Here is a 114,040-nt window from a genome sequence, read left to right as displayed (position 1 = left end):
AATGTGTGATTTGCAAGACATCTATCCAACAAACGTAAGAAAAATGTAATGTGAAGAAAATGGGAAAAAAAATAATTTGAAAAGAGAAAACCTTGCTAACTGAGTGGAATGGAGACTTGTTTAAATGGAATAATAAGGATTGATGATCTTCCTGACTGACTTTAATATATTCATGCGCCTATTCATCCAACGTATAAAAAGAAATCATATTTGAGTCAGAACATCACTTCCAAATCATATTTCATAGACACTGTCGACACAACAATAATAAACTGGAACGAATAGCTCTTAGACAGTCCATGTCAATCACAAATATTCTACACAGCTCTTGGAGTGAATATCGCAATGTGCTGTAAGTGGTTGATAGATAATAGACAGAATAGAAAGTATCATATTTAAAAGTCTCATGCTTAGAAGGCCCACAATGGAAGCACAGAAAATATGGGGTCAATCTGAGGTGAACAGACATTTACCTTCATGTAGGAGATCAGGCCTTGGACTAAATTACGACTTGGTAAACTCCTTCGCAGGAAGAGGTCATTAGCCTGGTTACAAATCTGTCAGTTCATGGAAAGACAAGCCATGTCTATGTTCTGTTGGTTTACGGATGTTGGTGCTTGTAACATGGGACATCCAAGGGCATGGTATTCAAATCAAGAAGACTATGTTTTACTAATGTTTCACTTACATTTGCATATACTCTCAATACATTGCTTGGGCTGCAGAAGTGGGGTGTCGGTCATGAATGGCTACGTCCCCTGCCGGCAGTAAAAGACAATCTTCCTGCGTTTAAGCCTTTGTTCACAATGTCTGAACAAACATCTCTGACAATGGTCTTTACTGTGTGTGCTGGATGTAGCAATTAACAAATGACGAAAAGCAATTGTAAGTTCTACAATTATCGTAAACCTTTCTTTTTTTTTAACTGTGAATTGCAATTTAAAGTACTTTCATTACATATGCTCAACGGGCACAACAAAACACTTGATTGATCACGTCAATCTCAAATCACGGCATGCGTCATGTTAAACTGCAATAAAATGACAAAATGTTGGTCTCCGTTCGACCAGTTTCCCATGTTCACGTTCTTACAACGACATGGAAACGGTGTTTATAGATTGCTTCGTTTGCTCCAGGCGCTGGCAGTTTGAGATTCCATTTGAGATGTTTGCTAAATGGGACTAATGTAGGCAACATGTTAATAGGCAGTGTCCCAGTTTCAGCGTTCAGCGTTGCTGTCCGGCCTGCAGCTGGAGGCTCCGATGCCGATGACGTGGAATCTTCGGAAGAGTGAGAAATGAGACACAAGTGACGGTGATGTGGCTTGACTTGCTCGTATGACACAGCAGGGCCGTCCTGGACGTTAAGCTCCCCGCCCCCCATGGCGTCCTTGGAGAGACAAATGATTAAACAGTGAAGTTCTTCCTCCTCCGAATGCGAGGCGTGATTTCCGTGAATATAAAGGTGGAACTTCAATCGGCAGGATATGTTCAGCTGATCAAGTGCGTTGAGTGTGAAATAACGCAATGCAAACTCCCCCACCCCCCACACTAGTAATTATCTGCTTGACTAGAGATCAGCGTCTGAGGGCGCCGTTTGCATTTGTACGCTTAAGAATAAAAGCGCATGGGTGGGCGACAGACAACGAGAAAAAAAGGGGGGGAAAAAAAGCATACAGCCAATTCAAAGTGCCCCCTCCCTTTGCCGATTTGGACGAGGGTCTCCAGTGCAATGGCGGGCGGGGCTGTGACATTTGAAAGTCGAGGTAAGGCAGGCCAAAATGGATTGTAATTAAAGTTGACGTCAGGTGCCTGGCGCTCCTTCCCCTTCCACAGCAAAGGCTTTCATCTAAATGATTCATGCGGGGAACAGCTGGCCTTTCATGCAGTTAGGACCTCACAAAGGAATAACAGCGAGATGGCACAAAGCAAGCCAAGACAGATTTACGGTGACACCAATACCTCGCATCAAGTCAAGTCAGACCGAGGCGGAGGCACTCGGCACAGATTTGGACTCATTGCTGGGAAAAGGTGGGGGCGGCAGTGTGAGGGGAATAAGGAGGGGATAAAAATAGCCCTATAATAGAATCACGTGTCATAACGAAGACAGAATTCAGCAAAATGGTTCCTCTTCCAGGTGTGAACACGTGAACAGGCTGCATAGCTCTGCGCATTGTTTGAGAAGGGCAACGAGGTGATGAGTGCGTGGAGGCCATGCTCCACCACGAGACGATCAATGTTACTCAATGCTGTTCACACAAGTGAACAAAAAGCAGAACATTGAATTAAGTTCTTCCAGCGAACAGCATACAGGTGAAGGCCACACAATCGCTGAATAGAAGCATGAAACATTGCGGCGTTTTTTTTTTGTAATCTTACATAAGTGAGTGGAGGGCTTCATCACCGTGTGACAATGGCTGTCTTGAATTAAAGATGAGCTCTCCCGGTCTTTTGTCAACAATCAAGTACACGACGTCCAGAGTCTGCACAATGCAGACGCAGTTGTGAGAATAGCTTTGGTATCATGGCAGGATCTGATCCTTAACCTCAACATGGAAGAATCGCTTCAAAATCCAAACCTTTTTAGAATTTATTTGTGTGTGTGTGTGTGTGTGTGTGTGTGTGTGTGTGTGTGTGTGTGTGTGTGTGTGTGTGTGTGTGTGTGTGTGTGTGTGTGTGTGTGTGTGTGTGTGTGTGTGTGTGTGTGTGAGATCATCAAATGGTCTTCATCCTCTTTGGTATACTGCTGCCTTAAAGTGCAAATTGAATTTGTTCTGCCACATTCATCATTCAGCATGAACTCATTTCAAGTCAACTTTCCCCATTGAAAGGAATGAAAAGGCCATTAATCCGTTCCAGCATCTTCTAAGAAACAACGTTGTTTTCTGTTGACTTTTTAACTCATTCAATGCCATTCAAAAATTTATTTGGGAATTAAAAAAATTACATGGAGCAACATTCCCGAATTGGTTGGGGTTTGTTTTTACTTGCTTGCCGACAAAGCGCTGGCCATACCTTTGGCAATGTTTTTCCCTTCCACAAGGGCGCAGCATTTCCCTTTTTTTCCCCATGTTAGCGCTTTGTTCCAGCTTCAGCTGTTAAAGCGCCATATAAACCAATATGTATGTATTGCATTGCATTTTGCACAGCTGCCCTCATTTCAAGCTCATATAACTCCAGACCCATATATTTTAGGAAGTAACTGTTTTTTTCAGATGAAAGAAGAGAGTCTAAGGTTTCTTACGCGACATCGAATTCTTCTTCATACATTTAAAGATATCCATCGCCTTTCCCTCCCATACTTATCTGACCTTCTTAAAATTTCTATTCCCTCTCGTTTCCTCCGATTCTCTTCCTCCCTCCACCTCTGTGTGCCCCCTCCCTGCCCGTCTCAGCACGATGGAGGACAGAGCTTTCAGTTGCTCTGCCCCCAAACTGTGGAACTCACTTCCTCCCAACATTCGTAACATCGATTCTCTTCCCACCTTCAAATACCATGTCAAACCCCACCTATTTAAAATTGCATTTTCTGTGTAGCTCTTTCTCTTGTTTCTATTTATCATTGAATTCTATTTATTGTATTCTATATTGTAATTGTATTTTATTTATTATAGTATCTATGCTTGTCTGTGACTGTAGTGTCCTTGAGAGCTTTGAAAAATTATTATTTTTATTATTACTTCTACTACTATTCTTATTATTATTATTATTATTATTATTAGTATTAGTATTAGTATTATGTAGTCCTGAAATTCAATATTCTGTGGGTCCTGGAATTCGAGTGATAATGACCAAAACCCTGGCACTGGAGTGTACACCTTTTTGCACGTCTGGCAGTGTATGAGTTAAGGAGTAAAATATCACTCTGCCTTGCTGGCATTGCAGAACTATACAGAAAGGTCAATGGAAAAGAATGAAATTATTGAACATTTGAGCATTAAGATTCCTTCTTTGAAATTGCACTGCTCATTCTGGTGTGCATGACCTGACCACCCGGCGGAGGTGAGGTAAGGATATAAGGAGACAGTTGCAGCTCCTCAACTCAACTCATCCTGACTGATAGGGCACAAGTAGTCAAATGCAGTAATATTAGTTGTTCTTTTTGAGGAAAAATAATCTAACAGTGAGTTTCCATCCATCCATCCATCTATTATCTGTCGCTTATCTGAGGTCGGGTCATGGGGACAGCAGAGTCAATTGGGAAGCCCAGACTTTCCTTTCCCCAGCCACTTCTTCTAGCTCTTCCTGGCGGATCCTGAGGCATTCCCTGGCCAGCTGGGTGACATAGTTTCTCCAGTGTGTCCTGGGTCGCCCCCGGGGTCTTCTGCCTGTGGGGTATGCCCGTAACACCTCACCAGGGAGGCGTCCCGGAGGCATCCGAACCAGATGCCCGAGCCACCTCATCGGGATCCTCTCTATGTGGAGGAGAAGTGGCTCGAGTCTGGGCCCATCTCTGAGCACGTGACCGAGCTTCTCCCATTATCTCTAAGGGAGAGCCCGGAGACCCTACGGAGAAAGCTTATTTGGACCGCTTGTGACTACCCAATCCTAGTTTGCTCGGTTGACTTTCAAGAAGGGGTTGGTACCCCTTTCGGGAAGCTAACTCGAAATCTGATTGGTTAGAGCAGGGGTCGAGAACCTTTTTGACTATGAGAACCATAAAAGTAAATTATTTAGAAATGTTTTTCAGTGAGAGCCACATATACACGCACGCCCGCACGCACGTGATTTCAATAAACGGACAGAATATATTGTTTAAAATAACTTTGTGACAACACTCACCATTAATATGAATAGTTTTCCATTCCTCATGTAAAAAAATCCAGCCAAACGATCGGAATGAAAGTAATCTTGCCGGGTCCATAGGTGAAGCTACTGCTAGCTAGCCTGCACATTGCTCATTAGCTTGGACGCTTGCTTTCTGCTGCCTCTCACAGAAATATATTGATGCTAACGTTAGCATGGGGCTTGTCAAAGTGCCACTGATATTCAACTGTTTCATTCATGATATTTTTACATTGCAAATTAGAATAACGACAGAACTTTCAATCTGAAGTGTACGATACTCGTAATTTATTTTATTGGTCAGGCTTATTTTAAAGAGGGCGTTTACCTGTTTCGACATCAACGGCCTTACATCAGTATCATCCAATCAAAATTGCGCTTTCCTCCAACTGCTGACCAAACAAGAAATGAACAGCTAAAAGCGAGAATGAGTATTTAGTTTTATTGGTGAGCCCAATGCAATCATCAAAACAGCCATATATGGCTCGTGAGCCATAGGTTCCCGACACCCGACAAAGCCCGGAGAACTCATTCTGAAGGTGTTCAGGTAGATTTCTGAACCTGGAAACAAATGATGGCTGAAATGTGATTGGTTAAATGCTTAAATACGAAAACAGTGGAAAAGTAATGAAAGCAAACTGAAAGACAATTTAGAATTATTTAATAAGAATTCATGGACAAAATATCAATCTGGGATTCAGATACATATTTTAAGGGAGGCAGAGAAGGCTTTGCAGGCCTTGATGGTCCACCACTGCATTTAACGTATCCAACACTATCGCTAGTATTCATCAACTGTTACAGACAGCAAGAGCAGGCTAATGGTTGTTTGTCATTGTGTGAGGATAACGTGGATTTGAAAATGGATGGATGGATTGATGAACGGATGAAACATGAAGTGTGAATGGTCAAAATAAAGGTTTTTGCCTTGTTATGATAATGAACCTGTGATGGCATCATTGAGTCGCTGTGATGTCTCTCACACCGTTTAGAAACACAGCTGGCTGAGCTAAACAAGCGCAGGGTGACATAATGTGGCCGTCATCTGTCATCTGACATGAAATGAGCAGCAAGCAACTTGAGCGGACTGCAGAATATTGCTGTAGGTTGTTTTCTCTCACCATTTGCTCCTAAGCCTCATGTTTGACTCTAAGCGACACTGACACTAAGTCACAATTACACACACTAGACACTTAAATATAGTTTAAGAAATTCAGATACCCTAATCTGATTATTCAAGGCATGAAGACATGGCCTGCAGTTGGAGTGCACTTTTGTTTGGTTTTAGGTCTTTTTTTGTCATTGTTGTTGTTGAACTGCTGTAAAATCTGGTAAAATTAAAAGTTCCAAAATAATAAGTCCTTTGTCATTCTTTTGTTCCTAAATATATGTGCTTTGAGAATTAAATATTCAGTATGCTAAATACCAAACCACCGCTTGGCCATCTGTCAGCGCGTCAGGCAGGTTGAAATGGCGGGCACACCAAATCAAGTTGACTTTGACACTTCACTTTCTTCCATTTAGGTTACCGTGTTGTCAATATGTAAGTAGTAGTGGCTGACCGTCAAGGCCTGCAAAGCCTTCTCTGCTGGCCTAAAAATATCTGAATGATGTTAATTGCATTTTGTTCATAAATTCTTATTAAATAATTCCAATTCAATTAGCCTGCCATGTATGTTTTTGGAAGGAGGGAACAAAAGGACCCGGAGAAAACCTGCTAACTCCACACTGTGTATCCGGACCGGGTCTTGAACTCATGACCTCTGCGCAATGAAGTCGACATGCTAATCACTCGACTACTGGGCCACCTGGCAAATGAGAATTATTGTTGTTATCTGTAAATTATTTGGCAGGACCCTTTTAACTCATTCACTGCCATTCACAAATTTATTCGGGAATTTAAAATATGATGTAGAGCGCCATTGCCGAATTTGTTCAGGTTATTTTTTTAGTTTGGGTGCCGATAAAGTGCTGGCCATGGCCCGTGACAATGTTTTTCCCTTCTTAGCACCTTGTTCCAGCTTCAGCTGTTGTTACAGCGCTATAGAAACCAATATGTATGTATTGCATCATATTTTGAATAACCGTCCTCATTTCAAACTCATAACTCCAAACCTATATAATTTAGGAATTGACACTTTTTTATGACAAAAGAAGACAGATTAAGGTTTCCTACGCTGCATTAAATGTTTATGTAGTCCTAAAAGTCAATATACTGTGGGTCCTGAAATTCGAGTGACAATGACAAAAATATTTATGCACGTCTGGCAGTGAATAAGTTAATTGGTGTAAACCATTAACTACTGCACCAATTTTTCATGTACTTCTTAAAAAAGTGATTTATTAGTGATGATCCGGCAACATGTTTATGATTTGCTTTTTAAATCTTAGGACCTGATAACTGCGTCAATTCATCGCAGACTTATTGACAACATGCCCCTCCCCTCCATATCACCACATCCAATTTCAAGTGCATCTGAGCACATCACACAAGTAGGATAACATTGTCCAATTCATGTTTATTCTTCAAGTCTAATTGTATGGCTTTCTTTTAATTATTAAGCGGGAAACGCAATCTAGGCTTGTGTGTACTTTGTATAATGACAAAGCCGTTGAGCCATGACCAAAATACATTCGTTTTATTGGAACCACTTGCTTCTATTGCGACTGGATTTGCCTGCAGTAAAAGTCCGCTAATTTACTCCACACAAACTCTTTAGCGTAGGCACACTGAGCTAGACTAATGTGACTTCCGTTGACATTTTTTAGTGGAAGTACGGATGGGGAAAACTTATTGAGGGGAAAGCGAGCCAGGCTTTTATGATGTTCTTCACGAGCCCCGAGACACTTTCTTTTCTAGGAACAGCAACCACGTTGTGTCCTTAGCAGCGAGTCACACATCACTTGCCAACTTGTATCAAGACACCTCTCACAAAGATTGACTTGACAATACAGTGAAACCTCAACTTACAAACACCTTATCTTACAAACTTTTCATCTTACAAACGTCAAATTTCTGAAAATTAAACCTTATAATAAGCACTATTTTCATAATACACACCCACCACAGCTGGCGGAGTGATCTTTGCGGAAGCACATGACCGAACAGCACCAGAGGTTAAGTTACCAACAGTCCTTATGGAAGGTGACTCTCCTTCCATAAGCCATCAACGACCATCAAAAAGGTAAATAAAACTTTATTTTACAGCACAGTTTATTTCTTTAATTACAGTCCTCATGTGCCTCTGTTTCCAAACAGCAATTCCCTTTGACCTTCGACCTCCAACGCCATTCCATCAAGCATCAATGACCATCACAAATGTAAATAAAGTGACTTTATGATACAATGCAGTGTATTTCTTTCATTACAATACAATAGCACATTAATATACATAGAATAAGGTATGTTGTATGTAGTTTTAAGGGTTATTTAGTTGAAAAGTATATTTAATGGAAACCCGGGAACGGATTATTCCCATTTTAATGGTTTCCTATGGGATTTTTTTTTTAGCGACACACTTTTTGCCTTACACACTCTGTCTGGGAACCAATTAAGTTCGTAAATTGAGGTCTCACTGTATTTACATTCCATTTATTGACTCTTACTGGTAAACTCATCATTTGGAATGACAACAAAATGGGCGTTTGAGGTGTTTTGAGGAAGCACAGCTTGGTGTAAAACTTGCATTAAAATGTTTGAATAGAATATTCATGAGAACCAATTGGAATTTCTCATTCACACCGATGAAGGATGAGATATATTTTTGATTGTTACAAGTATAACATATTTTATGGAAAGATTTTGTTGACATGAGTCATTATATCGCATCATCCCTTTTATCACCTGTCAAAATGTACATCTCCTCGTCGCAATGCTTGGATGAGAGAGTTTTATGGTTCTGGAGTGTGAGGATGCGAGAATAAGAAATAATTGAAGTGCACCCTTAATTTGATTTTCAATTGGAAAATGGTGCTATACAAGTAAATCTGGGATCAATTTTAATTTCACAGCCATTTTAAATTAATATGTTATCTAAAGACATAAAACGCTTGCAATGGAAATTAGTGATGCTCATCTACAGATGAATCTTCATTCAAGGAAATGTGGGCCATTCTATCGAATCGGTGCCATTTGTGTCCCCAGGACTAAAATGTGCACCGTTGAATAATCTGTAAATCGGTGAGAGATTAGTTTACCTTGAATACTAGAAAAATAGCATTTGTTTCCTGGCCAAGCCTCACTTTCTAAATAGAAATTTTATCATTTCAATCCTTGAAATTTTATACATTAGCTGCTCTTTTTAAAATGTATTTCACTGGACGGTGGCTAGCGAAGGTGTGGCAATGCATGTTGCTTATCAGATACATGTTTGAATGAAGCAACTTTTCACAACCGCCCATGTGTACAGTCATTTTTTTTTGGCAGATTTGTCTTCTTTTTTGGACATGCCCTGGGAATACTTGTGGTTGACTTTACAACTGGCTCTGTAGGAGTTTGTGGCTTCATCCATGAAGGCTGATAAATGTAGCAATCCTTTTTTGACAAAGAAAGGAGTAAAGAGGTATATTTTCAAATGTGGAAAAATTGGGAATGAACATGAAAAAAATTATACAAATCCTCGTTCACACATCTGAAAAAATCGAAATGGAGTGGAGCGACATAGCATAGCTGGAGAATTCATTTCAGCAGAGTGATATTTATATGCTTTTAAATTCATACTTATTCAGATTCGACTAGATTAGATTAGCCTTTATTAGTCTCACACTGGAGAGATTTACATTTCACTGCAGCAAAGTGATGAAAGAAATAGGGAAGGAAGAGAAGTAGAAAAACAAAATACAGCAGCTGCTGTCAAGGCAGCCACTCTTGCGGCGCCATCTTGAAGTAACGTCGCGGCTTGGAATTGAAGCGAATTTACATGGGTAAAAGATCTCTCTTCGTCAATGGATGCTACAGCTTTGTGTTTTTTTAACATTTAGCTTGTAGCAGACGTGCACATTCCACCATGACGTCCACAATCCATTGGTAAAAAGGAGGTTTTGATTCTCTCCTCTTTCATCTAGAACTGCTTCATGTAACAAAGAGGGTGCAGAAAGTGCTTAAGATTGAATGATTGTCTGTCTTTGGCGTTGTGTCACATTGTTTATTTAGTTTTTTTTTTTGTTGTTTTGACTTCAAGATGGCACCGCGAGAGTGTGTGCCTTCACAGCAGCTCAGTATTTTGTTTTTCTACTTCTTTCTTTCCTTTCCTCTTCCTTTTATAACCATGCTGCTGTGAAATGGAAATGTCTCCACTGCGAGACTAATAAAGGCTAATCCGATCCAATCCGAATGACAAGATGGTGGAAGGACTTAAATTCGCCATGTTGAAAGTTATCCATTTTGTATTGTGTCTGAAATGCTCATAAAGTACGTGCGAGTCCCTCACACAACAGTCCTGGTTTGCAACATGCAAGAGACATAAATTGGGAACTTGAATGGCTGCAATTGGACCAAGTCCGCTCACTGCGTTCTCTGTTTTGAATTCATGAAGTAATTTCTATTTCAAATGCATTCAAGCTTTGCAGGCGCTTCGGGGCTTGTACCCAGCCCCTTCGTCATTGTTTATCGACCTTTTTATTTGTTCTGATTTTCAGCAACCTTTGGTATTTTAGTAAAGCGGTACAGCTGAGCATGATGGATCAGAGTCACATAGTTCTTTGATGAAATGAGTAGAAAGTAAATTGATCCCTGCTGATCATGTTCTCAGAAGACAGAAAATGAAACAGGGTTGTGAATTCATCACCTAATTTTGACGTTAAATTTGTTCTTTGGGGATCTTGTACACTAACCTCAAGTTCTGATTTCATTTTAACAGCAAAACACATCTGTCATGTCACCATGAGTATGACTGATTGTAGTGCGGCTCAAGTGCCAACATTTAGTGGTGTATGAGTCTGATCATCTATTTTGTCTTAGCTGTATCCAGGTTCAAGTTGTTTATTTCACACCTGAATCAACTGAGATGCAGCTCCTCTTTTCTTCTTAGTCTTTTGTGAGGAAGGAGTAGAGGAAGAAATTTGAAGAATCCCTTGCATTCACAATGTTATAGTTTTCTATCTTGACATTCTCTGGGTCCAGAACGGGGCAAATCCCGGTCAAAAAATATATATTTTGCCAAAGTTGGACTCTAACCATAGGTACGTCTATTCTAGGAGCTACTTTATCCCATCTCAAAACCCACCTATTTAAAAATCACATTTTCTGTATAGCTTTATCTCTTGTTTCTATTTATAATTGTTTTTTAATGTATTATTGTATCTTGTTTCTCGTCATAATTGTATTTTATTTATTTTTGTATGTTTTCTTTCTATGCTTGTCTGTGACTACAAAGTGTCCTTGAGAGCTTTGAAAGGCGCTTGAAAATAAAATGTATTATTATTATTATTATTATTATTATTATTATTATTTTTTTTTTTTTATCTGCTGGATGAGTAGAAACGTTTGTGGCTAAAGCCAAACTGTGGCCAGGTTTTGACATTCTCGGCTTGGATTTGTCACCTTTATGTGATTCTGGGTGTGACGGCAAATTGGTCATGTTGGGTCTGGAGACAATTTTGGCTGATTTAAGGCCAGTAGTGAGTACAGATTGCAGCAGTGAGAGGTGAAAGAGCCTGGGGAAATTTTCTGCTAGCAGGTTTGTGCATTCCTTAAGGACAATCGTATCTGCCATTATTCTCCAAGTGCTTGTCCTGTCTCTTGTCGACTGAAGGATTCACAATTTTTCTCTCGACATCCATTAGGGCTGGGAAACACTGAACCAGTATGTCGCTCAAGGGTAAGTTCAAAACTGCTAGAAAAGGATAACCAATAGACTAAAACATTTTCAAATAACTGAACTTTATTTATAGACCACTTGACATGCCATAAAAGCTGCATATAAAGTGCTGTAAATAAAGTAAACATCAGACATACAAAACCAAAGACTGGCAAAGCCATAAATGGATAACATCAAAACACAAAGTATTGAATTTCATGATAGTCAAAAAGTAAAGAATAAAAGTGTCTTGATATGAGTTTTAAAGATGGATAGTTAGCGACAGGAACCAGCAAGGGAAAAATTATCCACCTCCGCAGTTCTTCTTACATTGACCTGAAGCACCAGGCATTTATATAGAAGTAAAGCAGGGGTTCTTACACTTTTTTAGCATGGTACTACTTTTAAAATGACCAAGTCAAATGAGCTACCCATTATATTTATTGACAAATATATTGAGGATTCCTGCAACTTATGCTGATGTATAACCAAATATGTTGCACAACACAACATATTTATGTACATTTCTGCCATTACAAGCATACATGTTCTTCTTTTTTTCGGCTTTTCCCTTCAAGGGGTCGCCACAGCGAATCAGTGTCCTCCATCTTCAGAGGTTTGATTGGCATGTTTGTTTTGGCCAAGCTTTTACGTCAGATGCCCTTGCTGACGAAACCCTCTGTATTTATCTGGGCTTGGGACTGGCACAAGAAGACACTGGCTTATGTCCCCTTGTGGCTACACAACAAGCAACTCTCTGAACTTAATAAAGATGAAGATGCTCAGTAAAAAGCTCCCAAACAATCGGCACAGCAACATTCAAAAAAGCAAAACTATACTCACCACATGTTCAGTTTCAGAAATCAGAAGATTTTTGTGCTTGCAATTCTGTGGTGCGTGTTAAAATAATGTGTGTTACAAAAGTGTAAATTATAAGTAAATAAAACAGGAAAATGCTTTCATTCATTATTTATACTTTCAATTAGTGTAAAAACAGGTGGCTTTTTTACATTTTCTTTTGTTTTACCTTACAAATAAACCGTCTGTATTTTGTCAATAGTTGCTTTATAAAGTGAGTATTGTTGGTATTGTCAAAATCGGGAGTCTCCCGACCAAGTTGTGAGACATCGATGTATTACCTGAGTACACTGATAACTGGCAGAGGTGACAAACGCACTTTCAAAATGCCATCGTGAAAAAAAGTCCTACCCCAATTCCATATGAAGGTGATACTTTTTTTCTTCTTGGTCCAGCTCCCCGACTCATTTTTATACCCGTTTAAGAGGAAAAATGAGCGAAAAATTACGATGAGCTTGATAACCAACGCTCAGGGCCTTATTTTAGCATGCAGTGTCATCTGATTGGTTGTCCGGTGTATCAATCAAGTAAAGTGATGACTGATAGGCCGACGTCATTAATTTTAGAACTACTCAACTTTATTTGTTTCGCGTCCGTTTTCAGAATCATCTTCATCGTACAGTATGTATATATTTTATAAGTATGTAGAACACACAAGTAATTTGTCTCCGGTATAACACGCTGCAGTAGAATCATCATAAGAAAAATTGAGGCACGATACAGTACTATTTAGGTTACTGTCTGTTCATGACAATGTCGCATCACCTTGTCATGCGATTGACCAATAGTAACTTGGCGATCGACTGGTCGATATCGCGATCGACGTATTAACCACCCCTGAGGTAGAGGATCCCCGAGAGCTGAAGCGGGACGAGACCGTTTTAAAACTTAAAGACCAATACAAGAATATTAAAATGAACTCTAAAATGTGCAATGAGCTGTTGAAGTGAGCCCAGAATTGGAGTAATGTGCTTCCACTTATGAGTACATGTTAAGACGCTAGCAGCAGCATTTTGGATCAATTTGAAAACCATGAGGGAGGACTGGGTGATTTAAAAAAGGGCTGTTGTGAGAGGAGAATAAGGGGGTAAAAGTAGCCATTTTAGCAGTCCTAGATATTCACAAGTGCAACAAACCTGATGAATCGACATTAACCAAGGGAGTGATATTGAGGAGAGTGATTTGAAATGATTCAGCATTAAAAATATTGATTTGAAAAGCTGATCAAAATGTGTCATCAAATAAATTGAGTCAAAAGTTTGCCAGCAATGTATTGGAATAACTGTGAATTATCATCATTGACAAATTAAAGGCAAACACAGTGGCTGAACTCCAGAGATGCAATGCTAATATTATTCATCGAGAAGCCGAAGTGGTAGGCACACCAAACGTTTTGTTTATGGCTCTACTTTGCTCCCAGGCAGAAAAACCTTGAAAGTTTGTGGCCAACTACAAAAAGTGGTACCCCTTTCTGCAGGAGTGCAGTGTTTGTTGAGAGAAAGAAAAGCGCGATGTAAATAGCCTCACCAGTGAAGAAGCTCCTCATCTCTTTCCTAGGCATGATTAGCATTTCAAACGGTCCTTGTTTTGGATCGCAGGAACGCCTGCCTGCTTGTATGTTGGCCCGTCCAGTCAGCTGTCTAAACACCCCCATGTGTGTGTGTGTGTGTGTGTGTGTGTGTGTGTGTGTGTGTGTGTGTGTGTGTGTGTGTGTGTGTGTGTGTGTGTGTGTGTGTGTGTGTGTGTGTGTGTGTGTGTGTGTGTCTGTGTGTGTATGGTCTCGTTTTTGTATGGTTGTGGGGACACAGACCTGTTTACAGTCTGGTCATGGGGACCATTTGACGTATGGGGACAAAAAAAACCTGGTCCCCAAAAAGAAAACATAAAAAATGTTACAGGAGCTGCTCTGATGGTGCCTGCCAAGTTTTTAAATACATTTTAATCAATAGATTGAAATTTTGTCCTATGCACATAAAATCATTTGTTCTGAAGTCCCCAAAAGACACGGTCAAAACATGACGTAATGAAGTCCTATATTTAAAGGTGTGTATAAGCTGACAAAGCCATCGTGTGCATGCCTGATTTTTTAAGAGCTGTAAGACATTTGGAAAGGATGGTCCCTGTAAGTGATGATCTGAAAATGTGGTCCCCAGAAAACATGAAAACGCGTATGTATGTGTGTGTGCGCGTGTGTGTGTGCGCGTGACTGCATGTCTGTGCATGTACGTATTTTTTTAGAGAGTACATCATATCAATCAAAAGGGACGTCTTGACCTCTTATAAAAACAATACATTTCCGAGGTTTTTTTTCTTCTTTCTTTGATGAGCAGCTAGATTTGCAGTCCACCGGCTACACCTCCCGAACATACAAAGAATTTCATTTGTTCAACAGGGATAACGGGCCGATTTCACACCCTTGACTGAATACATATGTGCTCAGCATATGCCCAACTGGGGAAATTCACAAAACATTCACAGAAGTCATTTTTGTATTACGATTGTACATACAAAAGGACTAAATGTCACTGAACAAAAAAAAAAAAGGTTAAAGTCAAAAGTTGCTGCTGTTTAACCCATGAGGTGTATTCTTTGTAACATCATCAGTCCTCAGGGTCCAGTTATTTGAGTTGAGCAGCTTTGCTCTGATTGGACGAAGAAGCTTCCTTGCTACCGCGCCACCTAAAAAAAAAAATCAAAATAAAACAATAACTTTTAGGGAATTACTGTGAAACATGTATATTACGAGACCTTAATACATTCAACTCAATGGATATATATATATAATATATTATATTAATATATTATATTTACTTCTAATATACACTTTTCTAACACATTACATTATTTTAACACGCACCAGAAAGTTCGAGTATGAAAATCTCCCGATTTATGATTTCTGAAACTTGACATGTATGATATTTACCCGACGGTAAACGCTGTGAATAATCATTTTTATATGACGACATTCATTTTATATAGAGAGTTAAAGGTTAGGTTGAGGGGTTAGCGTGAAGGTAGAGGTCAATGCGCGGATGGATAGAAAATCTTTATTATTCTTCCAAGCTCTATGCCCCTGATTGTAACAGTGACAAAGGGGTGAACCATTTCATAGAAGCGATTTGATTTGCCCCCCACCCTCCTCCCATCCTACTTTGGGATGGCGTATAGAGTTGCGAGACAAGTGAGTCTCTTTTGATCATGTCGAGAAGGCTGCATGCGCTTGCTTGCCCCTGTGTCACAGACAATTTACAGAAGCTCAACAAAAAGGCAATTTATGAGAAAGCACATTTCTAAATGGGGAGCCGTTTCCATTGCTCGTCACATTTAATTACACAACGTTTAATGCACGGTATTAGTTTCCAGCTCCCCCCCCCGCCCTGCTTCCCGCATCTGTTCTCTTGGCCCCATCATTCACCAGATTATAGAAATAGGTTTTGGGCGTCCACTAGAGCGAGCCGATGCGGCCACTGGGAGTTATGGCCACGCTTTGCTCTCTGATCCTTCCCTTTCAAAAGGAGAGCTTATGGTGCAATAAGTATTGCAGACGACTTTAGCGTGCAAGTAATGCAATGAAGGAAAATGGGATTTTTTTTTTATTGCAACGTGCTGCAGGATGTAGAAATCAAAAGGGATTTTAGTTTGAGGGAAAATACTGCCTTTTCCTCACCTTGGTGGTCTTCACTTTGTTCCCAGAGATGCACGACCAGCCGGTCAGGTCAGGAAGTACTCGGCACTCCTCCCCTTCCACGCACGGCTGCATCTGACACCACCACTTCTGACGCACGATGGAGGCTGCGGGAAATATGACAAAACAGAAAAATATTTTTTTTTCTTTGATAAATGAGAGCAGTAACTATGAAAGCAATGTGGGCGATTTATATTAGCAAAGGCAATAAAAAAGCAAACATGTTCACATCATGTAATGGTGTGTTTGCTGTACAGCCACCAAATCTTCATCAGGCTAGTTTAGGATAACGTCTGACTTCTATGTGCTTAAGAATGAATGACTCTCTGTGTCTTTATGTTGTCATATTGTCTTTGTGTTGTCATATTATTTGTTATTTAGTTTTTTTTGTTCTTTTGACTTCAAGATGGCGCCGCGAGAGTAGCTGCCTTTCCAGCAGCTCATGTATTTTGTTTTTCTACTTTCATTCCTTTCATCACTTTGCTGCTGTGGAATGTAAATTTCTCCACTGCGAGACTAAAGGCAAATCCATCCATGTCGATATATGACAGTTTGGCTTTTTCTGGCCTTTCTCTACTGTGGTAGTGGAGTTGCTATGGGAACAATACTGTGGGCAAAGGTAGCTTATGCAAACAAAATGAATAAATAAAACCTTCAGGGCATGAATGATTCTGCCCCATGAACAAAAAACGTGTGACTGGACCATTGTAGGCGGTAGAAAAAGAAGGGAGTCGAACAGTGATGATTGCGAGACAATCTTTCTTTGCTTCATTACATCAGATAGCTTTGCAGTGTCCGAGCTGGCACGTCAGCTATGAATATTTGCAAAATTTATTTTCTACACAGATAGATCTTTCCGCATTTAAATAAATATAAAGTCAATTGCAACCCCCCCCCCCCCCCACACACACACACACACAAACAAAATTGTCTGTCTACATGTTTTGACGCACCATTAGTGTTCAAATATATATAGCTTAAAAGACTTAGCACCATGACACAAAGGCTATTCATTTGTCCATCTGTGGTTTTTCCCATATTTTTTAGCATTACGCTAGTGAAATGTACAGCAAAGTTACCTGGTTGTTTTTCACACAAAATATGTCTTTATGTTTGCTTTTGGATTTTGTTAGATAGTTTGTAAACTTCAGATGCAAGTTGCATTTCACACTTTAGGGCCCCTTTTTTTTTACCAGTTATTTTTGCTATCTGACGAATTACATGGAAGAAGACTTCATAGTTGATTCATCAGTGGAATAAAAAATTGTTTCACCGCACAAGTCGGGGGTGCAGTTAATTATCCTGCTGCTGTCGCATAATTAGAAGGCATCAAATCACGTCAGTTGGTAGACGTCCTATTATAAATATTTAACAAACAGTTGATTATGATGACTTGATATGCTTTTAAGTGGGCCGTGTTTGACAGAAGTCATGCAAAAGGAAATTAACACCTTTCATGCACCCAGTCATCTGATAACATGTTTTTCCAAATGCATCGTAGGAATCGTTCGCAGCTCAATTTTTTGCAGATTTTGGACACTTTAAATCATTTTTATTGGTGTTTTGCATTTGAATACAAATATCATACTGCGTGTTTTGGGTATTTCAGATGCTATAAAACGTTTTTCTGATGTCAGTTAGGAAACAAAAAAGTGACGTCGGTTGCCCTTTAAATGTGAGCTACAACAGGTCTCGCAACTACTGTCAAAATCCAGTTACTCAATTTCCCCCTGTGAAGAAGTAGTAATAATAATAATACATTTCATTTATAAGCGCCTTTCAAAACTCTCAAGGTCACTTTACAGTCACACGATAAGCTTTTCTGTGGGTGAGTTGCGGCAGCCACACGCGCCAGTGTTCACTCAACCCGGAATAACTCAAATAGATTGAAAGCTTGCTAGCTCACTAACACATAGCTAATAGATAGCTCATAGATAGCTCCCCAGATTGATAGATAGCCAGCCAGCTAATAGATAGCTCGCTAGTTAGCCAGCCAGATAGCAAATCAGAATCAGAATCATCTTTATTGCCAAGTATGTAGAACACACAAGGAATTTGTTTCCGGTAGAACACGCTGCACTAGTATCGTCGTCAAAAAAAAAACTGCTAAGTTGCACTATACAGTTCCATTTTGGCTACTGTTGAAAGAGTTCAGAGTTAATGGCTTGGTCGAAGAAGCTGTTTAAATGTCTGCTGGATTTGGTGCGCATGGATCGGTAGCGCCGGCCTGAGGGGAGTAGCTGGAAAAGGTGGTGGGCAGGGTGCGGAGGGTCCAGTAGGATTTTCCGCGCCCTAGTTTGGATTCTTGCAGTGTCCTCAAGAGTGGGTAGGGCGGTGCCATTGATTTTTTCCGCCGTCCTAACTCGATAGCTAGCTAGCATATGAGTGCATAACCCCAGCCTCTACTCTAGCGCCTTATAATGTGGTGTTCCTTATACAGTATTTGGAAACGTTTATATATTATACTTGGAAAACGTTTTTCATTCATTGAAGATGCGCCTGATATTTCGGTGCGCATTATACACCAGAAATTACGGTATCTGCCATTGGCTGGCCACCAATTCAGGGTGCACCAAAACAGCTGGAATAGGCTCCAGTATGCCCGCGGGCCTTGTGAGGATAAGCAGGTTGGACAACTCAGCAACGGTTTCAATTATCAGTCTTTGTACAGTTACTTGTTGCTTCAGAGGCAGTGAGTGACTAAAAGATTTCATATTCTCTCTCTGCATGCCCTAAATCTACAGAACATGAATGGTGACAAGAAAAAAAACAATGGTACGATTGAATAATTCAAAGAACAGCAAGCACAATGACCTTCAACGCAAGAGGGCAGTGCCCTTGTTGTCCCCGCGACATGTCCTTGGAAGCAGGAACACTTGACCGTCTGAGAGCGTTCTTCAATCTTGTTCTTGTTGCAGCAGCGATGTGCCGCAACCACTTCGCAAGTCCCTGTCCTGTCCTTCGACGACCCTTACAAGAGTAGAATTTGTAGAGCGTCGGGTTGAAGCACATAAATATTGCGTGTGAATAAAAGACGAATAGGCACACGAGCTTGCTGTGAATGTGTATCGTGGGAGAAAGAGCCAATTTCACTTCATTCGACCTCCAAATTTTTTGATGAATTCTACAAATATGACAGTTCATTCGTCAGTGAACGATTGTAACAGGCAGAACAATCAAACTACTCTCCTATTCGATAGCAGAAGATACAATATAGGTGTGTATTAATTCGCCTGTTGCCATTCATTGAAGGTCCGACCACTAATTCACCTTTTTGTTCTGTTCAACAGGACTCAGTTGCAGAGTGACTGCGTGAATCTGTGAGCAAATTGAGACTCTCATGATTTAATTGTTCTTAGGTTTTGTGCCTCTTTGGTGGGATCCCATTAAATATTTCTCATGTAAATTATGTGCCTGTCTTAATAAATAAAGGTTGAGGCACGGGTTTATCCGGCTGAAGCAAATCAGTAAACAGGGACTTTTTCAAAGCTACGGCGCCATCATGTGGATGAATGGCATCAGCGGCCATTCACATTTCAGGCAACTTTAACCCTCATATAATGTAGGAAAAAATCACGTTTATTACGTTGTGGGTCATTTTTGCCTGAATGTAAAAATCCATACACACCTGTTAAATAACTCTTTTGTGTTTCGGAGATTTTATAAACATATTTGAAAAGAGAGAGAACGCATTTTCGATTGCATTGGGATATTTTTGAACTGTTTTAAGGATATCCAGTGCTTTAGTCAACACAAAAATGGAAAGGGTAAAATTGACATGATATGAGGGTTAAAGATGCATTGGCGAAATCCTGTTTGGCTCTCTTATTTTAACATTCAAAGTGCATATAAATAGAAACTTGCATTTGTTATTGTCCAGTTCGAATCTTTTGATCATTAATCCGCAGATGACTGATGCGTGAAGAAATGCTGAACTGACTTGAAATAGTGCTAAAATGGGAACAGAGAGCTAAAACTGGAACCTTTGCCTTCATATTTCAGACTCGAGTCTGATGAGTCTGCATAGCTGAAAGCACATATGGTAATGTTGTCCATGAAATCCAAAACTCAGGTCGAGCGTTTAAAACAATAATTAATTTTAAGGATATAAAAGCAGTCACAATGTCGAAGTGCAATGGGCCGATAGAGTCAAGCAGTGCTATGTAGTGGTGCTAGGCTTATCAGATGCCTTGGGGATCGGAGATTCAGACTAAAGGGGCACCCAGACAGGTGACCAGCTGCCTTAATGAGCCCCCCGGGCCGCCCTACGGCACGTACCCATCTCGCCTCGAGAGCTTTGGTTGCCAGCAGACCCTCGCCGACTGCACAAGTTCACCATGCAAAACAGGAAAAGAGCCCAGCGGAGTGGCCTCGCCCCAACAATTCCCAGGGTCATCTTGCCTGCACACACACAAGGTGGGACTTGAGACACAATGGACCGTAAGAAATGAGTTGATCATACATGCTTTTTAAAGATCTGATTGGACACCAAATAAATGTTCACTGTTTCGATCTGATCAAATCCGTTAAGCACCTCGTTGACTGTTTCTGTGTAGTCACTGGTGTCAAACTCTGCTCTTTGAGGGTCACCATCCTGCATGTGTCCCTCCACTAACACATTGGATTGAAATGATCAGCTCATCATCAAGCACTGCCGGAATCTGATAACGTTCCTGACCATTTGAATCTGGTGTCTTGGTGGAAATAAACATCTATAAAACGTGCAGGGGAGTCGTCCATGAGAACCTGAGTTGGACATCTGCAGTAAAGGTGCTTCGAATGTTGACCGCAGCACTGATGCTTTCACCGGCAATGAATGAACATCAAATCTATTCAATGTCATCTACATAGTGTTCAATAAACTTATTCCATTCCCGAATTTATTATAACCCAGGTTACGTCGACATCATTAGATTCCTAGTGAAAAAATGGAAGACCAGTTGAATACTTCTGAAAACCGTTCATTTGTATGTTGGTTAAAGTCCACCTCACAGTATCACACCAAGATTAAGAAATTTCAAGGGTTATTTTTACTGATCATTCATTGAAATGAATGGAAACAGATGCCTATTTCACAGAACGATCAGAGCATTGTAATCAAATGGTGAGTAGTTTTACTTTACAGTAAAGTCTCGTTATATCGATATTCTCGGGAGTCGGAAAAAAATTCGATATAATCGGACTATCGATATATTCGATCCTGCGGGCACGTAATTTTCTCCTTGAGTTCATATAAATAGTATCGTAATAAGCAGTACTATCGATATAACCGATATCGATATAACGAGACTTGACTGTATTTGAATGCTTCTGTGCCGATGACCATTTTGTGTTTGGGTTGGTTTTGTGTTTGGGTTGGTGGTGGCCTTTTATCGAGCATCTTCATCTTTATTAAGTTCGTAGCGTTGCTTCTTCTGTAGACACAAGGGGACACAAGCCAGTGTCTTCTTGTGCCGGTCCCAAGCCCGGATAAATACAGAGGGTTGTGTCAGGAAGGGCATCCGACGTAAAAGCTTGGCCAAAACAAACATGCAAATCAAACCTCTCAAGATGGAGGACACTGATTCGCTGTGGTGACCCCTGAACGGAAAAGCCGAATGGAAAAGAAGACGACGTGGAGCACCATTCGTGAATTTTTTCGGGTCTTGGTTTTTCTTGCTTGGGTACTGATAAAGCGCAGGTCAGACCTGTGGCAATGTTTTTCTCTCCCACAAAGGCGAAATATTTGCCTTTTGTTCAGCCCCCATTTCTATTGCAGATAGCTCTAGAGCCAAATAAAATCAACATCAACTTTTTTTCTGAAGAAAGGTTTCTTACGCTGTATCGAATGTTTATGTAGTCCTAAAAGTCAATATTCCGTGGGTCCTGCAATTTGAGTGAAAATAACAAAAACACTGGCACCGGAGTGGACACATTTTTGCACATCATCGGGCAGTGAATGAGTTAAAACAATTTTTATTTAAATTCTGTTTTGGAAGCAGAATTTAATGAACAGTAGCAACTACACACAACATAAAATCATAGTCCATGACAGGACTATCTGTATACATCGACAACATTGAAGTTTGACCTTTTACTTACTTTTCCCACTGCTCCTGAGTAATAAAAGAAGTTCCTTCTTGAGACTTCTTCACAACAATAAATTAAAAGCCATATCCTGTTCCAGCGTCTGGTTGCATCAACAAAAGCAACAATTTAAAAGGAAAAATAACTGAGTATGTACGACAAAAAAGTGAGTTTGTTTCCTCGGGGATGAAGCTGGCCCAACAAACCCTGCCAGCCCCTGCATGAGGCAAAATGAGACCTTAATCAAGACGTGAGCCATCTGTCTCCCGCACAATTCTCGCCCACTTTCATTAGCGCCTAAGAAGCTTAAAACGCATCAAGAGGGTGACATGATGGTGTCATATGGGTGAACACTGAGAATGGGAGGAGGTCCAAGGAAGTGGAATAAGCCAAAAGTAACAAACATGCCCACTTCTATTTCAGAAAAAAAACGACAACACATTCCATATTTATTTTACAGGCGTGCTCCTTATTTGGATTGATTTGTTTCAAGCAGTGATTACAGACGTACATTGGCTTTTCACGCCACTTGTGATGCGAGTCTTCCAGCCCTGTAAGTTTTATCATAATAAAAATATTTGTTTATTTATAGTTATTTACTTTATTTATTCTTTCAAAACTCTCAAGGACACTTTACAGTCACAGAACAATTTTATTTTTTTGCGGGTTATCGGCGTCAGCTAGACCACTCAAACATGCCGAATCTTCACTTTTAAATTGCAATTTAGTCATTTTAAAAATTGGTTTGACATCTTTTACCTGGGATGTTAAAGCCAAACTCCACTTACCTTTTAAGAAGTGTATATCATATTGCTCCGAGTATGTTTCGCAATGAGCATTTTCTTTGAACCTATACAGCTAGTGAAATGTGGTTCCAAAAATAATGCATCGAAAGCGCAACATTTCGAGAATCACTGATCTGTGAACTCGTTCGGAAGTCCTAACCTACATTTACATTTACAATCTACATTCCACTGTTTGTTCCGTGAAAATGTCTGCTTTTATCCTCAAGTGACAAATATGTTCATTTCGTGGTATTTCTCTCGGTTGCGTTACTTCTAAAACGTGTTACATTTGCGTGTCCAATCACATTTCAGAGTAACTTTTGTTTTTTTTTCGGCACCTAATGAATCTGCCGCCCCCTTAAGTCATCTGCGTTGGTTTCGGGGTGCCATCAGATGTCACTGTTGTTCGTGAAGAAAAGGGTGAAGAATTGTCGACACAAATCAAAGCAGATTTTTAAGGATCATGCATCCGTTATCCGAACCGTTTAATCCTCACGAGGGTCGCAGCGGTTGCTGGAGTCTACCCAAGTTGTCTTCGGGCACTAGACGGGGGACAACCTAAACCGGTTACCAGCCAATTGCAGGGCACACAGCGACAAACAACAAACCGCACTCACACTCCGAGGAAATCAGAGTACCCGAGACGAACTGATTACATTTTACTCGTGACAGGTCATCTTGTGTATGTGAATGAGTGTCAACAGCCGTAAACTATATCAGGTGTAGTTGCGATGGAAATTCTCGATGAGAGAAGGGTGTGATGCTTATTTATTTGATGGAGCCGACGGGTTCCTGGTCACACGGCTCATTTGAATATTTGTGGCCAATGTGGTCTGTTTCTAGTAGTTTCCATGAGAAGGAATGAGGGGCCAACATTCACAAGTGTTGAAAGTTGATTTAAAATTGTAAACACAATACAATACAAATTGATTGATATAGCGCTTTAACAACAGCTGAAGCTGTAACAAAGCGCTTAACATGGATCAATGATCATATTCCAGAAAAAAAGCAGTGACAAAGATAGTAGAAAGCACCAGGGAGTAAAACTATATGAAAAATATGACTTCTTTATATTTTTTTACCTCTTATTCAAAAACCATACCCTCCAATTTACAGCTTAATATAAATATTTCATATGAATATTCAATTGTTGTGCCTGAAAGATTGCTGAAGTTAACAGAAATGAAGACAAAATAGGGTCTTGTACTAGGTTTCCAAAGTCTGCACCAATTCAACTTGTCAAAACTCATAAATAACTTGTGTTAACTTATACGCGGCGAAGTTAAACAGAGTCTACCTTTTTTTCTGTCTTTGCCATTTGAGTGTTTTCTACTTAGAGACTGTTGTGATTTCTACTTTCATGGCAACACTGTTTGGCTGCAATTTCGCTCTTTACTCAACTGCCACACAAAATATATGTGATCTGGTGTACAACACTAAATGCACAGCACAGTCTGATTTGAATTGTAATGAATGTAGTAAACATATTCACCATATGCCCCCCCGCCCCCACCTCTCTGAAGAGACCAGCCACAATGAGCAGGACGGATTCTATTTTGCTGATTGGTGAAAAATTCCGTGACAGGACGAATGTTTGAATGGGACTAAACATCATTGTTGAGCAGCAATGTGGCTCATTCACATTGAGCCCATGGCAACTTCCCCTTTAAAACTTCCTCTTTGATGAAAAACAACCATAAAAAAACCTCAATAAACCTTCCCATATTGTTTGCTTTGAAATACTACTGAATTAGCATTACATCTTCAGGACATGTGGTAATTCAAAACGGATATTGTGGACTTGCTGGGAGTAAATTGGATGGGAAGTATGTGGGCCTCAGAATAGCTGAAATATTTTGGGAAAACACATCCTCCTTATGTCAGCATATTAATGTCTGTCTTTGATTTTTTTTTCCCCTTTACACTAGCAATTAATTGCGAGCAATCAATTTTGCATTCTTTTTATGTCAATTGGTGTTGGCCTTGGAGGCGAATAATATATTATTATTATTATAATTATTATTATTATTAGTAGTAGTAGTAGTAGTAGTAGTAGGAGTAGTAGTATTTATAGTTATTATTATTATTATTATTATTATTATTATTATTATTATTATTATTATCCATTTCCTGTTCCACTTATTCCTCATTAGGGTTGCCGGCGCCTATCCCAGCCGTCTTCGGGCACTAGGCTGGGGACACCCTGAACTGTTTGCCAACCAATCGCAGGGCACACAGTGACAAACAACCATTCATTATCACACTATCACACATTATCACACATTATTATTATTATTATTGTTGTTGTTGTTGTTATTATTACACTGATTAGCTGGCAATCAGTTGATGGTGTCCGTCACCTATTACTCGAAGACAGCTGGGAGAGACTGCAGCACCCCCGACAATTCTCGTGGGGATAAAGTTATTCATAAAATGCATGGATGGAAGGCTGTCTTCCAGCTGGATGACCATGTAAAATGTCGCCATTGTGGGACAATTAAAGGCTTTCTGATTCTGATTCAGATTCTAAAACCTGGGTAGTAGTTTGGGAGTGTGATTTCTGGGCTTCCTTATGGATCGCTGCCCCAATTAGCAAAGAAAATGGATGTGGAGATGAGTGGATGGACAGTTATTGTTCATTAAGTGAAGAAAAAAAAAGTACCGCCTACACATTATGAAGCCATATTTTTATTGCGCAAACATTTGCAATGGGTCATCAGAGATCGTACAAAGCAAATAAATTACCGTGAATAAAATAAATATATGGTGTAAAAAATAGAGTCAAAACACTTTACTGACTTTCCATTGGAAATACAATCCATTTTCATGACGAGGCTCAGTTACAAATGACTGAAACTATTTTGATCAGTATGATCGAGATACATTTGTTCATCTCTACATGCACTTGTGGGCCGGGCCCTGAGAGTGATGAGCAGGATGGCCAACTGCAAAGACTCGAGCTGTGAGAATGGAGAAGGAGAACAGTCGGTCCAGGGTGTAGTGGCAGAGCAGCTCCTCTTCCCATGTGCCACTATACTGATGATTCACCTTCACCTCCTTCATGGTGTCCTGCAAAGAAACCCCAGAATCCGTCATATGGTCAGTTGTGAAGTTGGAGAGGTAATTTTGATGACCACTAACCTCTTTCACCTGGATGCACGTGCTCATATTTTCATGCAGACCGTCCACCGCTGGCTTCAGTAGAGAAATTGATGCGGAACAACTTTCGAACGCTGCGATTTTGTGTAGGGCCAATTTATAACTGCTCAGGACCTTGAAGATCTTTTCAACGCATGGCTGTGGCAGATGTCACAAACAAAACCATCACGTTACTATTGATCATTGCAATGCCATGCACCTTCTGTACAGCCACGTTGATGTCGTGATGTAGGGTGTATTGTTGCTTACAATGTGGTCGCGACTCAAGGTCTCTGGATCACACTTATCTTTGGCCTGCATCCAGTCAAGTGAGGGCTTTTTGAAATTCGAGACATCCTTCGATCCATTCCGTGCCTGAAAAACATTATTTATGTTTTGTCACTCAAGAGTTCATGAAGAATCTTGCCGGTGTGTGTATTTCATTCTCGATGACGGCTGTAGAGAACACATACGTACCGTATTTTTATTTTTTTCAAGTCCAATTTTCCATTCACAAAGAATTATACCAGTAACTGTATTTAATTTTGTACTTTAGATTTTTGTTTTTGTTTTATTTTTCTTCTATGCGATTGGCTGGCAATTCATGGTGTCCCCCACCTCGTGCCCGAAGGACGGCTGGGATAGGCTTCAGCACTCCCCGCGACCCTAATGAGGATTAAGCAGTCTGGAAAATGGATGGTTGGGTGGGGTTTTGTTTTTTTTAAACACCACTTCAAGGTTATGCCAAGCTATTTTCAAAAAGAATCTTTAAATGTTCATTTCTTCTTGACTGAAGTGATTGAAATTTTATTTAATACTACCACTACTATTACTACTACTACTACTACTATTACTACTACTACTACTACTAATTACAATAATAATAATAAGAATAATAAGAATGATAATAAGAATAATAACAATGACAATAATTTGACTGTAAAGAGTCCTTGGGTGCTTTGAGTACTACTACTACTACTACTACTACTACTACTACTACTACTACGACTACTACTACTACTACTACTACTACTACTACTACTACTACTACTACTAATAATAATAATAATAATAATAATAATAATAATAATAATAATAATAATAATAATAATAAAAATAATAATAATAAATTGTATTCATTATTTGAAAGTTTAATAACCACGTACCTGCAATGACGCAGTTTTCGCGAGCTGGATTAGTTGCAAAGAGCTGCTCTTCACCTCCGCGCAGGAGGCATCGTTCTTCACACCCGCCGGAGCGCACCAAATAACAGAAGCGAGCAACAAAAGAAGGGTTGTTGAAGTCTCGCAAACAAACGTCATGATCGATGTATGAGTATTTTATAAAGCCGATGTCTGTTGAGAACAGCTTCATGGAGTGTATTGAATAATCACCATTGCTCGGTCTATTTATATCAACAAGGATGAGTCAATTTTGGGGAAATCCCTGCGCAATGGGCATCCCTCAGGTGATAGTAACTTCACACGATGTTTTTATTCCTTACCTTTAGGGCTCGGATAAATAATAATTCAGTAAAAGTTACAAAACAGAACTAAAACGACAAAAATTCACTGCATCAACACACACACACAGTGCGTTTTTCAAATACGTACAGTAAAGTATATTTGACGGCACTTTAGATATAAACAAATGTATTTCCATACGTTTAAAAGGTATAGTCAACATTAAATCGCCTTTTAGTAAACGTATAAAACACAACAGAATTACTGTATACACATGCAATTAATGTGTGTTTTACCTTGTGTCCGTTCTAAAGAGCTTCAGTTGGCGAAGTTTGGAGCTTAATTGTCTAGTGTAGTTTGGAACAGAGCTCGCAATGTGCTCATGAACGCACCACTGCTGCCTGGATGCGTTTCGGGTCTTGAGCGTGTTGTGTTTTTTATTTTTCGTACGTGAGAGACTAGCTGGAAGTATGGGCGGCAAATCCAACTTTGAGCTGAGGTCGGCAAGAACAATTTGTATTTATGTGTATTTGTGTTTTTAATCTTTACGAAATTAACTAACTGGCTGCGGAAGACAGCTAAGCTAACTGTGTTACATAGCTAGCTAACTGTTAGCTGATGGGACAACAACACGAATTGTGGTTGCATGGTTGCTTGTCAAATCGATCAATGCTATTCGGTTTTATCATCTTGACCGATATCGTGTGTCATTGGCAGACCTTGTACTTTCAATGCAGGCTAATTTAGTTGAACATAAGATGAACTATGAAGCCCTGGACACTGGAATGGGGGACTACTCTTCTAGCCTTCACGGGACTCTGGATGCAGGGATGGAGCCCACCCTAGACCCTCACGTCAACCCCGACCTTCTGCAGGGTGTTGACATCGATGCGGATGGTCTGGCCGTAACAGTCCCCGAATCCGTACATCTCGTGGAGGGCATTTTTTCTGAGCTGCATAGTGTCGTCTCAGAAGTCGGTGTCCCAGTTACAGCCACACATTTTGACGGGCAGGAAGAGATGCTTTGGATGGGAAACCACAGAGTGAGAATGCCCTGCGCAATTGTGATGATGTTTCTTCTTTCGAATCCCCATCTCATGCCATTTCCCATTCACTTACAGGGTCATGCTACGTCATTCTTTGGCTCTACGATGGGCCGCTATTCTTCTTTTCAAGTTCACGCAACCGATGACATTCGACACATTCAGAGTCTGGAAACAGGCGTGCTGTTCCTCTCAAAGTGTAGCCTTAAGTGCTGTACTCGTGGGGGCCTTGTCATGTTTGACTATCCGTATGGAGACCCTTCCTCCCTCTATTGTTTGATTACAGATTTGGCTAGGCACTGACATATTGATAACATTTGTTTCATTCTAGAATGGAGGAAGGTGCTGACATGCACAGTCTCCTAATGACTGACAACAATACGTTGCTAATGGGAGGATTACAAAACTATGTAGCTGAAGTTGACCTGAATACAGTTCAAGAAACTCAAAAGGTGAGATTCACATGTAGTATGGTCTCACTTGACTAAACTCATGGTATTGTTTATGTGCTGAAAAGTTCACATTGGAGGTCCCCGGTGTTGCAATCATGCGCCAAACCAGTCGCTTTTTCTTCTGCGGGCACACTTCAGGCAAGGTAAGTCCGAAATGAAATTATTTGACTTCCATTACCCAGTGCTGATGTTACGCTTCAATTCAAACCAGGTGACTCTGCGTGACCTGCGTTCGTTCAAAACGGAGCACGAGTTTGACGCCTTCTCAGGCAGCCTGTCAGATTTCGACGTGCACGGCAACCTCTTGGCCGCCTGCGGTTTCTCCAGTCGAGGACTCAACGGCTTGGCTTGCGAGCGATTTCTCATGGTGTATGACCTCCGTATGATGCGAGCCGTCACACCGCTTCAAGTGCACGTAGACCCGCTCTTTTTGCGCTTCATTCCTACGTACACGTCACGATTGGCCATTATCTCACAGACAGGTATAATTGTTGTTGCATGTTGTCACTGATGACTTTTTGAAGATTCCATATCACCAATACACTGGAGAAGACATATTTGTGCACGTCTGGCAGTGAATGAGTTAATTTTGACACTTGTAGTATTTGCACTAGGCATAATAAATGATCGTGTATTAAAACTGTTTTCATACATAGGGCGCACCGTATTATAAGAATCAAAGCTACAATAGTGGCTGCAGTTGCGCCATGCATCCACTAGATCGCTAAAATGAATACAATGCAATACAGCTTTATTAAAATAGAGCTGTCACAACCGCCCCAGCTGTCGCAAATCACTTTCAAGATCATTTTAAATACTACGTCCAAGAAATAACTATTGTTCTGTATGTTAGGCGCACTGTCGGCTTTTGAAAAATGTTAATGCTTTCCACGTCTGTCTTTATAGTGCCGAAAATATGGTATGCTTTGGTGCAAACGCATCACATCACCAAGCATGATTGTGGCAGTATTTTGTTTTGTAGGTGAAGTTTTTCACGATCAAATGGAACTGGGGCTTTAGTCAAGGTGGAAAACATTGGGAACACTTCCAATTAACATTCACCTTCTGCTAGAAAATGAAGAGCGGAAGGGCAGAGAAACCCAATTCGAGCAGCCAAACTTCATTTGAGCTTAATCAGAGGCACTTCAAATGGTGGCAGCTGCCTATTGTGACTCACTTTGGCATGAGTTTCAATCAGATTGGTTCATTCTGCACTTAGCCAAGTTGTACAAGGTTTTTCTCACTTGCGTGACCGCCTGATCAAAGTTGGTTGTTTCTATCTCCTACCACTTTGAAAGTTTGTATTTAATGGAATCGTAAAGGTTGCAGTAACAGTAATTAGAATCATCTTTATTGCCAAGTATGTAGAACACACAAGGAATTTGTCTCCGGTAGAACATGCTGCACTACTATCATCATAAAAAATTGCAAAAAGCGATTATACAGTTATATTTGGGTTACTATTTATTGAGTTAATGGCTTGGTGGAAGAAGCTGTTTAAATGTCTGCCCAATTTGGTGCGCATGGATCGGTAGTGCCTGCCTGAAGGGAGTCGCTGGAAAAGGTGGTGGGCAGGGTGCAGAGGATCCAGTGGGATTTTCTGCGCCCTTGTTTCGATTCTAATGGTGGAAGAAGTTTTGAACTTCTTTATCATGGTTGGTGAATTGAAATGTCACAACTACTTAGCACTTGAAAATAGATGTGTAAACTTTTTATATACACTGTACTTTTCTGGGTACGAGTGTTTCTTGAACATTGTGCAACCATTCCGCTTACATTTGCAGTTTGGCGCAAAATGTCTGCCTCATGTTTTACTTGCAGGTCAGTGCCAATTCTGTGAGCCAAGTGGACTGGCCAATGTGGCGGACATTTTTCACGTCAACACAGTGGGCCAGCTGCTGATGAGTTTTGACGTATCGTCCAGCAAGCAAGCGTTAGCCTTCGGGGACTCCGGGGGATGCGTGCACCTGTGGTCGGACGCTGCCGACGTGTCATTCAACGACTACTCTCGTGAGACGGAGTTTGCGCTGCCGTGCCTTGTGGACACGTTGCCTCAGCTGGATTGGAACCACGACTTGCTGCCTCTGTCGCTAATCCCCATGACGCTAACCAGCACAGAGCCGCTCTTGTCCGACTGGCCCGCTGCGTTGGCCGCACCAAGCCCAAGGTAACCGCTCTCAATAAAATTGACTGTGAGTCATTCGGCTACTCCCGCCCTTGGAATATTTCAAAGCATGCCAATTTGGACTGAAATCCACAGCAAATAGCAACTTTTGTTAGCTAGTGTAAAACGATAGGATGAGTCACGCCCAGCCTGGGGAAGTTAACGCCACTCACAATGGTGGCCTTTTCTCGCCAGCCAGAATGGAGATGTATGACGTCGCTACTCACTGCAAAGAAATAACAACAACTGTTACTAAGTGGAAGTGCAGTCAGTTCTCTTATCAGCTGTGAGTGTTGTTTGGAGTTACGTCACTCACAACCCCGCATTTATTGTGGCCTGAGAAAATGATTTTGGGGATTGAGTTGCTTTGATGTTAGCGCGGAAAGCTAAGCGATAGTGATGCAAGGTGTGATACCAACTTGAATGATGTGGTGTTTGGTCATTCAAGAAAATTTCTACAAAATGTGCTACAGTCCACCCATAAAAGCAGCCAAACTATGCTGATAACATTTATTATTAATAATAATAATACTACGTTTTATTTCTAAGCGCCTTTCAAGACACCTTTATGCATACAGTGCATACAGTGTACTTTTTTTTTGCCTTTTACTCTTTCAAAATTATTTTGGCGCTTTCCCCCCCAAAAAAAAATACAACGGAAAGATATAGGGAAAGGTAATATATTTTTGATTTTAACTCATTCACTACCAGACGTGCAAACATGTGTCCACTCCAATGCTAGGGTTTTTGTCATTGTCACTCGAATTCCAGGACAAACACATGATTGAGTTTTAGGACTACATAAACATTCAATGCGGTGTAAGAAACCTTAGACTCTCTTCTTTCATCAGAAAAAATAGTTAATTCCTAAATTATATGCATCTGGAGTTATATGAGCTTGAAATGAGGGTGGCTATCCAAAATACTATGCAATACATACATATTGGTTGATATAATGTTTTAACAACGGCTGAAGCTGAAACATAGCTCTAACATGGAAAAAAGGGAAATGTTGCCCCCTTGTGGAAATGTAAAAAACATTCCCAGAGGCCATGGCCAGCGCTTTATCGGCACCGAGGAAAGAAAAAACAAAACCCGAACTAATTTGGGAATGGCGCTCTACATCGTATTTTCAATTCCCGAATAAATGTGTGATTATTTTTTTTAGCCTTTTACTTTTTCAAAATTATTTAAGAGTTGTATATACTGTTTGGCAACAGAGAGATGACCACCCACCAGAATGTTTCTCAAAGAAAGAATGCAAACGAGATACATTCCGAGCGGTCGTTTGTAAGGTGAATTTGTTCGTAAGTTGCTTCAGTGCTGTATTTTGTATGGAATGTATGTTTAAGTTAAACACTATACGTGGAAGTATAAAACAGACGCTCTATCAGTTGTAAAATAAATTCACACCTACTGTAGTACGACGACATATATCGTTGGGTCTTTATTTAGCCATGATTGAAGCTGCTGGCACGTAATTACTGAATTACATGCCAGCAGCCATTACTTTTTGTTATGCATCGCATCCTCCCGCAGCATCAACTGGAAGAGGGATTCCACCACGTCCGCATACTCTATACAATACAAAATCTAACTTACAGCATCTAACTTACAGCATCTCTGCAAACATTTTTTGACATACCTGCAAAAATATTCGTATGTACCGTTTTTCGTAACTCGAATGTTCGTAATTTGGGGAGCATCTGTACAAAAACCACCCGCTGTGTGTCATGCAACCAAGGGATAGAACATCCCAGTCATTTGGGTTTCTAGCTTCCTAAAATGTGACTGCCACATTTTGAAGCTTGTCTTTTGAATTTTCACATAGACGAGCTCCTCCGGTGGACCCAGAAATCCTGCGCACCATGAAAACCGTTGGATTCATCGGATATGCAGCAAACCCTCGCACGCGTCCCCGTAACCAGGCATGTTCAAAACATTTTGTGTGTTTGTGTGTAAACCGGGTGACATTTTCACATCTTTTACTTCCCTTCTTCAGGTTCCCTACAAACTGAAAGACGTGGAGCAGGATTATGACAGTTACAACCAAGTTCCCGAGTCACCAATTGGACGCGATGAAGAGCCCCACCTCTACATGGTGCCCAAAAAATATAGAAAGGTTTGAATTGTCTTTGAGTGTGAATACATTGCTTCTTACACCTCGTGTGTGACAATGATGGTGACATTTGCCGTGCCCGAGTAGGTGACCATTAAATACTCCAAACTTGGACTGGAGGACTTTGACTTCAAACATTACAACAAAACCTTGTTTGCCGGCCTGGAGCCGCACATCCCCAATGCTTATTGCAACTGCATGATCCAGGTGACAAAGAGATTACTTTCATGAGGTTTTGTGTTTTATTTTTGAAATCATCAACATATTGTTTGTTTTTGGCACTTTAGGTATTGTACTTCCTGGAGCCAATTCGTTGCCTGGTACAGAATCATTTGTGTCAGAAGGAGTTTTGTTTGGCCTGTGAGTTGGGCTTCCTCTTCCACATGTTGGATTTGTCACGAGGAGATCCATGTCAGGTCAGTCAAACAGGAGTTTTGTTCCACATTGTCGAGCTTGGTTACTTCCAACCTGTAAACGTCTTCAAAAAGGAACATTCACGATGATGATGTTTAAACTAAATGGAACACCAAGGGAGAATTACACGTTGCGGGTCTAAAGCAATCACATAACCGGTAACACACAAAGGGGAAAATGGTTTGCAAACAAGCCAAAGAATAGAATTTGTGGTGTTTTTAAGCCTGGAAGCAACGAGTACATACCTGCCAATTACTCCAGTTTTGCCGTAATGAGTACGGTTTTCATTATCCCATTCCGGGTTACGGTTTTATTAATGAAAATTGCGGTTTCCAATAAAAATAATAAGTAAAAAAATTATTAAAATAGAAAATACCCAACGTTCATTCAAAACACGAGAACGCTAAGGATCAAACCTAAATTTAGAACTGGCAATTGGCAGAGTGCCAGCTGTTAGCTTCCTTTAGATCACAGGTGTCAAAGTCAAGGCCCGCGGGCCAAATCCGGCCCGCCACATCATTTTTTTTCGGCCCGCGAAAGCAAATCAAACTTGTTAAATTCCATGATGATTGCTAAAATCTGAGCCAAAATTTCATATTTTTGGATATCAACCACAATAAAAGTCATTATTCTTGACTTCAGATTTGAAAACGAGTTATTCATTAATTTGCTGTGTGCTCTATATGTAATATTTAAAGGTGTTTAAACATTCTAATGGGTTCCCCAAATTCATAACGGCCCTCGAGAGGAAACCATAACTATAATGTGGCCCGCGGCAAAAAATGACTTTGACACCCCTGCTTTAGATGATGCATGCTACAGGTCTTTCCTGGAATCGAGAGTCAAGTTTGTATTGTTTTTATCATTGTCATGTAATGACATCTGCCGTAGAAAAAGCAACAAGTGTGAAGTCTAAAAGAAAATGTTATTGTGGATAATGCTGTTATTCAAATTTGAGTTTGTTGATAGCTATTTTTGTCAGCCTATAGGGATGTAGGTTAGATCTGCATATTTGAAGTTACTAACAATGTCATACAATTCATTGTACTTTTCAAACAAGATTGATTATTAAATGTTTGGTTGATTGTCAAATACTTCTGCTTTGTTTTCTCAAAATAATATCAAACATGATATTTTCATGATTGACAGGTTGAAATATGGGTATTTTTGTAGAAGTACATCATCGATCAACATTTGTATGGTATTTTTAGCCTCATTTTACGAAGCTGTAATGTTAAAAATCATTTGGCTTCAAGGGGGCAAAGCCTGCAGCCCCTACAACCCCAGTGTCTTACTAGGCTTTTTCTGGTTTCAGAAAAGGTATGCGAGTCTATGAATATAAATGGTGCCGCAAAACATGTAGACAGACCTAATCACAATGTTCCCAGGGGTCTATAATCTTTAGCTTCTGCGATGAGCGGCTTATTACACTCGGAAAGGTGAGGGAAAAGCTGAGCCGCTATATGTGCATTAGCTAATTTAAGTCGAACAAATGCCGTCTCCTTAACAGTATCATTTTGTCTTCTATCATCAAGGCAAGTAATTTCCTGCGAGCATTTCGCACCATCCCCGAAGCGTCTGCGCTGGGCCTTATCTTGGCAGATTCCGATGAGCAAACAGGCAAGGCCAGACTGGGGCGCCTCATCCAAAGCTGGAACCGCTTCATTCTCACACAACTGCACCAGGAGACTCAAGAGCAGGAGGGGCCACAGGCCTACAGGGGAGCCAGCAGCAGGTCAGAGGCAACCCATCAGCCTAAATAAGGCCTGAGCTATTAGTGCCCACCCACCGGTTGGCATCGGAAAATTGCTATGAAGCATTTTCGACTGTGCGGTGCAACACCGACAACAAAAAAAAGGGATAAAACTTTTCTCCCGGCAACATGAAATCTGCCCAATTTAATGGAACACAGTACAGGACATGCATAAAGAAGCCCAGTAAATATTTGTGGTACAGTACAAAACTCTAATGCAATAAAATAAACAGCCCACTATCAACTTACAGTATATACAATATAATATTTACAGGTACACTACTCGTCTTTGTTGATTTAACGCACTGTAGATTTATTGACGTTGTAATGGCGTGCAACTGCGGCATAACTATAGAGTAACAGACAAGCATAGGTACTATAATAAATAAAATACAGTCACAAATAGAATACAATAAATAAAATACAGTTATAAATAGAAACGGGAGAGCTACACAGAAAATGCAATTTTAAATAGGTGGGTTTTTTAGGATGGGATTCGAAGGTGGGAAGAGAATCGATGTTCCGAATGTTGGAAGGAAGTGAGTTCCAGAGTTTGGGGGCAGAGCAGTTGAAAGCCCTGTACCCCATCGTGCTGAGACAGACAGGGGGGAGCATACAGAGGTGGTAGTGTCATCCCTCGCCCAATCAGCTTTGGCCACCAAAACAAATGAAAAAAGAAAACCCGAGTTGACAGCGCGGCATCACATGAATGAGCAAAGTGATGCAAATGTTGTTGACATTAATCGTTCGTCCACTCATTGTCAGGTATGGCCAAATACAACCGATGTTTTTGGTTACTGATCTTCGGTTTTGTGCATTTACAGCACAGTAATGCCTCAAAATGGATGTTAAAAAATAACAACAGTAAATCTAATGAAATAGTGTATGCTACTCTTTGTGACACTCTTGTTTTACAGCACAGGTGTCAAAGTCAAGGCCCGCGGGCCAAATCCGGCCCGCCACATCATTTTTTTCGGCCCGCGAAAGCAAATCAGACTTGTTAAATTCCATGATGATTGCTAAAATCTGAGCCAAAATTTCATATTTTTGGATGTCAACCACGATAAAAGTCATTATTCTTGACTTCAGATTTGAAAACGAGTTATTCATTAATTTGCTGTGTGCTCTATATGTAATATTTGAAGGGATTTAAACATTCTAATGGGTTCCCCAAATTCATAACGGCCCTCGAGAGGAAACCATAAGTACAATGTGGCCCGCGGCAAAAAATGACTTTGACACCCCTGTTTTACAGTATTGTACTGTAGTGACTTTTGCTGCCATTAACGGCCTTTTTTTTTGAGATTCAAAAAAAATCTTCGATGCATCAAGGGGCGCGATAATCGAACTGCGAAGTAGCAAGGGATTACTGTCCAAAGGTTGAAAATTTATAGTATCATCTTCCATCTTGGAATTGCAATATTGAGGGGGAAACCTCAATTAGATTCTTTAGGTAAATATTTCAGACTTAATTGATGCTCAAGTGAGGAAACCCAAACCAGATTGTGGTGTTGACAGCTCTCTGGGCTCATCCGGCGATTCTGCCATCGGAAAGTTGTTTGGATGCGAGGTGGAGAACAGTAGCCTGTGTCGCTGCGGAAAAGAGACTGTACGCTCCTCCCTCACACTGCTCTTCACAATGCACTACCCCGAGCACAACTCTCAAGGTCAGTCCAGCAAGCCTTTACATCACTTACAGTCGAGGCCAGGGGCGGCATGCGGTTCTTTAGCGCCACCCAAAAGCTCCCTGATGCTTTTCCAAAAATCTTTGACAATGGAAAGAGATGGGGGAGGGGAATACATTTGTGGTTTGAACTCATTCATTACCAGATATGTGCACAAATGTGTCCCCTCCAGTGCCAGGGTTTTTGTCATTGTCACTCGAATTCCAGGACCCACACAATATTGAGTTTTAGGACTACATAAACATTCAATGCGGTGTAAGAAACCTTCGACTCTCTTGTTTCATCACAAAAATAAGTCATTTCCTAAATGATATGGGTTGGCGTTATATGAGCTTGAAATGAGGGCGGCTGTCCAAAATACAATGCAATACATACATTTTGGTTTATATAATGCTTCAACAACAGTTGAAGCTGGAACAGAGCGCTAACATGGAAAAGGGGAAATGCTGCCCCCTCGTGGAAGGGAAAAAACATGGCCAGAGGTCTGACCAGCGCTTTATCGGCACCCCATCTGATGTATTGCATTGTGTGAGTGAGCATCTTATTAGTGGACTTTTATCATGCAGAGTTAACAGTTTGGTTAAATTTCACTTGTCATTCTATTTGGCTTGCCTTTGTTTCTGCTGTAAACGTTGAGCCGGAATGCTCTTTTTTTTTTTGGCTTTTGGGAGGAAGTAATCACTTTCTGCTGCTTGTTTGACTTCCCAGAGAAAACGATAAAGGAGTACGACTTTGCCGAGATCCTGAAGAAGAGCATCTGCTTGGAGCAAAGTACACAGGCGTGGTGTGAAAACTGTGAGAAGTATCAGCCCACGGTAAGTGGCTCCACCTCGTCCCTCCCGGTTCCACGATGATGAGCTCATCCTTTGCTGACACTTTGCGTGCATACTTCCGCAGGTCCAAACACGCAACATTCGGTGTCTCCCTGATGTTTTGGTGATAAACTGTGAGGTGAACAGCGCGAAAGAAGCGGAATTCTGGAAAGTCCAGGGAGAGGTAATTTCATGATCGGATATGTAAAATGTAAATGAGGGAACCAAAATTTTTAGTTGGTGTCCAGTGATTGGCAAAGAGGTTGCCGTAGCAACATGCAGGGCACCTTCAAGGCTGGAGGATCGCAATTACAACTTGACAGAAGCTCCTCCTTGGTTCATGACATCACCGACATTACCTTTTTGTCATTTGATACTTTGATATTCTTGTGCCGGTCCCAAGCCTGGATAAAAACAGAGGGTTGTGTCAGAAAGGGCATCCGACGTAAAAGCTTGGCCAAAACAAACATGCGAATCAAACCTCCGAAGATGGAGGACACAGATTTGCTGTAAGTCCTTTAGAATGTATGGTCATAGTTTACTGAGGCCATTTTTAAGCTCCATGTTTTGGTTAGTGACTCGTGTCAAACATGTCACAACAAATTCTTTGTTTGTTTTAACTCATTCACTGCCAGACGATGTGCAAAAATGTGTCCACTCCAGTGCCATGGTTTTTGTCATTGTCACTTGAATTCCACGACCCACAGAATATTGATTTATAGGACAACCTAAACATTCAATGTAGCGTAAGAAACCTTAGACTCTCTTCTTTCATCAAAAAATAGTTATTTCCTAAGTTATATGGGTCTGGAGTAATATGATGTGCAAGTGGGGGCGGCTGTACAAAAGGCAAATGCTGCCCCCGTAATGGAAAGGAAAAAAAAAAACACTTGCCAGAGGTCTGACCAGCCGCAAGGAAAACCAAAACACGAACAAATTCGGGAATGGCGCTCCACGTCATATTTTGAATTCCCGAATAAATACAGGAATGGCAGTGAATGACTTAAAAACAGAGTTAAGAGTTCATTCCTAAATTATATGGGTCTGGAGTTATCTGAGCTTGAAATGGGCGGGGGTGGCTGTCCAAAATACAATGTAATATATCTATATACAGTAAAGTCTCGTTATATCGATATCGGATATATCGATAGTCCCGGTTATATCGATACTATTTCTATGCACGCACGGAGAAAATTACATGCAAACAGGGTCGGATATATCGATAGTCCCGGTTATATCTATATTTTTTCGGACTCCCTTGAATATCGATATAACGAGACTTTACTGTATCTATATATAGATATAGATATAGATATAGATATAGATATAGATATAGATATAGATATACAGTAAAGTCTCGTTATATCGATATCGGTTATATCGATAGTACTGCTTATTACGATACTATTTCTATGAACGCAAGGACAAAATTTACATGCCGCAGGATCAGATATATAGATAGTCCGGTTATATCAATATTTTTTCCGACTCCCGAGAATATCGATATAACGAGACTTTACTGTGTGTGTGTGTGTGTGTATATATATATATATATATATATATATATATATATATATATATATATATATATATATATATATATATATTGGTTTATATAGTGCTCTAACAGCTGAAGCTATAACAAAGCGCTAACATGGATAAAATGCAAATGTTGGCCCCTCGTGGAAATTAAAAAACATTGCCAGAGGTCTGACCAGGGCTTTATATGCACCCTCGCAAGAAAAACCAAACAAACTCGGGAATGACACTTTTCAATTCCCGAATAAATTCGGTAATGGCAGCGCATGAGTTAATAGCCAGTTTTGTTGTGGCTCTTTAAACAGTACGCCTTCGCTAAAGCCAGGCAACAAGGGAAATCGGAGCCGGCAGTGTCAAAAGACGTCCCACGCATGCCCACCGAATGGTGCCTTGAGTAAGATTCGCTCCTTACTTACTCCTCAATTACCATCACTTTTGATCTGAGCGCTGCTTAACCTTTTCCAGCGGCGAGGACGTTTGCGGGATGGATGCCTTTAGCCGCTTGGAGGATCCGAAGCACCTGTGGATCCCGCTCACGTTGAAGATGGCCATTAACAAAAGCCAAGGCCTGCAGATCAGCAGCTGGCCAGAAGGAGAAGAGGTGAGCCGAAAGGGTGACAAGAAAGGTGGCTTTTGTTTCCGCCGCTGACTGTCTTCGCATTGCCTCAAGATGAGTAGCGGCGAGGAGGCGGACGGCACGGCCCTCTACGACCTGGTGGTAACAGTGCCTCATATCCTTGACGCTCGCACGGGGGGAAACTTAGTGGCACACATCAAAGTGGGAGAAACGTATCACCAGAGAAAAGAGGTCAGTCGAACGGGGATGCAAAGGACGAAGCGGGATACTTTGCTCCTTGCCAACAATGTTTTTTTTTTCTTCAGGGAGTCACACACCAGCAGTGGTATCTGTTCAATGATTTCCTCATCGAGCCCATCGACAAGGTAAAGAAGGCATTGTGTTTGTTCGATTGACAAGGGCCGCGGCGTAAAAAACATGTGTATACAATACAAAATAGAGTTGCGTGATATTGGATTGGATTGGATTAGTTTTTATTAATCTCGTGAGATTAACAAATGCATGACATTAAAGAGATGTACATTTCACAGCAGCAACGTGATGAAGGTAAGAGGAAAGGAAAGGAAGAAGTAGAAAAACAAAATACAGGACTTGCTGTAATGGTAGCCAGTCACACAGCGCCACCTTGACGTTAAAACAACATGGACATGGACAACTATCATATACAGGAAATAAAGCAGTCACAAAGATAGTATAAAGTTCAAGCTAGTCTAATCAACTGCCACGATTGCTTCTAAAGGACGATTTCAAAATAAAGCAGTCCATGTGCAATTTCATACTGGTTTGGTTTTTATTTTGAAGTTGACCCGCTCAACGTCTTGTATAGTAGCCTAGTTGTAAACTGTCTGATCATAAGGTCCCATACTGCAAGTAAGGTCCCATACTGCAATTCATATTTTCGAAGGACCCTACCATCTTGCCAAACACTAATTTAGTACCGTATTTTCTGGTGTATAAGACGCACCCACAATGAATGACAAAAGTTTTCCAAATATAATATATAAATATATAAAGGTTTTCCAAATATAAGGCACACCACATTATAAGGCGCTACAGTAGAGGCTGAGGTTACTTCCTCTACAGGGGGAAATGGAGTTGGTGGCTGCTGACAGTAGTTGCGAGACCTGTTTTGACTCAATATTACTTCACATATAAGGCGCACCGGCCTAAATGGCGCAGGGTCATCTTTTAAAGGACAACCGACGCCCGCGGACAAGTTGTGTCCATAATTTGTAACATCACTTCTACTCAGCGTATTTTACAAAGATTCCATGACATATAGCTATATTTTACGTTTTAAGACTCGCGCTGAATATTCAGGAAGTCTTGTTTTCGAGTTGATGACGATGCCTGACGTGATGTCACGTCTGGAACGCCCCTGTTTTTTTTCAACCAATCCTTCACCGCAGACGGAAGCTGCCCAATTCGACGTGAGCTGGAAAGTGCCCGCTGTCCTCTATTATGCCAAGAGGAACTACCACACCAAATACGACCTTCGCAGTGAGTTTCACTCGGTGTGTCACGCACGCTCGCTCGCATGCATACGTGAGAATGTCGCGACGCAGCGCCTCGCGCTTTCCGTGTGTCTTCAGTTCAAAAGCCCATCGATGCCAGCGTTCTGCTGACGGAAGCCTCTCTGGCTCGCAAACAGAGGAAGAGTCACGCCACTTTCATCCCGCTCATGGTCGGCGAGATGCCGCAGGCGGGCGATCTGGTGGGGCTGGATGCCGAGTTTGTGACGCTCAACCAGGTAGGCGGCTCTTGCTATCCCGCCTTTATCCAAGGGACGCCGCCATTGATCGCAATGATGCGTGCTCACACAGGAAGAGGCGGAGCTACGCAGTGACGGCACCAAGTCCACAATCAAGCCCAGTCAGATGTCAGTGGCCAGGATCACCTGCGTGCGGGGGCAGGGGCCCAATGAGGGCGTGCCTTTCATTGACGACTACATCTCCACGCAGGAGCAGGTAAGGTCCGTGTTAGCCTCAAAAGCCATATGGGATTTTGAAGAAGAATGCAAGAGTCATGTCAATAAGACTACAGACGCTCCCCTACTTATGAACATTTGAGTTACGAACAACGGTACATACGAACGTTTTCGTAGTAACATACAGGGTGACCCAAAAAGATGCGTACCCATGAAAATGTCAATTGTGGCTTTGATTAAAAGGCTATTTATTTAAAATTACAACCACACATTATTCAAATTATGGAAGACCATTCACCAGAGTTTCAGCTATTTCTGTCTATTTTTAGTCAATTTATGGCTTTTTCAAGATGTGTTCCAAATGTCCACCATTTCGTTGCAAGCAAACCTGTACTCGTCTGACAAAGTTGTCAATCACTTTTACACACTCCTCTTTCGGGAGAAAACATTGCTACAGTGAGGGACTCAGTAGGATGCATCTTTTTGGGTCACTCTCCCAACCAATAGTTTTTTTTTTTCAAGGACAACGCTGAGTGCAAGATTTAGCCCAATAACATTTTAATAATCTCTCAACTCATTCACTGCCAGACGTGCAAAAATGTGTCCACTCCAGTGTCAGGGTTTTTGTCATTGTTACTGGAATTCCCGGACCCACAGAATATTGAATTTTAGGACTACATCAACATTCAATACAGCGTTCGAAACCTTATACTCTCTTCTTTCATCAGAAAAAAGTTAATTCCTAAATTATATAAGTATGGAGTTATATGAGCTTGAAATAAGGGTGGCTGTCCAAAATACAATTCAATACATACGTTGGTTTATATAGCGCTTTAACAACAGCTGAAGCTGGAACAAAGCCCTAATGTAGAAAAAAGGGAAATATTGCCTCCTTGTGGACGGGAAAAACATCGCCAGAGGCCATGGCCAATGCTTTATCCTCACCCAAACAAATTCGGGAATGGTGCTCCACGTCATATTTTTCATTCCTGAATACATTCGTGAATGGCAGTGTATGAGTTAATCACATAATCAATTAAAGAAAAAAATCTTCCAAATATATTTTTTGGGGATCAATTAATGCTGACAACAAGAAAGATAGAAATTACAGGAAACAATGTTGACCATTTTAAACAGACTACAATCGGGGGGAAATAAATCATTATTATATTTCTGGATAGTTTTGCAATGTGGTAATGTCCTCCCACCCCCAAAAGAAAAAAAGGACAATGTTTCTACTAACTCGAGAAGCGATAACGGCGGTCGATGAATCAGTCCAATCCAGCCAGCCCTTATCGCCACCGTTTGAATGTCGTACAGGTGGTGGACTACTTGACTCAGTATTCCGGCATAAAACCGGGTGACCTGGATGCCAAGATCTCATCCAAGCACTTGACGACTCTCAAGTCCACCTACCTCAAGCTGCGCTTCCTTATCGACACAGGGGTTCGCTTTGTCGGTCACGGCTTGCAGAAGGACTTTCGAGTGATCAATTTATTGGTATCATTTCTGCACTGTCCACAATCCCATGAATGCCATTTAAGAGTTGGCTCGTCGAGCATGATGATGCTTCTTTCCAGGTGCTCAAAGACCAAGTCATCGATACCGTCTACCTTTTCCATTTGCCTCGGAAGAGGATGATCTCGTTGCGCTTTCTCGCCTGGTACTTTCTCGGTAAGTCTGACAAGGGGGAAAAAAATGACCAAATTGGATTCGTGCACCCTCTTCATTTATTGGAGTTTTTCTCCATTCCAAATCACCGAATTTGGGTGTATGCATTTCTCTAATCCCTGCCTGTGTGTGTGTGTATATATAGGCTTGACAGAATCGGTGCCGCAAATATTGCTATGCTATATCTCCACGATTGAATAGCACGTGCACATGGTCATTTTTCTCATATCGCTGACGTCGGGCCAAAACTTTCTTCCTCACAAAATGCATGCACCATTTTCGCATTTGGTCTACAGCAGCGGACGGCCTTCCAGGGATGATTGGTATCCAACTATAAAATAACACTCGCAAGCGGCTGAAATAAAATGCTCTTTCCTCCTGCTATCAGACCTGAGCATCCAGGGGGAAACCCACGATAGCATCGAGGACGCGCGCACGGCCCTGCAGCTCTACAGGAAGTATTTAGAAGTCAGTCGTGGAGGCGGCGGCCCCAACCAAGTCAGGAAGGTCCTGAAGGGACTTTATGAAAAAGGCCGCCAGATGGACTGGAAAGTCCCAGAAGTGGACGCGGGAGATGGCGGAGGTAGCCCAAAAAGTACGAAATGACGTGGAAGGAAGTGTGGGACAACTCCAGCGGGGGTGGAACCCCTGCAAAAAGGACTCATGCGACTCTTCTTCCTCTGGCAGGTGCTGCACTGTTTCCTCCCGTCGTTGGCCTGTGACTCAACTACGGCAATGTCGTCACTATTTCTTATCTTCCTTTTGCAGAGCCAATCGGTCTTTCATCAGCGTTTGTCACCATTTACACTTTTTTACTTTGGAAATGAGTCTTTGAACAGGAAGTAAGGTTACTGTTTTTTAGAAAACCCCAAGATGTTTGTTTTCTTTGCTTTGAAAAGTTGTTGGTGCATGTAAATAAAGACATGGAACGTGAGCACCAGAAACGCAAGTCTCTAATATGTTTGTGGAAGAAGATGTTCTTTCAAACTTAGAATAATAGAATTAGTGAGAGCAAGCTACAGGAAACAGTTAGAAAGTTAAGTGCAACCATCCAGTTTTTTCATGTTGCTTGGCCTTATTTTCACAATGGAGGATTACATTTCTCAATTGAAACAAATAGAGAGACTTTTAAAACTGAAGAAAGATAAGGAAGGCTTCTACAAAGAAGGTATAGATGCCTTTCTTCAGAAGAAGCAGCGCATGGACTTCATTTACAAGTAAAGGCAACACGATAACGTTTTTTTATTCTTTTTTTCAATGCTACAGTTTATCTAAAGAATGCTGACATGACATTTTAAACAAAACACGTTAACTGTTGCCAATCAAATTGTGAATAAGCTACTCTGTCGAATTCATATGTTTGTAAATCTAACTATGATGACGTCAGTTGCTCACCAGCCATGAACCTCACCGCACCTGCCAACTACTCTGGTGTTGCCGTAAAAACTACGGTTTTCATTATCCCATTCCGGGTTATGGGTTAATCATGAAAATTACGGTTTCCAATGAACACAATGAATCAAAAATCGTCAAAATAGTAAGTACTGTACTCGACACGAGAACAGGCATCGGCACAGTGCTAGCTGTTAGCTTCCTTTCGATGGATTGCGCATGCGCGTGGTACGGGTCTTTTCTCGAATCTAGAGTGAAGCTCATTCCTGGAATCGAGACTCAAGAGTTAGCGTCGTTTTTATCATTGTGTGTAATGGCATCTGCCGGAGAAAAATCAACCCAAAGTGTGAAAAGTAAAAGAAAACTAAAGTCGTTTCGTGAAGTATAGTCCCAAGCGGACCCAGGAGTTTGACTTCGCTCAAGAAAAGGTGAAAATGACGCGTTTGAGTTTCATACAGGTCAATTTGGGCTAATGATTACAATTCCCGTATAAAAGCTGTAGTTTGTAGCCGTACATTATTTGAAATGATAAAAAAATGATAGCGGTATTATATTATAACAGTCTACAGTTCCTCCCCTCATTTGAATTCCAACGGAATTTCGGGGACTCGTCGTTGTGATTTAAAATATAATTTTAATTTTGGGAAAAGGGGTTTGTCGTTTTAAAAGCACCGCCCCCCTCTGCTGGCAGAAGTTGTTCGTCCTTTTCAACGAAATTTCAATACAGTACTGTACAGAATTCGACGCGCTAACTGCAATATTTCCCGACTTTTAATGACCCAAATCAGAAATTATACTTGAGAAAAATCTCGGTACTACATTTAGGTCCATAAGGAAATTTCACAACAAAGAACACAAAGCAGCAATCTGAACCGCTTTCTTCTTTATAGGATCTAAAATAGTGTGTGCTGTTTGATTTCTGCCTGAATATTTGTGACGAGGTATTTGAGTGACAATGTTTTGATTTGTAGGTGTGGAATTTAAACATGCAAATCAAACCTCTGAAGATTGGATTGGATTTGCCTTTATTAGTCTCACAGTGGAGAAATTTACATTTCACAGCAGCAAAGTGATGAAAGGAATGATGGAGGACACTAATTCGCTGTAGCATACCTTGAAGGGAAAATCCGAGAACAAGAAGAAGGTGTGGAATTTTGCACAAATAAGTATGCGCTATTATTATTTAAAGGACAACCGACGTCTCCGGACAAGTTGTGTCCATAATTTGTAAAATGGCTTCAAATGACTTCTACAGAGCGTATTTTAATATGATTCCACCGCATATAGCTATATTTTACGTTTTAAGACTCGCGCTGAATATTCAGGAAGTCTTGTTTTTGAGTTGGTGACGAGTCCCTACATGACATCACTAAAGGAACGCCCCTGACCGAAAAAAGACACATTGTAGCAGTCCTTCCATCCCGTCAATGTATTTTGCTGTACTTGTTTGGTCTGAAAACCCAAAAGCCACCAGAAGAGGGCGTCCAAGCTCCATATAAGGAATTTATTCGCCTGTGGAAATGGAGGTGGCCACAGGAGGTCGCCATTTTGTGCATTTTTTTTTTGATGAGACATTTCGTCTCAATGTTGCCTCAAGATGGCACTGAATAAATTCTTTAATCGATTGCAAACATGTATGCTTTCCTCTTCAGAACTATTTGAATCATATTCATAACTGGATGTGTAACAAGAAAGCATATTCTCCGAATCTGAAGCCATTGTTTTGATTCCCCAGCAATGCAAGGCGTCTTAATAAAAATATCATACTGCGTGTTTTGGGTATTTTAGATGCTATAAAACGTTTTTCTGATGTCAGTTAAGAAACAAAAAAGTGACGTCGGTTGTCCTTTAAGTATCAGTATTGAATAATTCAAACCGTAGAGATTAAAGTCATTGAGTGTAACAAAGTAACAGATAATTGTGGTCTTGAAATACAGTTCAAAATGTTCAAACAGCAGAGCCATTCACACCATTCAGTCGTTCGACATGTTTCAACTACAATTTAACAGTTGAAATTGATAAAGCAAGAAAAAGAGCCCATCATAACATTAAGAAACAATCAGTTGTGCCAGAAAGGTCGACAAACAAGTTTTGTTGAGTGATAATTTCACATCAGAGTACTGTTCAAAATGTGTGTCATCAACGCAAAACATTTTAACTCATTCACTGCCAGACATGTAAAAATGTGTGCACTCCATGCCAGGGTTGTTGTCATTGTCACTTGAATTCCAGGACCCACAGATTATTTTGACTTTTAGGACTACATAAACATTCAATACAGTGTTAGAAACCCTAGACTCTCCTTTCATCCGGAAAAAAAGAGTTAATTCCTAAATTATCTGGGTCTGGAGTTATATGAGCTTGAAATGAGGGCGGCTGTTCAAAATACAATGCAATACATAGACATTAGTTTATATAGCGCTTTCACAACAGCTGAAGCCGGAACAAAGTGCTAACATGGAAAAAAGGGAAAAGAAAACAAATATTGCCAGCGCTTTGTCGGCACCCAAGCATAAAAAAACAAAACCCAAACAAATTTGGGAATGGCGCTCTACGTCATATTTTAAATTCTCGAATAAATCCGTGAATGGCTGTGAATTACAGAGCAAAATCAAACAAACATAGCCAATATGTCCTCCAATTCTGCAATGACCAAAAGAATCCCGCTTTTTCCACGTCCAGCTATTCTGCAGGCCATACCAAATCAAACACTCTTAACTGAAAATATCCAACATTCATCGTAAATAATTGAAAGCCAACACGGCGCATTTTGCAAATAGTTTATTGGAAATAAATGAAATGTGCCAATGAGTGAACGGGATGGAGAGAGTGTGTTGGGGAGGCTGAGATCTTTGGTCCATTTATTGTGTGGGTGGGATCAATCGGTGGGAGACCAGAAGAAAAAAAGGCACTTGGGTTTGCGGCTGTCTCAGGCAATAAGATGTCCATGATTCCGAAAGTAAATATTCACATACAAAATGCATACACGTACTATACAGGGGAAAAAAGCCAAGTGACTGTGCAGTAAATTGAAACATTAACATTTAGATGAATAATCTCCGTGGGGTATTTGTGTTTTGGAAAGAAAATGTTTCATTGGGCTATTAAGTCTTTGGTGATAATTTAACTTTTCTAACACTATGCACCCCCCCCCCCCCAAAAAAAAACATGGTTTTCAAGTTATGCTTAACCCAACAGCAGAAATGATAACAGTCAGATACACGAACGCCTGCTAAATGAGGCTATTTTAGCTGCTTGCATCTTCAAAGCTCACGTGATAAAACTACGTTATATTCCGCTTTCATGCATATACAGTGAGACCTCAACTTACAAACACCTTATCTTACAAACTTTTCATCTTACAAACGTCAAATTTATGAAAATTAAACCTTGTAATAAGCACTATTTTCATAATACACACCCACCACGGCTGGCGGAGTGATCTTCGGCGGAAGCACACGACCGAATAGCTTCCATAAGCCATCAACGACCATCAAAAAGGTAAATAAAACTTTATTTTACGGCACAGCTTATTTCTTTAATTACAGTCCTCGTGTAATGCGCCTCTCTTTCCAAATCTCTTTGACCTTCGACCTCCAACGCCATTCCATCAAGCCATAAATGACCATCACAAATGTAAATAAAGTGACTTTATGATACAATGCAGTGTATTTCTTTCATTACAATACTATAGCACATTTATTATACATAGAATAAGGTATGTTGTGTGTAGTTTTAAGGCTTATTTAGTTGAAAAGTATATTTTATGGAAACCCGGGAACGGATTATTCCCATTTTAATGGTTTCCTATGGGATTTTTTTTTTTAGATACACACTTTTCCCCTTACACACTTTGTCTGGGAACCAATTAAGTTCGTAAGTTGAGGTCTCACTGTACGAAAAAAAAAAGACTGCAGGAAGTCATCTCAGCTGTGAACTTTGAGTATGCTAGCTGGGCTATCCTGTTATTTTTCTGTTTTTGTTTTTTATATGAAGCTAACCAGACGCTTGCCAAAGCTTGATTCCCCAATGTATTTTTCAGTCAAAAAAAGATTACGGAACCACTGTACAGCAAGCTATATTGAACAAATATTACTACATTTTTAAGAGTTGAAAGAACAAAAAAATCTTAAGGATAATCAATAGGAAGTTAAACAGTTTTTATATTTTTTTTACTGTGTATTTTCCCACAGTTCGGACAGTTTGATCGAGGCCTCGGGGAAGCTTCAACAATGAGGTATGACTTGTTTTTCTTCACGTTTTACTGACAAAGCAAAGTAAGATGCTTTCATTATCGGAAAGCAAGATTTTTAAACAAACAAAAAACAGGAGGGGGGCATATTTTCATACTACACAGAAATTATAGTATTTCACATATTCTGGGCAGGGCAGAAGGGGTGATATTAAAAAAAGAAGAGCCCCACTTGACAAAAACCGATGATGTCATTATCTTTCATCTCGCAATTTGTAGCTCTGATTCCCGAACACAGATCATCATCAAATTCTCTAATTTCACCTCATTGATCTGAAGTGATATCCTTATTACAAAAAAGCAGTTAAACCCTCTAACCTCTCACCCACAAACATCAAAAATCCCCAGCCCGCCCTCCTTATCATTGAAGTTTATAACATCAACCAGCACAGGATGACAGAAAAGCACAACCTTTGTCGCCTGTAATGCTCCTCAACTCACTTCAACATAATTACTTGGTACCAAGATACACAGCAATACTTTTATTGCTTTATTTTAGCTTAACAGCGAACAAAAAAATGAACCAAGCAATAAAAGTACTGCTTTACCTGGGCACAAAAACTGTAATAGGGTCAAAAGAGTGAAAAATGAATGCAAACCATGCCAATATCATGTATCATATATCATCAACCATAATCTAAACCAGTTGCCATCAGTGACTGGAAATATAATTACCTGCATTTCCATAAATGGGTAGAAGGTACAAATCACCAGCGTACCCACCTGTTTCCATTCATATCACAGAATAACTGCCCCCCGCCCTCCCTAAAAAATCCAAAAGACGTTTTCTTGGGTGACAATTTTCCGGATAAAATGAGCCCGATGGCTCATTACAGGTTAGGAAAGAACAGTTTAGCCAATTAGCCTGGCTCAGCAACTAACGCTAGAGAGCTAAATCTAAAGCACAAGTTCTCCGTAGTTTGTAGCAACTCAGTATTAATGTTTCCTTAAAATGTTGATTTTGCGTCATGAATTGAAAGAGGGACAAATTCCCCCATTGTGGGACTATGAAAGGCTTTCCGATTCAGATTCTGACCAGACAAAAGGGTTAAGTGATGGGAAAATGTAGGTAGAGTATCATAGCATTGCAGGAAGTGTGGCAATGGGTCGCTGTGAATATGTGAACTCCTTCCAGCGATAGCGGCTGAAGATTCAGGGGAGTGCAAGATTGAGAAGTAAAGGGAGCTTTTGAATGAGCATTAGGATTCCAATGTCAAGGGCAGGCCATCCGTGGGGGCCTTTGAGGGAGGCCGTTGTGAGAGGCTGGCATTTGGTTGGGCGCCGTAGAGGAAAAGGAGGCGGCGGCGGGTGGGCCAGCATGAGATGCACCTCGAGAGCTGTACGGTGGACAGCCGCCGTCGCGATATCGGTGATCTGGGCGTCCGGGTTTTCGATCGTGGTTGGAGCCGCTGTTGTAACGCTGGCCACCGGATTGATAGCCTGGTCCCTGGAACGTGCGGCGCTTGCCTTGGAAGATCTGAGTTCCAGAATCAGAATTGCTTCATTGTAATTACAGGTAACATCCGACTTACGACCACCCGTACTTACGACATGAACACCAGACCCTACATAAAAAAATAATAATAATATTTCTAGGCCTGGCAACCTCAACTTGTCTGAACAGCAAATCGGAAGGCTATGGATAGGTTGAAACGGACTAGTAAATTCACTATTAGTTAGCCACTCAAAGGACAACCGACACCTGCGGACAAGTTGTGTCCATAATTTGTAAAATCACTTCAAATGACTTTGACTGAGCGCATTTTACAAAGATTCCACCACATGTAGCTATATTTTACGTTTTAAGACTAGCGCTGAATATTCAAGGAAGTCTTGTTTTCGAGTTGATGACGATGCCAGAAGTGACGTCACGTCAGGAACGCGCCTGACCGAGAAAGCAACACACAATGCATTTTGGGTACTTTGTTTGGTCTGAAAACATCGTGTTGATCTGTGTTGATGGCAAGCAAAATTAGAAGGAAAAACACATAAATAACGCGATGGTGAATCGTTGTGTGTCGCACCAACACTACCAATTGCGTTAACACCATAAAAGTGGCCACAAATTCTCAGCAGACCAATCAGCCCTTTTCCAACGGAGCTTGTGCGCCACCTTGTGCATGTTCTGGGAGCTACATTGGAGTCCAGACTGCTCGAATTGATACGGAAGGACTTTTTTAATCGATTGCAAACATTAATGCTTTCCTCTTCAGAACTACTTGACTCATATTCATAATTGGATGAGTAACAAGAAAGCATATTCTCCGAATCTGAACTCTCGGAAGCCATTGTTTTGTGTCTGGAGTATCCTGGCGTGACGTCACGAACAAGGGGGCGGGACCTTCTGAAACTCGCCATTTCCGAGGTCATTTTGAAGCAGTTTTGGGACACTTCAAGTCATTTTTATTGGTGCTTTGCATTTGACTAAAAATATCAGCCTGTGTGTTTTGGGTATTTTAGATGCTATAAAACGTTTTTCTGATGTCAGTTAGGAAACAAAAAAATGGTGTCGGAGGTCATCTGGTCATCAACGTGCTAGCAGGACAATTTTGGCCACGCAGCCAGCATCTCACTCTCGCACAGCAATCGACTGTGTGATGGCACCAGTGGGGGGGGGGGGGGGGGACTTGCGTGTCATTTAGCCTCCGAGTCTCTATTCAACATTTTAATGGATTTCGATTTACGACCATTTTGACTTACGACCATTTGGTCGGAACGGAACTCGGTCGTAAGTCGGATGTTACCTGTAATTGTCATACAGGGTACAACAAAATGGCCACGGATGACCTGCCCTTGATAATGGGCATCTTTAAAAAAAAAACTTTTGGGTGCGCCTTATACACCGGAAAATCCGATATTTTTCATAAAACCATCTGGCACCTGTTTGGCCGGCGGGGGTCGGAACTGGCTTGGGGGGCTTTGGATTTGCGTCGGTGGAGGAGTTTCCACAATATTCGGACTGGCCACTGATGACGATGTCGAGCTGCAACGGGATCGATCCGAATAAGCCGTCCGAGGCTGGTAAACTTGTGAAGAAAACCAGAAGAAGACATGGCGGGTTCAGAAAAAGCCTTTCACACTGAGCTGGTGCCAGTGCCAACCAACCATTTTCAACTCCAACACGTGTTGGTTTGTGTTTCACATTGGCTGTTTGGTTTCATGCTGCATGCATCCTTCCCTTGATTTGAAATTTTGAGAGTGTTTCATTGAGCATGTTATTGTTTTTCACTCATTCACTGCCATTCACGAATTTATTCGAGAATTGAAAATATGACGTAGAGCCCCATTCTCTAATTTTTTTTTTCTAGTTTGGGTGCCGATAAAGCGCTGGCCAGACTTCTGGCCATGATTTTTTTCCCTTCCACAAGGGGGCAGCATTTCCCTTTTTTCTACATTAGCGCTTTGTTCCAGCTTCAGCTGTTGTTAAAGCGCTATATAAACCATTATGTATGTATTGCGTTGTATTTTGGACAGCCGCTCTCATTTCAAGCTCATATAACTCCAGACCCATATAATTTAGGAATTAACTTTTTTCCTGGTGAAAAAAAAAAGGGTCTTAAGGTTTCTTACGCAGTATTGAATGATTATGTAGTTCTAAAACTCAATATTCTTCGGGTCCTGGAATTTGAGTGACAATGACAAAAACCCTGGCACTGGAGTGGACACATTTTTTGATATGTCTGGCAGTGAATGACTTAAAATAATGGCAGGGGTAGAATTAAACAGTTCGTTTAATTAAGCGTTTAGCCAATTTTAGTAGAGGTGGCCAATATCATGTTGAAGGCAAAAAATGGGGGGGGGGTTAAAAGTTGACTATACGGAGGCGGCGCCAATGACAATTTTTACCAGATCCAAATTGAGTGATGCTCGTCATCAGCGGTTCCAGATCAAATGTAAATCTGACAGCTTTGCCGAGGTCCTCGTCATATTTGCGCTCGCTCACAAAGTACTGCAAAGAAGAAAGAGCGACAGACCAGAATAAAGAGCACTGCGACTGAAACGACGAGACGTCACAGAGCGGTTGAAGCACCTTGATGTCGGCCCGCAGTTCAGTCAGTTGCTCTTCAGACATGGACGCCGATTGGTCCGCCAGCCTGCGGAGCTCCTCGGCTTTCTTCTGTCGGGCGTTCAAAATGCCAACTGGAACAAACAAAAGCAAGATTTGAAGAGACAAGACGGACATGTTAAAACAATGTTTGATTGTACTTGTAGTGATGTGCTTTTGTGTTGCCTAGGATTACTGCACAATCAGTCTTTCAGAAGTAGGATTGCATCTGGGCTCAAAAAAATAAAAACATTTTGACAAATCTAAACTAATTTTGCATTCCAGTTACAGGTACAACATAAGCAACACATTAAGAACTCGCACAAGTCACCGCAAATTCTGACAAATTTACTCATTCACTGCCAGACGTGCAAAAATGTGTCCACTCCAGTGCCAGGGTTTTTGTCGTTATCACTCAAATTCCAGGACCCACTGAATATTGAGTTTTAGGACCACATAAAAATTCAATGCAGGGTAAGAAACCTTAGATGTTCTTCTTTAATCAGAAAAAAAAGAGTGAATTCCTAAATTACGTGGGTCTGGAGTTATATGAGCTTGAAATGAGGGCAGCTGTCCAAAATACAATGCAATACATACATATCGGGTTATATAGCGCTTTAACAATAGCTGAAGCTAGAACAAAATATACATATCGGGTTATATAGCGCTTTAACAATAGCTGAAGCTAGAACAAAACGCTAATGTGGAAAGAAGGGAAATGCTGCCGGCTAGTGGAAAGGAAAAACATAGCCAGAGGTCTGGCCGGTGCTTTATTGGCACCCAAGCATGAAAAAATATTTTCAATTCCCGAATAAATTTGTGAATGGCAGTGAATGAGTTAAAGGACAACCGACGTCACTTTTTTGTTTTTTAACTGACATCAGAAAAACATTTTATTGCATCTAAAATACCCAAAACGCAGTATGATATTTTTAGTCAAATGCAAAACACCAATAAAGATGACCTAAAGTGCCCAAAATCTGCAAAAAAATTAAGCTGCGAATTGGGCATTTTCAAAAAGTCCCGCCCCCAGATCGTGACGTCACGCCCAGACCTCTTGCATTGCTTGTGAATCAAAACAATGGCTTCAGATTCGGAGAATATGCTTTCTTGTTCCACATCCAGTTATGAATATGATTCAAATAGTTCTGAAGAGGAAAGCATACATGTTTGCAATCGATTAAGAAATTTATTTTTGCCATTTTGAGGCAACATTGGGGGGAGATCTCTCAACGAAAAAGAGGCACAAACTGGCGACCTCCTGTGGCCACTTCCGTTTCCACAGGCTGATAAATTCTTTATATGGCGCTTGGACGCCCTCTTCTGGCCTTCTGGTGGCTTTTGGGTGCAACACGAGGTCCCCAGACCAAACAAGTACAGCAAAATACATTGACGTGATGGAAGGACCGCTACAATGCGTCTTTTTTACAGTAAAGGGCGGTCCTTTAGTGACGTCACGTACGGACTCGACACCAACTCAAAAACAAAGTTTCTGCAGTGAAACTGTGATTACTCGTGTACATTTAAAGCCGGCCCAGCTAACAAACAGGCATTTACTTAGCACTTAAAACAAGCCTCCTGGCAAAATGGAACACCGCAACCTCAACTCAGTGACACAATGCCAATTTTCAATGAAGAAAATGAAAAATCCATGTGACCCCATCTGAATTTTTCTTTCAACTTCAGTTGGCACGAAACAGAAAAAGGGACAGGATAAGCTAAAAGGAGCAAGTTTCTAGTTTCATGTCTGTACATTTTCTCACGCTTCCCTGGAGAAAGACTGCGCCCAGTTTCCCCTGACACCCGACACCGTTCAATTTTTCCAGGAACACTCTGCGCTTAAGGACCAGAGTGAACAACACATCTTGTTTATCCACTTGGCTTCTTTATTTGCCTATTTTTCGTGTATACACATACTGGAACGCATACTGGACATACAGTAGTTGGACCCTGGAGACTGCCCCATCCCACTTCTCTGTCCCAAATAAAAATATGTAACAAATAGGATTTGCTTTCTGGAGACATGCCAGGCCAGATGTTTAATTCCTATGGAGCATAGTTGTGGAGGGGCTGCCACCTCCCTGAAATTTGTCAAAGTACGAGTACTTACTGGCCTCTGCTTTGACTTTGTCCATTTCAGTCAGCAGCGTCACTTCTCTGTCCATTAAGCTGTAAAAGAAGACGGGATAATGTCTTCCATCAGAAAAGAATTGCAGAAATGTGAATCAAGAAGCAGCTGTACGCCATTGGGAGCATGCGATGAGCAGTTATGCGTTATATGGCTACAGTTAAGCAATGGCAAGCCGTGAGGGTCTGCAAGGCTTTCTCAGCTGGATTTAAAGTATCTGAATCACAGACTAATTAATTATATTTTGTCCATAAATTATTTTTAAATTATTCCAAATTGTCGATTAGCTTCCTTGTATTATCTTTTCCCTGTTGCGGTGCTTCCATATGTATGTTTTCGTATGTAAGAATTTAACCAATCACATTTCAGCCATCATTTGTTACCAGGGTCAGAAATCTCCTTGAGCGCCTTCACAATCAGTTCTGCAGGCTCTGGAGAATGAAAATCAATGCTGTTGCTTTAACCAATCAGAGTTTGAGTTGGCAACCCAAGGCCTGCTCGAAGGGACTGGCAATGTCATTTTTTTGCAAATTATGATTGGCGAGTCACTAGCCAATCATAATATCACGAGCCGAGAGTAATAAGTGCATACTGGCCAGAGCTAGCACACTGTATCGATAGCGAGATGCATAAGAAAATATATTGTGTTAATTTAATAGCAGTTTCGTCAACCCACAACGGCTGAAGGAGGAGAAGAAATGGATTTGGTTAGAGATTTATTGTTCAAGACAGACTTTTCAAGAAAAAATGGACATCATTAAGAAAGGTCAGTCAGTTATTTCCTGGCTAATGGTACCCTCTTGTGGACTTGTAGTAAATCATACCACATTTTTTTCAGTTTGGATTGATTGAGACCTAGCACTACTGAAGGCCTAGCGATGAAATCCACAGCCCGCCACTGCAGTTGAGTTTGTTACATGTCTCTGACATGAAGATGACAAGGACTTGGTCCGGAAAACATTCTTGACATTACTCCAAATGATTTGCTTCCTATACGCAGAAGAGGCTAGGCAAGCTGCGTGACTGCCCTTCTCTTACGCAAAACAAAACAAAAAATTACATACGTGGACTGGAGCTCAGCAAAACTCTTCTTTATCTTCTTGAGGGATGACTCCATCTCCTCCTTTACAAGCATCCTGTAGCGAGTCAGCGAAGCGGTGCATCGTTGTAAGTCCTTCACAGAGCGGTCAATGTTGGGAGCTGAGGACACAAATTGGCGTTATCAATAGAGGGACCAAAAAAAAGTCAAATTGTCATTTGGCCTATCAATGAATCTACAAATGATTGTGACGAAAGTGACTATTCATTCTAACACAACATGTCACCTCACTGCGAATGAATTAAGAACTGCTTGAGAATTACCGAAACCGATATTTTTAGCCATTACTTCACACCACAAGATTAGGTATCTTATACTTTGTCATTTTAACAGTGGAGGCAGATTTGAGGAGTGAGTCAGATCTTACCGATCTTTTTCCCCGCAGATGACCGTTGCTGACTTTGTCCATCGGAGAGTACCGAGTTAGAGTTGTGATGCTGTGAATCTTGTGTTTTGATGCCTTTGGGCCCCCGGGAAGAACTGTGGACTGGCAGAGAGGACGGCGCATTTTCCACTTCTGCACCTGTAGAAGGGCCACAAATCAGAGCTGTTCAATCCCCCTAGATGCCTAATCGACCATCTACTGTGTTTGGTTGATTGCTAAAAAAATAATTTCAAAGATACACAGCATCATAACAACCAATATGACCGCAATATTTTGGGAGGAATGTCAGTGCCATGTGATTGTCATCGCTGGACAGCTCTGGGGCGTTTGTGCACCTGGAATGGGGAGCATTTTCACAGCCCTGCTTTGTTCAGCGGAATAGTCGTTGCTATTAGACAGTCTGCGGCTTGGAATTGAAGCGGATTTACGTGGGACAAGAGATTGGTTTTGCACATTTACAGTATACAGTTGACATTTTTATTTTACTATGCTTAGAATGCTTATGTTTGCTTTCAACATTTAGCTTGTAGCAGACATGCACATTTCACCATGGCGTCCCTAATCCACTGGTGAAAAGGATGCTTTAATCCTCTCACATTTCATCTAGAATTTAGAGGGTGCAGAAAGTGCTTCAGATTGAATGATTGTGTCTTTTGTGTTGGGTCACATTATTTGTTATTTAGTTTTGTTGCTGTTGTTTTGACTCCAAGATGGTGCAGCGAGAGTGGCTGCCTTTACAGCATGTCCTGTTTTTTTTTTCCAACTTCTTCCTTTCCTTTCATCACGTTGCTGCTGTGAAATGTAAATCACTCCACTGCAAGACTAACAAAGGCTAATCAAGTCCTTTTATTATTTGTATTATTTTTATTTTATTTTTTTATCAACAAAGAAATGACAAAATTAAAGTGACCCATTGGTTTTCGTTCTTAATCTGATCCACAAATTGGAACCAAATCCAAAGTGGACGAACGTCAAAGCAATATTCCACAAAGCAAATCATGACAATTCAATGAATCTGTTTTAGACACCAAATAATTTGTATTAAGTGACTGGAGTTGAACAAACAGTAAAATAAAACAAACTACATCAGTAATGAAATGGTTAAATAAACATTAAACAACATTTTATGGTTTGTTGATGAAATATTGGCATTGGAGACAAAGCAAGCGAGGGTCTCAATGATCACAGTCTGTTAGCACCCTCTATTTTTACAGTACAAAGTTAGCTACGTACACTGTAGCTAACCAGTAAATTCGGTTTACCAGTGATTTCAGATGTGGGGAGCTCAGAGTCCAGCTCTGACGCATCCAGGGAAGCCGAGTCCAAATGTTCGCTCAGGGAGTCAAGTGACTCCCCCTCGACCACGGATCCGTTGGGGTGGAAGCCGTTGGTCTTGTCCTTGCCTTCCCCGGTTGGCGCAGCTTCAGACGGGCCTGGTTTGGCTTCGGCCTGGGGCTTGGGCTTCTTTTTCTTGTTGGGCTGCAGAATAGCCAAATGTCACTATCAAGGTGGTGGTAGTGTTTGTTCTTTTGTCCAGTACCAACAGGACATGAGGGATCAACTCTGTGATGACCTCATACTATTAACACATCACGGTTGAAGATAAAAATCGTGTACATGTGTTTGTTGTGTGCTTGATGGCAGACCTACCTTCTTTTTGCCAGTGACACTCCACTCCTTTAAGATCTCCGTCGCACTACCTACAAAAAGGTGTGACGGAAATAATGAACGTGAAGAGTAAAATACATCTCAGACTGTTTGAATGACAATTTGGAGATGTCAAGGTGTGATCAAAAATAAATAAATTAAATACAGTCATACCTCAGCTTACGAACTTAATTGGTTCCCAGAAAGTGTGTGTAAGGCGAAATGTTCGTCTGCCAAACATTTATTTCCCATAACATTAAAAATGACAATCAGCCGTTCCTAGGTGCCCATGAAAAATAATTTTCCACTAAATAATCCTTCAAAATACACAAAATGTACCTTATTTTATGTATAATAAATGCGCTATTGGATTGTTATTAAAGAAAGAAACTGTATTGTATAATAAAGTCGTTTTATTTACCTTTGTGATAATCGTTGATGTAGTTGCCTCTTGATATCCGAGTGAAGTTGCCGTACTTTCTCGGCGATAATGCCCTCACTCCCACTGTCCCCTGCTAGCTGCTTTTCGTTAATCCAAATCAACAGAAGCTTTTCAACCTCTTTTATTGGCTGAGAACGTTGCTTAGACAACACAGAAACACCCTTAGCCACACGTAGCAATGGTCAACTTAGCATCCCGGTACTGGAAAGCTAAGTCACACAAACACACACCTTGTTCGTGTTTTTCGATGATCTCCTTCTCCTGCTCGGCCGTAATTGTCTTTTGTGTCTTCTTCGGCTTAACACGAGCCTGTGGTGGGGTCTTTTTCAGTCCCATAATAGCAAAAGTACTCCACAACAAACCACGTCTGCACTCAAAGAACAGAGTGGTTTGGTTCGTCCGCCGAAAACTAGTTCGTTAGTCAAGATTATATTCTTGCGAATTTAATGTTCGGAAGGCGAAAAGTTCGTGAGCTAAAGCGTTTGTAAGCTGAGGTATCATTGTACTCGGATTTAAAAGTAGGTGTTTCTTGTGCTTGATATAGAGCACATGTGCGTAAAGTCCCCTTGCCAGTGGCACTATGATGCCAGACACTCAAAACAGAGATCTAGACAGGTGGAATCGCATCAAACAGACATTGCCACCCCCACTCTATGGGGTTGTTGTCATTCTACGTGTGACCGCTGCCCATAAGGCATTTGTCAACTGTAGCTTTTATGGGAAACATGAGCCAGTCAAAGATTAATTGGAAACACCTTCTTCGTCAACAATGGATGACGTCCTCATACCTTCTAAGAATGCTTGAACAGCATTGTCAACGCAGTTCTCAAAATGCTGCAACACCAGAACAATCTCATTGTTGCTTTTGTTGGGCACAACTGCCCTGACGGCGCTGATCTGCAACACAAGAAAAAAAGATATCATACGTGGGTCGCATATCACGTGGAGCAGGTTGAAAAAGAAAATACAATGAAGCGACTTGTTAAGGCAGGTGGCGACGCAGTCCAAATCGGCTTATGGTAATTTCCTGTGATTCATGTTTTTGGAAAATTAAAGTTAAAAGCTTGCCGACACCCTACTCCGTGTAGTTGCAAGGTCAATAAAAAAAAAAATACATTTTTCATATTAACTCATTCACTGCCAGATAAGTGCAAAAATGTGTCCACACCAGTGCCAGGGTTTTTGTCATTGTCACTTGAATTCCAGGACCCACATAATATTGCGTTTTTAGCACTACATAAACATTCAATACAGCCTTAGAAGCCTTAGACTCCCTTTTTTCATCAAAAAAAGTGTTAATTCCTAAATGATATGGGTCTGGGGTTATCTGAGATTGAAATGAGGGCGGCTGATCTGAATACAATGCAATACATACATATTGGTTTATATAGCGCTTTAACAACAGCTGAAGCTGGAACTAAGCGTTAACATGGAAAAAAGGGAAATTATGCTCTCTTGTGGAAGGGAAAAAACATTGCCAGAGGCCATGGCCAGCACGTTAGCAGCACCCAAACAAAACAAAAAAACAAAACCGAACAAATTTGGGAATGGCGGCACTCTGTCATATTTTGATATACATTTGTGAATGGCAGTGAATGAGTTCATCACATAATCAATTAAAGAAAAAAAATCTCAGACATTTATTTTTTGGGGATCAATTAATACTGAGAGCAAAAGAGATTGATATCCAGCTTGCTAGCTACAGTATCTATTAGCCTTCTATTAGCTAGCTAGCTAACTTTCTATCCATTTGAGTTACTTCCGGGTTGAGTGAACGGTAGCGCGTATGGCTGCCGCTGCTCACCCACAGAAAAACTTATCCTGTGACTATAAAGTGACCTTGAGAGTTTTGAAAGGCGCTTATAAATGAAATGTATTATTATTATTATTATATTTGTGGAAGGTTTTGCAATGTGGTAATGTGCCCCCACCCCGAAAGAAAAAAAGGACAATTTTTCTAGAAATATTAATTAGATATTTACAAGTACCCATAGTTTGCATTTAATAATAAATAGTAATACATTTCTTTTCGCCTTTCAAAACTCTCAAGGTCACTTTACAGTCATTCCAAAGTGCTATTGAGCACCTAATGTTGCATATTCATGTAACATAAAACCTATGCAATTTAAGATGTGCAGACATTTTGTTTGCCGTTTCCGGTGCGATCCCAACAGTACAGCTAAACAAGAGCGTTATTTGCCTCACAACATCTTGCTAGTGATGTTGCTCTTCTCAATGATTTTAGGATGGAAAGTACAATATCTACATTTTCTACGCTCATACCTCGCACTTAGTCTGTATGGTCATGTGTCAGACACATTAGTCGGCCAGCTTTGGCCACAAGGGGTTCAAATCACTCATGAGCACATCAGGAAATATCATTGGTTATTTGCATACTGTAGAGTCATCTAACGTTGAAATGAAACTTCCTGGACGACTGTGTGTGAAATTTTTCGTTTAAATATAGACGTCAACATCTCATAACATCACTTAGGCCAAGTACTGCAAGATATTCCATCTGTGACGGTGTCTTTATACTGAATGCCAGCAGTGCAGCATATCTGTAGGCAGGGGCTTCATTTATATGGGGAATTTCATACACAAGCTTAATAACTAAGTATGCTTCAGATACATTCAAAGTACAATATATAAAAGCAAAGTTAAGTAATCGAATGAAGCTTACCCCCCCAAAAAAAATAATGTTTTAAAAATCTGGAATGATTTTAATCATAGGTAATGGAAATCAGCACCGTTTTTTAACTTGAATTGAAAAGAATGTCCACTACTGCACTGTGATAATGATATACAAGTACAGCACAGAGCGCTAATGTGCATGTGGAACTGTCGCGGCTTGGAATTGAAGTGGATTTATGTGGGACAGGAAATGAGACAATTTCTTTTTGTCAGTAATAATAATAATAATAATAATAATAATAATAATAACAACAATAATAATACATATCAGTAGATGCTACTGCTTCGTGTTTGCTTTCAACATTTAGCTTGTAGCAGACGTGCATATTTCACCATGACGTCCCTGATCCACGAGTGAAAAGAATGCTTTGATCGTCTCCTCTTTCATCTAGAACTGCTTCATATAACAAAGAGGGTTCAGAAAGTGCTTAAGACTTAATGACTGTCTGTGTCTTGTGTTACAGTTTTTATTTAGTTTGTTTTTGCGAGAGTAGCTGCCTTTACAGCAGGTCCTGTATTTTGTTTGTCTATTTCCTCCTTTCCTTTCTTTTCATTACTTTTCCTGCTGTGAAATGTAAATTTCACCACTGCTAGACTAATAAAGTCTAATCCCAACTGGGAAGCATGTGGAAGAAGCGTCATTAGATGGCCTTGTGTTGGTCAAAGCTTGGGCACAAACTGGGCTTTCAACTGCACTGTGAACAGAAGAAGACTGACAAACTGATTACAGACGTTACGTACCCAAGTGGCTTATTGGTAACGTCAATGTTTTGGAGTGGCCGCTACAAAAATCATGATTTTAACCCTCTTGAAGATATATGAGCTAACCTAAAACGCATGCGCGAGCAAGGCAGCCAATCTATGCATCTTCATTATTACATCTTGCGTGTATGTGTGTTTGTTGCCTTTATTTTTTTTTTTTTGCCCACAGGCTTATGGCACAATACAAACATTTGAGATGCATTTGCATAAAATTGCTAACCAAAGCAGACTCTCCTCACAGGCTTTCGGGTTAAGTGAGGTGTCAAACTTTAAACAAATAACACTGAAGCATTTGTGTGCACGGTGAGAGTGAACTGCTGGGCGTGCTCAAACCAACACACCTTTTCTTTCATCCTCTCCGGTGGTCCTCCCTGGGACATGACCATCTTGGAACGTGTGTCAAACACCACTCCCGAAGTGTCTGAAATGAACAGGAAACCAAACAAAATAAATGAACAATGCGGAAAATCAGTGTCTAATAGTTATTTCACGTCACTTCTGAATACAGTGATACCTCCGCTCACGAACTTAATTGGTTCCCAGAAAGTGTGTGTAAGGCGAAAAGTTCGTCTGCCGAACATGTATTTTCCATAAGAAACAATTAAAAATGAAAATAATCTGTTTCCAGGTCCCCATATAACATAATTTTCTACAAAATAATAATAATAATATTTCTAAGCGCCTATCAAAACTCTCAAGGACACTTTACAGTCAGGGGATAAGAACTTTTTTTGTTTTGTGCGGGTGAGCAGCGGCAGCCATTCGCGCCATCATTCACTCTACCCGGAAGAAAAAACAACAAACAAAATAACAAATAATGACAACACAGAGACACAGAAAGTCATTCATTCTTCACTTGCTGTACCCTCTTTGTGACATGAAGCAGATCTAGATGAAAGAGGTGAGGATCAAAGCATCCTTTTCAGCAGTGGATCAGGGACGTCACTACACAAAATATAGCTTATTTTATGTGTAATAAATGTGCTGTTGTGTTGTAATTAAAGAAATCAACTGTATTGTATGATAAAGTCGTTTGATTTACCTTTATGATGGTTGTTGATGTAGTTGCCTCTTGATGATATCCGAGTGAAGTTGCCAGGCTTTCTCCGCGATAATACCCTCACTCACACTGTCCCCTGCTAGCTGCTTTTTGTTAATCCAAATCAACAGAACGTTTTCAACCTCTTTTATGCTGTGTGCTTTGGTTCGTCCGCCGAAAACAAGTTGGTCAGCCAAGATTATATTCTCGCGAATTTCATGTTCGTAAGGCGAAAAGTTCGTAAAATGAGGTATCACTGTAGTACATTTCAAATTATTTCAAAATATTTCCGCTCAATTCCCACACTGCCTTGTTTGTGTCAAACAAAAGGGAGTCTTCAAGGATATAATTTGCCCTTAATTGTACAAACAGTGAGAGGAAAGTCCAAAGTTTACCACATGATTCCGTGATAGGAAAAGAGGTTGGAATGACAGTAAACAAGAAAGACCAGCGGTCAGGTCACTCTGCTACTTTTTAGGCCACCACACCTCCACATGCATGTCAGCCGTGAGCGTGTTTTCATTCCAGCACACACTTTACCTTTTTGGTTCTTCTTGGCCATGTTGACAGCCGTAAGTGGGTCAAGGGGCTTCAGCCGCTCAACGATGAGTTGTGAACGTGCTTAAAACAATGAGTTCAAAGTGCTCCTTGGATTATTCAAGTGGGTGTTGGCCAGATGGGGATTTTTTTCTTCTCAAAACTTGTTCTGTGATGGAGAGGCTCACAAACTGGTCAGATCCTTGACAAGAGGAGAACCAATGTGAACCGTCACCAGCTCAGCCAAGGATAAAATTTCTCTTGCTGGTGCTCAACGCTAATCTGGGAAAGAGAATAAGAGGGTAGGGGTGGGGTTAGTTCTTTGTCTAGTCAAAAACAGGGATTGTAATGGTGGGAGTTCGATAGTGCTGTTTTATGTTCAGGGCCACTTTACGAGGGAGAATTTTTTCCCCAACACTGATGGAACATCACTCTCTCACGCACACATAGACACACACAATGTCTGCAACGAACAGTCACAGTGTTGCCAATTTTGAGACTTTTAGGCACTCTGGAACTGGTAAAACGCTCCGTCATCGTATTCCAATGTAGTTGCTTCAAAGCAAACAAAATCCTTCAAATTTTACACAATTTATTCTGATGTATTTTTTGAATCTGAAATGACACCGTTATTCCAAAAAGAAAATTTGCCAAATCTCTTTCTATTTGTTTTCTGGGCGGGACTTAATCTTTTCCACCAATTTAAGACACACAGACACACATTAATTGCTATTAAAGAGCTTCAGTTGAAAAAGGCAATGCCAGACTTTATTCAATTGTTGCTTCATGTTTTGGAATCCAAAATCTATCTTTTCAGATTGTCCTAATCGTGTCACGTGTTTGTCGTGTAAGAATCGGACTGTCGAGTCAATATAGGAATGGACAGTTTGTTTTATAACAAGTTCAACGTTGTTTCAGAGATTCATTTTTAAGCAGCTCAAAAGAGAAACGGCACTTTTCTGTCTGACCAAGTAAGCAGTGGCAGGAAGTCCTGAAATACAAATACTTTGACGTGTCACAGATCGGTGCAAAGACAAATCATTAAACAGGATACAATTTTTCCCCCATTATTGCGCTGTAACAACTACAGTACTGCAGCAGACATGTTTGCTAGTTCAGACACCCTTTTTGGCACAAGTTACCACAGGGAACGGAGAAGGGACACGATTTGTTAATTAAGAAAGGGACTTAATTTTTCAATTCGTGATGATTATTGTGAAAGTTGGTTCTATATTCACTTCGGAGAAGGGACACGATTTGTTAATTAAGAAAGGGACTTAATTTTTCAATTCGTGATGATTATTGTGAAAGTTGGTTCTATATTCACCTGAAAACGGCAAATTGCGTTTTAGTTTCATCTGTCAATTTCTAATCAAAGCGATGATGGGCAACTTATGATGCGTCCTTTTATGTTGATTAAGTGATTTAAAAGTGAATGTTTTATACAGTATTGAACCACGCAGTGACGTAAGCAGGTCGATGGGCTTCGTCGACCGCGTCTCGAGATTCAATGACTGCAAATTGTGAATTCGTGTTAATCAGGCACGGTTTGTAAAAAAAAAAAATATTTCAAAGAACATTGTCCAATTCCATTATCAAAAACTGAAGTAGCAACCGACGCCAACTAAAGCGAAGTCGGAATTCTACGTCTTGCGGGACAAATAGAGGTTGTAGTAGCCGGAAGGTTACTACCGTGTATACGACACAATGATTTGCTTTATTCTCGCTCGTTTCACATTCGCAGCCCAATTTCGGAATAAGCAGCGAAATTAAGAACTCAGATTTGCCAAGATTACTAGCCTTACCCAACGCCATGTTAGCTTTGCACTCCGACGGCCACGATCAGAATTATTCAAGCCTCTGGTATTACATTTCCAGCAATACAAGCACGGTAATAATCACCACGTTTTTATCTTGTCCGTCAAATATGAACGTAGGATTGCTACAATAGGCAGCTGCCGGCTAGCTTGACTTTGTTGTGAAAGAAAAAGAAAACAGGCTGCCCGTGTATTCATTGGACACCGGTGAATGCAGCTCGATGGAAGGTGATCTTTTTTATTTGGCGTGCACATGCTAGGCTAGCATGATATGACACAATATGCGAAGCAAATAATAGTTACGACTAGTTGATGCAAATGGAAGGAATAAATCAGGCACGGTGATAACGCAGATCTCAAAACTAACCTACCTATAGGAAGAGAAGCGTCAAGACAAGAGGCTGTTGGGCTCTTCCGCCGTTCGACTGCTGCTCTGCTGTCGTTTGCTTCAGGCTTCTCCAGGGTTGCCAGGTTGGGACCACAATAACACGCATTTATTAACCATTCACTGCACGCAGGCATTGTTGACATAACCCATTTTAAATGCATTTATCGGAGTGTTCTGTTATTTCACTCGAATAATAATAGTGAATAGTGAATTATAATAGTGAATGCCAATAGTTGGAACATGTTGTTTATCTGTATATCTGCCTGTCTTTTGTCTGTCTATGTATCTGTCTGTGAAATTAAAAATAATTATGTTTTATCAGTGAAAATGTTATGTGATGATGGGATGAACGCTTGAGGTTTTTGTTTCATTCAACAGTAGCCAAAATGGAACTGTATAGTGCCACTTAGCAGTTTTTTTGACGACGATACTAGTGCAGCGTGTTCTACCGGAAACAAATTCCTTGTGTGTTCTACATAGTTGGCAATAAAGATGATTCTGATTCTGATTCCACGACGTGTGCAGGATGATCCTCTTCTATTCATACATGGCAACCCAGAAACCGAATCGTCACTTCCGTTGTTAGGGAAAAATCGTTGACCTGTTTTGGTAACTTGCACCTCCAGATTAATCGATTAATTGACATCAATCCAACTGTTAATTCTCAAGTTATTTTAATTGAGTTATGATCTCACTTGTTGAAGAACGTTCACTGTGGATATAAACTGGCTATTCCAAATCTTGATTTAGAATTGTAAAAACAAACTGCAGTCCAACCTACCCGACAAAAATGTGCAAATCATTGTGGAAAAAAACAACATTAAAAAATAAATCCACGAAGGCCGAGGGAGAACATACGTCTGTAGAGTTACATTAAAATGGAAGAGGTAGTCGAAAGTTTTATCATACGCGTCTTAATAAGCAAAGGGTTCTGTAGTGTTTGCCAATATTTTGAGGATACAGATGAAGATGCTGGGGTTTTCTTTGGGCGTGACCATGTTGGATAGGATCGGGAATGAGTAGATTAATTCATATTTATACTAGAAATTTTGGATAGAAAGTCAGAAAGACCAGATTGAGATGGGTTGGAGAGAGTGGATATATTGGGAGACGGATGCTGAGTCTAAAACTGCCAAGCAGGAGACAGAGAGAAAGACCAAAGAGGAGGTTTATGGATGTCGTGTGCGAGAAGAGAATGCACAAAACAGGGTTAGATGAAGGACACCGAGTTGCTGTGGCGACACTAGAAGGGAAAACCCGAAAGGAAAGGAGGACAGATTTGATTTAAGTGATCGAAATACACAAAATACAGACAACCTTGGAGTCGCAAGGAAGGGTGAAATGGAGTACACAAATAAATATGGCCGTACGTATTTCATCTCAGGATTTTTTCTAAAAGTTCATTTACATTTCCTGCACTGTAGGTGGTAGTATACACCAAAAATACGTTATCCTCCAGAAAATTGAAAGAAGAAGGAACAGCCGCCGCTGCCACTGATTTTGTCGTTATGGACTATGTGAAGCCCCGCGTCGAGGACAACGTAATGAGCTGACTATACCAGCGATCTTGTAGTGGTTGCCTGTTTTGGGACGACGGCCCTGGAACCCCAGGTCGGTGTGGGGGATTGCTTGGATTGAGCCACGGAGAGAAAACGGAGCTCTTCAAAATGGCAACCCCCTATGTTACGGATGAGTCTGGTAAGACCAAAGCACGTGTCACTCTCCAGAATCCAAACACAACGAACAAATGTCCGTTTGGAAGCGGCTTCCGTTACTGCGTGTTTGGCTATTGCAACGTTCGCAACGATGTTTAATTTCCATGCAAATGGTTCACCGTTGCTACTCGGAGGCTAGCTGCTAGTTAGCAAACTGCTATCGCGTGGCTAATTTACTGTAATATTCATCCCTTGTATATAGTTGATGCACGAAGAGAAACGGTAATTATAAGTGATGTGGAGAAGAGTACTCGAACGTCATGTTACAGTGGTATGGAGACAAGCTGTGTTCCTCAAGCTTTACTGAGCCATAGCATATACGTATATATATATAACACAGTGTCGTCTATTGTACGTTAGGAGAAAATCGCAATAGCGTCGCGATTATGTATGTATCTGGTAATGTATTGACTGCTATCCATTGAAAGACTATTCACAACTGTAGTCACGACATACAATAAAATACATATTAATTAATATATAGCGCTTTAACAACAGCTGTAGCTGTAACAAAGGGCTTTACATGGACAGCTATCATTTCCAGGAAATAGCAGTCAAACCAATTTCAAAACCATTGTTTCAGACATCTATTCTCTCCGGACCATGTTGTATAACTATCTTTGGAACCCAAAAGAAATGCGTATCTTTTGATTTCCTGACATTATGATAACACACAATGACATAGCAACAGTGGACCATTTTAAAAGCAATTGTTTGCATGTGACACAATCACACTCAAATATTTGATTGCTATATGCCCAAGTGGGTGAGTGGAAAAAAAATTACAAAGCAGAAATGACTTAATGTGGAAATGACCAGTCCAATGTATTGGCAGCACAAAAGTAAACTTTATAGTCTTATATGTGTCTTTGAAGGTTTACCTCAATGCTTTTACCTTCTGTTGTTCAGGAAAATACATTGCCGCCACGCAGAGGCCGGATGGCACATGGAGGAAACCGCGGCGGGTGAGGGAAGGCTACGTCCCCCAAGAAGAAGTCCCGGTGTAAGTCCGCTCTTTCCCAACCTCTTCATAGGACCCCACGTTTTTCTTGGAAATGTTTGAACCCCCCTTTTTTTGCATTTCAGATATGAAAACAAATATGTGAAGTTCTTCAAAACCAAACCAGGTCTTCCTCCAGGCTTGAGTGCATCGGACACCGAGCCCCCGAAGCAACAGCAGCACAAGATCCCGGGATGTGCAGACGGCACCGCCGCCGGCCTCTCTAAGTCGGCCAAACGCAACCTGAAACGGAAAGAGAAGCGAAAACAGCAGCAACAGCATGACCCAGAGGAGAATGCGGCTGAATTGGCGTCTCTCTCCGATGCCGTTGAGAATGTGAACATCTCGGCGGGCGGTGAGCACTCGCACAAAATTGCTGCGGCAGATGATTCCTCCGAAGCGGAAAAAGCTAAGAAGATTAAGAATATCAGAAAGAAGTTACGTCAGGTGGAGGAACTGCAACACAAGGTAGACTCAGGGGAAATCAAGCAGCCAACGCATGATCAGTTGGAAAAGTTGGCCCGGGCCAAGACTCTACGAGCCGATTTAGAGCAGCTGGAGGGTCACTCGTGAGAACGGACAAATGTGGTCAAGTACTTCCTGTGTGATTCCAGCCTCCATCTCATATTATTTAACATGGGCAGCCTGAGACATGGAGCCACACGCAATTAGAATGAATCCAAATGAGCAAATGGAATGAAAATTGGATTTGGATTGGATTTACCTTTATTAGTCTCGCGGTGGAGAAATTGACATTTTATAGCAGCAAAGGTAAGAAAGGAAAAGGAAAGAAAGAAGTAGAAACACAAAATACAGGATCTGCTGGAAAGGTAGCCACTCTCGCGGCGCCATCTTGAAGTCAAACAAACAAACAAAAAAGCCTAAATAACAAATAATATGACAACACAAAGACACAGTCATTCATTCTTAAGCCCTTTCTGCACCCTCTTTGTTACATGAAGCCGTTCTAGATGAAAGGATCAAAGCGTGCTTTTCTCAACAGTGGATCAGGGACACCATGGTGGAATGTGCACGTCTACTACAAGCTAAATGTTGAAAGCAAACACCAAGCATCCATTGACAAAAAGAGATTGTCTCACATTTCCTGTTCGATGTAAATCCGCTTCAATTCCAAGCCCCCCCGCCCCCCAAAAAAAATGCTCCACACAAACGCCTCGATCGGAAAAAAATGGCCCAAGTCCAAATTACATTTTATCCGTTTTGTTAAATAGGAATACAACCTTAATTCCACTGAACTATGTTTGTGTTAAACGTAAACATCTTGTTACACATCCAGTGCAATAATTATTGTAATTAGTAATTAATCAGCCCGTTTCCACAGGCTGATAAATTCCTTCCATGGAGCTTGGACGCCCTCTTCTGACGGCTTTTTGGTGCAACACGAGGTTTTCAGACCAAACAAGTACAGCAAAATACATTGACGTGATGGAAAGACTGCTACAATGTGTCCTTTTTTTCGGTCAGGGCGCTCCTTCAGTGACGTCACGTTACCAACTCAAAAACAAGACTTCCGGAATATTCAGCGCGAGTCTTAAAACATAAAATATATCTATATGCGGTGGAATCTTTGTAAAATAGGTGAGACACGTTAGCACTCGCTAACAGGTCTGGGCACAAAAACATACCAAGTCAATTAGACACGGAAGACATACGTTAGCAGACTTGTGCAAAAGTTGTTCTTTGCATACGGCCTGCTTTGGTCAACAATTTCTTGCCGCTGGTCATCGAAATTTCCCATTCAACTCAGAGGGCCACTTTAAATGCACGATTCACACGCAACGTTACATTATACTGTACTAGCCTCTTCCTCTGCAGATATATTTAGTGCTCGAGCGCCACTGGCAACCCTTAAAAAAATGCATAAATCGGCCTCATCATTGCATCATTGCTTGTGACAGAAGTCACGGTTTATCGTCCGGAAGTTACAGTAATTGAATACACTACAAAGACAAGATATTTGCTGTTCAAACTGAAACTTTATTGTACCGAATAATCATGACAGTCATGTTTACCGCTATGCTACATCACCTTTTCTTTTAGCAACATTCAATACACATTTAGTAAATAAGGATACTAATAGTTGAGGCCACGTCACATAAACAGCTGATGAAATATCTTCACTCGGAATGATTCCCATCAGAATGACCAAAACGTCTCCATGTAAAGTCGACTCGAGCTGCTCACACCAAGTCTACCCTTTTATTGACATTTCATACTGCTGTTTGTTTGTTTGTCCACATATTTTAAACAAAAAACAAACCCAACTTTTGTTCCTTATCCATTTTGTATTAAAAAAACATGGAAATGTGGCTTGTTGTTGTGTGTGTGTGTTAAAAATGATTGATGTAATAATCATTTGACATCATCTTAAATTAAAACCACACACTACAGCAAATATGATCTTCAGATTGTTATTTTTTGGGGGGGGGTGTTAACTAGCAGATACAATTTCAGAGGCACCACAATCGCTAATACGTATCTGATGACATTTTCCGGATGCTGTTGGGGGAGAGATGCCCTTTTTCATTTACCCATTTACACCGAGCGTGTTCATATGTACACAGATAAGTTCATTTTCAAATGCATTAATATAGTTTTTTGCCACATTAATTATAAATATCGTAATTTCTGGACTAAAAAGCGCACCTGATTATAAGCCTCACCCAGTACATTTTTAAAGGACAACCAACGTCACTTTTTTGTTTTTTAACTGACACCAGAAAAACGTTTTATAGCATCTAAAATACCCAAAACATGCAGTATGATAATTAATCAGCTCGTTTCCACAGGCTGATAAATTCCTTTCATGGAGCTTGGTCGCCCTCTTCTGACTCTTTTTGGTGCAACATAACGTTTTCAGACCGAACAAGCACAGCAAAATGCATTGAGGTGATGGAAGGACTGCTCCAATGTGTCCTTTTTTTGGTCAGGGGCGTTCCTTCAGTGACGTCACGTACGGACTTGTCACCAACTCAAGAACAAGACTTCCGGAATATTCAGCGCGAGTCTAAAAATGTAAAATATAGCTATATGCGGTGGAATCTTTGTAAAATACGCTCAGTAGAAGTTATTTGAAGCCATTTTACAAATTATTAACACAACTTGTCCGGAGACGTCGGTTGTCTTTTAAAGGACAAACCATTTTGTACATATATACAGCGCACCTGTCTATAAGCCGCATGTTTGTAAAGAAAGACAGTACACATAAACATTTTTCAATGTTTTAATAATATACCTTACCCTCTCTTTCAAAACAGTGCCTGTTACGAGGCAGCAACACAACATACATTACGGTAGTAACATGGCGCGAACAGGGCTCGTAAAAAAAACATGCCGGGGTACAAGTGAGTCAAGGCACAAAGCACTCGCTAACTGATCTGGATACAAAAACATACCAAGTCACTGAGACACGGAAGAAATACGTTAGCAGACAAAAATTGCCAGTTTTGGTAAACGATTTCTCGCCGATGGTTATCCAAACCTCCCATTCAACTCGGATGGACACTTTAAATGCACGATTAACATAATTACCGTTACTAGTTACACGCGTACACACACACACACGTTATCACATTGTGCTGTTATTATTCAATGATTATATTTTATTTTTTACTAGTTGGTATGATAGCATTATTAATATGAAAAGCAAATTAGTGACAGCTGATCATCAGACCAGAGTAACCACAGGGAATGTGAAAGTTAGTGGATGCTCTCTGTGCACATCTAAATCAAGCCATATAAATAAAAATATTTTATATAGTGTATTTTTTTTACATGAGTAATTCGTTTTTCACATAATTTTACATTATTTTTGGTAGTTAATTAATCTAAGCACCAAAAAAACACAAACAAACTGAGGAGCCATTTGGGAGCCAAAAGAGCCGGATCTTTTTAGTGAGCCGAGCTAAACGAACCGGCTCGCTGAAAAGAGCCGGCATTCCCATCACTTGTAGTTACATTAACTTGCGTCTTCCTCAGTACAGATGTTCACCACGTCTCACGCTTACCTTTAATGCTCGAGCGCCCCATGGCGGCCGTTAGAAAAAAGGCATAAATTGGCCGCATCGTTGTATAAACCGCAGGTTTGAAAGCTTGTGACAAAAGTTATGGTTTATAGTCCGGAAATTACAGTAATTATATTATTGATAATGTCAAACTCCGTTTGAACCTATTTGATACTCTGTTTTGATTTTATTTTGATTTTTTTAAATGAATTTATCCGTGTTCATATGAACACATTCGGCATAAATGGTTTCATTTCGGATGACGACGGTGTTGCTTATCCAAATACTGCTAGATATGATAAACAGTTCCTTCAAATGTTTTGTTTGCAGATTATTCCGGGCACCTACCAATCTATTTGAGTTACTTCGGGGTTGAGTGAACGCTGTCGCGTGTGGCTGCCCCTGCTCACCCACAGAAAAATTGTATCCTGTGACTGCAAAGTGACCTTGACAGTTTTGAAAGGCGTTTAGAAATAGAATTTATTATTATGTATTTTTATTATTATTATTATTATTATTATTATTATTATTATTATTATTATTATTATTATTATTACAGACAATGCAAATCACAGTGTGCAAAAGCACGGGATTCACAACATATTATTTTAACAGAAGGGCGGTACCGAAAAATTATGGTGTGGTGTCAGGAATTTCGTTTCTCCGAAACCTATTCTTAGCCTGTATCAACTGGTGCATTTATGCCTAAATGATGAGGCGGTGTGCTTTCAAGGACACATCTGGCTGCAAAAGAAAGTTTCACTTCAGACATTAGAATGTTCCAATTGCATGACTAAATATGGGCAAAATATACACTTCAATACCAGCTGTTGCTACAAAGGGGGAGTTTTGTTTCTCTTGCATTGACTCTCAAGCAAAAAAACATGATCCAAGTACTCTATGGTGGCAGCAAACTCATCTTGCTTCTCACCAGGCAGTAGTTTAGCAAATGCCATTGATGGGCGAATAATCATACTAATAATCAGTGTTTTTTTTTTCCGCAATGCCCTCTCTTAGGAAGAAGAAAATATTTTGCGTCCTGCCCAACTCTGTGCCACAGACAAAATTATTGTACAGACCAAAGTATAACAATTACAGCGTATGTTATTCCGCCATTGTTGAAAAACAAGATGTAGTCCAAACCATCAACATTTTCATTAAATTGGCGAAAGTACAATATCCGCCGAGCGCAACCTGTACTACTCCCTGCAACGTATGAAATATACACTCACCAAACCCAGTGCACTGCGAAATCTGTACGTATGCAGTCAATCAATTGATATGACCTCTTTGTGCACTCTTGTGTATAACTTGTGAGAATTAATGTTCGGTGACCATTTTGTTTTCCACCCGATTACATTGAAGGCCTGATAAAGAGCAAACATGTTGACATAAAGATCAAAATGACCTGACTAAAGACCATAAATGAAAGCTGGTTTACGACAGTGTCTTACTCAAAATTTTCGATTGACTGTGTAACAATCCAACAAGTCTATAAAAACTAATCAATAATGCCCTCTGAACATGCTGTCCAGCATATATAGAACTTATTGCACTCCACACTGTAAAAATACGCATACAATGAATTCAAGTGTATTCAGTTGGATAAAAGTACACACAGGAAAATGTTTTCACGGGTATGTCATGTGACATGTGACAAGTGATGTCATAATGTGACACTTTTTTTACGGTTTTGCCATAAAAACTACGGTTTTCATTATCCCATTCCGTGTTATGGGTTAATAATTACTGTTTCCAATAAAATCAATGAATCAAAAATAGTAAATAATGTACTCAACATTAATTCAAAACACAGGAACAGGCGATCGGCAAAGTGTTAGCTTCCTTTAGATGAATTGCGCATGCGCGTGGTTCCCGTCTTTCCTGGAATCTAAAGTGACCGTTCATTACTGGAATCGAGACTCAAGAGTTAGCGTCGTTTTTATCATTGTCGTGTAATGGCATATGCCAACAAAAAGTGTGAAAAGTAAATAACAACCACAATTGTTTCGCGAGGGATACTTCAAAGCATTCCCGTAGTTGGACTTCGCTCAAGAAAAGTTTCATACCTATAATACCTTTATATTGAAAGGACCTGACCGGATAAGGGGCGAACGACTGCCCGAGCGAGGTGTTCAATAAACTGTTGCTTGTTCGGAACCGACTGAATATTATTTGCCCACATCGCGACAATACCTGTCAACCTTGGCTAATAGCTGCTCGTATAAATGATTACAATTCCCGTATAAAAGTTGTAGTACACCATACATTATTTGAAATTATTAAAAAAACGCTAACAAGCGGAAATGCAGAAAACTTACTACGCATGCGCAGTAACTTGGACACCCGGCGTATTCCGAGGCTTATCTGGTTTCAGAAGTTGGCAGGTCTGCAGATATATGCAGATATATGCATGATCACGAATATCAGTGTGCTGCATAGGATCCTAATGCAACATGTCTATTTCGCCACCCTGCCAATTAGACAGCATAGCATGTCCAAGAAGTATGAGATATAATTCCGGAAAGATATGCGCAACATGTTCCCGACTTAAATGACATTCGATATGGTTTCATTTTATGTTTTGCATCGTGGATTTGGGCGGGTGAATCATTATGTGGACTGAAGTGAAACAGAATCTCATTTCAGACAATTGACCTTTTGAAATCTTTTCTGTCTATATCAGATCCTTTCCGTGCATGGCATAAATTGTTGTGCGTGTTGGAGAAAGGTAACAACTCGAAGGCTTCCTCAAAATGGCGCTGAACTGCTTATCACGTTTCGGTTTGCGATCAATGGGCGGCACTCAGGGGCACTGGTGTTGGTCGTTTTAATCAGTGGCAGTTAAAAGGACGGTCGGCACGATCATTCAGTGATTGTTTCACCATGTCAGGTTTGTTTCGTCTTGTCATGTTTTACTCATGGTTTTATTTGCTACTTTGGACCTTTTTGTTCTGATTACTTTGTTTTTTGAGATTTTGTTCCTGCTGACTTTATTTAATCCGATTTGTCAAATACACCCTGTCCCTCCCCCCTGCCTGCTGTTTTTGGGGTCCACCACCACATTGCAAATCGTGACACTGCTTGTATTTCATGGACCAACTGTTATCTGTTACATTGCTGCTGTGGTGATTTCGGGCATCCATTGACCACCATGGAATTTTTATTTAAGATGTATGTCAACCAGTTGGGTTTTAGGTTTAGCAATGCCCTTGTATGTAATTCTCCGTGAGCTTTGTCCTGTATCATACTGCACTTGTGCATCTGCAGTACCTGAAGGGCCTTTGTCGTTGAACAATACAGGTGCGCTTCCGTCTGAAGAATGGATCACATTATCAGTGCTACAGGATCCGTCTTCATGATATTTTCAAACATATCCAAACAATCGCTTCTTGTTGAATCTTGTTTATCATGGTGGATTTACAATGCAGTTCTGTACATCTTTGCATTTCAAATCGGTCACGTACATATAATGATACAGCCATTGTCTCACAAAGCTAATAAAAGTATTGCGAGCATAATGTGTCAACACAAACATCTCCAATAAAACATATCAACTCATTCACTGCCATTCCCAAATGTATTTTTTCGGAGGTATTGTTTTTTTCATGCTTGGGTGCCAATGGCCATGGCCTCTGGCAATGTTTTTTTCTTTTCCACAAGGGGGCAGCATTTCCATTTTTTCCATATTAGCGCTTTGTTCCAGCTTCAGCTGTTGTTAAAGCGCTATATTAACCAATATGTATGTATTGCATTATATTTTGGACTGCCACTCTCATTTCAAGCTCATATAACTCCAGACCCATATAATTTAGGAATTAACTCTTTTTTTCTGACGAAAGAAGAGAGTCTATGGTTTGTAACGCTGTATTGAATATTTATGTAGTCCTAAAACTCAATATTCTGTGGTTCCTGGAACAAAAACCTTGGCACTGGAGTGTACACATATTTGCACGTCTGGCAGTGAATGAGTAAACACAAAACCAGAAACAAATTCCATGACGACTCAGCAGATAGCCATTACTTAACAATTGGCAACAAAAGTGAGTACAATCCCATATGAAAGTTTTCAAATTGGACCCAAAGATACCTATTTTTGACCAGTGCAAATCTAACAAAAAGGTGAAGGTTACTTTTTTGGGGGGGGGTAAAACGTGATGAATTGAGTTCTACAAGCATAATTGTGTTCGTTCATTCATCTTCCAACGCATTGATTCCTTACCAGGGTCACAGGGGCTGCTGGAACCTATCCCAGCTGTTTTCGTGCAATAGCCGGGGGACACCCTGAATCAAGTTACCAACAAGCATTCACACCTAAACCCACACCTATGGTCAATTTGGAGTGCCCGATCCACCTGCCATGCATGTTTTTGGAATGTGGAAAGACCCAAAGCAAACCCGCAGAGGCCCATGCAAATGTCACACCAGGCCACCAGTAATAATCACATATAATAAATAAATTTGACTTGACTGGTCGGTGTCACAATAAATGCTAATTCACATCAGCAGTGCATAAAACATTCATGTTTCATTTGTCGTTGTAAATTCACCGAAGCAAAGCCTTAGTTAAGCAACATCCTCTGCTGAGTTGAACCTCTTGACGCTTCTGTCATTCACATCGTCTTGCTCTGTAGTCAGCTCATTGCTTCCCTGGGAGGAATGTTTTGGCCCACTGTAATACATGGTCACTTTGTACTCCGTCACTTTATCTTTGCTATTACACTTGCAGAGTTTCTTGAATGCTGTTCTAAACTTCTGGGACATGAGGTTGTAAATAATGGGGTTGATAGCACTGTTGAGGTAGATGCACATCCTGCAGAAGAGTAGGAACCACATGTTTTGGTACGGGGGGTCAATCATGGAATTGACCACGACCAGCGTGCGATAAGGCATCCAGAGTAAGGCGAAGAGAATGACCACGGCTGCCAGCATCTTTGTCATCTGTGGCAGTTCACATAAAGAAGACCAAAGGCAAGTCATGCATCTGCACCAGAGCACCGATAGCGCCATTTCAACCATACATTTGAGAAGATATTTACACTCTTTATATTTTAAGATCATCTATTTTTTTTTCAACCTCTGCACATAATGACGGAAAGCAGTAAAGTCAAACGCAAATGAGCTCTGGACTTGATTGATTAATTGATCGATGAAGTAAGCTGTTTACATTCAAAGCCATCCATAACCTTGCCCCTCCCTATCTTTCTGACCTGCTTCAAATTTCTGTTCCCTCTCCATCCCTCAGATCTTCATCCTCCCTTTACCTCTATGTGCCCTCTGCCCGTCTCACCACGATGGGTTGCAGAGCTTTCAGCCGCTCTGCTCCCAAACTCTGGTATTCTCTTCCACCCAACATCCGCAATATTGACTCCCACCCTATTTTCAAGGCTCACCTCAAAACCCATTTGTTTAAAATTGCTTTCAATGTATAGTTCTAACTGCTATTTTATTATGTAACATTTTACTTATGGTTTTATTGTTATGTGCTTTGTTTTATTGTTTTTATTGTAAAGTGTCCTTGGGTGTTTTGAAAGGTGCTTGAAATAAAATGTATTATTATTATTATTATTAAGCGACAATTGTTAAGACAGCAGGAACGGTGACGAACGAACCACTGAGCATGAATGACGGCAATGTAACAGCTGGGAGAAGCAGGTGACTTCATCTCCCAGACCTTGTTTAAGAAAATTGATTGAATTAGTTGACTCCCAAAACATTATTGGTGCACTTCTTTTCATTTGTTTAACATTTTCTTTTCAGAATTTTTTTTAGGTCGGAACTTGACAGCATTAGTAAAGCTATGGGAACACATTGAGATCTATCCAGTGGTGGATTTCATTGTTAGGCCTTCAGTTGTGCTACGGCTGAATCAATCCGGACTGACAAAAGTGTGGTGTGATTTACTACAAGTCCACTAGAGGGTACCGTTAGCCAGGAAATAACTGACCGACCTTTCTGAATGATGTCGTCTTGAAAATGGCTTTAACAGTAAATTTCCAACCAAATCAATTTCTTCTCCTCCTTCAGCAGTTGTGAGTTGACAAAACTGCTATTAAATCAACATAATATACTTGCTTATGCAGCTCGCTACTAATACGTGTGCTAGCTCTAGCCAGTATGCTCTTGTCATTTGTGGCTTGTGATCAGAGCATTTATCGCAAACTATGATTGCCTAGTGATTAGCCAATCACAGTTCGCAGACTATGATTGGCTAGTGATTAACCAATCATAGTTTACAAACTATGATAGACGAGTGACTAGCCAATCGGTTTGCGGAAACTCTAACGTTAGCCAGCGCTTTCAAGAAGGCGTTGGTAGATTGGTTAGAGAAACAGTTTGATTGACACGTTTGATGCGAGCTTGATTCCGAGCTCATTTTGTGGCAGTTTTGGGACGCTTTAAATCATTTTTATTGGTGTTTTGCATTTGACTAAAAATATCAGCCTGTGTGTTTTGGGTATTTTACATGCTATAAAACGTTTTTCTCATGTCGGTTAGGAAACAAAAAAATGGTGTCGGTTGTCCTTTAAGCTTTTGAATATTTTTTTTTCCAGTGTTGTACTCTACCTGCTTCCTGGCTGAAACTGCACCCTTGTTGGCCTTCTTAGTCTTACAGGAACCACCTTGGTGAATCGAGCCTTTTGTGTCAAGGTGCAAGGGCAGAGGGCTCATTAAGAGAATCCTGGCGATGAGGCTGTATAGCACAGTGGCCACGATGACCGGGATCACATAGAACAAAGTGAAGTCCAGGAAGTAGATTGGCATATAGAGGCTCCTGGAGACACGGTAGCCGCAGGTAACCACCACGCCATTGGCGTAGACGGTTTCATCTGTGTCCACCAAAAGGAACCACATCATGCAGTAGAGTGATGTGATGATCCACACGCCAGCAATGATTCTCTTGGCTCGTGAAACGGTGCATAAGAACTGAGCCTTTATGGAGTGACAGATAGCAATGTAACGTTCGATGGTAAACGCAGTGATGGAGCAGGATGATACGTTGATGCCAAGGTACTGCAGGTAGGTAATACACAAGCATCCCGTGTAGCCGTATATCCAGAAGGCGACCACATCTGAGATGTTAGGTAGGCCTGCAGTCAGAAGCACGATGAGGTCAGCCACCGCCAAACTAACGAGGTAGTAGTTGGTCGGAGTCACCATGTCTTTGGTTCGCAACACAACCAACACCACCATGATGTTTCCAGCAATCCCCACTCCACAGATGAGGAGCGTCAAAAAAATGGTTACCACCTGCTCTTCTAGAGGCTTCAGAGGGGTTCTCGTCATATTCACAAGCTTACTGATATTCGTGTAGTTCTCCATGTTTGATTACTGCGCCCTCACGTCTGTGGATCTTCAATGCCACCACCAAGGTTCCTGCACACACACATTTCTGTTTGAAACTATAAAAACGTTTGAGTGTGAATCCATGAGCTTAATCACCTTATCGTAGTATTGCACACACACACACACACACACACACACACACACACACACACACACACACACACACACACACACACACACACACACACACACACACACACACACACACACACACACACACACACACACACACACACACACACACACACAGACTTGATTGATAACGTTTTTTGAAAAAAATCAAGAAGACAGTAATTGTTTTGTTCAAGTGACTATCAATGATCCATTAATGCCTGCAATATCTCAAAATAATTATGTACGGTAATTTGAAATTTTGGGAGCAGTTTCAGGAAGATTTGTGAACATTGACACCCATGATTTGCTGTGATATCATCGGGTGAATTTCGCCGCCAGATCTTGAGTTCAACAGCTGTGCTCAAAGATAAGAAAATCTTTATTTGTCTGCCCTAGCACAAGGGAGGATTAGTATGACTCCTTTAAACTCAGCAAAAAATGGGACAAAGCCAGTTAGATAGAAAGCTAGCTGGTGACTTGGCATAGAATGCCAGGTATATAGTCAAGTCAACAGTGGCTTAAAGCGAATATATTTTGTTAGCTCAAACAAAATACAAGTAGAATCAAAACTTTCTCTGCTGGCCGAAAAATATCTAAATCACGGACTAAAGTTAATTATATTTTGTCCATGAATTCTTATTAAATAATTCCAAATTTTCTTTCAGTTTCCTTTCATTACTTTTCCACTGTTGCGTTGCTTCCAGACGTGTTTGCGTATTAAAGCATTTAACCAATCACAGTTCAGCCATCATTTGTTACCAGAGTCATAAATCTACCTGGACACTTTCACAATCAGTTCTGCCGGCACAGCAGCATCGAATGCGGTGTCGATGAAACTTTTGATTTAACCAATCAGAGTTTGAGTTGCCAACCGAAGTCCTGCTGCAAGATGTCGTCAACACCGGAGTTTTCACAAACTATGATTGGCTAGTCACACGATTGACTAGTCACTATAGCCAATAATACGATCACTAGCCGCTAGTCATAATAGCATACTAACCGGAGCTAACACACTGTATCAGTAGCTAGCTGCATAAGCAAATACTACATTGTGTTGATTTAATCGCAGTTTTGTCAACCCACAATGGCTGAAGGAAGAGAAGAAATGGATTTGGTTGGAGATTTACTGTTAAAGCCATTTTCAAGACGGACTTTTCAAGAAATACTGGACATCATTAAGAAAGGTCAGTCAGTTACAGTATTTCCTGGCTAATGGTACCCGCTAGTGGACTTGTAGTAAATCACACCGCACTTTTTTTTTCAGTCTGGATTGATTCAGACGTAGAACTACTGAATGCATAGCGATGAAATCCACGGCCCGCCACTGCATACACACGATGATGAAGCCATGGCATTTAATTTTTAAAAAAATATTATTATATAATATTTTGAAGCCTGATTTTTCAGTCTTTGTTAAAGTCAATCAAATGTGTTAACAAAACACTCACTGGGTTGTGTTGAATGGTTCATATAAATATTTACTTATAAATTAAATTTGTTTGCTCCGGTACCCAATTGCGAACATGTTATGGGTTTCAATCGAATGATTTTCTGTGGGGAGTGTGTATGACCTTCCTGTGCTTTTGCGGCTTACTTCTGAGCACAACTGTTGTATACCTTCCTCCTTCAGCCCTAAAATATGCCGTTTTGATCTGCTGAAGACACAGCATCTTCTGTATGTGAATATGAATGCTTGTCCGCCTCTCGACAGTTGTGCTCACAGTTTACTGACAGAATTTCTAAAATGTGTCCCATTATTTAAAGAGAACGAGAAAAGAAAATGTGTATTCTACTTTGGATTGGAGTCAAGTTAAACAGTAAAACGCTTCAGAGTAGCATAATTACGCAGCAAAAATATTTGACACAGTAGAATGTTAGTTTGTAGTCATTCAATAAAATGGAAAATTAAAACATACTGAACGTTGAAATTGAGATCAGTCTTCATATCTACTTTGACTTTGCAAAATCAATTAAAACTGCTACAATAAAGTAAACTTTGTAGTTCTCAGAGTAAAAAATGTGCACCTTACCCTGACTTGTAGTGGAAGCGTTCAGTGTGATGTGGTGACAGTGCTCAGGTAAGACACGCAGATGTCAGCTTGGTCCTCGCTCTCTGCCACTCACTGTCTATTTTTTGCCAGCGCATGCCTAGCGTCTCTCGCACCACTTGTGATGGACTGCGTTGTACAGGCACCAACTTCAACATCCGGTCCTCCCTCAGCGTCATGGGAAATGGGTCGTCGTAGCTATAATTATTGCCTACTGTCATGACTGAAAGCATGGAGGATGGTTTCGCCTGCGAATGAGTTCACCCTAGAGACCCATCAACTTAAACACGACTTATTATGTACGATATGTTTCTTTTAATGGTCACTCAACTGGCAGATTTGTGTTAGGGAAAACGTAACATTGAAATCTTGGCTTTCTAAATGGTATGGGGGTTGGGAACTATTAATGCTTGCAATATCCCCAAAATATTAGATTGGATTGGATAAGCCTTTACTAGTCTTGCATTGGAGACATTTACATTTCACAGCAGCAAAGTGATGAAAGTAAAGGAAAGGAAGAAGTAGAAACACAAAACACAGGACCTGCTGTTATCTATCTATCTATCTATCTATCTATCTATCTATCTATCTATCTATCTATCTATCTATCTATCTATCTATCTATCTATCTATCTATCTATCTATCTATCTATCTATCTATCTATCTATCTATCTATCTATCTATCTATCTATCTATCTATCTATCTATCTATCTATCTATCTATCTATCTATCTATCTATCTATCTATCTATCTATCTATCTATCTATCTATCTATCTATCTATCTATCTATCTATCTATCTATCTATCTATCTATCTATCTATCTATCTATCTATCTATCTATCTATCTATCTATCTATCTATCTATCTATCTATCTATCTATCTATCTATCTATCTATCTATCTATCTATCTATCTATCTATCTATCTATCTATCTATCTATCTATCTATCTATCTATCTATCTATCTATCTATCTATCTATCTATCTATCTATCTATCTATCTATCTATCTATCTATCTATCTATCTATCTATCTATCTATCTATCTATCTATCTATCTATCTATCTATCTATCTATCTATCTATCTATCTATCTATCTATCTATCTATCTATCTATCTATCTATCTATCTATCTATCTATCTATCTATCTATCTATCTATCTATCTATCTATCTATCTATCTATCTATCTATCTATCTATCTATCTATCTATCTATCTATCTATCTATCTATCTATCTATCTATCTATCTATCTATCTATCTATCTATCTATCTATCTATCTATCTATCTATCTATCTATCTATCTATCTATCTATCAGTCTGGATAGACGGTCCATCTGTCCGTACACATCGGTCCAATTTTTTTTAACTGTATAGTGCCACTTTGCAATTTTTTGATGATGATACTCGTGCAGCGTGTTCTAGCGGAAACAAATTCATACTTGGCAATAAAGATGATTCTGTTTTTTCTGGCAATAAAGATGATTCTGTTTTTTCTGATTCTGATGGACGGTCGGTCTGGGTGGACGGTACGTCGGTCGGTCTGGAAGGACGGTCCGTCGGTCTGGAAGGACGGTCCGTCTGTCCGTCCACGTCGGTCCGGATGGACGGTTGGTCAGGATGGACGGTCGGTCGGTCTGGATGGACGGTCGGTCGGTCTGGATGGACGGTCCGTCCGTCCGTCCGTCCATCCAGACCGACCGACTGACTGTCCATCCAGACCGACCGTCCATTCGGACCGACCGACCGTCATATCCAGACCAACCGACCGACTGACCGACCTTCCATCCACACCGACTGACCGTCCATCCAGACCGACAGAGAGCCAAACAGATAGAGACCGTCAAACACGGACATTTACATATGAATGGATGGAAGAATAATCAGAAATATATCAATCATAATTCCCGCTTTCATTTTTATTTGCGATGCATATTTCTGTGGTCAAACGTCAGGCTTAAAATAGATGTGAAAACAAAAGCAAGTCTTTTTTTATTCAGGTAGCTCTTAAAATAGTCCGCAGTAGACTAGACAAGGCATTTTGAAGAGAGACTGTCTTGTTCTTTTTCACAGTGATGGGAATAGAACAAATCATGATTTATTTTTTCCCCTCAAAGAATACTTGGGCACTGCAAAATATATTAGGAGGAATGATACCACACGTGGGGGTGTATTGAATCAACCCAAAGCGCCATTGTGACATCTAGTGGACTCGTTGAGCTAATTTAATGACTGAATGCAACGACATGTACCGGATTAGATAGAGGGGATTTCAATGGAGTATAAATCTTGAGACATATTGTTTCAGGATGTGTTGTCCATCAACGTGACAAATAATTTTTGGACAGTTGACAATGTTGAAGTTATTTGAGTGTTTTGTCATGCAGCACAAAAGTGTAAAGGCCACTAGGTTAAAAATTCACAGTTTATGTTCTCCCCAGTTACCTATGCGTTGAAATGCTGCTCACCTAAAGGTGTTCTTCGATATATCATTCTCTTGACTGAAAAACAGAAATAAACCATACAGTCAAAGTCAGCACTGTGCTCGTCATCTGCAGACAACCAAAATATCCTCTCCTGGCCCCTCTCTGTTCTGCTTTGCCTGGAATTTTGCGTTCCGAAAAGCCTCTCTCCTCTCTTCTTGTTTTTTAAAAAAAGATCCACAGATGTTCCTTCGTAGCCTTGTGGCATATGCCTCGAGGAACAGCAGCAGATAGCTCATTAGCCACAGACATGCTAGCAAGACGCTCACACCCCCGCTGGGAGCTGAAGTTGTGGCATCGCAAATGGACGCTTTGGGGCTGAAGTTCCATTTGTATTCCTTGCGAAAGTCCATCAGCTGCCTCGTGATGCACGCTTGTGGCAGGATGCAAAACGCTGGCGGAAACCATTTTACCTGGCGAGGGAAAATTGTATTCAAGTAAATTGGCAATGTTCAAGACGATTTGCCTAATGGCGAATAATTATCCCATTAGCACACTTTTTTGGGAATTTTCAAGTACAGTATGTTTAAGGTTTATATAACTATGTAGAAGGATTGTATAAGTAACCTGTATTGGTTTGGACTGAAAAATACACATTTAATACAATATATGTTATATAAAGCTATGTACATGTACAACTGGAGAGAAGACTACATGTTACTACAAAAATGTTTGTATGTACCGTTGTTCGTAACTCAAATGTTTGTAAGTAGGGGAAATTATGTTTTCCCGTTTTAATTCACCGTATAGCGCACACCCAAAAGCATTGATTTTCTTCAAAAGATGACCCTGCGACTTATAGGCAGGTGCGCCTTATGTGAAGTAATAAGACTCCATTTCCCCTTGTAGAAGAAGTCGTGCGTAATCCCAGCCTCTACTGTAGCGCCTTATATTGTGGTGTGCCTTATATTTGGAAAACCCTTATATATATTTATATATTATATTTGGAAAATCTTTTTTCATTCATTGATGGTGTGGTTTATAGTCCGGTGCGTCTATATATAGAAAAAGTTTGAAAATACACCTTTATTTTGGGGTGCGCCTTGTACTCTTATGCGCCTTATACAGTGGAAAATACGGTACTCCAGGTTGTCCGGACCACATTAGCATTTCCCCAGATTAACTACGAGTCAAATTATACTGCTTTGTGTATAATGTGGGCGGGCCGGTAGTCGAGTGGTGAGCACACCCGCTTCACAGTGCAGAGGTCGTGAGTTTAAGATCTGGTCCGACCTCCCTGTGTAGAGTTTGGATGTTCTCCTGGGCCTGCGTGGGTTTTCTCCGGGTCCTCCGGTTTCCTCCCACATTCCTAAAACATGCATGGTAGACTGATTGAACACTCCAAATTGTGCCTCTAGGTGTGAGTGTGATTGCGGATGGTTGTTTTTCTCTGTATGCCCCGTGATTGGCTGGCAACTAATTCAAGGTGTCTCCCGCCTCGTGCCTGACGATTGGGATACTGACGACTGGGATAGGCTCCAGCACCCCCCTCGACTCCAGTGAGGATGAAGCGGGCTGGAAAAAATGAGTGGATGGATGTGTGTAATGTTTTTTAGTCAGCCTAGCAGAACAATGAAAAACTCTTCCACTAGATGGCAGGAGGTCATCATGTATTCAGAGAAGAGACACGGTCGCGACCACCTGTGACAATCATGAGTTAGGCACACCTACAAATCGCATTTTTAATGGCTTTGACCACGTGTGTGTCCTCACCTTGTAATTGACGTTGATGCTGGCCGACATGGCTGGAAAGTCCTGCAGTAACGGCAGGATGACTTGAACGGTATGGTACACAATATGGTCCAAGGCTGCTATTAAAGCTATCGCGGTGAAGTATAATGTCACCGTCAGTAGTGATATGACACTGGGGGTGCATTTCCCACTGCTGGTTTGAAATATTCCGCGCATAGGAACCGACCACCTGGTGGGTTCGTGAGCTTCATTTTGCCGGGGCTGTTTGGACATGGGATTATTATCGAATGTAATGGATGTGAGATATGATTTCAGGTAGCGTGCAGATTCCCAAATCAGCAAAGCAACAAATATGGCTGCCAGAATTCTGTTGGATAATAGTTTGTACTGTGTTATAATTTTCCTCATGTAGGAAAAATGTATTTCTACTTTCCCAATCATCTTCGTAAACCTGCTTTTGACCTCGGACACATCCACGTGTGTGAATTGATCCAACATCCTCAAGTTGGTGACAATGCTCAAGTCCTCCTTCCGCACTTGAATGGCTTCCTTGACCATGTCCTGCCTGACTGTGTTTAAAAGTTCTGAAGAGTTCAACAAAGTCTTGGAGAAGCCATCGGCGGTGCACTTGACGGTGCGTATGACTGCACCGACATTCACGCTAATGTTTGGGATGACGTTACACATGAGAATCATGACTGCGGCGGAGATGAGGAGCTTGCGGCCCTGCTTGGTGCAGATGGTGGGGAGGGTCATGGTTAGTACGCAGCGCAGCGGGTGGCACAGGAAGATGGCGGGAAACATAGCCGCGGCATACACTAGCGCTGTGTGAGCTGATGCGTTGTGGTCATATTTCAGCGTTTTGGAGAGCCAGTGGTGGAGCAGAGTGCCAGTAACAATGGCCAGGGCGAGACAGAGAGAGGTCAGGGACCAGAGGTGTCGGCCCAGAGGCTTAGATGAAGAGTAAACATCCCACAGGTAGATCACCCAAGACTTGACTAACTCCCTGCAGCATGCTATCCTGTTCCAAAACACAAGATAGAGAAAAATTGTACAGTAAAGTCTCGTTATATCGATATTCTCGGGAGTTAGAAAAAAATGTCGATATAACCGTACTGTCGATATATCCGTCCTGCGCCGAACTGCATTAACAAAAGCCGCCAAAAGAGGGCATCCAAGCGCCATATAAGAAACGGAGCTGGCCATGAGCTCGCCATATTGTGCCTCTTTTTTTTTGGGTGAGAGATGTTCCCCCAATGTTGCCTCAAAATGGCACATATAATTCTTTAATCGATTACAAACATGTATGCTTTCCTCTTCAGAACTACAGTGTATTTGAATCATATTCATAACTGGATGTGTAACAAGAAAGCATATTATCCGAATCTGAAGCCATTGTTTGGATTTACAAGCAATGCAAGACGTCTTGGCGTGAAGTCATTTTTATTGGTGTTTTGCATTTGAATAAAAAGTGACATCGGTTGTCCTTTAATACACAATATGGAATGTATGGTAATTTTCAAAATCATCACGCTTCAGCAGACAAAACAAGAAACATTGTTGCAAAAAACGATTGCATTCATATACAGTACAGTGGGCATGTACACAACACAACAGGGAAACTGCAACGCTTACATCTTACTGTATTATGTATGCAATTTAAAAAAGTCATCAATCTTCTTCTGCTTCACATTTTTATTTTTTAACACAAACACTTCAATCTCGTCTGCTACACACAAGCTAGCGTCTGAAAATGAAAATGGCTCTGCTACACGGGAGCTGGTCACGTAACAAACTCACGTGACCAAGTCGACCAATGGCGCGACCGATGGCGTGTATCGATGTAAACATAGCAAAATGGCCGGCGGGAGATGAAAAAGAGTAGTAACCGGATTAGCGTAAAAACCACGAATCGTACTAAACGGAACTAATTATACATAAAAAGACTAGAAATGTGCACGGGAAATGAAAATAGCGTCGTAATAAGCAGTATTATCAATATAAACGATATCGATATAACGAGACTTTACTGTATATATATATATATATATATATATATATATATATATATATATATATATATATATATATGTGTATGTATGTGTATATATATATATATATATATATATATATATATATATATATATATATATATATATATATATATATATATATATATATATATATATTAGTTTTAATATACTTTCTGTCAGAGATCAAACATAATACAATACATGTTGATTTATATAGCGCTTTAACAACAGATAAAGCTGGAACAAAGCGCTTAAACATTACACAAATATTTTCAGCATGTTGTGATGCTGTAAAAATTGTCAAATAAATATTAAATGTCAACATTTCATCAACAAATATTTGCATCATAACCTGTGACATATGTTTACATTAGCAGGACGAGATGTCGGTCACACACGAGCTATGATAGTTAGCATCCTGCAAAAGTGTCTCATGACAACATTCGCATGTAAGTGTGTGAATATGTGTTTTAATTAAAGAAATGCAGTTCATGATGATCTGCATAAGTCTGTGTATAGGTTGCGTGCTTGAGGAAAAATGCATTGTAGCTGACAAAAGTGCAAATGTCATCCAAACACAGAAACAACTTAAATGTGTGTATCTGCCACGTGAATTTGACAGTAACAGTTTTCACGATAGTGCATGTGGCGGCATGCTAATCATCACCTGGTTTCAGGTTAATAGGCAACAGAAATATTGTATGACAGCTGACTGCGGAATAACCATGCATTACAAATGAGAGTTTTTCATTGACAGTCTTTTTTTTCTTTATTTTGGCCTGTTTAAAAATATTTTAGCTTTTCAGTGTGTATTAATTAGACTAGGCACTGGCTGCTAAGACACCAACATGCAACAATCACACTTGAAAAAAAAGAATTCTGATACTTAGGTGGACACAAATGATACAGGACATTTCAGAAATATTGCTTGAAATATTTTGAATCTGCTTATATTTCCAATCATTATCATAAAACAAGAAAATCAAGATTTTTACCTGAGAGGTCCAATGACACACTTCATGGCAAACATCGACACGGCTATGACATGTTGCGTCGGAAAAAATGCTGGGCAATGTGTGAGAAATAAAAGAGGAAGTGGTATGAACACCGTCACTGTCATGACATTATTCCCACGTGAAGTCAGTGTCCTTTAAATGGAGGAAACTTGACATGGAATCATGTGACATGTTCTCTGACACAGTATGACAGCTACATTCTTATGCCTGTGGTCAAGAAAATAACAGCACTACAGTGATTAAGCACAGTTTATTCAACAGTATAAAAGAAATGGGACACTCTTGGTCGACAGTCAACCGCTCATATACACCGTCGTAAATTTGTTCTTAGAAATGTTAATAAGGAAAAGATCAACTGTAACAACATGGAAAAGACGTAACGGTATTTTAAATATATTAACATTTGTAGAATCAAAACAATGCAAGAATAAAAACATGAAGTGTATAAGTGAGAATCCATTCATTCGTAAGAACAAGTTTGTGAGGCCCGAGGTTGTTGTTGTTATCCCCCCAAAAAACAAATAATACAATATTTCCTTTGCATAAAAACACACGATCAGTTGCATAATTTAGACAATTATAATACCAAGCATTCACATGAAGTGAATCAGGGTTTCAATTTTGATTAATCAATACTCATCCAGCACCCTCCCCGGCGACCCTTGTGAGAATAAAGCTGATCGGAGAATGAATGAATGAATGAATGAATACTTGTCATGGCTCTCAAGCCAACTGACTTTGGTGGCTCATAGTTTTTCATTGAAAGCCTTTTGCAGCGACACCGCTGACACTAAGTAACCACACGAGTCTCGTGTAAGTTAACCATTGCTGCGAGCCGTGTGACTGTTGACACTTTGTAGCACGCCACACAGAGGGGTCCTCGCTCTGTCTCAAGAGAGGACAGCATGTCCGACTTGGTTGCTCGACAACAGAAAATAGGTTGTTCATAACTGTTCAACTTCACTTTCACATGCTATGCATCTTGTCCGTGTCATGACAAAGTTAGGACAAAACACACCAAAACTCAAGAACGACAAATGCAGACCCAAAACATCTCTTCTGCAGGCTGTGAGTGGGACAAGGTGTTGTCATTTGTGACCAGTTCTTAGTATAGCCCGCCTCATTCCTGAAGACAGCTGAGATAGGCATAGGCAGATAACGGATGGATAGTGAATGCTAAACGGATTTGATATTTTACAGTGTAGACATGATTTTGCTTCATTTATTGTTTTTTCTCTATCTCATCTCTTAAAAGTTCCAACGCATGCTATGGATGCCATAAAATGTGCTTTTCGTGCCTAAAAGTCCTTCGGAACCAAAGTGCATTGTAGGAAATCCTGGGGGAGGGATGCTATAAAACAGGGGTCGTAAACTCCTGTTCCTCGAAAGCCACATCGGACTTGTTTGAGATCCCTCCCTATGTTGTAGAGGCCTGAATTGATCATGAGCAATTGAATCAGGTTTGCTGAAGTAGAGAGTGAACTAAAACAGGGACGATATGGCTTCCTAGAAACCGGGGTTCTCCACCCATGCTCTAAAAGGTAGCAGCTGAAGACAATTTGTTGGTCTTTGTTTGGAACTGAATCCAGTCGTGTGATCAGAGAGTAGCATTTAATGTGTTGACAGCAGATTGGTTGAGAGGGTGTGCCCAGTCAGGATAGGTATCCAGGTCAAACATGGCCATTCCCCACGTGTTTATGGCCAACATGATTGAGAGGAGGCCCAAAATGTTCATGACAACGCCAGTCTTGACCTATGATGGCACAGCACATGACAGACAATGAACAACAAGCATTGGTTGTTCTATCAAAAAACACAAGCCAGAAATAATCTCACCATGTCTTTGACCATAAGATGGCCGGAGGCAAAGGCGATCGAGTTGGGTGGTGTGGACACAGGTAACATGAAAGCGTAGGAACTCCCAATTGTAGCAGGAATCATGAAGTAGAGTGGATTCACAGATACATGAAACGCCTATAAAAATACAAGAAGGTATCTCAAGGAAATGTTTTGTGTCGACATCAGCAACAAGGCTCCTCAGGGTGAGAAATTTGCGAGTGGTTGTGACCATGTTATTTATAGGCCGATTCAATGCACGTATGGGGAATATACTACAGTTTGTTTTTGGATACGGAGGATAGTTTTCTAACTTTGTCAAAAATCTGTGATAAAATTACAGTCAATTATTATTATTTATTTTATTTATTTTTTGCTTTACGCCACAAACCATAACGTTTTACCATATGCAGTAGATCATTAGATCATTAAACATACGTGCCGATCACTTTTTGAGAAAATGTATAATATGATGTCCCATTTAGACAATGGGTCCTTCCCAGGTTGTTGACATCTAGTTGTCGAGCTGGCTATCTGGCTATCTAGCTAGCACCCTAGCTGGTTATCTATTTTCTATCTACTAGCTAGCTATCTCGCTGGCTATCTAGCTATCTGGCTCGCTACTATGCTAGCTATCTATTTGATGTCTATTTGCTGCTAACTAGTTATCTATCTTAGCTATCTGTCTAGGTGGCTTCCTAGCTAGCTATCTATTTGCTATGCAGCTTCAGTAATGGGTTATTGAAGACCCAACAATATATTTTGTGCTACCGTAGGTATGAATTTGTTTTACGACTTTTTGAGCGTCTGTGTTTGATACTTCCCCATTCAGTGTTTGGCTTAAACATATATTCCATACAAAATATAGCACTGAAGCAACTTACGATAAAATTTACCTTACGAACTACCGCTCGGAATGTATCTCATTTGTAAAGTGGTTCCCCCTTGTGGAAAAGAAAAAAAACATTGCCAGAGACCATTGCCAGCGCTTTATCGGCACCTAAGTATGAAAAAACAAAACCCGAACAAACTCGGGAATGGCGCTTTACGTCATATTCTCAATTCCTGAATAAATTTGTGAATGGTAGCGAATGCGTTAATATGTGTCATTCTATGCAGAGGATAAAGAGTATTCTACAGTGAAGTGCTGCTAAATTGTCTGCCTGTAATTGCTAAACCATTTGCGTTCTCTCTGTTGTGAAACAGACATTATTTCATTGAGCAGCAAAGCTTTACAAGTGTGTGCGTAACCTATAAAACAAGGTTGGATGAGGTCACAAACAGTCATAAAGAAGTTTGCCGAAGATTCTAATGGTCTTGGATATTGTATATTTTGACATATTAAAAATGTTATGTCGACAAGAATTGTTTGGAACAATTACAACTGTTGCGGGGTGTCTGGTGAACATCTTTATGACTGTTATTGAACAAACCAGGACAAAACAATAATTATGTGCATACACTTGCAAATCTTCGCTGCTCAGTGTGATAAGCATTGCAACATCGATGCCAATTCGCACTGCCATTCAAATCGCATGCCTGTCTTTAGCTAGTAGTTCAACTGGGACAGGACGTTTGTCTTTTGTTGAATTGTTGGTAATTTGCCAAGTTATTGCTTCTTATCAAGCGTGCAAGTGACTTGTACAAAATGATCAAGCAGTTTATACATTTTCATGTACCTCTTCATATCACCGCTGTCACATAAATTTTATGCACTAACAAATTACGGCGCACACTTGAACTGATACCAGTGTGAACGGGGCAATCAGGGCCAGTCATCGAACACAATCAGTCAGGACAAAAGAAGTAATCAGATTAGCTTCAGGGAATAGTCCTCTGCTCCCCCCAACTTTAGGGCAGGGACCTATCAAAGCAGAAGTCTGGCACCGCTACCTCTGGACATTATGGATATATATATATATTGGGACAGAGCTACCAGCAACATTTTAGTTCGCTGACGAAGCTTTTCAGATGAGGAGCGAAACATCTGACACAGTCAAAGAAGTACAGATGACGGCCGAAGAAACCTTTTCATCGATGGACCACTCCTGTACGACTGAGACACACTTGGACTGTGTATATCATTTGCAATGGACCATAACCAATAGCCTTCAAATACAATGACAACATGTCAATAAATATCCCAAAAAAAACTTTTCTTGGGTTGGGTGTCGAATGTGGCTTTAGCACGTTTTGCTCAAGCTGACTCACATACTGGAAAATGTTGACAGTGAGTGGCCAGTGAGTCAAATTTGAGATATAATTATCTTAAGAAGCAGTTATTAATAAAGTTGAGGTTACCTTGACCAGCGTTACTAATTCTGAAGGCCATGAAGAGATTAGATTGTCATGGCAACACACAAAAACTTAAGATTCGATTGTTTTGGGAAGCTGTGCACATAAAGAGAAGAATAATATTTATGATCAGTATTTTTCTCAAAAGGATTTAATACTGTCAAATGGATTTCTAACGACTCACAAATGCAATAGATAACAAGCATGTAGCTAATACAATGCTAATCTACATTGACTCTTTCTGTGTCCCTGTATACATTTGCAATAATAAACTGAAGCGTTACTTCTAGTAAACAATGCTTGAGTGGGCCGTGTCCAGAGTATGTACCTTTTTGCAAAGTACAAAGGCGCCAGGTAATGATTAGAGACAATACGTGGTTAATAACTAACACAGTACAAATATAATCGTGTCTGTTGTAACTGAACTCAACAACCAAAACAGTGGTGTTTCTTTGTTGTTGTTGTTGTTTTTGTTAAATGTCAAGAGGAGTGACATATTCCTCTGCTCCATCATGAAAACAGTTGGAGAAAATAAATTACAAGTCATAAATTACAGAGTTTTAGCATTTTGGAACGAGCACTTTGTCATATTTTACAGTGCAAGGTGTCACAATTAAGTGTTGTAGATCGTGGTGGCAAACTTTAAAATTGTCAAAACAAATCAAGAAGACTTTTCGCTGTCTATAAATAGGCAGGAAATGTTCCTCTCGTAACTGCGTGTGCTTTCTTCTCTGAACGAGAAATACAAGCATATATATTTATTTATACATTGTTTGACCATAATTACCATACTAAATACGACAAAACTAATTTTTGGGGGCTGCCAAAATTAATGCCAGGAGAAGTCAAAATGGTTGATACCACCAGCTGTGAGTGACCAATTAATTTGCTTTACATGGTTCAACTACAGTCTAATAAAAATGTCAGAAAAATCTGTTTTTGTTTGTTTGTGTGTGTGTGAAACACAGAGATAGAAAGAGAGTGAAAGTGAGATAGATAGAAAGGAGAGAGAGAGAGACAGAGGGAGAGAGAGAAAGAAAAAGAGAGAACGAGAGAGAGCAAATGAGAAAGAAAAAGAGAGAGCAAGTCAGATGGGGAGAGAGAGAAAGAAAGAGATAGACAGAGAGTGAGAGAGGGTGAAAGAAAGAGAACAAGAGGGAGGGAGAGAGAGTGTGAGAGCAAGAGAGAAACAGAAAGAGAGAGAGAGAAAGAGACAAAGGGAGAGAGAGAGAGAGAGAGAGAGAGAGAGAGAGAGAGACAGAAAAAGAGATAAAGAAAGAGAGAGAAAGTGAGAGGGAGAGAAAGAGGGAGAGAAAGAGATGGGAGAGGGGGAAAGAGAGCGTGAGAGAGAAAGAGAGAGAGGGAGAGAGAAAGAGAGAGGGACAGCGAGTGAGTGAGAGGGAGAGAAAGCAAGAGAGAGGAGAGAGAGAGAGAGAGAGAGAGAGAGAGAGAGAGAGAGAGAGAGAGAGAGAGAGAGAGAGAAGAGAGAGAAAGAAAAATAGAGAAAGAAAAATAGAGAAAGAGTGAGGGAGAGGGAGAAAGAAAGAAAAATAGAGAGGTAAACAGAGTGAGGGAGAGAGAAAGAGATATAGAAATGACAAGAAAGGGAGAGAGAGAGACAAAAAAAGAGATAGTTCATACAAATGTTATTTTTGGCCCCACGTATTCAAGACGAGTGTAACTTCTGACAGCAGTCTTATTTGCCCATTTCACGATGATAACAAATAACCCAAATAAGAGCACAGCGAAAGTGGCTGCCTTTCCAGCAGTTCCTGTATTTTGTTTTTCTACTTCTTTCTTTCCTTTCCTCTTCATTTCATAACTTTGCTGCTGTGAAATGTAAATTTCTCCACTATGAGACGAATAAAGGTAATTCCAATCCAATCATTGGGTATTGAAGAGAAACTCACCAGTTCAGAAATAATTGGTAAAAATATGATAATGGTGGCAGTGTTGCTGGCGAACTCCGTGAAACAGGCCACGAAAGCTGTGATCAACATCATGGCCGCAGCAGGAGGGACCTTAACTAAAGGTTGGAGGTGGCCTCCGATCCAGGAGGCCAATCCGGACTCCTGCCAAAGAGCACAAGAGGTGAAAGGTCAAATCACAACATAAAGCACTGTCGAGAATGAAACCAAAGAATGTGGTCAAGGAGAGATGAAGAGAAGGGAAACGACTTGACCATTGACTTCAATGCATTTCAACTTTATGTGAATTCTGGAACAGACAAATGTGACCACTCCAGTGCCAGGGTTTTTGTCATTTTCACTCAAAATGCAGGACCCACGTAATATTGAGTTTTAGGACTACATAAACATTCAATACAGCGTTAGAAACCTTAGACTCTCTTCTTCCATCAGAAAAAAAAGGTTAATTCCTAAATTATATGGGTCTGGAGTGATATGAGTTTGAAATGAGGGTGGCTATCCAAAAGATGATGCAATACATACATATTGGTTTATATAGCGCTTTAACAACAGCTGTTGCTGGAACAAAGCGCTAAGATGCAAAAAAGGGAAATGGAATAGAAATACATTGCCAGAGGCCATGGCCAGCGCTTCATCGGCACCTAAGCATGAAAAAACAAAACGCAAACAAATTCGGAAATGGCGCTCTATGTCATATTTTCATTTGTCGAATAAATTCGGAAATAGCAGTGAATGTGTTAATATTTGTCATCTATGCAGAGGATAAAGAGTATGTGACAGTGACTTTTACCTCACATGCTTGAGCCATGGCAAAGCCGCCTCCAAGCAACAGAATGATATTCCACGGAACAGCCTCCTGGGCTTTCTTCCATGACAGGAGAGGAACGTATGGCGTATTTGAAGCTGCGGGAACATTCAAGAACCTTGTTTTCAATGGAGAATGTTTTTTTTTTTGCCTTGCTTCCCCTTACCCCCAGCTGTGTATTTGTCCAGCTGAGTTTGAAAAACAATCAAGCTCTCGCACGTGTCCAGAATAGGCATGAGGCATGTGCATGTAAAATGCGTGAGTGCTACCACAAAGAGCTTTGAGAGATTATCCTGATCGCTGAAGTGCACAAAGCAGACAGGAGACCAACGTCCAGACGGCTAGCGCACCCGCTTTCTAATCTACATTATTCACATTCCTTAAGTTACTTGTGATATTTTGCATCAGCTTCAGAACAGAAGTTTAGTGCGGAAGAACCTTGAAGGTCCAACGCAGCCCTCACTCACCTTTTGTTTGAATACATAAACAAGTCAGTCATGATTAAAATGTTTCTTCAGCCGTCATCTGTACTTCTAACGGTCTAAGAAGCCTGTTAGATCATTACCACATAGGCTTAGTGATGCTGATCAAGTGATACCAGGGCGAATGGGGCAATCAGGGCCAGTCATGGACCATCATCAGACTGTTTCTAGCTTCAGGGAGTAGTCCACTGCTCCCCCCAATCTATCAAAGCAGAGGTCATTCACCGCCACCTCTGGACATTAGGGATATATCTATATATAGGGCCAGCGCTACCAGCAACATTTGTAGTTCGCTGACGAAGCTTCTCGGATGAGGAGCGAAACGTGCGACACCTTCAAAGAAGTACAGATGTCGGCTGAAGAAACCTTTTCATCGATGGACCACTCCTGTACGACTGAGAGCTTACACAGAAGCCAGTCATGAATTCACTCGCTCAAGGGTTCAACCCTGGCCATGACTACACCTTTGAAAACTGTACATTTGAGCTCCCTCAATTGGCACACAAGTCTAGCGAATGTTCATCCAAAGATAAATCAAGAAAGAGACTTGATTCCAGTTGTGGTCTTCATGCGTGGAGTTGTTCTTCCTGTTACCTTCACTAAATCGCTATGGTGGTTTAAGTTTTAATTTAGACCGTGCTGACAACAGACGTCTTAAGCTGATACCACGTAGGTTTAGTCATGCCAATGAGGTAAACCAGAACAGGGATAGTACGATTGTGGTATCAGATTGGCTAATGAGGTGAATCCAGTACCCAGGTATAGAACGATAGAGGGAATCAGAGTGGAGAGGTAATCAGATTAGCTAATGAGGTGAAAACAGAACCAGGGATAGACAATAGAAGTAATCAGATTGGCTTCAGGCAGTGGTCCACTGCTCCCCCAACTTTAGGGAAGGGTCTTATCAAAGCAGCAGATGGGCACAAGGACCTATCAGAGGAGAGGTCTGGCATGGCCACTTTTGTCCATTCGGGATATAGGGCCAGAGTTACCAGCACAATTTTAGTTTGCTGAGGAAGCGCTTCGGATTAGGGCCGAAATGTCCGACACCTTCAAAGAAGTACAGATGATGGCTGAAGAAACCTTTTCCTTCCTCCTATGAAAATATTTCTTCAGCCGTCATCGGTACTTCTTTGAAGGTGTCGGACGTTTCGCTCCTCATCCAAAAAGCTTCATCAGCGAAGAGTACAGATGACGGCTGAAGAAACCTTTTCATCGATGGACCATGCCTGTATGACTGAGAGCTTACATAGACCCGTTTCCTTCCTCATTTCAAAAACATCCACCGCAGATTAATGGAACGCTTTACATTGTCCCAAGGACACTGGATGGTAACCAGTTCAGGGTGTCCCCTGCCTACTGCCTGAAGATGGGATTGGCTCCCGCATACCCTCAAACCTTGTGAGGATTGAAAATGGATTGACGGTTCGGTAATTTCAGAACAATATACATTTTCTCCATCCGTGTTGTCTAAGTTTTTTTTTTTGGGGGGGGGATTTTGTTTCTTCCAATTGTTGACCATTGGAGGGCAGTTTATACAATGGCTCATAAGTGACACTCTACGTAAAAAATGTTGTTTTTTTTTTAATAGCTTTCCATGTTTTTGAGGTTACATTTTTTGCAAGACTATTGAACACATCAAGTCAAACTTATATTTGATGGATTGTTTTCTTCTACCAGTTGAACCTTCAAGTCAACCAACTGCAATGAATAATTCCACTCCCAAATCAGAAGCTGGTGGACTTTGCCATATTTCATGCATGAAAGTATCAACATGTGACATTTGGCAAGATGGCCACACAGTAACGAGTCCACTGACCTTTGGGGTCCAACCACCAACCAAGAGAAGGTTTCTGCGACGGGAAGAAAAATAATATGGACACAATGATCACACCGGTGACCGCGTCTGACACATAGCTGGAACACATCGGAGCAAACAGAAAGTCACATGCAATTTGTACTAAAATGGTGGTATGATGAATTCCATGAGTCGTTTTTCCTTACCCTTTTTTAAAAAACACAGACCATCCGGTTACAAATTTAGGATCCCTTGTGAATAAAAGAACGGCATACAAGACAAAGAAGAAAGAGATGGCGCCTTCTGCAAAACTACGAGGGAGTAAAGTTTGTTCAAGTCGTTGCCTTCCAAACACAAATTGCCACCAATTCAATTCAGTTTGCAGACATACATGGGTCCTCACTTTAAGGGCCCAAGTTTTTTGTAATCCTCTTCGATGAGAGCCCGAGCTTGTGCCTCTTCATCTGCTCTTCTGTTATGCTCCTTGAAGCACAAGCTGCAGAAAGCAAAATCATCCCAAGAGTTTAATTCCAAGAGATTAATTCATACGCACTCAAACAAGGTGGAACGTGACTATGGAACAAAAATGGACGCAGCACGTTACAGTACAGGCAAGTAAGTCCCCTCACCACACATTGGTCTCACCTATCAAATCGGTTTAGCGTGTTTGCAAAGCGACGGATGGAAAAACATTAATTTTCCCTCTCCAAACGCATTCTATTGTGTTATTTGTAGCATCACACAAACCCCAGTTACATCAAATGTCGCTGCCCGCAACTGTTTGTACATACAGAGGATGTACTTCCTGAGGCGTCTGAAGCAGCATGGCCTTCCACAGAACGTGCTACGATATTTATGCACGGCAGTCATATTCATAACTGGATGAGTAACAAGAAACCATCTTCTCCGAATCTGAAGCCATTGTTTTGATTTTAGAGCAAGGCAAGACGTCCTGGCGTGACTTCTTTCCTTCTGAAACTCGCCATCTCCGAGGTCATTTTGAAGTAGTTGAACTCATTTTTATTTGTGTTTTGCATTTGACTAAAAATATCAGCCTGCGTGTTTTGGGTATTTTAGATGCTATAAAACGTTTTTCTGATGTCATTTAGGAAACAAAAAAGTGTCGGTTGTCCTTTAAGATGGAGGAAAAAAATTCATTGCACTGCCCTATCCACTCTCGAGGACTTGCAATTGGACTTGTTTGCAATTTTGCACAACCCTATGGAACAGCATCCTATTGTAATCACACTATTTAAACAGTAACCCAAATAGAACTATGTAGTGCCTCTTTGCAATTTTTTGATGATGATACTACTGCAGCGTGTTCTACCAGAAACAAATTCCTTGTGTGTTCTACATACTTGGCAATAAAGATTATTCAGATTCTGATTCTGATTGTGGCTGAAGCTCTGTATTCACTTGAACCACTGTCTGCTTGATACTTTGCACATTGTTTCACAGTTGTTCCTGAGAGGTACCGCTTACATTAAGGAATTTGATTCGATTTGATTATATTGTCCCCCGTACGTATTTGTCATGTCTTTTTTTATGATACTAGTACAGCCAGAGACAAATTCCTTGTGTGTTCTACATACTTGCCCAATAAAGATGATTCAGATACTGATATACAGTGATACCTTGGCTTCCGAACTTAATTGGTTCCCAGACAGAGTGTGTAAGGCGAAAAGTGTGTATCCCAAAAATTAATTTCCCATAGGAAACCATTAAAATGAGAATAATCCATTCCCAGGTCCCCATTAAACATAATTTTCTACTTTCTAATTTTCTAAGCCTTAAAACTACACAAAATATACTTTTTTTATGTATGATAAATTTGCTATGGTATTTTAATTAAAGAAATGAACTATACTGTATAATAAAGTCATTTTATTTACCTTTACAATGGGAGTTGATGGCTTAATGCAGGGGTGTCAAAGTCATTTTTTGCCGCGGGCCACATTATAGTTATGGTTTCCTCTCGAGGGCCGTTATGAATTTGGGGAACCCATTAGAATGTTTAAATCCCTTCAAATATTACATATAGAGCACACAGCAAATTAATGAATAACTCATTTTCAAATCTGAAGTCAAGAATAATGACTTTTATTGTGTGTATGAAATTTTGGCTCAGATTTTAGCAATCATCATGGAATTTAACAAGTTTGATTTGCTTTCGCGGGCCGAAAAAAATGATGTGGTGGGCCGGATTTGGCCCGCGGGCCTTGACTTTGACATCTGTGGCTTAATGGAATGGAGTGGCCGGTTTCATCAGCATTAAACACTTGGTGAGGAACGTAGCCTTCTTCTTCTTTCTTTCTTTCTATTTTTACCTTGTTCCTCATCAATTGTGTTCTGTTTAGCTGGGTTGATAACTTTTTGCATCAAGTGTACAGATGGCTTGTGCGGGTTATTAGTGGAGCTTGGTTGATGGGAATTTTAACCTTGCAGTCTACACTGCCTTTGAACTATCAAAGTTGAAACGAGTCCAAATTTCACTGTTTTCGATCCATTTTGTCACTCTCTCTGTCATCTGCCTGTCTCTTTCATGTTTAAACCACCTCACCTCATGGCTGCGTTCTAGACCAATCACGTGGCTTTAACTGAAGACTGGGGATGGGGTATAGAGGACAAAATAAATATCGGCTACAATATTCTTTTTTGGAGAACGGGCTCGTTCGCGAACGACACATCACTCGTTGTGGCAGCTCTGTGTGTATCCCGAAAAATAGTTTGTATACCAAGGTAAAATTTTCATTAATTTAACGTTCGTAAACCGAAAAGTTCGTAAGCTAAGGGGTTTGTAAACCGAGGTATCACTGTACAGTAATTTTGTCTCGAAAAATTGTGATGGACATTATGTTCGTGGCTGTGCGTCCAGTTATATTCTAACGGCCTCCTTGTAAGCAAAACTTTTCCTGTTTCTTGTCCAATCAAGGTTAGCAATTTTGCCTTGACGCTGATCGACTTGCGGAATTCTGTGCGCGACGTCAGAGGCCTTCAATACAAATCGGTTATACCCTAACGCTTGCCAAGCAGGACACATGAGCTGCATTTGCCTCAGCAGCTGATGAGATGCGGCGTGTGGGTTTGCAGGTGTGTCATCAAGTACATTGCCATTACATGCACACGGAAAACACATTTACCGTCTGTTCAGGCCTCCATGGAGAAACGCGATCCATAGCCATCCCAAAAGCAGGAAGACAAGCATGAGCGGGAACGCAAATGCAAACCAAGAGCCAAAATTGATGACATCACAATCTGGAAAATTGCTGAACACAAGAAAAAAAATGAAAAAGAAAGATAATAAAAGCAGAGTATATGTACTTAAAGCAAACTATAAGCCCGCATTACTTTTTAAGCTGTCCAATCAGGATGAGGTTGGGGGCAGTTCCCGTCAGTGTGGCGGTTCCTCCAATACTGGCCGCATAAGGAATGCAGATAAGAAATCCTTTCCACACTCTCATCTGATACTCCGACTCAGAGCGGATCTCCTCGGCTGTCCTCATGTCATTCTCCTCTGCTGCGTCCAACCTTTTTAAGACACTGAACATGACTCTTGACGACGTGGTGCCTTTTTAGCGTTGTATTAGCATCAACCAGCCGGTCAAGATGGTCAAGGGAAATAGGTATTTCCTTTCCAGTTGGGGAAATTCAAATTATATTGATAGCATTTATAATAATAATAATACTAATAATAATAATCCATTTCATTTCTAGGCGCCTTTCAAAACTGCAGCCGCACGTGCCAGCATTTACTCAAATAGAAGTTAGCTAGCTAGATAGCTAATAGATAACTAATAGATAGCTAGCTATCTAGTTAGATAGCTAATGCATAGCATATAGATAGCTAGCTAGGAAGTTAGCTAGGTAGCTATTATAAAACTAATAGATAGCTAGCTGGCTAGTTAGATAGCTAATAGTTAGAAAATAGCTAGCTAGCTATCAAGCCACCTAGATAGCTTGCTAGGTAGCCAGTTAGATATCTAAATAGGCAGCTAAATAGCTAGCCGGGTAGCCAGATAGAGAACTAGCTAGATAGCCAACTAGATAGCTCACGACGCAAGGAAAAAATATACAGGTAACATCCGACTTACGACCAGGAGGGCGTCAATCAAAGATTTAAGATGAGAAAAACTATGCTGTTTTATGAACGCATTTTCATACGAAATCTAAGCCATGAAACGATTCATTAGGAAAATATTGTCTATAGTTATGAAATACAGATAACACCCGACTTACGACCGACTCGACTTACGACCGACTCAAGTTACAACCACCCATACTAACGGCTACAACCTCCAGATCCTATTTTATAAATTTTAATTCTACGCCTGGCACCGCAACGTGCTCGCAGGCTGGCAACGCGTACGACAATTTTGGCCGGCCAGCCACCATCTCACTCTAACACAGCAAGAGAGGGGGGGGTTTGCGAGTCCTTGAGAGTTTTGAAAGGCGTTTACAAATGAAATTTATTATTATTATTATTATTATTATTATTATTTAGCCTCTGAGTCTCTATTCAACATTTTGAAAGGATTTCGACTTACGACCGTTTGGTCGGAACAAAACTCTGTCGTAAGTTGGATGTTACCTGTATTTTGAATTAAGTTTTAAACTATGATTAGCGCTTTAAGAGAAGATCAGTTTTTCCTTCTATGTTGCGAGGAGCCATTACACTTATGCAACTGATGACTCAAGAATAATGCTTGTCCAACTAGCGTTAGCGAGCTAACCAATGGTAATATTTGTATTATATTTCGGTGTGCCATGAGAAAACATCGGGAATTGATGATTTAAATTTACTTCCTGGGTAAAAACAAAAAATGAAAATGTCAATGTACTGTATTTAACTACAACACAAATGGCAACCAGATCATCATTATTTAATTTTTTCCCCAACATTTGTGTTTGTTTCGCGAGGTGCGATATAGCAATAAATAACATTGTTCTGCTTACCCTTCAAGTGATAACATTTGTTTTTCTGAGGCCACCGAGGGCAGTGGATGCATTGTAGTGGATTGACCTGAAAGAATGAGAGAATGGGGAAAGTACGCGTCAAGCAAGAGTGGATACTAAACAAAAATGAAGGTGACTTCTCGTAAATCTGGAAGTCTATTTGTTCTTGAACGTTAACTTTGGCTGAGGAGCTCCAGTACATCTCATACGTCTGTGTAGGCTTTCAGTTGTACACAAGTAGTCCATCCATGAAGGTTTCTTCAGATGTCATCTCTACTTCTTTGAAGGTGTCGGACGTTTCAGTCCTCATCCGAACAGCTTCGTCAGTGAACTAAAGTTGTGCTGGTAACTCTAATCTAAAATAATCTGATTACTACATGAGAAGCGAAACGTCTGACACCTTCAAAGAAGTACAGATGACGGCTAAAGAAACCTTTTCATCGATATTTCTCACATACATATTAAAAATTAAACAAGGGATAATCACAAAATCAACTATCTTGCCCATGTTTTCTCATAGTGCAGTGTGGAAATGTCTAATTTCTGTGCTCCAAAGATTCCAAGTTACTGGATCAAGCTGTTAAGCATTTCACAATGAATGTGTGTGTAAAGGACATATTATAATTCAGTGATACCTCAGCTTTCGAACTTGTGTGTAGAGTGTGTGTAAGGCGAAAGGTTTGTCTGCCAAACATTTATTTACCATAAGAAACCATTCAAAATGAGAAGAAACCGTTTCCAGGTCCCCATACAACATAATTTTTGACTAAATAAGCCTTAAAACTAACAAAATTAGACCTTATTTTATGTATAATAAATGTGCCATTGTATTCTAATTAAAGAAATAAACTACTTTATAATAAAGTCATTTTATTACCTTTGTGGTGGTCATTGATACCTCTTGACGTAGTTACCTCTTCATGATATCCGAGTGAAGTTGGCGTGCTTTCTCGGCGATAATGCCCTCACACACGGTCCCCCGCTAACTGCTTTTCGTTAATCAAAATCAACAAAAGTTTTTCAACCTCTTCTATTGCCTGAGACGGTTGCTTAGACAACACAGAAACACCCTTAGCCACACGCAGCAATGGTCGACTTAACATACTGGTACTTGGACTGGTACTGACCTCCTTCTTATGCTCGACTGTAATTTTCTTTTGTGTCCTTTTTTGTGTAGCATATAGTGGCGTCTTTTTCTGTCAAAAAGCAAAAATACTCCACTCGAAAGCAAACCAAGTCTGCACTAAGTGCACTAAAAAAAGAGTGGATGTGGAAAACTAGTCCGCCAGCCACCGTGGCGCTATTTGACCATGTGGTTTGGTGTTCTTCCGGCGAAAACTAGTCTGCCAGCCACTGTGGCGCTCCGTGTGTTTCCCAAAACTAGTTTGTATGCCAAGATTATATTCTCGTGAATTTAATGTTAGTAAGGCAAAAGGTTCGCTCGCTAAAGCGTTCGTAAACCGAGGTATCACTGTCCTTTACATCCTTTATCTTCAATCATGTAACAAACCATTGACGCGATCCTCAATCGGCTTGCATTTTTGTTTGAGGGTCTCCAGATCACCAAAGAGACTCTCCAAGATGGCGTTGGCGATGGGGAGCATCATGGCTGTCGTGGCCGTATTGCTCAGCCACATAGAGAGGAAGGACGAGGTCATCATCATGCCCAGTATGAGCCTAGTGATGTAGGAAAAAGGGGAACAACAAATCCAACCAAAATGTCACATTATCGTCGCGGACATTTTATAAAATGCATCGTTGTTCATTGTCGATGCCAGCGGCATCAGAATGACGGACAGAACAATTAAGTGCTCTTTCATGAAATGGCAAACAACATTGTGCTCGACTGAACAGAATGAATGCTGAGTAAGAAAGTTTTGAATTGACGTTAAATAGGATTTTAAATTGAAACAAGATCATTATCATTTATGCTCTGGGATAAATGTTGGGACAAAAAAACAACAACACGATCATAGCATTTGTTTTGCCTGGAATTTACGTTCGTATTGATGAGGGGTAGCTATTAAAATATTATATCCTTTTCCTTAAAAAATAATGACATAAATGAAAAATGATTTTTGGTTTTATTATGTTTGTTGTTGCCGTCATATTTTTCAATAAAATGTGTGCCTTGGCTCAAAGGATGGGCAACATTAATACTAATACCAATACCAAGACTAATACTAATAATAATAATAATACATTTGATTTATAAGCGCCTTTCAAAACTCTCAAGGTCACTTTACAGTCACAGGATAAGTTTTTCTGTGGGTGAGCAGCAGCAGCCATACGCGCCAGCGTTCACTCAACCCGAAATAACTCAAATAGCTACAAAGCTAGCTAGCTAGCTAATAGCTAGCCAATACAGGTAACATCTGACTTACGACCAGCTTGACTTACAACCACCCATACTTACGACCACGACCTCCAGGAGGGCCTCAATCAAAGTTTTAAGATGAGAAAAACTATGCTGTTTTATGAACGCATTGTCATACGAAATCTAAGCCATGAAACGATTCATTAGGAAAATATTGTCTATAGTTATGAAATACAGATACCTCAAGACCCTATTAAAAAACAAATAATTCTACGCCTCGCACCTCCCTTGGTCATGGACCCAGATTTGATCGTCATACATTTCATTTCAAAGCGCCTTTCAAAACTCTCAAGGTCACTTTAACATTAGTGTTAACAACTGGTTTCATGGGTGGGGGTGGACCCCAAAGATGCAGGCAGGATGGAGGAGGAGTATTTGACAAATTATATTAAATAAGGAACAGGAACATAATCTCAAACAACAAAGTCATCAGAACAAAATTGTCCAAAGTAACAAACAAAACCATGACAAGACGAAACAAACCTCACAGTGTGAAACAAACAATGACCCGACACCCAATGGTCATGCCGGGGGTCCTTAAAACTGCCACTGCTTAAAACGACGAACATCTGCGCAGCTGCAGGTGAGGCCCTACTGTGCCGCCAGTTGGTCGCAAACCAAAATGTGACACATTCCCCAAAATTTGTTTTGGACCAATGTGTCTTTACTTTTAATGAGCCACCAAATTATCATAAAAAATATGAATTCATAATGATCCTGCCTCAATAATTTATCTTATGTGCAACAGTTGGGCCCGTTTGTACAATAGCTGAACTATGAAGCCAGAATTACAATTGTAGCATTGGACATCCATTTGAAAAGCATTTGTTCCATCTGCTAGTGTATGTCGCCAATGTAGTAGATAAAATGAAGCATTTTCAGACAAATGGAGTGTAATTGGGTCCTCCCCCGGTGTCCCCCTGGTAACCTCTTTAGGCCCCCCAGTAATGTGAATGACTGCTTTGGATAGTAAATCTCAGTCTTGATAGGTTTTCTTACCAGGCCGGTTTGACACCCGCAATGATGAGAACTTTTAGCGCTATCCTGCGATGAAGTCCCCACTCCTCAATGGATGACGCTAACACCAGGCCGCTTAAGAAGAGAAAGTTGGTTTCGAGGAAGTAGCGAGGGCACAGTTTTTGGGAAGGAATGATCCCTAATGTTGGGAAAAGGCAGATGGGTAGCATGGCGGTGACGGCCAGTGGGAGGGCTTCCGAGCACCAAAATGTGGCCATTAGCAACACCACGTAGAGGCATCTTCCTTCCTAAAAACAGCGAGATGACCCTCAGCTAGCAAGAAACGCATGTCCGAAATAGTATTGTACTCATCACTCACTCACTCACCTTTTCAGGCAAGGTCACGAGCAAAGGCGAAAAAAGTAGAGGTGTGATCAGAAGCACCAGCACTTTGTGAACGCACCACAACTTCTTGGATATAACCGACATCTTCATGTTGACGTTTGTTCCGGAGTGGCAGAGAAAGAAGCTGGCAGGCAGTGCTTTAAAGCCTCGGCGAACGTGCGCAGAAGATTAACTACATGCTCCGCTACAGGTTAACTCCTCGTATGGAGGTGTCAAATAGTTAAGCGGGACACTGTGGCTTCCCAAAGGAGGCCTTTCCCACTTGGATTGAAGGCGTGAGCACTGCTGCATCTTCGGCGCCCCTGACCTGACCTGTAAAAAGATTCACACTCATGCTGAGAGAGCAGCTGACGCCTGAAATTGGACATTAATCACTCAAGTTTGCGAGAAAACAAAAAACAAACAAACATTCAAAAAAAAAATTCAAAGTGATATTCATCAGCGATAGGCTCCAGTAACCCCCCCGAGACTCACCCCCAAAAACGTTGCCACATGAGAATGTATTTAGATACAATGATGATATTTAATAGGTCATGAGTTGAAGATCGACTTTACGTCAACTTGTGGCTGTAACTGTCAATCTTTCTATTATGGGAGTGTGCTACTCTCTCTGTCTCACACTCTCTGTCTCTCCCTCTGTCTCTCTCTTACTCCCACTCTCTCTATCTCTCTCCATCTTTCTCTGTCTCTTTGACTCTCTCTGTCTCTCTCTCTGTATGTCTCTCCCTCTGTCTCTTTTTCTCAGTCTCTCTTTCTTTAACTCTCTCTGTCTCTCTCTTTCTCTCTGCCTGTCTCTCTCTCATTCTTTCCCTCTCTCTCTGTCTGTCTCTCGCTCCCTCTGTTTCTTTTTCTCAGTGTCTCAGAGGGGGGGTCTCTCTCTCTCTCTCTCTCTCTCTCTCTCTCTCTCTCTCTCTCTCTCTCTCTCTCTCTCTCTCTCTCTCAATGTCTCTCACTCATTCTTCCCTCCCCCCTCTCTCATTCTCTCCCCCCTCTCTCGCTCTGTCTGTCTCTCTCTCCCTCTGTCTCTTTTTCTCAGTGTCTCTCTCCCCCCTTTCTCTCTCTATCTCTCCCTCGGTCTTTCTCTTACTCCGACTCTCTCTATCTCTCTCTGTCTCTCTCTGTATCTCTCTCCCTCTGTCTTTTTCTGTCTCTCTCTCTCTGTCTGTCTCTCTCTCCCTCTGTCTCTTTTTCTCAGTGCCTCTATCCCCCCCTCTCTCTCTCTGTCTGTATCTCTATCCCTCTCTCTTTGTCAGCGTGTCTCTCTCTCTCTCTCTCTCTCTCTCTCTCTCTCTCTCTCTCTCTCTCTCTCTCTCTCTCTCTCTCTCTCTCCTCTCTGTCTCTCTCTCTCTGTATCTCTCTCCCTATGTCTGTTTTTCTGTCGCTCTCTGTCTCTCTCTCTCCCTCTGTCTCTTTCTCAGTGCCTCTCACTATCCCCCCCCCCCTCTCTCTGTCTGTATCTCTATCCCTCTCTCTTTGTCAGCGTCTCTCTCAGCCAATTGCTTTGGGCTCTCTAGCCAGCAGTGCCCCCCAGAGGGCCAACCGTTTCGGCACAAAATACAAATCCTTCACAATAACAGTGCCAAGTTAGTTACCAGGGCAAATGACCGTCTCATACTCATGAGACCCCGTGAGCCAAACTTACCCGTTGCTCCATGATGGGATATTTAAACCTTGCAGTCTACACTCTTACACTCTGCCTTTGAACTATCAACGTTGAAACTCTCTCACTGTCATCTGCCTGTCTCGTTAATGTTTAAACCACCTCCCCTCACTGCTGCGTTCTTGACCAATCACGTGGCTTTAACCGAAGACTTGGGGTGGGGAGTAGAGGACAAAAACAGTCAGCTGCCATTTTGTTGTTAGAAGAACGGGCTCGTTCGCGAACGACACATCACTCATTGAGGCAGCTGTGTGTACGAAAAAAGTTCATATGCCAAGGTAAAGTTCGTATGCCAAGGTAAAATTGTCATAAATTTAACATTGGTAAACCGAAAAGTTCATAAGCCAAGGGGTTTGTAAACCGAGGTATCACTGTACACTGTCTTTCTCGGTTGTTCTCAAGACAGTTGTTTTTCATTATTTGCCTTTGTATGAGTGGATACAAACAAACCAAAAAAATATGTACGGTATTTTCCGGTGTATTAGGCACACCCCCAATGAATGGTGTATTTTCAAACTTTTTCCATGTATAAGGCGCATTGGACTATAAGGCGCACTTTTAATGAATGAAAATAGTTTTTCATATATAATATCTAAATATGTCAAGGTTTTCCAAATGTATGGCTCACCCCATTATAAGGCGCTACACTAGAGGCTGCGGTTATGCACTACTTCTTCTACAGTGGAAAATGGAGTCGTGGCTGCTGACAGTAGTTCCGAGACCTGTTGTGGCTCAACATAACTTTACATAAAAGGCACATGAGGTCATCTTTGGAAGAAAATGAAGGCTTTTGGGTGCGCCTTATACACCGGAAAATACGGTAATTGCACAGTGTCGCATCTGTGTGTGTGTTTTTTTTTAACCTTGCACATGTCAATAAACATCCTAATTCTTGAGGTTCATTGACCGGCTGCTTGATGTTGGACGTCTGTTGAGGTCTTTGAGGATTTACCAGTCGGTCCTTAGCTTTACGTATTAAAAAAATGCTGAAACACAACACTTGATCGTTTCAAGAAAAGTATAACTGCAGTGAGGAAAGAATTACTGGGCCTGTAGCTCAAATCTAATCTCACATTAAAGGTGTCAAAAAATATGATCATAAGAGGGCGCCATCATCTCCCTTTTGGCACCAACTTGAAACTGAGACTGTCGCAAAAGTCAAAAATGGAGACCTGTTCTACTTGACTTCCCCTTCCTTTACAGTTACACACAACCAGGAAACCACAGACAGCCACCGCTCATCAAACGCAATCACATTTCAGATAAAAATGTATCCAAACCTTTCTTGCATGGCTCAGCAACCTTTTTGAAATCAAGGGCTCAGTAATTAATGTGAAGGGCGACCAGCTTGACATGAACTTCTTAAGAACGCATTTTGATTTTGTTTGTTGAATTTTTATTATTCATATAAGAGATCGATGTGAACGAATTGTCACAATAATTAGGAAACAGATACGTAAATATCAAATTACTTGACATCCACAGTAAATCTCTGCCATTGTTCACCTTTCGAAATGATGAATATGACAAATTTCCCATGACCGGAGAGGTACTTATGTGGTCCTAAGCTCGTCTGGAAGATCTCAGACAGCAAGTTTGAATGACCTGCAGTGACAAAAGAGAAAATTATCAGACCGAGAAGGCTGTTGAATCCTTCCCGTTGAGTTCAGAGGCAAAGCAATTGTTGACAAGTAGACGAAATGCCGCCATGATAGGAAACAGTGGCTCTCATCCTGCAGAAAGGATTCTAATGACATTTGAATGAAAGGAAGAAGGCAAGACGTGTGGCTATTACCAAAAGGTGCACTTAAAAGTTTTATTTTTTTCCAAAATAGAGGGGGTACCTATTAAATCAGCTGGTTTTGTATAGGCACTGAGTTCGAAAATCTGGGAATGCCATTGTGTGATTTCCATGAAGGCTTTGCTTGACTTACTGATGCTGTTGCCGACACACTGCTTTCATAGAATATTGTTTTTCAGCAGTTTGGGCTACGATATTCATCAAGGAGGAGACTGTGCTGAGCGGTTGCGCCTTTTCGGCAACACGGATGTGCCTGCACCATTTTTTGATTTTGGAAGAATGTAAGGGTTATTGTGCTTTTTTGGGCCTGTGATCCTCATTGGTGGGTTGGGGGGGGGGCTGTCGCAACTTAGAATTGAAGCGGATTTACATGGGACAGGAGATGGGATACAGTCTCTTTTCCAAAATACAGTAAAGTCTTGTTATATCGATATTCAAGGGAGTCCGAAAAAATATCGATATAACCGGGACTATTGATATATCCGATATCGATATAACGAGACTTTACTGTATAACATCTAAATATATAAATGTTTTCTAAATATAAGGCACAGTAAATTATAATGTGCTCCGACAGTAGACGCTGGGGTTACGCACTACTTCTTCTACAGGGGGACATGGAATGGGTTGCTGCGGATAATAGTTGCGAGACCTTTTTTGGCTCAATATTACTTCACATATAATGCGTACCTGCATATAAGGTGCATCTTTGAAAGAAAATCAAGGCTTTGGGGAACGCCTTATATACCAGAAAATACGGTACAACAATTCGGATAAGGACGAGTCTTTTAATCAGTTGTTTCCTGGGTTTGTTGACATGACGCTCGTAATGTTTGACAGGGTCCTAATTTTGCAACGTGAGTCTATTTACCCCAACGCCCAAGCATGAGATGAGTACTTTCGCCAAGCCCACTGCCAAGTAGCCCAGACTGGTCCAGATGACTGGTAGCGGCAGCTCCTCTCCATTTTCACTGGCGTTAACAGCACTTGGAATTGTGTTGAAGATTACATTTGTCATTGTCGTTGGTGTCATTGTCGTTGTTGGGGTTTTGGTCACACATGCTGAAGTGGGAGAAAAACGGGAACAGAATAAGTATTACTGTGTGTATATTTACCCAGTCGTGGGTAAACATAGCCTTTAACTGGGGTGTCACTCGACTATTCTGATTCTGATTTTACTTCTCCATATGAGCTGGGGCTTAGCAATGGAGAGAGTATTCTGCACATTATCAAGCCAAACACAAGAAGCCAAAAGATGCTCAGCGTTCTTGGGTGTGACTATTAAGTAGGTATTTCGTTTGAAAGGGTAAATGATAGTTTTTGTCTTTGATTATAATAATAATAATACATGTCATTTATAAACGCCTTTCAAAACTCCCAAGGTCACTTTACAGTCACAGGATAAGTTTTTCTGTGGGTGAGCAGCAGCCACGCGCGCCAGCATTCACTCAACCCGGAATAACTCAAAAAGATAGCAAGCTAGCTAGCTATCTAATAGAATGGTAGATAGCTAGCTAACCAGATAGCTAATATGTTTCCTGACTTGACTTGAAGATTGCATCAATAAGTTAACTTTATCAATTGAGCTTTTTAATTTCGTTTACCAAATTATTGTTAATTCTGCACTGTAATTGTAATTATTACTGTATATTCACAACCGGAAATAGTCCTTACAGTCAAACACTTAAAAACACACAGGCTGTAACTACGCACCACGCACACCCTCGGCAACCCCCCCTCCCCCCACCTCACCCCGCCCACGCCACACAAACACACACACACACACATACACAGATCTGAGGCAACTTCATCCTGTTATTTTGAATGTCAGGGAACTCCCCATTGTCCGTCCTCAAGCAAATTATTTGTAGGTGTCACTCTTGTTGACAAAAGAGGTCAATATGTGGTTATTAATAGTTGACAGTCTTCATGGAAAAAAAAAGAAAAGACTGAAGCTCTCCCTCCGTCTGCATAAAACATTACGTCCTTCTGCAGCAGCTGGCGTCGGGATACAAAAAAAAATGTATTGACGTTTTTTTTTTTACAAAGCAGGAGTGGAAATGAGCAGTTAGCAGCCACTTCCTACTGCACACCCAGCTGTGAGCGCGTCTCCGGGAAGACGAAATCTCCTGTGTTGTACTGTAGTTCATTTGCTAGTTCCAGAGTTATAACTTGACATGTTGTAGCTCTTTCTAAGATGTTGTGGAAACCGGGCAGAAGCAATCAGGCGTGGGTCTGGTCCAGCGAGTCGTGATATTAAAGAATGGTGGCAACGAAATGATACATTTTGGAGGGACATAGCAAGGAGCATAATCATAATTTATGCTAGCAGGGGGACTTGGAGGGATTTGGAGGGAATTCACAACAAAACTTGGTGGTTCCAGTTCGGGATAGGGATTATATAGATATAGTTTACGTTTTAAGACTCGCACTGAATATTCAGGAAGTCTTGTTTTCGAGTTGGTGACGATTCCTGACGTGACGTCACGTTTGGAACGCCCCTGATGTTTGGTCTGAAAACTTTGTGTTGATCCGTTTTGATGGCGAAATTAGATGCTGGATGACGTCCGTGTAAGCTCTCAGTCGTACAGGCGTGGTCCATCGATGAAAAGGTTTCTTCAGCCGTCATCTGTACTTCTTTGAAGGTGTCGGACGTTTCGATTCTTATCCAAGAAACTTCGTCAGCAAACTGAAGTCTTACTGGTAGTTTAGGCCCTATATATATATATATATATATATATATATATATATATATATATATATATATATATATATATATATATATATATATATATATATATATATATATATATATATATATACAGTAAAGTCTCGTTATATCGATATCGGATATATCGATAGTCCCGGTTATATCGATACTATTTCTATGCACGCACGCAGAA

At 40.7% G+C, this 114,040-nt stretch overlaps 8 protein-coding genes across 14 annotated transcripts; 2 read left to right on the top strand and 6 right to left on the bottom strand.

Moving 5' to 3' along the window:
* Positions 1 to 12,908: 12,908 nt before the first annotated feature.
* Positions 12,909 to 23,203, bottom strand: LOC148902858 (chemokine-like protein TAFA-4). 2 transcript variants are annotated; one of them, XM_088992176.1, is made up of 5 exons: positions 22,979 to 23,203; positions 20,403 to 20,525; positions 18,939 to 19,094; positions 16,107 to 16,231; positions 12,909 to 15,118 (listed from the first exon to the last, which is right to left on the bottom strand). In XM_088992176.1, exons 2-5 carry the CDS (start codon positions 20,518 to 20,520, stop codon positions 15,107 to 15,109), a joined length of 411 nt encoding a protein of 136 aa, XP_088848302.1. In that variant the 5' UTR covers positions 20,521 to 20,525; positions 22,979 to 23,203; the 3' UTR covers positions 12,909 to 15,106. The 2 variants fall into 2 exon arrangements, with proteins under 2 accessions (XP_088848302.1, XP_088848291.1); XM_088992165.1 differs by lacking the exon at positions 22,979 to 23,203 and adding an exon at positions 22,206 to 22,390.
* A 2,474-nt stretch (positions 23,204 to 25,677) lies between these two features.
* LOC148902857 (uncharacterized) lies at positions 25,678 to 27,465 on the bottom strand. 2 transcript variants are annotated; one of them, XM_089015364.1, is made up of 4 exons: positions 27,280 to 27,465; positions 26,384 to 26,488; positions 26,117 to 26,272; positions 25,678 to 26,044 (listed from the first exon to the last, which is right to left on the bottom strand). In XM_089015364.1, exons 1-4 carry the CDS (start codon positions 27,433 to 27,435, stop codon positions 25,871 to 25,873), a joined length of 591 nt encoding a protein of 196 aa, XP_088871490.1. In that variant the 5' UTR covers positions 27,436 to 27,465; the 3' UTR covers positions 25,678 to 25,870. The 2 variants fall into 2 exon arrangements, with proteins under 2 accessions (XP_088871490.1, XP_088872249.1); XM_089016123.1 differs by having other exon boundaries at positions 26,126 to 26,272.
* A 472-nt stretch (positions 27,466 to 27,937) lies between these two features.
* pan2 (poly(A) specific ribonuclease subunit PAN2) lies at positions 27,938 to 44,676 on the top strand. 4 transcript variants are annotated; one of them, XM_088992109.1, is made up of 26 exons: positions 27,938 to 28,075; positions 28,314 to 28,619; positions 28,698 to 28,867; positions 28,951 to 29,071; positions 29,137 to 29,214; positions 29,283 to 29,553; positions 30,893 to 31,238; positions 33,067 to 33,163; positions 33,238 to 33,357; positions 33,442 to 33,561; positions 33,642 to 33,770; positions 35,304 to 35,503; positions 37,040 to 37,188; positions 37,915 to 38,021; positions 38,104 to 38,202; positions 39,863 to 39,951; positions 40,023 to 40,158; positions 40,228 to 40,365; positions 40,440 to 40,499; positions 41,544 to 41,634; positions 41,727 to 41,884; positions 41,958 to 42,101; positions 43,382 to 43,561; positions 43,642 to 43,735; positions 44,121 to 44,327; positions 44,420 to 44,676. In XM_088992109.1, the coding sequence occupies exons 2-26, from the start codon at positions 28,335 to 28,337 to the stop codon at positions 44,452 to 44,454; spliced, it is 3,624 nt and encodes a 1,207-aa protein (XP_088848235.1). In that variant the 5' UTR covers positions 27,938 to 28,075; positions 28,314 to 28,334; the 3' UTR covers positions 44,455 to 44,676. The 4 variants fall into 4 exon arrangements, 3 of the variants coding, with proteins under 3 accessions (XP_088848235.1, XP_088848221.1, XP_088848244.1); XR_016114450.1 differs by having other exon boundaries at positions 27,969 to 28,619; positions 44,121 to 44,419; positions 44,501 to 44,676; XM_088992095.1 differs by having other exon boundaries at positions 27,969 to 28,619.
* Positions 44,677 to 47,890: 3,214 nt separating this feature from the next.
* spats2 (spermatogenesis associated serine rich 2) lies at positions 47,891 to 66,502 on the bottom strand. 2 transcript variants are annotated; one of them, XM_088992073.1, is made up of 13 exons: positions 66,343 to 66,502; positions 64,158 to 64,436; positions 62,920 to 62,999; positions 59,911 to 60,019; positions 58,684 to 58,733; positions 58,296 to 58,512; positions 57,016 to 57,171; positions 56,614 to 56,749; positions 55,532 to 55,590; positions 53,407 to 53,516; positions 53,223 to 53,325; positions 52,257 to 52,402; positions 47,891 to 50,853 (listed from the first exon to the last, which is right to left on the bottom strand). In XM_088992073.1, exons 2-13 carry the CDS (start codon positions 64,177 to 64,179, stop codon positions 50,590 to 50,592), a joined length of 1,452 nt encoding a protein of 483 aa, XP_088848199.1. In that variant the 5' UTR covers positions 64,180 to 64,436; positions 66,343 to 66,502; the 3' UTR covers positions 47,891 to 50,589. The 2 variants fall into 2 exon arrangements, with proteins under 2 accessions (XP_088848199.1, XP_088848207.1); XM_088992081.1 differs by lacking the exon at positions 66,343 to 66,502 and adding an exon at positions 65,960 to 66,070.
* A 1,029-nt stretch (positions 66,503 to 67,531) lies between these two features.
* Positions 67,532 to 71,462, top strand: pym1 (PYM homolog 1, exon junction complex associated factor). The gene is made up of 3 exons (XM_088992058.1): positions 67,532 to 68,057; positions 68,984 to 69,077; positions 69,161 to 71,462. Exons 1-3 carry the CDS (start codon positions 68,027 to 68,029, stop codon positions 69,645 to 69,647), a joined length of 612 nt encoding a protein of 203 aa, XP_088848184.1. The 5' UTR covers positions 67,532 to 68,026; the 3' UTR covers positions 69,648 to 71,462.
* A 4,208-nt stretch (positions 71,463 to 75,670) lies between these two features.
* On the bottom strand, positions 75,671 to 82,836 carry LOC148902853 (thyrotropin-releasing hormone receptor-like). The gene is made up of 3 exons (XM_089014283.1): positions 82,591 to 82,836; positions 79,667 to 80,476; positions 75,671 to 78,040 (listed from the first exon to the last, which is right to left on the bottom strand). Exons 2-3 carry the CDS (start codon positions 80,420 to 80,422, stop codon positions 77,666 to 77,668), a joined length of 1,131 nt encoding a protein of 376 aa, XP_088870409.1. The 5' UTR covers positions 80,423 to 80,476; positions 82,591 to 82,836; the 3' UTR covers positions 75,671 to 77,665.
* Positions 82,837 to 84,542: 1,706 nt separating this feature from the next.
* ocstamp (osteoclast stimulatory transmembrane protein) lies at positions 84,543 to 89,941 on the bottom strand. The gene is made up of 3 exons (XM_088992044.1): positions 89,817 to 89,941; positions 86,810 to 87,809; positions 84,543 to 85,509 (listed from the first exon to the last, which is right to left on the bottom strand). The coding sequence occupies exons 1-3, from the start codon at positions 89,939 to 89,941 to the stop codon at positions 85,162 to 85,164; spliced, it is 1,473 nt and encodes a 490-aa protein (XP_088848170.1). The 3' UTR covers positions 84,543 to 85,161.
* Positions 89,942 to 90,068: 127 nt separating this feature from the next.
* Positions 90,069 to 107,957, bottom strand: slc13a3 (solute carrier family 13 member 3). The gene is made up of 13 exons (XM_088992034.1): positions 107,659 to 107,957; positions 107,314 to 107,579; positions 105,448 to 105,614; positions 103,938 to 104,004; positions 102,333 to 102,512; positions 102,125 to 102,250; positions 99,385 to 99,477; positions 99,188 to 99,292; positions 99,003 to 99,100; positions 96,687 to 96,799; positions 95,879 to 96,040; positions 91,674 to 91,811; positions 90,069 to 91,590 (listed from the first exon to the last, which is right to left on the bottom strand). Exons 1-13 carry the CDS (start codon positions 107,764 to 107,766, stop codon positions 91,435 to 91,437), a joined length of 1,779 nt encoding a protein of 592 aa, XP_088848160.1. The 5' UTR covers positions 107,767 to 107,957; the 3' UTR covers positions 90,069 to 91,434.
* Positions 107,958 to 114,040: the final 6,083 nt, after the last annotated feature.

Source organism: Hippocampus bargibanti, linkage group LG01, assembly GCF_051943395.1.
Source record: "Hippocampus bargibanti isolate YZ-2025 linkage group LG01, ASM5194339v1, whole genome shotgun sequence".
In the NCBI taxonomy this organism is placed as follows: Eukaryota; Metazoa; Chordata; class Actinopteri; order Syngnathiformes; family Syngnathidae; genus Hippocampus; species Hippocampus bargibanti.
This window is presented reverse-complemented; position numbering and strand designations above follow the sequence as displayed.

Excerpts from the sequence above, each read along its gene's own strand:
- pan2 (XM_088992095.1), top strand. The coding sequence starts at position 28,308 with ATGCAGGCTAATTTAGTTGAACATAAGATGAACTATGAAGCCCTGGAC. Across the intron at positions 29,554-30,892 it reads GGCCATTATCTCACAGACAG|GTCAGTGCCAATTCTGTGAG; the intron begins GTATAATTGTTG and ends TTTTACTTGCAG. Across the intron at positions 31,239-33,066 it reads TTGGCCGCACCAAGCCCAAG|ACGAGCTCCTCCGGTGGACC; the intron begins GTAACCGCTCTC and ends ATTTTCACATAG.
- LOC148902858 (XM_088992176.1), bottom strand. The coding sequence starts at position 20,520 with ATGACCCTGGGAATTGTTGGGGCGAGGCCACTCCGCTGGGCTCTTTTC. Across the intron at positions 19,095-20,402 it reads AAGCTCTCGAGGCGAGATGG|GGTCGTCGAAGGACAGGACA; the intron begins GTACGTGCCGTA and ends TACTCTTGTAAG. Across the intron at positions 16,232-18,938 it reads ACTGCCCTCTTGCGTTGAAG|CCTCCATCGTGCGTCAGAAG; the intron begins GTCATTGTGCTT and ends TATTTCCCGCAG.
- LOC148902853 (XM_089014283.1), bottom strand. The coding sequence starts at position 80,422 with ATGGAGAACTACACGAATATCAGTAAGCTTGTGAATATGACGAGAACC. Across the intron at positions 78,041-79,666 it reads CAGTTTCAGCCAGGAAGCAG|ATGACAAAGATGCTGGCAGC; the intron begins GTAGAGTACAAC and ends GAACTGCCACAG.
- ocstamp (XM_088992044.1), bottom strand. The coding sequence starts at position 89,941 with ATGACAGTGACGGTGTTCATACCACTTCCTCTTTTATTTCTCACACAT. Across the intron at positions 87,810-89,816 it reads TGTGTCATTGGACCTCTCAG|GATAGCATGCTGCAGGGAGT; the intron begins GTAAAAATCTTG and ends GTTTTGGAACAG. Across the intron at positions 85,510-86,809 it reads GCATCAACGTCAATTACAAG|GTAAAATGGTTTCCGCCAGC; the intron begins GTGAGGACACAC and ends TTCCCTCGCCAG.
- LOC148902857 (XM_089015364.1), bottom strand. The coding sequence starts at position 27,435 with ATGACGTTTGTTTGCGAGACTTCAACAACCCTTCTTTTGTTGCTCGCT. Across the intron at positions 26,273-26,383 it reads CCTTGAGTCGCGACCACATT|CCATGCGTTGAAAAGATCTT; the intron begins GTAAGCAACAAT and ends CATCTGCCACAG. Across the intron at positions 26,045-26,116 it reads CGTGCATCCAGGTGAAAGAG|GACACCATGAAGGAGGTGAA; the intron begins GTTAGTGGTCAT and ends GTTTCTTTGCAG.
- slc13a3 (XM_088992034.1), bottom strand. The coding sequence starts at position 107,766 with ATGAAGATGTCGGTTATATCCAAGAAGTTGTGGTGCGTTCACAAAGTG. Across the intron at positions 105,615-107,313 it reads GCGGGTGTCAAACCGGCCTG|GCTCATACTGGGCATGATGA; the intron begins GTAAGAAAACCT and ends CTACATCACTAG. Across the intron at positions 99,101-99,187 it reads TCTGTGTTTTTTAAAAAAGG|CTATGTGTCAGACGCGGTCA; the intron begins GTAAGGAAAAAC and ends GATGTGTTCCAG.
- spats2 (XM_088992073.1), bottom strand. The coding sequence starts at position 64,179 with ATGGCCAAGAAGAACCAAAAAG. Across the intron at positions 53,517-55,531 it reads CAAAGTCAAAGCAGAGGCCA|TTGGCATTTTGAACGCCCGA; the intron begins GTAAGTACTCGT and ends TGTTTGTTCCAG. Across the intron at positions 50,854-52,256 it reads GACCCCCGCCGGCCAAACAG|ATCTTCCAAGGCAAGCGCCG; the intron begins GTGCCAGATGGT and ends TCTGGAACTCAG.
- pym1 (XM_088992058.1), top strand. The coding sequence starts at position 68,027 with ATGGCAACCCCCTATGTTACGGATGAGTCTG. Across the intron at positions 68,058-68,983 it reads CTATGTTACGGATGAGTCTG|GAAAATACATTGCCGCCACG; the intron begins GTAAGACCAAAG and ends TCTGTTGTTCAG. Across the intron at positions 69,078-69,160 it reads CCCCAAGAAGAAGTCCCGGT|ATATGAAAACAAATATGTGA; the intron begins GTAAGTCCGCTC and ends TTTGCATTTCAG.